This window comes from Chlamydotis macqueenii, chromosome Z (genome assembly GCF_036417535.1).
Source record: "Chlamydotis macqueenii isolate bChlMac1 chromosome Z, bChlMac1.mat, whole genome shotgun sequence".
Classification (NCBI taxonomy): domain Eukaryota; kingdom Metazoa; phylum Chordata; class Aves; order Otidiformes; family Otididae; genus Chlamydotis; species Chlamydotis macqueenii.
In genome coordinates, this window is record NC_141593.1 from 48,110,701 (window position 1) to 48,254,879 (window position 144,179).

A 144,179-nucleotide genomic window follows, 5' to 3' on the forward strand; every position below is an offset into this window, starting at 1 on the left:
GAGCACCCGCGGGGGTACCTCCAGCCCCTCCAGAGAAGCGTGTTCCGTGGTAGCCGAGCACGGTTTCCCAGGAAACACAAACTGGTTCGTGGTGCAATACGTAAGAGGCCTTTAACAGTGATTGATACAGAGAGGATTTACAAGAAAGACTCGATTTAGACAAAACTTTCAACAATACACCAAATAAAACTGTAAAGTGTGTGGCAGGGTGTTTGGGTCAAGACATGGATGGCATACCTTATGTCCCACTTACACATTGCATCTACCGGGTGTTGGCAAAGCCTCATTCAGCTCAGCACTTTGTGCCAAAATACTGATGTTTCGTTCATTTAATAGCTTCAAATGGATTGGCAGAAACAAGCCAGATATTACACCTCGCCAGCTGGTTGCAATTATAATTATTCAGTATACCCTTTCAGCTTCATATTTTTTGTAATAAGGTGAGTTTCTTCCTTTACTATATACATACACACACACACAAAAAAAAAAGGTTATTTTCCTGACAGGAAGTGTTGATTATATGCGTGTGGTCTGGATTTGTATGGGTTACTGTGCTGGATATAATTGGATGGAAGTGCCCCTAGCAGAGGCTGCTTTAATATATTTACCCCAAAACTAATTACAGGTTCTTTGTCTAACCTAGGTTTTAAAAGTCATTGAGGGTGAAAAAAAGGAACATAATTTTATCTTTAAAAACACCTTAAGGGACAAGAGGAGAAACATTAATTTAGCAGCTATATCTGTTGGTCAAATAAGCCAGGGTAAAGTTTGCTGTCTCCAAGGACCTGAATATGTGTTTTGGTACTCTTCAAAAACCAGCATGTTCAGGGATTTAGTCCATTTTCTCAGTACTGCTGAATCTGTACCTCAAGTAGGCAATACAGAGGAGTTAGAGAAATAAAAATAGTTTACACATACATCTGTGTTCTGACAAAGGCCACTTCTGAGACTACCTCACTCCAAAATCATCCTCTGACAGACAGGCAGAGACATTTCTGACATTCTCACCCTATCTGTGCTGTTTTAATGAAACTGAAAATCAGTAATTGCATTTACTATTGTTTTGTGGTACAAGTCTTTTTTTTTTGTGCAGTGAAGCTGAATTGGATCTTAAGCCCTCATCTACACGCGATATTGGTACCACATACTGTCCTAGTTCTAGTAGCGCAGTAAGTACTTTTGCTGGTATTGGCTGTTCCCTGAGAACTGCATCTTTCTGCTGCTGTTCCCTGAGGAGAGACTGCAGTAATAGTGACTACTTGAACACAACCACCATGCTCTCAACTGTATAGTACTATGTGAGAGACAACCTAAGAAATTGCCTCAATTTCAAATCAGAAATGCCCTTGAGAAGCAGTATACCATGACAGACCTGTGCTGAAGTGAGACACAGAATGGATGCCGTTTTTTATAATGCACTGTGGTTTGTAAACGATGGTGGGAAGAGGACACTGCATAAAGACTTTTTTTTTTCCGCTTTATCTGCTTAAGTATTGCAGACAATATAAAAAGCTGAAATGTGTGTATCTATATAAAATCAACCAGTTCTCTAGTAGCAGATCAATTTGTAGGCTATTTCATAGCCAGGCAAGTTTCATGATAACTAAAGCTGTATTAGCCATTTCTACAGGTAAATTACATGGACTACAGTCAGAGGTGGACACAAATGCAGGCATAGCTTATTTAGGGTTGCTGAACCACAGCTCTTTCTCTCTCAGAAAGAGATCTGAGTAAAATACTGTCCTGCAAAAATTGTTAATTTTGTGTAATGGGTGATACATACTTTGTATGTTTATGACCAGTTCATAGAGAGAGAATAAAAAGTTAAAACTATGTTGCGGGTATTACTAATATAGAATCATATAATCATAGAATAGTTAGGGTTGGAAGGGACTTTTAAAGGTCATCTCGTCCATCCTCCCTGCAAGGAGCCAGGGACATAAAATCATAGAATCATAGAATGGTTAGGGTTGGAAGGGACCTTCAAAGGTCATCTAGGCCAACCCGCCTGCAAGGAGCAGGGACATCCCCGACTAGATCAGGTTGCTCAAAGCCCTGTCCAGCCTGGCCTTTAATGTTTCCAGGGACTGAGCATCTACCACCTCTCTAGGCAACCTGTTTCAGTGTTCCACCAGCCTCATTTGTAAATATACTCATAACGGTATGAATGAATTATATAAATGCAAATATACACACATAAGGGACCAAGGAGGTGGTTGGTGACAGTCAACATGGCTTCACGAAAGGCAGATTCTGCCTGACCAATCTGGTAGCCTTCTATGACGGGGTTGCAGCACTGGTGGACAAAGGACAAGCAATGGACATCATCTACCTGGTCTTGTGCAAGGTATTTGACACTGTCCCGCACGACATTCTGCTCTCTGAACTGGAGAGACATGGGTTTGATGGACGGACCACTCAGTGGATAGGGAACTGGCTGGATGGCAGCACTCAGAGAGTGGTGGTCAACGGCTCAATGTCCAAGTGGAGACCGGTGACAAGTGGCATTCCTCAGGTTGTGCCCGGCCCTGTTTAATATCTTTGTTGGCGACATGGACAGTGGGATAGAGTGCACCCTCAGCAAGTTTGCCAACGACAGCAAGCTGTGTGGTGCTGTTGACACGCTGGAGGGGAGGGATGCCATCCAGAGGGACCTTGACAGGCTGGAGAGGTGGGCCCGCGCCAACCTCATGGAGTTGAACCAGGCCAGGTGCAAGGTCCTGCACCTGGGTCATGGCAATCCCAGGCACAAATACAGGCTGGGCGGGGAATGGATCGAGACCAGCCCTGAGGAGAGGGACTTGGGAGTGATGGTGGATGAGAATCATAGAATCATAGAATCATGGTTAGGGTTGGAAGGGACCTTCAAAGGTCATCTAGTCCAAGCCCCCTGCAAGGAGCAGGGACATCCCCAACTAGATCAGGTTGCTCAGAGCCTCATCCAACCTGGCCTCGAATGTTTCCAGGGATGGGGCATCCACCACCTCTCTGGGCAACCTGGTCCAGTGTTCTATAACTCACATCGTAAAATTTTTTTTCCTAATATCTAATCTAAATCTATCTCCCTCTATTCTGAAACCATTACCCCTACTCCTGTCACAACAGGCCCTACTGAAGAGTCTCTCCCCATCTTTCTGGTAGGCCCCCCTGAGGTACTGGAAGACTGCTCTAAGGTCTCCCCAGAGCTTCCTCTTCTCCACGCTGAATGGCCCCAACTCTCTCAGCCTGTCCTCATAGGAGAGGTGTTCCAGCCCTTTTATCATCTTTGTGGCCCTCCTCTGGACCTTCTCCAACTGGTCCATGTCCTTCTTATGTTGGGGGCTCCAGAACTGGACACAGTACTCCAGGTGGGGTCTCACCAGGGCAGAGTAGAGGGGGAGAATCACCTCCCTCAACCTGCTGGCCATGCTCCTCTTGATGCAGCCCAGGATGCGGTTGGCCTTCTGGGCTGCACGGGCGCATTGCCGGCTCATGTTGAGCTTCTCATCCACCAGCACTCCCAAGTCCTTCTCCTCAGGGCTGCTCTCAATCCATTTCCTGCCCAGCCTGTATTTGTGCCTGGGATTGCCATGACCCAGGTGCAGGACCTTGCACTTGGCCTGGTTGAACCTCATGAGGTTGGCATGGGCCCAGCTCTCCAGCCTGTCAAGGTCCCTCTGGATGGCATCCCTCCCTTCCAGCATGTCGACGGCACTACACAACTTGGTGTCATCAGCGAACTTGCTGAGAGTGCGCTCTATCCCACTGTCCATGTCACCGACAAAGATGTTGAACAGGGCTGGGCCCAACACGGACCCGTGAGGGACGCCACTCGTGACCGATCTCCACATGGACATTGATCCGCCAACCACCACTCTCTGGTGGTGGTTATCCTTATCCACTGAGTGGTCCGTCCATCAAACCCATGTCTCTCCAGTTCAGAGAGAAGGATGTCGTGTGGGACAGTGTCAAAAGCTTTGCAGAAGTCCAGGTAGATGATGTCAGTTGCTCGTCCCTTGTCCACCGATGCCGTCACCCCGTCATAGAAGGCCACCAAATTGGTCAAGCACGATCTGCCCTTGGTGAAGCCATGTTGGCTGTCACCAACCACCTCCTTGCTCTCCATGTGCCTTAGCATGGTTTCCAGGAGAATCTGCTCCATGACCTTGCCAGGCACAGAGGTGAGGCTGACCGGCCTGTAGTTACCCGGGTCTTCCTTATTCCCCTTTTTAAAAATTGGGGTTATGTTCCCTCTCTTCCAGTCATCGGGGACCTCACCAGACCACCACGACTTCTCAAATACGATAGCCAGTGGCTTGGCAACTTCACCCGCCAGTTCCCTCAGGACCCGCAGATGGATCTCATCAGGTCCCATGGACTTGTGCACCTTCAGGTTCCTCAGATGATCCCGAACCTGCTCTTCGAGTACAATGGGCGGTTCTTCATCCTCGCAGTCCCTGCTTGCACCTTCTACAGCTTGGGCGGTGGGACAGGAACTCTTGTCGGTGAAGACTGAGGCAAAAAAGTCATTGAGAACCTCAGCCTTCTCCATGTCCCAGGTAACCAGGACACCAGTTCCCTTCTGGAGGGGGCCTACATTTTCCCTGGACTTTCTTTTGTCTCCTATGTACCTATAAAAGCTCTTCCTGTTACATTTTATATCCCTGGCCAGATTCAGTTCTGCCAGGGCTTTGGCCTTCCTTACCTTATCCCTGGCCACTCGTGCAGCCTCTCTGTAGTCCTCCCAGGCTACCTGTCCCCACTTCCACCCTCTATAGGCTTCCTTCTTTACTTTCTGTTGGTCCAGGAGCTCCTTGCTCATCCACGCCGGCCTCCTGGCCTTTTTGCCCGACTTGTTTTTCATCGGGATGCACCTCTGCTGAGCTTGGAGGAGGTGCTCCTTGAATGTGGACCAACTTTCCGGGGCCCCTCTTCCCTCCAGGGCCGCCTCCCATGGCACTTGGCCCATCAGGTCCCTGAAGAGGCCGAAGTCCACCTTCCTGAAGTCTAGGGCAGAGAGCTTGCCATGTATTTTCCTTGCTGCCCCGTGGATCTTGAACTCCACCACGTCATGGTCGCTGCAGCCAAGGCTGTACTTTAGTTTCACATCCCCCAGCAGCCCCTCCCTGTTGGCGAGCACAAGGTCAAGCATGGCACCCCTCCTTGTCGGCTCCTCTGTCGCCTGCAGGAGGAAGTTGTCGTCCACATGAGCAGGCAATGCACCCTTGCAGCCGAGAAGGCCAACCGCATCCTGGGCTGCATCAAGAGGAGCGTGGCCAGCAGGTTGAGGGAGGTAATTCTGCCCCTGTACTGTGGTGAGACCCCACCTGGAATGCTGCATCCAGTTCTGGAGCCCCAACATAAGAAGGGCATGGACCAGTTGGAGAAGGTCCAGAGGAGGGCCACAAAGATGATAAAAGGGCTGGAGCACCTCTCCTATGAGGACAGGCTGAGAGAGTTGGGGCCATTCAGCGTGGAGAAGAGGAAGCTCTGGGGAGACCTTAGAGCAGTCTTCCAGTACCTCAGGGGGGCCTACCAGAAAGATGGGGAGAGACTCTTCAGTAGGGCCTGTTGTGACAGGAGTAGGGGTAATGGTTTCAGAATAGAGGGAGATAGATTTAGATTAGATATTAGGAAAAAAAATTTTACGATGCGAGTTATAGAACACTGGACCGGGTTGCCCAGAGAGGTGGTGGATGCCCCATCCCTGGAAACATTCAAGGCCAGGTTGGATGAGGCTCTGAGCAACCTGATCTAGTTGGGGATGTCCCTGCTTGTTGCGGATGGGTTGGACTAGATGACCTTTGAAGGTCCCTTCCAACCCTAACCATTCTATGATTCTCATTTTAGGAATCATATAGGGTTGAAAGCCATACTATAATCTGATAAATTTTAAGACTGTAAAAATTTACTAAAACACCTCACAGTCATTATCGGCTGTGCAAAACAACTTGTTCGTCAAAGTTCATTAGGTAGTCTATGTTCTTCCTACACAAATGCTTACCAGCAGCTCCACAGAATAGACACACTCTTCTTTCTTGGGGCAAGTTCCTTGTTTAACCATAAGGTAAAGAAGCATGAAAAAGATGCCTCCAGAACACAAATAATTAACTTCTGGAATAATTTTACAGTGGCAAAATATTATTTTCCCTGTCAAAGTCTAAAATGACAAAAAATTGAGTCCCTGTGCTCCTTGCAGGAAGGCTGGACGAGATGACCTTTAAAGGTCTCTTCCAACCCTAACTATTGTATGATTCTATGATTAGAGTAGAACAGAACAGTTCCAGTTGGAAGGGACCTACAATGATCATCTAGTCCAATTGCCTGACCACTTGAGGGCTGATCAGATTGTGGTAGCTGTCACACTGATAGTTATCACACCAGCCAAATTGAATTTACAAGCAGTAAAGCTTTATTCAGGAATTACAGAGCTTGAGAAAATGAGTGCATGCAGTTTATGCACTCAGACACAAACAAACTTTTATACAGTCCTGGAACTTGGCTGGCATGACAAAAGACCTTTGAAGAGTCACAGTCCTTGAGGCAGGTAATGTGCTTGCAGCTTTGACACAGTTTGTAGGAAGAGAATTCCATGATGATCCAGTGATCTGCCAGAAGCAATTCATTTTGATATCAAGATCTAGTCCATTTATAAAATGTTTGAGTTCTCACTGGATTTTAAGTCTTTAATCTCCATTCTTTGGACTATACGCTGTGCAATGGCTGTGGCTGTTAACTTCCTCTGGCCATATCATTTGCCTTATCCTGTTGTTTGACTGCTTCTTTCCTGTCTTTGTTATGTGTAAAGCAGTGTTCCCACCACTTGAGGTTCAATAACCAGAAGCTAACTGCCAGTGAGATGTTTACAGTCTTGTGGCTTCTGTTTTCAGCCCATGCACATATTTTCAAGGTTTCTGGTATTATCCCACACTTAAACTCCACATCATAACAAAAGACACCTGGTACCAAGTTTCAGTTTGCACTGCAAATTTGCACAAGCTGATAACAAACAGCCCACCAGTTCTGTGGCCTTGTGGCCACAGAAACCTAGCATTAGGTTTCTTACTAGCAGTGACAGTATCACTTTTACTGGGCCACCCAGACAACAATTATAAGCTCTTTGTGATGACAGCAAGAACTTGTCTTCTGTAGATTTTCTCTATTTCAGCACAGCATCTGAACTTAGGATTCCACCCAAGTTCTGACTAGCCAAGATTACCAGCATGTTTCCCTTTTGTGCTGTGCAACTTTGGAAGCAAGTCTCTTTATTTTGTATGAGTCTAGACATTCAGTAAATTACAGTAATGGATGGACTTATCTTGTGACCAGAGCTTGTAGAGTTTAAATGACTGTTTAAATTATTTCCATAGTGAAGAAGTGGGAGACTGAAACTGGATACAGTATTTGGAGGAGGTGACAGGGATGGTGTAAGCAAGACAATTGTGACTGACAATCAGGGAGAAAGGGTAACAGAGATGGGAAGGGATTCAGAAGGGAAAATATATAAGGAGAAACTAGGGAATAGTGAGAGATTAAAGAGTGGCACTGGGTGATACTCAGTCAGTGGACTGGGGAGAATGGGGTGAAGGCCAAGAACTGAGGAGCCCAAGAAGCTGGATTCAAAGCTGTCAGACAGGGGAACTTGAAGGAGAGTGGTTTCATGAGGAATGCTGCAGGAAACAGCAGCTGAGGGGACTGAGTCATGTAATTCAAAGAGCCTTTTCCTAGTGGGATGAACAATATGAGACAAATGGGAGTAGGAATAAGGAGTCTGCATGAGAAAAAGGTAGGAGAGAGACAATGAAAGATACAGAACAGATGATATTAAATATCTTATTTTTCCTAAAAAGTCACAGGTGAAGGGCTGTGATCCATTAGAACACATTCAAAATTAGTGACGATCGTGAAGTTAACCAGGGGCCTGCTATCAGCATTCTTTCTTCCTTCTTCAGCACAACTGTCTCCTCTCCTTCTGTTATTTCCTGTGCTCAAGGAGCAGAGATCTGTATGTTCCAACCCTGGGCATATCACTGGGACACACTGCTTTTTTATTTGACAATGCACATTATTAGGCCTTTGACACAAGAGCTATAATAATCACAGAAGATAAGGGCTGCTAGTTTTAAGATTGTTTTTCAGTCATCATCTTTGCCTCTTTTAGCATACTTCTAGAACAGTCAGCAAAATATTCCCCTCCTCCCCTCCAAAAGGAATCTTGCCCCAGGCTGTTCCAAGTATAGTGGAGGTGACTGTCCTAAAGTCTGTGTATTCTGTGTTTTAGAAGATAGCAGGATGACAGTGATCAAAGCTTCAGGGAAGAGAAAAGCTAGTCCCTCAACTTAGTCAGTTCTGATTCATCTTGTATTTGCTGCTGAGTTGCTGGGTGATACTAAGCAAATCACTAAAACAAACTTTTTGCAACTAATTGCCAGTTTGAATTATTTGGCTTATGGCTGACTTATTCAAGGCATGATGATTTAATATAGAGAAGTATTTAATTCTTGCAGCTCAAAATCAGTAAAAGTGTGCTGAACCAACACCATATATATAAAATACCTGATCTTTGGTATCTCTAAATTGGCATTGAGAATATATAGACACTTTCCACTCTTATCTTGTTGTACTTCAGTAGGGCCAAAGGAGAGAGGATTGTACACTCTGTGAACTGAGGGCAGAGAGGGGGAGGAATAATTCTCTCTCATCTTGCTGAGAGGTGTGTAAAAGTAAATTATTAATTTTTAAAGCTTCGACACACTCAAAAAAGGTGCAAGGGAGAGTCAGGACAGAAATTAATAAACCTGTTGTCATAGTGGCAGTTGAAAAGTATGTGGTGCAGAAAACCTGGGGTGACACACAAAACAGTGAGAATAAACAGAATACTTAGTGTCAGGGTCCATGGGCCCAGTAGTCCCAAGTCAGCTTAGCCCAGGTCTGTCAGTCCTGCTTCAGTGGTGCTGTAGGAGTGCTGGTCTACACCTCCGCCTCCTGGCCTGCCTGGCTGACAGCACAGCTTGACCTCAGGCCTGCCCCATTATTTCGATCTGTGGGCTGAGGTCATAGCTGAACCCATCCCCAGTTGGTTTGTAGATTTCAGTCACAAGTTCTCACCAATATGCTTTCACTCCCATTGTGAGAGGCACATCTTGAATGTGGATGCAGTTGCTCTTCTCCAACAGATCAGAGGGCACAATGAACAACAGCTTCAGGTCCTGACATACAGTTCAGGCTGCCAACACCTTGGAAATAAATCCTTGTGCACCATTGCTTTTGGAGGTGAAGGTCAATTGAGCCTTCTCTTTATGAACGGATGGTGTTAAATACCTCTATGGAATGAGCATAGAGGGGAGAGACTGAGATCATAACCACCTACCTCAGAAGAGCACTTGGCATTCTTGAGCCAGCTGAAATGCATATGATGGCTGGTAAAGATGAGATAATCTGAGAAGCTTAAACTAGCCATATTTCTGTCCAGCATTCAAAGGTGCTTCTCAGTGTTGCAAGGCAGTACAAAGTAGCATTTTAGCAGATGACACTCCCTTGGTCTGCATCTTTAGAGTGCAGTTTGGTTCCTCCTATACAGCCTTTCAAAATACTAATACTTCCTGGGAAAAGTAACATACTTGGGTAGATAACCTGGCAAACAGAAGACAAGTTGTATTTCTGCTGTTACCTAATACATTTACTTCCTTGGGATGCCAGCATGCACAGTCCCTGCCAACCCTGGGCTAGAACCTGCTCTTGTTAGTGTTCAACCCATGCTCCCAGCTGTGGACCAGTACTGATTTTCTCTGACACATTTCATATAGCTCTAGTTGTTTTGCTCCAGACTGTTGAATAAGGAGGTTCATGAGAAAAAAAAACCCAACCCTCATTTTATTTTTCTTCTACCTATTATTTGACCTGTCCTGTGCTCTCATGGTACAACTTTACAGGTAGACCTAGCTGATAATTTTCCCCTCAGCACTTCAATACCTGTAGAGTACTATGTTCTAGCTGCTGTATTTTATGATACCATGCATCTCATCATAACAACTGGAGTCTGGAAACTCATACTGTCATCTCTGCCTTGGACTTGCAAGACTAAATGTGGGAAGATGCAGTTCACATATGAAAATAATATGGAGGAACTGTTGGAAGTGGCAAGGTAGTTCAAGTGAAAGCTCACAGTTCTGTTTTTATCCTCAGGTCCTTTGTGCAGAAAAGTTGTCTGTTCTACATGCTCATAGCCTACATGGAGAAGCTTAAAGAGGTGGTGAACAGGGCCCATGCAGAGGCTTGTGGGTGCCTCAGAACTCATGCTCAGCCCCTGTCAGATACATGGCAGGCTCTTCAAAGAGGAGGACCTCCATGTACAGAAGTAGAACCAGGCTTTCCTAGCTAGCCCTTATCTAGTAAGTGAAATTCAGGAAAGAAGAAAGATAAACATATTCTAATAAGATTTTCACCCATAGCCACTTACCTGGAATCTCAGCCAACACACTAGTGGCTACCAGCCATGACATGCTGATGCTCAACAGTCATTCTGGCCCTCTGGCCCAGATGGAAATGATACTGAACGACAGAAAGCAAGAATGTGCTTGAAGACTGCTTTCTTTTCTAGAGGAAGGGGTCATTAATTGACTCTGTAATGATTTTAGGAGGCCAGAAAGAGGATGTAAGATTTAATTATGAGGGTTTTGCTTATAACTTTAAGCTTACATATTTTGTTTATACCTTTAAGCTTACATATTTTGCTTACATGTGGCTGAAACTGACAGAGATGCCATGTAAAGCAGCTGCTCCTAGTGCAATATTAGCAGTTAGAGTCACTGTACCAATAACAGACCAGATCACTACATCAAAGACAGCTCAGAGACGTGACATAGGAAACAATTCCTGGACTGAGGAAGTACCTATACATTTGGTCTTCCACATTATGTGACCTGTGGAGTAGTGTATTCCCTTGGGGATTGTGCCAGTGCAAGGAAATAAGTCTCTAACATATGCACATACAGTGATGGGAGGAAAGAATGGGAACTCTGGGCAAGAGTGAGACTCTGACTGGGAAAATAAGGCATTCCCATGGATGCTACTGCCTTGATACCACAGGAAAAAAAGTCAAGTTAATTTAGATTGTGATAAGGCAGCTGAACGTGTGCTTCCTGTATGTTCAGATGGTTGATTATTTTGACAGACAGAGAAAGTGGTGCAATACCTCACCTTCCATAATGAATTCAATCTTAAACCTGTTGCCTCTTCCACAGGAAAACACACCTGAGTGTGCACAGCTCCAATAATTTTTTTTTTTATATCATCTTGCAGAAAAATAAGTAAGCAAATTCATGAATATAGTTGTGATATTACCACATACCTGCACTTTTGATTTGGTGTATGCAGTGTGCTCAGTTAGAGACCATAAGGAGGTCCCTCCAGTATGGAGGCATTGTTTATGCAGATAAAGGTGACCTCAGGAATATTCTCTCAATCCAAATACCTTCTGACTACACCAGAGAGGAGGGAAATGGGAAAATTCTAGCAGATACTTCCGAAGTTTTTGACTACTCAGTTTTCTATACAGTCAAACTACCTTTCAATGTTTTTCTAAAAATTGCAATTAATCCAGAAAAATAAAAAGAAAAATCCTTATTAATAAAGAATGACTTTTTATTTGTACCAAAATCTTCTTCACTTAACTTCCTTACCTTGCAAAATTCTGCAGCAAGTTGTGATTTCCACACATCGTGTACTTCAACAGTCCCTTTATTTCAAGTGTCTGTCATTCATTTTAGGGTCAATTAAATCAATTTTAAAAGATCATACTTTGAAAAAGAGTTTATAGCAGAAATAGACTGAGAATTAAAGAGTTATTTGTAGTAGCTTTCTTGCATGAGTCATTTCTATGCAGTTAGATTCTTCTTGGGCATTTGTGACCTGTGTTGGTTTTGGGCAAGGTGAGATACTTATTCTGCACCTCATGGAACGTTTTTGTGTCTACAAATCAAATCAAGGAAAGGCCACTGCTTTATTGTTTTTAAGGAAGCCAACAGGAATTTAGTCCATGGAAGAATCAGAGAATCATAGAATAGTTAGGATTGGAAGGGACTTTTAAAGGTTATCTAGTCCAACCTCCTTGCAAGGAGCAGGGACATCTCCAACTAGATCAGGTTGCTCAGAGCCCCATCCAACCTGGCCTTGAATGTTTCCAGGGATGGGGCATCTACCACCTCTCTGGGTAACCCATTCAAGTGTTCTACCACCCTCATTGTAAAAAATTTCTTCCTTATATCTAGTCTAAATCTATCCTCTTCTTTGTTAGTATTTCAATTAGATTTATTACATTAGGACTTGCGGAAGTTCCACCATCAGTGATACTCAAGGAATGTAGTGTGAAGAAGGAGCTTCGGGAATCCAATCTGTAGAACAAAGCTATAATAGATATTGTCCAGAAAACTTGATGGAAAACAATTTAATTAATGAATTTTTTAATATACTACTGAAGGGACTTTTTTTTTTTTTTTTTTTTGCTGAATACTTCTTACAGTGCTGGGGGAACTTACAGTTTCTGCTGTAAATTAAATAGGTCCCTTCAGTTATGTCATGTTGGAGAAGATGAGGATGAGGTGATAGATAGGAAAGATAGAGGCTGACTACCTGCACAGTTGCAATGAGTTTGATCAGACATGCTAGGAAGTTATCCTCTGTGGGAAATACTTTTTCTCTCAGGTCAGTTCTATCAGTCAGGCTGGTAAGTCTTCCTTTGGATGGAAGAACTTGACATGCAGGGCATTCTAAAAGGACAAGAAACTGTTAAATCAAATATACATATCACTTCTTTGTGCAATCAGGACTTCTGTGTTATCTTCCACCAGTGAAGAATTCAAAAGGTTTCTCCATGAACTTGAAGATACGAATTACAATTTCTCTCTTCCAGTCTTAAGGAACACTCCCAATTGCTGTGACCTTTCAAAGATGATTGAGTGGCCTCACAATGATATCAGTCAACTTCCTAATTAGCATGGATGCCAGAGGAGAGTCGATTAAACAAATTTAATAGGCCAGGGATTTGCAGCTTCTTACATGGTAAGATTTTTTTTTCCCTCCTTTCCGCCTTTAACCTGAAAAGAATAATTGATCACCTGACTTGCAAATGTGTTCCAGAAATGCCTGCAAATAGGTATTTTTTTCTTCTGTCTCTATATATTGCTTCTTCTTCCTAGTAATTAATGGCTTTTGTACCAAGAACTAAAATGGATCCTTTAAGCACATTCTCTGTTGTAATTTATTTCATATAACTCTCTAATAACAGCACAAGTATATTCACCCTCACTATCTTTATGGAAATGGAACATGCTATAGGAGTAACTTTTCTCTGTGCATTTCCTCTGGTTTTGCCTCCTCCTTTCAGAAAAGCAGATGCTCTTAGGAAAACAAATTGCAATGACATGAAAAAGCCAGTTCTGGTTTTCCTTGTGCTTCTAAGGAAATATGGTGTGTGGGGACCAACATGCTATTGTTTTACAATGTCAGAAAGACATCTGTCTTTATACGGTGTTTGTTTGCACCTAAATCAGAGACTCTGCTTTGGATTACGTGTAAATTTGGAGCACCTTATTAGATCTGCTGCAAGCAAATGATCCTACCCTTCAGGAATCCCAAGGCTCTGCAACCAGAGAAAAAGTCTGGAGCAAGGAAGAATTATCCTGGGTGGAGTAGGACCAGTTTACAGGGCACTTAAACAAACAACATACCTAAATCCCTGGGGCCTCATGGGTTGCACCCATGAGGGCTGAAGCTGACTGATGTCACTAGGAGGCCACTCTTGATAATCTTTGAAAGGCCATAGCAATTCGGAGTGTTCATTGAGACTGGAAGAGCACAAATGTCTTCCAGAAAGGCAAAAAAGAAGATCAAGGGAATGACAGACCAACCAGCTTCAGGTGAATCTGTGGGAAGGCAGTGGAGCAACTAATCCTGGACACCATTTCCAATCTCGGGAAGGACAAGAAAGTGATCAAGAGTAGTCAGTGAATTTACAAAGGGGAGGGAAGTCATGCTGAACCAACCTGATAACCTTCCTCACTGAGCTGACAAGCTTGTTGTATGAGTGGAGAGCAGTGAGATGTAGTTTACCTTGGCTTTAGTAGGGCTTTTAACACTGTCTTCCGCAACATCCTAGTAGACAAGCTGACAATGTATGGATTAAATAAATGGATAGTGAGGTGAATTGAAAGCTGTCTGAACAATCAGGCCCAGAGGCTGTGATAGGTGGCAGAAACTCAAGCTGGAAGCAAGTCAGCAGTAGTATACTTCAGGGATTTTTACCGAGGTCAATACTGTTTACCTGCTTCATTAATGAAGCCGCTTCAGCAAGTTCACAAATTATACCAAATCAGGAGGAGTGGCTGTCACACCAGAGGGTTGTGCTGCCACTCAGCAGGACCTTGATAGAGTGGAGAACTGGGCAGAAAGGTATCAAATTAAGTTCAACAATGGCAAATGCAGTGTCTTACACTGGGGTAAGAATAACTCCAGGCATCAGTACATGCTGGGGGCTGAGCAGCTGGAGAGTAGCTCTGCAAAGAAGGACCTTGCAGACAAGAAGCTGATCATCCACCAGCAATATGCCCTCACGATGAAGGCAGCCAGCAGCATCCTGGGCTGCATTAGGGACACCATTACCAGCATGTCAAAGAAAGTAATCCTTCAGTGATACTCAGCACATCTGGAATGCTGAATCCAGTTTTGGGCCCACAGCACAAGAAAGGCATGGACATATGGGAGCAAATCCAGGGCAGGATGATTAAGGGACTGAAGCATCTTTCATATGAAGAGAGGCAGAGAGTTGAGCCTGTTCAGCCTGGAGAAGTGATGGCTCAAGGGGATCTCATAAATGCATACAAATACCTGATTGGAGAAAATTAAGAAGAGGGACCCAGGCTCTTTTCAATAGTGCTCAATGACAGGATAGCTACCAATGGACACAAATTAAAAAAAAAAAAAATCTGAACATAAGAAAGCTTTTTTTTTTTTTTTTTTTTCCTTGTGAGGGTGGTCAAACACTGGAACAGGTTGTCCAGAGAGGTTGTGTAGTCTTCATCTCTGCAAAATACTCAAAACCAAACTGGAGAAATTTCTGTGAAACCTGCTCTTTCTGATCCTGCTTAAGACAGCAAGTTGGACTAACTAGCCTAAGCAATTCTATGACTCACCTACCACTTATTTTGATAAACAATCTACCCTTAATGTCTAATTCCTTATACAAAAAAACTCTACATTGCATTATCTTCTCTGGGTTCTTTAGCCCCACTCAATCCATTCAAAATGAGGTTTCACAGTCTCACGTTCCCAAGATTTTACCTTCATGGTATTGCTTCTTCTGTACCTCACATTATTTCAAGTATCTTTGCAAACCTGCGTCTTTATACCACTCCTCCCTGATCTCTTGTCATATTACTTCCTATTGCTCTGCTCTGACATTTTATCCCTCTGCTCTGTTCATCTTTGTGCAGCTCCATCCTTCCCTTAGGCATGGAACAATCTCTATCCTCTGCTTATGCAGATTCTACTTGAGTAGCAAGCACTGCTGTGATAATTAGACATACAGGTGTGACAACAACAAAAAGTAGCAGTGCTGCATCACATCTTTATTAGTTGTAGGTACATTTCTTATTTTACTTTCTACTTCTGGGTGTTCTTTGGAAAGCAGCTGCACCTCTTATCTTAGGATGTTTGTGTTTAACATAGCAGACACAACCAGCAGCATCTCCTCTTTACTCCATCCAGTTAAATTCTCATGGCAACAAATCAGCATAGTAAACTGAAAGCAGTGTTGGCTTGCTGCGGTACTGGAGGCCTTGTAGCAGAAGAAATATGTTTGTCAACATACATATGAAGTGAGGGCAAGACCCTTCAAGCCCTCTCATGTAGCTGGTGAGTCAGTAATTTCCAAGGAGTCTCTATCATGAAACAGCTGCCTACCTTCCAGAGATGAGAACTACATATATGTAAAGGCTAGCGTCTCTTGGGTGTTGTCACAATAAACTTGTGTCTCCAGTTTGATTGTCTGAACATGTGAATAGCGCTCTCCTCTTCCAAGGTAGGCAGTTTCCAGCGGGCAGCTGCCTTGCTCAAGCTGTTAATGTCAAATGAGTTACAGACCCTGGCTTAGCTTTAATTCCAGCCCTGTCCAGACAAGATGAACAGCTGCACCATGTGCATGTAGTGCAGACGGGCTTAAATTGAAGGAGAGCGGTGTGTAAACATGTTTTCTTTGTGGGTTTTAGTCTTCATAAACCTCTTGAGTAGAACTGTTAATTTTAGCTGTAACTGCCCAAGTCAGTGTATGTCCAGTGATCTCTACAAATTGCTTTGAGGGAGCTTCCAGGCTGATGTTAAGTGATGCGCAGGGTAGCTGCTGTGAAGCGGATGGATGCTTACCTTTCTGTGCTTCTGAAACCAGGTATTTTTGGCTCCTGTAACTAGCAGAGGAGTAGGAACCAGACAAAGTAGTTACCATCTTTCAGATATGGGAGTCTATTTATAAAATACTAGGTTCTCATAACTGAAAAGCTAGTTTTTTCTATCTATAGCTTGAAGGTCCCTAGCCATCAGCAGGTTGAGGGAACTTCTTAATTGATTTGAATGGACCTGGACCAGACCCTAGTCATGATGTGCTCGCGTCTTCCAATTGCCATTAACTGTTGGCTCTTATGCAATGAGGTTCTAGTTAGAGAGATTTCCTGAGATGTGGTTCATGTCCAGATGTCAGTTGTACAATGCCTTTCTCATCTGTATGCTTCCAGAGAGTTGGAAGGACTTGCATTTAAATTGTCTGCTCTGGAAACATCTGTTCTTCTAAATATTTTATTTCTTGAATCAAAAATATTCTGAAGGAGTCACTACAAATTCCACTACTCTGTTGCAATGATTTCCTTAATGTCGGAAGTGCAGAACTGCAATCCTGTATTTTGGTAAATCCTTGAAAATATCTTTTTAAACTACTTTGAAAATAGATCTCAGTACATTTAGAAATGGGAATTATACGTTGTCTTCCTTCAAAGAATGGAGAGAAAGAGAACCATTCTGAAAGTCTTTTGTAGTCTGATTGCCTTTTAGTCTTTTCATGATGGTTTATTCTTGTAATATTCCTGAAACAAACTCTTCTACTCAGTGTGACACATCAACAAACCACTATGGATGAATTATGAAGGGTACTACTCTTATGTTCTGGAGAGCAGTAGCTCTTATACTCTGTAGCGGTCTCTAAGCAGTGACATCTGCATTTAGAAAAGGAAGTATCTTGACTTCTTTTGCAGTATAAGAAAGCAGGAAAAAAATAATAGCTTTGATAGTGCGAAAATATTTCACAGTGCAACTGAATTATAGGTAGCATACAACTTCCTCCTGCAGTAGAGGAGCCGACAAAGAGGGGTGCCATGCTTGACCTTGTGCTCACCAACAGGGAGGGACTGGTGGGGGATGTGAAACTAAAGGACAGCCTTGGCTGCAGCGACAACGACACAGTGGAGTTCAAGATCCATGGGGCAGCGAAGAAACTATGGAGCAAGCTCTCTGCCCTAGACTTCAAGAAGGCGGACTTCAGCCTCTTCAGGGACCTGATGGACCAAGTGCCATGGGAGGCGGCCCTGGAGGGAAGAGGGGCCCAGGAAAGTTGGTCCACATTCAAGGAGCACCTCCTCCAAGCTCAGCAGAGGTGCATCCCGATGAAGAACAAGTCGAGCAAAAAGGCCGTGGATGAGCAAGGAGCTCCTGGACCAACAGAAAGTACAGAAGAAAGCCTATAGAGGGTGGAAACAGAGACAGGTAGTCTGGGAGGTCTACAAAGAGGCTGCACGAGTGGCCAGGGCTCAGGTGAGGAAGGCCAAAGCCCTGACGGAACTGAATCCGGCCAGGGATATAAAATGCAATAAGAAGAGCTTTTATAGGTATGTAGGGGACAAAAGAAAGTCCAAGAAAAATGTAGGCCCCCACCGGAAGGAAACTGGTGTCTTGGTTACCTGGGACATGGAAAAGGCTGAGGTTCTCAATGACTTTTTTGCCTCAGTCTTCACTGATAAGGGCTCTTGTCCCGCCACCCAAGCTGTAGAAGGTGCAAACAGGGACTGCGAGGATGAAGAACCACCCACTATACTCAAAGAGCAGGTTCAGGATCATCTGAGGAACTTGAAGGTGCACAAGGCCATGGGACCTGATGAGATGCATCTGTGGGTCCTGCGGGAACTGGCAGATGAAGTTGCCAAGCCACTGGCCATCATATTTGAAAAATCGTGGTGGTCTGGTGAGGTTCCCGATGACTGGAAGAGAGGGAACACAACCCCAATTTTTAAAAAGGGGAATAAGGAAGACCCGGGTAACTACAGGCCGGTCAGCCTCACCTCTGTGCCTGGCAAGGTCATGGAGCAGATTCTCCTGGAAACCATGCTAAGGCACATGGAGAGCAAGGAGGTGGTTGGTGACAGCCAACATGGCTTCACCAAGGGCAGACCGTGCTTGACCAATTTGGTGGCCTTCTATGACGGGGTGACAGCATCGGTGGACAAGGGACGAGCAACGGATATCATCTACCTGGACTTGTGCAAAGCTTTTGACACTGTCCCACACGACATCCTTCTCTCTAAACTAGAGAGACATGGGTTTGATGGACGGACCACTCGGTGGATAAGGAGTTGGCTGGATGGCCGCACTCAGAGAGTGGTGGTCAACGGCTCAATGTCCATGTGGAGACTGGTCACGAGTGGCGTCACTCAGGGGTCCGTGTTGGGCCCGGCCCTGTTCAACATTTTGTTGGCGACATGGACAGTGGGATAGAGTGCACCCTCAGCAAGTTTGCCGATGACACCAAGTTGTGTGGTGCTGTCGACACACTGGAAGGGAGGGATGCCATCCAGAGGGACCTTGACAGGCTGGAGAGGTGGGCCCATGCCAACCTCATGAAGTTCAACAAGGCCAAGTGTAAGGTCCTGCACCTGAGTCGTGGCAATCCCAGGCACAAATACAGGCTGGGCGGGGAATGGATTGAGAGCAGCCCTGAGGAGAAGGACTTGGGAGTGCTGGTGGACGAGAAGCTTAACATGAGCAGGCAATGCACCCTTGCGGCCCAGAAGGCCAACCCCATCCTGGGCTGCATCAGGAGGAGCGTGGCCAGCAGGTCGAGGGAGGTGATTCTCCCCCTCTACTCTGCCCTGGTGAGACCCCACCTGGAGTACTGTGTCCAGCTCTGGAGTCCCCAACATAAGAAGGACATGGACCAGTTGGACAGCGTCCAGAGGAGGGCCACAAAGATGATCAGAGGGCTGGAGCACCTCTCCTATGAGGACAGGCTGAGAGAGTTGGAGCTGTTCAGCCTGGAGAAGAGGAGGCTCCGGGGAGACCTTGTAGCAGTCTTCCAGTACCTCAAGGGGGCCTACAAGAAAAATGGGGAAAGGCTGTTCAGTAGGGCCTGTTGCGATAGGACAAGGGATAATGGTTTTAAAATACAGGGGGGTAGATTTAGATTGGATTTTAGGAAAAAAATTTTTACAATGAGGGTTGTAGAACACTGGAACAGGTTGCCCAGAGAGGTGGTGGAAGCCCTATCCCTGGAAACGTTGAAGGCCAGGTTGGATGAGGCTCTGAGCAACCTGATCTAGTCGGGGATGTCCCTGCTTGTTGCAGAGGGGTAGGACTAGATGACCTTTGAAGGTCCCTTCCAACTCTAACTATTCTATGATTCTGTGATTCTATGATTTAAATTTTGGAATTCATGATCAAAACAGATATCATGACTCGCTGTATTTTCCATTGCATCTAAAGCCAATAATATTAAGTTACCCATTCTGATGGAACATAGATCACAATTTTCTTGGCCATTTGCAAACTTGTAGTTCTGCTTATATTTCATATGTCTTTATCTCTGTTATGCAATTTTAAGACAAGCAAGTAACTAGATTTGCTTTTCATTTTAAATCACAATATTCTATTTGTGTTTGTAGGATTAAGTCATCAGAAATCCCCCACAGGGCTAAAAGGCAGTGGAAGTGCATAAAACCGAAGTTTCTAGGTTGCCATCCCAAATTCACTATTCACAGTTAAAGGGAAACAGTGAGATATTCCTCTTTTGTTTACATGTAAGGAAAGAAGAGTGATGAAAATCCAAGTGGGAGTGTGTTGTTAGAAGAAATTGACAGCAAGTTTCTGTGAGAGCATGGAATACACTTCGTGATGGTATTTCATTTTTATAGTCTCCTGTTGTGAACTATGGGCCTGCTTGCTGGTGTTATTCTTTAGTTTCCTTTTGTCTGCTGGAGATTATTTAAAATAAATAACCATGCTATATTTCTCCTAGAAGACAAAATTCGGGTAAATCCAGCCTCCTGCCATGCTAGATTCTGAGTTTTCACAAGAGAAACCCAGTACATGTTTTAATTGACCAAGAGCTTTGTGTCATACAGCATGAGTTTTTTGCTCTTTTTTGCCTAGCAAATTATGTCAACAGTGAGGAAAAAAAGCGTAACCCAACATGAAGTTCATCTCACACAGTTAAATTCACATAGGAAACACCTTACACTTTTCTCTGAATTTGGCCACCTTCTGAAACACATTTGAGTGGGATTGTAACATAAGCCTGCACGGCATATGTCTTAATATACCGTGAAGCATACACACAGACTTATAGGCCACACATAAGTGGACTTTTAACCAGTACCTCTTTGCAGCAACTGCACTAGCATAAGAGCTGCCAGTGTCATTTTCTCCTTTGTGCATCACTATTTTTCCCTCCCTTTACTCTCTGCTGTGCTAGTAAACTGTTTGCAGATCTGTATAATAAACCAGATACAGAAACCACTCAAAGTAACTTTGTCAAAAAATCGTGTGTATCAGAAAGCACTGCCTTTCAAAATAAACACTTTTGCCAATACATGCTCAATATAATACATAGTACTTGAAAGTATGCTAATTTAAATTTCCCAGTATCAGACAGAAAACACATAAACACAGATACGAACAGACATAGAACAATGAAAGACAAAGAACAGAAAACAACTTATACTTTTATTGACTTATTCTGCGGGTTCAGATTTGTCTCCAAGACGCTGACGGCTCGCTGTTGCGCTGGCACTGGCATTCATCCTGGACGCCTATCCTGCCCGCACGAGGGGCGCCTGTCGGTCGACAAGCAGCCAGCGCAGCCTCGCGTAACGGGACGGTCCAGAAATACGCGAGAGAAGCAGGCCCTGCTGCAGACCAAACTCCGGAGGTTGCCTGACGCAGGGGCAGAGGCCTCTCGGTACCGACTGAGCCCAAGACCTCGCCGTCGGCTGCCCCGCGCTCAGCACCACCCGGCTCCCTGCGCGCTCCCGGCTCCAGGACCCGGGGGGCAGAGCTGGGGCACCGCTAGCACTCAGCCACGCAACACCCCACGCCCCGGCCCGCGCCCCTGCGGCGCAGTGACACTCTCAGAGCTGATTGGCTCCAGCCCAAGGCATCACGCGGAGAGCTCCGTTAGCCCCGCCGCTGGCGCCGCCGCCGCCGCCGCCGCTCGCTGATTGGTGGCAGCGCTGGGCGGTGCTTGGCTCTCATTGGCGTAGGCGGGGCGCCCTTCCCTTCCCCGCTGATTTCTGGTGTAGGCGCAGGTGCGGAAGTTGCAGCTGCGTGCCCCGGTGTGCCCGCTGCTTCTTGCTCCTATGGCCGACATGGAGCTGTTTGGTGCTCAGCAGCCGGCGGCCGCCAATAACGGGGGGCTGGACGGCGCCGAGGAGGATCCTGCCGCCGCCTTCCTGGCGCAGCAGGAGAACGAGATCGCAGGCATCGAGAACGACGATGGCTACAGCATCCTGGAGAGCGGCGAGGTGCCGGCGGCGCTGCAAGTCGCGGAGGGCCTCGACTCGGGTACGCACGGAGGGGTGGCGGGCCCCTGCGGAATGGGGTGCGGTGTCTGGCCGTCGGGGCAGAGGAGAGAAGAGGGGAGGGAAGGGCTGGCCCCAGCCCGAGCCTGGCGGGTCTCCGCCGCTTCCCTTCTCTCTTGGAGGCCCCGTGGTCGGGAGCGGGCGGTGTCGGCGAGGCCTGCGCCTCGGTTTTCTACCGCGAGCACGTGCCGCCGGTGAGCGGAGCCCCTTTGTCCGGGGGTGGTCCGGGGGTGAGGTCTAGGCCGTTCTCTCTTGGTCGTCCCGGGTGCGCTCTGCCGTGTGTTAGTTGCCTCCCTGCTCCCTCAGCTTGGGGTGGTGTTTATCGTGTGCATCTCTCGAAGGCGCCTGCGTGCCCAGGCTTGTCGGATCGTAGCCCATTGAGAACACTGCCGAGTAATTCTAGTCTCGTTTAATCCAGGAACCTGCCTGAAATGAAGATCCATTGAAAGCAGGATAAGTCAATATGTTGTGTTCTGCCGCTTGTGTTTCTGTCTTCAGAGGCAGCCGGTTAGCCTTGAAGTATGCTAGCAGTTGAGCTAATGTTTAATCTTACTAAGCCTCTAGCCTTTGTTCCTTGGTAACCTTTGTACTGAATGTGAGAAAACTCACACTACAGAACACAGTTACTTTCAGAGGTGGGTGGTTGCCTGTGTTGTGAACTAGAGGTTAGTGTGTTTTCAGTTAGCGTAATGGTAGCTAAAGCATCCCTGAATGAACACTTCTGATTATGAAAAGTTTGGAGTTTTTAATTAAAGGCTAAATGGAAAGGGGTTGTGAATGTAAGATGATGCTGCTGGAAGACTTTGCTTGTACTTGTCACTGGGTCCATAGGAATATCTTTTACCCTTATGTGATGTTCCTTTCTCACTTCAGGAAGACGCCACTCTTCTTCAGACTAAATTGCATAAGGTTGCTTCCCAGTTCACTGTTGGAGCATCGTTAGATTTAAGTCTTCATTATACAATCTGATTTCTGAAATTACTGCCATATCTTGTGTATAAGGATGCAAGATCATAGTATCTCTTGGAATGAAGCCCAACTAGATAGACTGAGTAATGAAGACCTGCTGCTTCCAGTGCTTATTTAGTGGCACTGCAGCCCTTAGCATCAGCTTATTCATGAAGTTCAAAACATACAGACTCCGTACTTCCTGCAAAAAGGGTTTTTACAGGGGAGTAACTTGCTCAAGCACTAGGCCATGTAGGTAATCCTTATCAGAACGCCATCCTGTTTTGGTATCAGACATGACTTCTGTATTCTGTTTGTAATGCAGAAACAGACACAGTGGACACCTCTCATCTTACTTTCAGAAGCCTCAGATAAGTCTTAGGCCTTATATGGTCTTTACATCCCAGCCAGCCTCTGGACCATTAAAGTAGCTGTTTGAGAACTAGTTTCATTGGAGAAAGTTCTGACAGTCGCCTTTCTCACAGGGTGCTAGAACTGACTAGATCCATACCTTCTCTTCATAGATGCAGTGTGGTTATTGCAGAGTGATTCCCTGTCAGAAAGTCAACTTGTTTAACTAGATACTTCTAGATTGATTCAATATATAAAAGTAGTTCTTAAGCTGCTTTTCAAGAGGTTTTTTTTTCTCAAGTCATGTAAGTTCACTTGTCATGGAATGCAAAACGATTATTGGAGAACTTTCCCTAGAAAGAGTGTCATAAAATAATATGATAATATGATCTAAGATCTGGAAAGTCCAGGTGTGATCTGTATGTCGACTTGCTTACTTGTATGTCCTGGGATTGTATTTATGTTCTGATCTTTTAAATAGGCATAGCAGATTGTACTTGTGGACTCTTGGCAGTCCCATTTTTTAACAGAAAATTGATTTGTTAACTGTTGGAGCCTGTACTCACTCTCTCCTTGTGAAGAAGTACAGACTGAAGCAGTGCAAAATGTAGTGATTCAGGCATAGCGATAACTGAACTAGTTACTTCTGTTGCCATTTGTGTTTGAGACTTCTTATTGTGTGATATTTCCTAAGAAATATCAGATGGCTCTAGTCTATAGTTTAATAAACTTTTCTGTAATTAAGTTAAATAGGTAAATGCAAATTTCTCTTTGAAATAATACAAATTCTTATGTAAAACCTTAAGCATAATGATCAGGGACTTGTGCATTTACTTTTTTTAACCGTAATCTTTTTGAACTCTTTATTTACAGATCTGTTGGATAAGTTTTCTTTTTAAATACTGAGCCAAAAGTAATAACTCAGGCAGCTTTCAACTGAGGTTTGAATATCTTCAAATATTGTGAGAAGCAGTCACCAACTTCTTGAAATATACTTGTAAGAAATATGGTGTCTCATGCGACAAACAGGTTTTAAGTTGCAGCCTCTTAAAAAAAAAAACTAGACAAATACATGGACAGCAGTGAAATCCATAATTTCAGTGTCAGGAAACTGATAGTGTGTATTTCTGTTAATTGTGGTAATGGTAGATACTGAATGTGAGGGGAGTGGCGGAATGTTGCCAAGCTCATGTGTCTCACTTCATATTACCATGATCAGGGTTGGAATACTGGCCTGAACCAGTAGAGCATTTATTATGTAAATAGCTATCCTGTTGAAACTTCCTGGGTATGTGAAAACTAATCTTATTTCCCTAGAAAGATTAAGCCTAGCCACTGCCTCAGTAAGTACTGTATAAGTCAAGTAATACAATACTGTTGCCTGTACTTGATCTTTTGAGATCTCCTTTTCAGTGATAAATCAATGCCTGTGTTTATTTACAGATAAATTCTTCAATTCTCTCCAGTCTGACAATAATAGATCTTCAGGTTATAGCAGTTAATTTCCTATGTCCTCTGAGCAGGAGAGAGTGAGTTCAGCTTGAAGTATGTGGCTTCTAGAACCTGAATGTCAATATAAAAACCTTGTGACAGCTTGTCAAGAGCTTCTTATGGAGAATTACAAGACAAGCAATTTTGTATGTTAACAATCCTGGAAATACATACAAGTTTAACGTAGGCTGTCTAGTCCCAAAAACTAGTCTCAGCTTCAAGCTCTGATTTTTATATGAACTTGAATGAATGATGTTTCTCCATCTTCTGAAGAGGCTCATGAGTCTCTCTAGGAATTAAGACACTTAATTGTGTTTGGTGGTTTGTCCATAAACCACATTTAATAGCCTTTTAGGGACTGATTATCAATTTGCTTGAAAATATCATTAGGAAAGAATTGTTTCCTCCTGTCTCTCTAGTTAGCACCACAGACTGAGTTACTTGTTTCTGACTATTGATATTTTTTCTTAATTGTTTGAACAGCTATTGTTCTGGGCTTTGCTATGCAATCAGTATCTTGAGGCTTCAGGTGTCACTGAAAAGGGTATAATAAAGGGATGGTATTTGTTTAACTTGTATTTGCTGTTTTGTGGTGATACTGTGTTATTATGAAGCTCATAGCAGAAAAAAATATTTTTCCATTTACAAGAGAATACTACATCTGTTGGGAAGTTACAGAAGCTTTTATGGCACAGCATTATTGCAGACAGAGAAAGGTGTGGTCTAGTATTAACCTACTGATTATCCTGAAAATGAGGGAACTCTAATGGGTTTTGGTGTTACAGCATGTTAGAAGTAAAACACAGGAAAGAAGCACTTCTCCTGACCTGCTTTTCTTTATTTTGCACACAGACATGAAAATGAGTTATGGCTAGAGACTAGCCATATTATTTCTTCCTCAGAAACTATTTCTTCCTCAGAACTATTTCTTCCTCAGTTTCTTGCATATCTAAACAAAAAAAAAAATGGTGAGGATTCTTCTTTCTCATCCTCTTATGTATGACAGGTAAGTGAAGGGGAAGCACGATCTATACTCAAATAGAATGGAAACTAGGCCTCGAGTGGTGAAGTTACTTAACTTTATGCCAGAATATATTAAACTTGGTTATGTTCTTCTGTTGCTTTAACTATAGCTACTAGTTCACTCAAAGTAGCAATTAAGAAGAAGAAGCGTACTTAATGTTTGAAAGAGATGCTGAAAGTAGCTCATAAAAATACCCTTATGTATGGTCATATTGAGGCTTATTTCTCCTACCTGAGGATATTGTCCAAAGCATAGCTGGATAGGAAGACCTCAGGAAGAGCTAATCCATGCATTAGGAAATGGTGGCACTTGTATTAGAAGAGCTATTTCTGCGAAGTCCTGCTTCTGACTGTTCTGATAGCTGTTGTCTTTTGCATTGAGAGCAGGACTTCAGAGAGGCTAGTGAACAAGGTTGAGCAAACTTTCTTCCAAGCAGTACTGGGTTGCCTTCAGAGTAGTTGATCATAATCATGATAAGCCTCTGAAACCATACTTGTAGGGCTGAAGTGACAAAACTGGTTTTTGTCTTCAAGCTACCCAGCCCTTCCTTCTGTAAGCTGTAGTACATGTGGAGGGCACTGATTCTAGCTGTCTGTTTCTGGGAAGCTTGCCTGTTGGTTCTCCTGTGAATGGCTTGTCCTCTCCGAACCCTTTCAAACACTAAAAACTACCTGGGTTGCTACGTAGAAGTTCATTATTACCCTATTGTCAGCATGTGTTCCAGAACTGTAGATATTTGGATGTGTTCTTTGCAATAGTATCCTTAGAAATAAAGCTTTATCTTGGAATGTGGATCATTACTAACTAGTTCTAAATGTGCAATGTTAGCTTTGTGAGCTTCAAGATGGAATACTGTGGTAGAATTGGATGGACTCTGAAGCCAGAAGAGAGCTGTCATTGTTCATGGCAGATGAAAACATGGTGATAGCAGTAACAATATTTAGGCTTTTTCTGTGGGAAGTCAGGTATGAAATTACATGTTTCTGTGGACAAAGAAATCTGATAACACAACTAGCATTGTTTACTGATATGAAGGCTGACAAGCAGATAGTAAGCAGATAGTTTTTCTAAACTTCATACTGAATTATACAAGCACTCAGTCTGGAGAGCTGAAATGAGAGAATGTTTCACTGTTGGTCTCGTTCCAGTTAGCATACTGGTACAGTGCCATTTCCTCTTCTGCTTGCAGTATGCTTAATCAGCATGCTGACTCTGCATCTTAATCATAAGTTGTAGGGACCTCAAAACAGATGAGAAGTTTGTTTTAATACTTTTAAAGCATCTGACCTGGGTGCCTGCTGGAAACTCTTAGCACTGTGCCACTTCGTGGCTGTTTCTATGCAGAAGAAGAGCAGCCCTAAAACAAGCACATCTGTTTCATCTCAACTGCAGCCCTCAGCAATGTTGTTCTTCCTTTTACCTCAGCAGACTACCAGCCTGAGTACTGAAGACCTTAATGAATGTTGGGGTTTTTTTTGTTTTGTTTTGGTTTTTTTGGTCTAATAAAAACTTCATCATATTATCACCATCCTTGGAAGAATCTTCAAGCCCTCTCATGTAGTTGGTGAGTCAGTACTTCCCAAGGAGTCCCTATCATGAGACAGCTGCCTACCTTCCAGAGATGAGAACTACATATATGTAAAGGCTAGCGTCTCTTGGGTGTTGTCACAATAAACTTGTGTCTCCAGTTTGATTGTCTGAACATGTGAATAGCGCTCTCCTCTTCCAAGGTAGGCAGTTTCCAGCGGGCAGCTGCCTTGCTCAAGCTGTTAATGTCAAATGAGTTACAGACCCTGGCTTAGCTTTAATTCCAGCCCTGTCCAGACAAGATGAACAGCTGCACCATGTGCATGTAGTGCAGACGGGCTTAAATTGAAGGAGAGCGGTGTGTAAACATGTTTTCTTTGTGGGTTTTAGTCTTCATAAACCTCTTGAGTAGAACTGTTAATTTTGGCTGTAACTGCCCAAGTCAGTGTATGTCCAGTGATCTCTACAAATTGCTTTGAGGGAGCTTCCAGGCTGATGTTAAGTGATGCGCAGGGTAGCTGCTGTGAAGCGGATGGATGCTTACCTTTCTGTGCTTCTGAAACCAGGTATTTTTGGCTCCTGTAACTAGCAGAGGAGTAGGAACCAGACAAAGTAGTTACCATCTTTCAGATATGGGAGTCTATTTATAAAATACTAGGTTCTCATAACTGAAAAGCTAGTTTTAGCTAATTTGAATCTTCCCCTGCTGAATCTAGTAATGATGTTCTTGGAGACTAGTATCTTCCCACTTAACCACCATGTTTGAACTGATGACTTTACAGTCCTCTACCTAACACAGTTAATTATAGCTATTGAGGGCTGAGGGATAAGGACTTAATAATACTTGTGTAGTTCTCTGATAAGGGAGCATTAAGAGCTTCCTGTGTACCACTAACACTAGTGTGAAACTGCAGCATACATAGGCACAAAGAAACAGAGGATATAGCAGCATAATGGTCTTAGTTTTAGCTGAATTAGAACTTATTTAAGAAGATGGTGCAAAATAACTTGATTTTGTACTTACTGTGGGGTGACTTTGCTACAGTCTGCTCTTTCATTGAAGTGTGTGGACATACTTGTGTGTTAAACTTATCCATGGTTGCATTATGGGTGATACAAAGGTAGTAATGTGACTTGTTCTATCATGCAGACAGATGTTACGTAGAGAGATGCCTCCATGAGATTTAGCAGTTTGCTCTGTGGTTTTGCTGCGTTTTGCGTAGTCTGGAGATTTAAATAGTTTCACAACTCAAATGTTTGTCTCACCACTGACCTATGTTTCTTATTACTGTATTTTAATTAGAGTAAATTTTAGGGTTCTGGCGTAAAGATTCCTAGCTGATCCTGTTCCTCAGACTCTACTGCCAGTGTCACTTCAGGAGGAATAATGCTGCAGCTGAAGTAGGAAGCTATCAAACATGTCATCACAGATAGTAGCAGAAAGGTGACTTTGCTAGGAATGTTAGCTGTATCTTTTGAGCTGATTAGGAGGTAACCAAACTAGGATAAGGATTACTAAGTGTCAGCTGCAGGATTGTTAATCTTCCAGGTGGAAACAGAAACAATGAGAGTCATGCTTTTTAATTTCTGAAGTTGTCTAGTAGTCAGCTTCTAAGACAGGGAAGAGAAAGTGGGAGTAACTTTAGAACACTGTCTGTAGCAGCTTCTCAGCAGTATCAGCTCTCCAGTTTTGTAGTTTAAAGCATGATCTCCTGATGAACAAATGACCTTGTATTACTGGTTCTGCAGAATAATGGCTCACTTGGTTTCTTGTGCCTATCCAGGGAAGTGCAGAGATAAGGAAGTGACCATACAGAGTATCAAGTAACACTCACTTGTGTAACTCCCACGTTAGATACTCTACTAAATCTTTCCATACAAATTACTGAAATCAGTAAAAATACCTGTTCTGTCTTTTCTCAAATGGCTAAACTACAGTCACTTCTTTACAGGTGCTGTTGGTGGAGTGTTTAATGGAGATGTCTATCAGGTAAGGTAGAAGTACTCTGTACTTAGAATGTGCTGTTCTACTCTGATAACTACCTTAATCTAGGCTAGTAGTAACAATTTCTTGTCTCTAATGTACTTTTATCTCATCTCTGAAGCAGAACTTCTGATGGTTCATCTTGTAAAGCTATTAATGCTCTTAATATGTCCCTCCTTGGAACTCAGAGGTAACTTGAAGCAGCAGTCCATTTTGAATTACAGCTTAATAGGATATAACCAATGTAAGCAGACTGACATGCTGTGTGGTGTGACTTAACATTGACTTGCCACTGGCTAGTAAGCTGAAAGCATTCTCTGACTACCTAGTTTAAAGCAGAGTTTTCTGAACTGTGTGTTCTTTAAGGATAATTAATGTGTCCTGGTTGTCTTATCAAGATTGGTCTTAGGAGGAGCTGACTGAAAACATTATAGACTTCTTAGTGACATGAAGTTGCATGAAATTAAGCTGCTGGCTAAATAACTTAGTCATAGTATGAAATCCTGTTAGTCAGCCACAGTAATGGCAAAAGGAGGTTTTGTTAATGTCAGGGACGATGAGGCATGCTAAGGCAATTACTGTGTTGTATCTCAATTTCACAGCAGTTTGTCTAATTGTCATTGCCTGGTATCAGATATCAGGACTGGATAGCTCTGATTAAATGAGTACCTGGGTAGGGGGGCAGTGTATGAGCTGCTTCTCCATAGAGTTTTAAGTGAACAGCTTTCACTGCTACCTACACTTTTATATCCTCACTATTGCTGTGAGATTGATGAGAACACTGTATCTTACTGGCCCTTTGTGCTTCCTTATACAATACAAGGCAGATAACACAAAATCAAGATAAGTTTGCAGTTCTAAGTGACCAGCTGCTTTGGTTGATAGAACTTCCTCTTAATGAGGAAGAACAGACTGAATAGGCTGTATATAACTCTTGTTTTAGCTGCCTGTAACAGTTTGGCGCTGCAGCTGACCAATTGTTTTGGTTTGGATTGAATATGAAGCCTGGCACTGTTGCATCAGCTTAACGCCTTCTCTTTGCATTATTCCTTCATTGACTGATACAGGAGTTCCAAAGAGGACCAAGAGGCAGCCAAATTGTCATTAGCTGCAGTCCATCTGGTAGTGTCAGGAATGATAAGAAAATTTCTTAAGTCTGTTAAAAATAGGATGAACCAATAAAGGTTGTTTGACTTGGAGTGTCCTCTGAGACTTTGTGGATCTGGTGTGTTAATGATAGGGCTATTCATTGTCAGTCTTTGAGCTATTGTACAGTCAAAAATATGCTAGTACTCACACTGTTTTGGTGCCTCTTGTGTTCTGAGGTGCATACAGCAATCCAAATTCTGTAATGTCTTTAAAGGACATTGGCTTTTACTGTCAGTTAGCTTTGCAAATGTCTCTAAAGCTGACAAATAAGTTACAAAGAATGTTTTGAACTCATGCACAAAACCTTAAAAAAAACGAAAAAGTTGCTTTCACAGCAAATATTTAAGGTGAAATGAACTGGAGGATTTCTGGGCCTGCAACTGCATAGTGAGGTGCTAGGCATTGTCTTCTGCTTTCTTCAGGCCTAGAGCTCTGGCACAGTTTGACTTCCCAGTCAACTTGAATTTGTGTTTGACCCCTGATTGCTAGAGGCTGTCCTGTATTAATTTGCTTCAATCCTGCTGTAATTTGTGGCAAGATGGTTTTCATGTTAATGGTGGAAGTGCAGTGTAACATAGGATGAATATGTTATGGGCTTAGTTCAGATAGAGTCTAATTTTATGTACCTTGCAGGCAGTTATCTGATTCAGTTGTCATGTGTAAATTACATTACTATTCTTTCCCATTAAGGAGAATAATGGTCCAACAGGCTCCTATACTGCCATATCCCAAGTAGATCGACTGCAATCGGAACCAGAGAGTATTCGTAAGTGGAGAGAGGAGCAAAAGGAGCGCCTGGAGCAACTTGGTAAGAAGGATGTTTGTTGCATTAAAGTTCTTGCTTGTGAGTAACTTAGGGGCAGCTTCTTAAGCAGCAGAATTCTCAACCATGGCTCCTGGCTCTTGGGAATCTAGCATGTTTCTTGAGTTTGAGCAGCAAGTCTGAATGAGTCTTCCAGTAAGCAGACTTAATATTGCTGTAGGAGCCAGCAAGTAAGTGGTTCTTGGAACCTTAAGAGTATTCACATAACTTACACTTTACTTACAAATAAGCTGACAGAGAATGAACAGCTTTTATCAGCAGAAAAGAGTGAATAAATAGTGCGGTCATCAGCACTCCTTTTTTAAAGGATAAAGATTCCTCATTTTGTAATTGCTGATGCCATCTTTTGTCACATCAGTCTTAGTCTACTAGCTAAGTTAAGTAATGGACTAGTAACTAAACTAAATACAGCTGTCAAATGCAGTGATGTGCTGTGGACAGCTTCTGAGAGCCTACAAACTGGTATGATTTCCAGTTACATTAGGGAGCAGGCTTTGCTTGTAATTGTAGGTCAGAACTTTCTGTACAATGTGATTCTGGTTAGAGCTGAGCCTATTGCTCCTTTTCTGGGGTACTTAGAACAGATGAGCTTGTCCTGAACTATAGACTGAGTGTAAATCATGCTGGGTGCCAGGCTGCCTCACTTTGTCTAAGCATAGAGGCTTTACTGAGCTTTGTTCTAGCGCTAGTGTAGTAAGGTGACCAGTTCTGTTTTTGAACAGTTTGCAAGCCAACAGACTTACTGAATCTGAATTAGTCTACAAATGCCTGTGCTAAACTGAAGTGGACTGTCTCAGTTACGCAGCTCAGGCATTCTGTTTAGCTAACCTCTAAATGTTCATGGTATTTAGAGTTCTCATGGCCTAAATCAGGAAATCTCCTAAGCCTATCTGAGTAGATCAAGCAACTGTCTGCACTAGAGTGCAAGCCTGAGCCATCAGCTGAAATGTTAGCAAGATCCAGCTGGAACAAATGTGACTGACAAATCAATTCTTAAATCTTCAGATGCAAACTCACGAAAGCAGGAAGCAGAATGGAAAGAGAAAGCAATAAAGGAGTTGGAGGAGTGGTATGCAAGGCAAGATGAAAAGCTCCAGAAAACAAAAGCAAGCAACAGGTAAGGTTTCTCCAGCTGTCTGAAGAGTTATGGTACTGGATATGAAAGTAATGGGGGAGAGGGGTTAGAGTACTTGTGTGTCCTAAGGCACTAGTCCTTCAGATCATGAAAAGTAACCTCTACTACTAAGAAATGGGTTTCCAGTGGTAGACTATCTTTCTAAGTTTTCTTAGTCTAAATTGAATGTCCAAGAAAAGCAAGAGAAAGCATTAGATAAAGAATGTTCAGTAATTCTATTTTGTCAAGACATGAAGTTTGAATGTGGCTTGAAAAAGTTTTAGTGTACCTACTTGTTTGTATGCTTCTAGCTGCACAGGTCTTCAGTGACTGTAATTACCTGCCTTAAGACTAGCCATCTTAGTTGTTATCTTTAGAACACATGGAAGTGGCCTCCTAGTTAGTCTTTGCTACAAGTTATTTCATTAGATAGCTTAAAACGTTTGGCTGCTCCTTTTGGAAGTGTTTGAGAAATAATCTGACTTGGTTCTGCGAGTGAAGAGCTAAATGCTGACTGTGTCTCTGTTATGTTTGCATTGTCTAATTTTGGGCCCTGGGGCAGAAGCTAATGATTTGGCTACTAGTCTCGTAAGCTCTTACACTTTTGTAGAGGTTCCCTGTAGAACTTTGACTTCAAGCTATGTAAAGGTAAAAATGATAGTACTGACTTAATACCACTTAGATCCCTACTTCTGACTTAGGGTTACCAGTGTCATTCTGTCCAGGTAATTGTCAGGGCTGCTTTATACTTTGGGAACTCAGCCTTCCAGATAAACTGATTTTTTTGAAACAGTTTTTCCTATCAAAATTACCAGCAGGTTTGTCATGAGTAAATAGAGTCCTAGCTAGTCTCTACTTCTTACTAAAGGAAGTTCCTGTAAAATTACGAATCTGACACTTCCAATCACTGATGTACTGTCTTAGTTGGGCCAAGAAAGGGAAACAGGATTGGCACTCTTCTAGTTGGTGGTCAGAGCTCATGATACCCCCATAGCTTTATTGTGGTCAGCGTTTGAGTGCAGGGTGTGCATTCTGGAGTAGGGTCCATTTAACAAGTGTTGCACAGAAGGAGTGTTTGGCATTCTCAACAACCTGGTGAGAGATCTCTCCTAATGGTGGTTTCTGTCCACCGGAAGTAACCTAATGCTAACACTGGGACTCTAGTCCTCCTAAACTAGCTGTTCCCAACTTCTAGGATGTAGCAGAGCTTTTGTGTGGCCCCTCAGAGTCAATGGCTTAATTAAGGTATTCTGTGTCGTAGTGGCTCTCCTGTTAAAATAAGTCTAGGTGATACAACATTAATTGCTTGTTAAAACTGCCTTCAGCTGTCTTCTGTACTTCTCATTCTTATCTCTTTTCTTCTGCCTGCTTGCCTGCCTGTTGGACTACTGCTACCTAGGGTGGCAGATGAAGCTTTCTACAAACAACCCTTCGCTGACGTGATTGGTTATGTGTATGTTGCTTAACTACTAATTCTGGTTTTTAGTCAACTAGGTAATGAGGATGATCAGAAATAGTGCTGAATGTCTGAAGGTGACTTCTGAATATTTCAGGGCAGTAGAAGCTAATATAAGTTTATAGTCTTTACTTCTTGGACTGACTCTCATCTGCCATATTAAGTGCAGTTTTCCTGTAAGGATCTCATATATTGCACAACATCCAGCATTTTCAGAATAAGTCATGTAGTATACCACTGAAATTTTGGTAATGACTTCACTAGTCTTTAGATGTAGGGATTTACAGTTGCTTCCAGGCCAGTGAATACTGCTTAGCAAGGTGCTTTGAGTATGTCAGTTAATGTCCGCAGTCTCACATGGATGCTGTATTAAGTTGTAGTCACTTTCACAGAGAAGGACAATGTTTAACTCTGCATTCCATGTAATAGGCATTGAGCTCCTGATCTGTGCTCATTTGCCTACATAATCAGAAAAATATTCAAGCAGTGCTTGCACATAAAGCTCTGCAAGCCAAGGAAGGTGGAAGGGAATCATCTGCCATAAATAAGGGTAGAAGTGCATGCATGTAGAATAAGGATGCTATTTGAGAACAGGTGAAAGGTACAAGAAGGTGGTATTGGAAAATAAGCATTAGCTGCCGGGAGAGCATTTAGGAGCAGCTCTGTGTAGACATTTTGCCAGCCTAATGGATCAATGAGAATACAGCCATGACTTTCAAGCTCCTATAAGTATGCTAGTTCCTGTGGGGTAGAAGGATTGTGATGTTCTTTGGCTTGTTCATGTGTTTTAATTTCTTCCTTTAATTTGTAGACTTGAATTGAAAGATGGCCATGGCACAGATTCTAACATGACACCTTTAAAAGGTGTATTGATGAGCCATGGTGTGGCTTTGAGTGCATTGATATTGAAGGTCCATTGTGGATGTAAAAAAAAAAACAAAACTTGTGAAATGAGGGATTTACAGGTGGTGTCTGACTTTTCTGAAGTCTCTTGGAGTTGATTTTAATAGATTTTTTTCTAATAAAAGCCTTATTTTTATATATCCAGTGCAAATACACAGTGTAAGTGCTGCAGAATAAAATTGGCAGCATGTTTTCTGAATGTAGGCTAAGCTAGTAGTACATGTTCAGCCAGCTGATCATCTGCATTAAACTCATTCTCATTTTCTATATCTGACTTAAACTTTCTCTCCTTGTTTCTTTTCTTCTCTTCACCTTTAAGCACAAACATAAATCATCCTTGCTACAGCCTAGAACAGTTAAGTAAAAAAAATCTACAGTGCCCCTTAAGTGTCATGTCACATAAAGTAGCAGTGTTGTGGTGACCCTTGTCTTCAGTGGTGTCTGTAACCTTATCATCCCTGTGAACAGTGCTGAACCCTCATGGGAGAGTCATCTTCACTGCTTTTTCTGTACTGCTTGTTGGAGTAGATGGATTTGGTTTGATCTCTTGGCACTTCCTGTTCTTGCACTCGGGCACCTACCAGGACTCCACAGTTCATGCAAACTAGTGTTGGAGTGTTACCCATACACTGAAGAAATGCTGTTGGCAGCATAGCAATGCCAAAAGGGTACAGCTGGGAAGCCACTGGCACTAAACTGTACATAATGTAAAAAGCCTCGTGAGAGTCTCCTTAGAGCAGGGGAAATGTGTTTATCCTGTGAGCTGACCTCAGATGAGTTATCCCCTCTGCTAAAATATGCTTTAGTCTGTGCACTGACAAGCATAGGTAAATTCCTTTTGATTTGTGCTGCTTCACTACAGCATTGGGAATCATCAGGTTTTTGATGGCCTGTAGGCCTTGGGGCTGACTTAAATGCTCAAGTGGAATCTGTTTTAAGACACGTGTGCAGGGAGTTGTAAATTTCTGGTTGGCAGTTATCCAACATAAGCCATCAAGTGGCAGAGTCTTAGCTAGTTAAAACTTGGGCATTTCTCCATAAATAAACTGCCTACATAGGAGTACATTACTTCCTGATAGTTTGTGTGGTGGCTCCTTAGGCAAAGACTCAAAAACTATTCTTTAAACCAAACACCTGTATTCCAACACTTTACACAGCAATCCTCTGCACTGCTTGTGCGCAGCATACTACTGCAACCTACTTTCATCTCCAGGGTTGGGGCAGTGGGAGTTTAAGTAGCCATAATGTCCACAAGCAGCTGTCAGGTCACACTTCTTATGAAATGTGTTGAAAGAAACTGCATCCTGTAAAAGGGAAAGAGTGCCTTAGATATTGGGCATTAACACAAGGTACATTGCATTGCTTTTAGGGCAGCTGAAGAAGCCTTTGTGAATGATGCAGAAGACATTTTTCCAGGCACTGAGTGGGAACGTGTGGCTCAGCTCTGTGACTTTAATCCCAAGTCTAGTAAGCAGGCAAAAGATGTGTCCCGCATGCGTTCAGTCCTCATCTCACTCAAGCAGGCTCCGCTGGTTCGCTGAAGGAAAGCACAATGGAAACACTATAAATGCAATATCTTAACCTTACTCAGAGAAGCTATGTTTGCAGTAATTGGGTTAATTGTTTCAATGTGTCTCTTTCTTTTTTGGACCAAACCTCATGATGTATCTAGAAGTGATCATTGTTTGATTGCATGTTCTTCCTTATGTTTCCTTTCTGTATCTGAAATGGGAGAACCTCCAAAACTGTAGTCTCTGTGCTTTTGTGCACCGAGATGTCACTTCCCACATTACCAATATTAAAGATCTGTTAAACAGCAAAATGTGTTGACTTTGGATTAATTAAGAAGCTCTCCTACTCCCTTTCAACAGGGGGTGTTTGAATTAAGTGTGAGTGAAAATTTCTCTTAATTGCTAATGATTTCACCTTGCTGGTGACTGACCAGCCAGCAATGCTCCTGGTCTCTGAAAGGCTGTCCTGCTTGTGTCTATAAGCTTTCTTAAAGCTCTTGAGAGCTTTAGTTTAAAAACTGCTTCCCTATCCAATTTATCACACAAGATGGAAGTTCTAGGAAACTGGAGCACAAGGCTTGTTAAGGAGCTTATCTCACTTCTAGCAGAACTGAGGACGCTGCCTTCTGCAGGTAAGCAGTTCTGTGTAGTTTTCTGCTGTCACTCCAGCTGCACCTTGTAGGCTAGCAATACAGTACAGGGCACTGAGTAGTTAAAGCCTTCAATATTCTACTGCATATTCTGTTCTGCTATATATTCAATGCTGGCTTCATACAGAGAATCCTGTTGTGCAGAGGATGTTTGGGTGTCTTTGAACTGTGTCCTTGTGCTTACTGACTGTTGCAGACACTTTTTCCCACTAGAGTGGTGGACTGGAGATTTGGAAAGCAAGAGAAAGGAAGATTTGCTCTTACTGCTGCTCATCTGCTGGGTTGAAGCTCTGTCTGCCAAGGTGGTTGAATTTTAAACAAACTGATACATAAAATATCTGGTTTGATGCTTCCTTGGCTCTCTAATCTCATGCAGCATTCACTATTCTAGCCTTGCTCTGGTAAGACTTACCTTAGCTATCTATCTTGTAAGAATCGTCTGTTCAGTCTTAGACATTATTTCACCATTTTTATCAAAGATACTGTAGCTTCACTAGTGTGTAGCAGAATTGCTTTAATACCGTTTTGTGTACAAGCTGGAAGGTTACTCCAGATAGTTTGAAGAGAGCTAAGGTTGGGGGGTTGTGGGTTGCTACACAATAACTGTCTTACTAGCAGCTGTGTCCCTTTGGTGGATAAAGTAATGAATAAGTGGTTTCCAGTTGGGCTTGGAGTTCAGCTGTACCTTACTGTTGTCTATAGTGCCTGGAGCTATTGTCAGGTTTGCAAGTGTATTCACAAGTTACTGATGAGTGGTGATGAAACTGATAGTAGACTGCAAGTCTGGAAGCTTAATTCTACAGAAGATTGAAGCAGGAAAATATTTTCTGAACTGGACAGGAATACAACAGGTGAGTTTAATAGAATTGAAGCACAGAGCAAGTCCATAGAATACTGATACTTAATGCTAGCCTTGACTTCAATGCATTCACCTTGACTGAAAACTTCCTTTCCTCTACTCACCCCAAAGCTCTACAAAGACTTTTAAAATGAATTGGTAATTTAATAAAAACTCCACTGCATTAAATATACAGTGTTTAAAATGTTATTTTGAATTTACTGGAATTTGAAAGATCAACACATTAGAGGGGTTACTGCACACTGAGTTATGGAATTGATTAATCACTGCATTGTCCTGTCTCATAGGACATTTTATCTGTGCTAAGGGCATGGATTTCAGCTGCAATCCAAGAAAATGGAGAGACTCCAAAATTTAAGGCCAAAGCAATGTTACAGAAGTTAAAGCAGTGTTTTATAAGATGAGTTTGCAGGGGCTAGCAATGTGTCTGCAGTCTTTCATGTATGCCATCTACTTAGAACACTTTACAAGCAGCTCTGTAGGTTTTGGTTACTATGTCCTCTGTGAGGACAGGCTGAGAGAGTTGGGACTGGTCAGCCTGGAGAAGGCTGCCGGGAGACCTTATAGCAGCCTTCCAGTACCTAAAGGAAGCTTATAGGAAAGACAGGGAGAAACTCTTTAGCTGGGCCTGTTGTGATAGGACGAGGGGTAATGGTTTTAAAATAGAGTGAAGCAGATTTGGACTGGACATAAAGAAATAATTTTTTTACAAAAAGGGTAGTGGAACTGGGACAGGTTGCCCAGAGAGGTGATGGATGCCCCATCCCTGGAAACATTCAAGGCCAGGTTGGACAGGACTCTGAGCAACTTGATCTAGTTGGAGATGTCCCTGCCTCTTTGAGGGGGATTGGACTAGATGTCCTTTAAAGGTCCCTTCCAACCCAAACTAATTCTAAGATTCTATTGTTTTGTAGAATTCTCTCCTGCCTTAATTTTATATTCAAGTATGTTAGCTCACTGTCTCCCTTCTACCTCCTGTATCAGTGCTGTCACAGAATCACAGAAAGGCTGAGGTTGGAAGGGACCTTTGGAGAGAATCTTTTTCAGCTCTCCTGCTCAAGCAGGGTCACCTAGAGCTGGATGCCCAGGACCATATGCAGATAGCTTTTGAATATCTCCAAGGAGGCAGGATCCACCACGTCTCTGGGCACCTGTATAAGTGCTTGGTCACCTTCACAGTGAAAAAGGGTTTCCTGAAATTCAGGAGGAACCTCCCATGTTTCAGTCAGTGACCACTGCCTTGCCACTGGGCACCACTGAAAAAAGCCTGGTTCTGTCCTCTTTGGACCTGCCCTTCAGATACGCATATTTGTATGCATTGATGAGACACACCCCCTGCCTCCCCACCCCGCAAGCCTTCTCCTCTCCAGGCTGAACAGTCGCTGCTCTCTCAGCCTTTCCTCATAGGAGAGATACTTTAGTTGCTCAGTCATCTTCATGGCTGTTTGTTGGACTCCTGTATGTCTGTGTTTCTCTTGTACTGGGGAGCTCAGAACTGGACCCAGCTCTCCAGATGTGGCCTCCCCAGTAGTGCAGTCTCACTAGTGCCCTACTCAGTCTTTCTCTGAGAATTATTTTAGGTACTTAAATGTTGTGACACTGAACAAAACAGTATTGAGCTTTATTTGGACAAATCTGAGCCTTTGTGTGCTTCTGAACACTGACTCTTGTTTCCTTCAGAGGTTGGTATCTGTCACTTTGTTTTGTGACTTTATATGACAACTCTGTGCTACTTCTGGCCTAGCTGAGTGTACTCATTCCTCTGTTTACTGGCCTTCTCACTGTTGCTGCTTATCTAGAGCATGTAGGTGATGCAGAAAACTCAGTCAGTGGCATCTGTAAAGAAAACTGGGCGATTCCTATCCTTCAAATAAAACCACAGGCACACAAAAGATCTTACTGTGGCATTGAGAGAAGCTGCAGACTCCTGCTGAATACATCCTGGTATGAACTTGTTTTGTTTAGCTTGTGAACTGGTGGCAGCCAGCACCCAGCCAGTCTGAATGATAATGAGTATTGTAGAGAAAAAGGGAGATGGAGTGGTGGTTATGGGTTAATTGCAAAGCAGGGAGCCTGAAAGCAACAGTGGTGCACCTTCATCTTCTTAGCCTGAGGAACATGGGTAGCAGTTTTAAATAGCCATAAACCAACATAGTATGGCTTGCCTGTTTCTTGCTCATGTTTTTTTCTGAGCAGTTGGTAAAGAAAGAAATGTATAGTTTACTGGCTTGTATTTTAGAATAGACAAGGTGGGTGTCTGTTCTTTTTGCTAAAAGAGATTTCCTGCAGTTGTACCTGTCATGTGGGCAAGCTTGTTCCTCTGCAGAACCGTGATGCTACATGCTACAGCAGCACATGGTGGCACTGGATGGTAGTGTGCCTGGGGCTGCACCAGATCTGCAGGATCCTCAGATGTGACAAGGTTACTGACAACGCAGGCCTTAGATCGTGCATCAGTAATACAGCTTTTGCTGACAGTTGATGTGTGATTAGTGTTGCGATGCTTTTGGCTACAGGTACAAGCACACAGTTAATCCCTTGTTTCACATGGATGTTTCCTCGTCACAGCTGGCTAGCATGTGCAGAAATTTTATCTAGCTGAAGGCATGAGGTATGGATGAGGTAAAATCTTACTAGCTTTTTAAGATGTGCTATATCCATACTTATCACAGGCCTGTGAAATTAAAGGAACCTATTGAAAAAAATCAGGATATTTCTTTCAAATTTTACCTGAAATACAGTCTTCATACGCTTTCTGTTTAATTAAGCATAAATATGGCACTTTATTTGCCTTTAAAATTTCTGTGTAATGTGCTTTGTGCAAAGAAAGCTGGAAGACCTAGTATTCAGAACACCTGCCGATACAGAGCTAGAGCAATGGTGGTATAATAGTACAAGCAAGGCAAAAGTGGTGTGGAGATGTTCTCTCTCTGTAGACTAATTTAAAAAAAAAAAGTGCTTTCAAGTATATTGTTTTCTTCAGCTAGGAGTAACAGCCTAACAGCAATTTGTGATTTATTAAGGATACAACTAAGATCTGTGTGAGGTCAGAAGGATGGTTGTGAACCCAGAAGCTTGCCTTAATTATGACAGCAGCAGAAAGAACTGTCTGTACTGTTTGTCTTCTCTGCCTTGCTCAGTCTGAAAATGCAGTCATCTTTGATTTTATACCAAACTGCAATGTACAAGTAGCGGGTGGTTTGGGCACCACAGCAAAGCATGCAGCTTGGCCTTGTTTTGTATGAACCTGCCAAACAAACCAACCCAGAAGTGCTACAATTGTATGTGCAAGCTTAAGCAAGGCTTAAGAAAAATTTGGCTGTGTCTTCTTCAGAATCTCATGAGCATTTTAAGTTGTTACTAAAACACATTATGTGCTCACAATGCAAAGCATCTGAAGTAAACATAGCTTGGTGCCAGACCAAGACAACTGTACTAAAGCCATGGCTTTAGCACCTCCACTTCAGCTGTGAAAGCACTAGTTCTGATGTGCTGTTGGTAAACCATTTTCCAAAAACAATTATCTGGAATGGCCCAAGGGGTGTACAGTCTGGTGTTTTGCCCTTAGTAATGCCTGTAAATTCTCCCCAGCATTTGAAAGGGACACAGATTTCACTGATGCAGACTGAATCAGATGTGTTTCTGTGATACAAACTTGACAGGGGTTCCACTCATAATACGTCCCTTCTGACAATTTTGATACACTTAAATGGAGGAAGACCACCAGAACGCTGAGACATTTGTTAATTTTGAGTGTCTGGATGGCAGAACAAAAAATACAAAATACTGAATAAACTTGCTGCTCAGGAGACCAAAAAGAAATTCCAGACCTTGATGCTGTGCTGATTAGCTGTGTAGCTTGCAGAGAATCAGCAACTACCTGTAAAAACAGAGCTAGCAAAACTCTACTGGCCTCTTCATGGTCCCAAGTCCTGGCTGGTTTGGCTTCTATGCTTATGCAGAGCTGTAGGGGCCAAAGCAGTCTTTTTTTTCCACCACAGGCAGGGATGAGGAGCAATGCGGTATAGAAACCGATAAAGGGCTTACATTGGTTACATGGATTATAAGCTACACACCAAGAACTCCACTTCAGTTTCAAGTCACTTTCCAACCTTTTGACACTCTGGAGTTTAAGTACTGCTGGTACTTCTCATGCAATGCAGATTCTAAACATGCATGTTCATGAGGCGTCTCCTCCTGCCCAAGCTCTTCAGTGTCATATGAAATTATATGCAGAGGGCTGGACAGTGGCATTCTTGCTAAGGCAAGATTAGTAGATTGACAGAATATCAGCACAGTTAGGATACTGAACACACTTAGCCAGGACACTGACCTCCTCCTATGACAGGTATTACTAGTAGGTACAACCAATGCAGGTAATGAGAAGGCACTGCTTCTTTAGGCTCTGAAATGCCAGTTATTCCTGGAGAGAGTTCAGCTGTTGTCTTACACTTCTCTCCTTCCCTCCCAGTAATGGATATAAAGGCTGGTCTGCCCTAACTGGAGCCCATGACATTCATGGTATGGGCTGCCATAAAGGACATAGGTTGACCATCAAGTAACCACATAGCAGATGTTATGTGAACAGCTAATGTTTCCTCCCTCTGGGACTGGACACAATTGAGAGCTGGTGTCCATAAAACCTCCAGTCCCCAATAAAGTGCTTGAAGTGCAAGGGAGGTTTCTGAACAGATGAGGAAGGCGAATCAAACGAATAAAATCACTATCATGCTATTACATACAATTTTAAAATTCCTTTTTTTTTTATTTTGTAAACCCACAAACTTCTCAGGAAAAACTGCAAAGCGCATATGCAGCACTGGTGCATATGCAGCAGGGTCCTATCCAGTTCACAGAAAAACCATTTTCAAAAGCATTTGAAGAGCCATTTTCTTAACAGGACTAAACATTAGAAGTGTCTACAGCAAAACTTTTCAAATGTATTTTAGTCTTTCACGTCTTCTCTATGCCTGCACCCTCCTTTCAGCTACTAGGGAAAAACATATCTCAAGACTGAGCTATGAAAAATAGCATAGCTTCAGGAGGTCTGGAAAGCAAAAGCCTGGTCCCACTTTCAGACAGACATTCCTTGTAAAGCTAAAAGATGGAAAGAGCAAGTGACAGGGCTTCTCCGTCATATCATCATAGAGCAAAGCAGATTTCTCCTTGACCTGCTCATGGGGCTTTCTCTCTGGTATTAAAGTTACTGGGAACCACCAAGTAAACCAAGACACACAGGAAAGGAACTAAGACGCCTTGGTGACATAAAGCCTACAACTTAGCAAATGGTTAAGACCCAGTATTTGCTGATTCTAAGAAAAATTATGGTATAGAGTCTAAGCAATTATTCCTGAAGACATCAAGAGGGAGATCTGGTGGTGCTTCTGAATTCTGCTATGAAGATGCAAGTTCTCAGTAGGCATTCCTTGTGGAAGAGAGGAAGTGAAGGCAACTTATGTAGATTTTTATCCCAGCATGAGGCAGAGTGGTTCTAAACTAACAGCTATTCAAAGATTATTGTACAGCAGAGGCAGTGGTTGTTGAAGGCTGTTTCATTTTGATTGCAGAAGTTAAGGGTGTGGAAATAAATAGCCCCTACTTTTCCCCTGTACTAGTACATTACCAGGCTTCTGAGTCATCAGTGGTGACTGAGTTAGATGTCAAAATAGGCCACTAAATGCAGAACAGAGGATGGTCTTGTGACTGTTCCTCCACAGGAATCTTCTTTCTGGGACAGCTGATCAGTTAGATGGGTCTGTTTTTCAGTTTCTCCTTATGTCAAGTAGTTGTCATTACTACAGTATGTTGAAAGTGTGCTAAAAAGCAACTGGATAAAGATAGAGCTTAGAAAAAGGACTAGTGAAAGAAACATGAACAGTTGAAGAAACATAAACCACGGTTCACCTAGGCAAGCCTTCATTGGTATTTAACATACTTTGCTCCCAGGCTTGCAAATGTCTTGAAGGTGACGCTCAGATTTGACTTTCCATCCTGCAAGCTGATGGTGAGTTCAGGACAAACACAGTATACCTGCAGCCACCAGAACTGCTGAGGAGATGTACTATGTCACTCTACAGTGAACTAGATTTCTTGAAAGGTAGAGTCATTATGCTCAAATGCGCCACATAACTGAATTTCAGCTAACTGGTTACCAAAGAATAAATAGTCCCCTCTCTGCTAATTTGGCAGAGAAAGTAGTAGACTCAGTCCCTTGAGGAAACCTCCCAAAATAAAATTCAAATAATTTACTGCTGGCCACAGCCAGAAGACAAAGCCGCTCACTGCTACACCTGTCCGTTTGTTTGGACTGCTCTGCAAGCTGTAAGCTCTCTAGACCATGATCTTTTTCCTCTATATGCAAAGCTTCTAAAATGGGACTCTGCCCTCTAAAGATAATGTAATAAATAACTGCCTCCACCAGGTCCTTCATGAACCACAATTTCTAGGTGCAGCCTTTTTGATTGTAGAGGCAACTTCCCTCGTTTCCACCCACTGAAATGACTACCTCCTATTGATGATTACGTCATATTAACTTTGTGGGCAGAAGCTTAAAAACTGAAAAGCTGGTCACACTGCAAAATTCTCATTTCACATACGTGGGAAATGAGATATGATCCCCAAATGTTAGCTCTAATTTAACACACCATACAAATATTCCCCACCGTACATAAAGATATGCTCATAAATAATTCATCTGCACTTAAAGCAACATACAGGCTTAGCAACAAAAGTGATTAAAACCAACAGAATTGCACATTAGTTCCTATGAAGTCTGATGAAATTCAGGAAAAAAAATATAATAAGATAATTTTCCTCAATTAGGAAAGGTTGAAGTAGTCACTAACTGTTCAGGACACCACTCTTGATTCAGTAGCTGCTTTCATCAAATAAAAATTTTGGGCAAAGTATTCCCTCCACCCATTAGGAATCTGAATAGTCCATTTCTATAGTTCTTCCAGGTACCTAGTATATTCTACGTGTAGTATAATCCAGTACAAGGCTAGCAGCTCCAAGAAGAGCAGGATCTGCTAGATTTGAGACCACCACATCCACAGTTTTAACAGAGGACAGAGCCTGTTGATTTATCACGTCTTTGACAGTATTAACATAATGGCTAGCTAGAACTCCTGAAAGGATGACAAGAGAGGGGTTCATGGTGTGCAGAATGTTCACAACTCCAAGGCCTAACGCTGTCCCAGCTGAAAAGATAAAATAAAAAGAAATTAAGTAGAATACCCAAAGCAGTCCAAGCATTAGCTGTTGAAACAGATCTGTTTGTTAGCAGCAAATGACACTGTCAGTAAAGTGTTCTGTTCCATACGGCAGTTCTGGGTTTATATTATGAGATAACATGAGTTTGCCATTAATTTTTGTTTCAAAAGTAAAAGAAAAAAAGGCAATTTTATTGCACAATAATGCATTATCCAATTATATGGATGTGAAAGACAAAGCAATGCATTACCACTCTTGTAAGCCAGGAGAAAATAGGAAAGCATTATTATACCGTCTTAGTGATATCAGCTATGTATAAGGAAGAGGACTGTCTTTAAAGCTAGTAAAACAGTAAAATATCCCATGTCAAGTAAAATGTAAATTGCCTTTGCTAGCTCAGACTAGCCATTCACTTGCCTACAATAAAATCTCCCCAAATTTTCCAATATGAGAATGCTGAGACTTCACTTTTTTTAAACTGATCTTTGCAGAAATTTTTCATCTTCTCATTTATTGGAACAGAGGCTTCTAATACACCTTCTGCTCACATTTTCTCCAACATTTATATTTAACATTTCATAACATTAGTAATTTTATATGGAGAGGTCCTCAGCATGTAGAGTTGTGTTTGTAGTGTTACAGTGCATTACCATTTCTGCATTCCCAAAAATCTAATCATGGGAGGGTTCCACGCTTTGGGCTATGTTCTCACCTGTTCTGAGAATGCTTTCTGCTTTTGTGTTCCCAAGTTTAGCTGCTTGAATGAGATGTGCAGCGCTAACAACTTCCTCCTTCTTCATTGACATTCCTTCTACTAAAAGCAGATCCTCTGTTTGAAGAGGAGGAGAGAAAGCCAAGAGAAAAACATGGTGATGTGGTAAGTCAAGAAATGGATGGTAACAAACAGGCAGTTAAGATCTTTCCATCTCTTTCACTTGCACACTGAAGCCTGAATCCTGAGCAACCTGTACAATCCTAAGTTTCGCCAAAGCAATCATATCTATATTATTCAGAGAACTACTTGTAGATGCAGGACATCAAACTCAAACACTTATAGTATGATAATTCACCAGTCTTGTCAGCCCCAAAAGTTAATACAAGAAAATATAAATGTTCTCAAACTTATCTGAGACTGAGAAGCTACTGCTGAAAGACAATCACTGTCTCACAGAATGCCTACCTTATAGCATGCTTAAAAAAAGAGAGACTAAACTCTACTACATGGGTTATGGTAAGTTTGAGACTAGTGGTTTCAGATGTGGCTTGCCTGGGTATTGCCATCACTGAAAAAGAACTGTATTGTACTATGCAGGTTGTGGCAGCTCCTGGGTTGGCCATACACAGGAATCCTCTCTGGCTGCCTGTAATATCATCTTTGTAAATTTCTTCCTATTTAGTAATCATGTTTTAAAAAATAAAGCACATAGATACCATCATGCAGTTTCTTAGCTTCTCTCTGCAATGCTATTCCAGAGGCATATGCTTCTATGCATCCTTGGCTACCACACAGACACTCTGGTCCATCTAAAGACACAACAATATGCCCAAGTTCAGCAGCACAGAAAGAACTGCCATGGATCAATTCATGTTGATGAACGATTCCACCTCCAATTCCTGCAAAGATATGAAAACTTGTACAATTAAAAAAAAAAACCACCAACCCAAAACAAAAGCTAACATTTCACATGGCCTTAAAATTTTGCATTTCAGAGATGTTTTAATGCTGTATTTAGACAGCTAAACTTCTGTGCTAAAGAGCCAGAACATTTAAACCTGCAATCCTCTGCTGACCCTTCCCAAACCCTGAGTGGGGATTCATCGGCTAGTTATTATTGCCACCATTCTAAAGGATTATATACTTAACAAAGGAGAAAAGTTACCCCACATTTGTATTTGAAATATAATAAGCATCATCTCTCATATTCAGTTGCTTATCTTCTAGATACATATCCTCATCTGACTTGTATTTCTGCAGCAGGAAGAGAATTAAGCTGAAAAATGCAAATTATTCCAGCTAAAGTTGCTCAGATTTTCCTTATTTTGAATAAAAACGTGGTTTGCCTGCACAGCTGTATCAACAGAACTTCTTTTATCAAGAAGCTTATACTATGTAAAAGGTTTCATTTGCCTGAGTAAATGAAAGAGTACCCTAAAAGAAACAAATAGTGGCAAAAGGATTTTTGGTTTAAGCACCTAACATATTAGGGTTTTGCAGGAACAGTGATGTTTATGCTTTTAAGATCAGCTGAGCCTCTTGAAAGACAGTGCTGGTATTTTGACTTTGAGTTTCATTGAACTACAATATACTCACCTGTACCAGTAATGAGTGTTACAAAATTTTCTATTCCTTTTCCATGACCAAATTTCCTCTCTGCTAGAGCAGCACAGTTTCCATCATTGTCCACCCAGACTGGCAGATGCAGAGCATCAGATATTGGAGTCCTGAGATCCACAGAGCTCCACTCCTGAATGAGTTTTGTAGAGTGAAGCACAATTCCTTCTCGGGGGTTTACCCGTCCCCCTGTGGAAATACCTAAGTTCCAGAAATACAGGACAGAAAAATCAAAACTAAGTCATGTAATACTTGACGTAAAAGATCTGTTTTTCTCCTTGTAATGACAAGTATTTTTGCTTCTAGTACTAGGCTTTGAAGCAGAGTGTGAAAGTAAAAATTTCTCAATTTTCCTGGCAGTGCAATGTCTGACATGTAAAGGTAATTCATAGGACTCCATTGCTCTAATCACAATGCATCCAGTATCTTAAGACAAACTAGATGGGTAATAGTTACTGTTAGTCAGAGAGTTAATGTTCCTTCCTGCTTCAGGCAAGACTGCAGTAAATCACTTAATACTTGTGTTCCTTTTTAGTTGTATATGAAAGACATACAATAGCAAACTGTACAAAATAAATTGTTGAAATGATGGAACAGTAGAAGTGTCCTGAAATTTGCTGTAACTCTCAAGATTTACAATCAGTAAACACTGGAATTTAAGTAGTAATTTCTATTTAAAAATACACTGTTTTCCAGAATAATCAAGACCGTCTTCAGAGTTTCGTCTACGGTATGGAACAATGGCTAATAATAGGCACTATTAGCCAAACCAGTTTTCTCTAGCTGGAGACGCTTCCAAAGCTGATAGACTCTGTCAGTACCTCTGAAAACTGGCCACTCTATTACGGAGGCATTTAGCTCTAGACAACAAAGTTTGAGCATTTCATCTGTTCTTGTACTGAGATTATGTAATTTTGTCACTTATCTAAAGATGTTCAGAAAAAAAAAAGAAAAAAAAGAGTCCCAGGGTTACTACGTAATAGAAAGCAGCACAAAAGGTACAAGACAAGCATTAAAGTTGTAAGACCCCCAAAAATCTCATTTGTAAAGAACAAATCATATGAGAACCCGACAGCAAGTACCTAGTAGAATGGACATTCCCAATGTCTCTCCCAATCCTCTAGGATTTTAAGAATCAAATGTTTATTACAATAAAATGTTATTTAATACTTAGTTGCTAACTCTGCAATAGCTTAGTAAAACATGTCTACATTTTCCAAATGCTCTCATTCTGATGTAAATGGCTACAGGAATTAGTGGAAGCCATCTCTTCATCCTCTTTTGTCTACTATCAGCTCCAGAAAGATAACTTTAAAACTGCCTAATAGCAGTAGATATCTCTCAAGTACCTCTATGTAACATTTGTGTATGGATCTGGGTCTCCTTTGTTTTAAAATTCGTGTTTTATAGAACTAAAAAAATAAAATTCAGTAGCAGCTGCTAGTGTTCTTTGGGCCTGATAGTCTTTACTTTTCCCTCATTTTCTTAAAGCTTCTTAATATAAATGCTTTTTTTTTGAGTGAAAAAAACGCAACATAAAACTAAAAAATTGAAACTAACTGCAGAGCTGTTAAAATCTAAACTTATTTGATCATCAAGACAAAAAAAAATGTTGAAAATTACAATTTTTTTTCCAGTGTTACTTTTTAATCACTCTACAAGCCTTTTTTTTATTAGTGGGAATTCTTCAATTGAAGTTATGCTAGTACCTAGTAATTGAGTGCTGATAGCAGTTTATAGGACTAAAAGGAGGAAAACATTTTTTTCCATTGCTTTCTATTAGTAGCTCTTTCTCCTTATTCATTTTCAATTGTTATTACTTTTACCATTACCTATGATAGCTGGAAGAAGGCCAGCGTTACTGTTAAAAAGTCCAGGATTAAGTCCAGCCCTTCTGCTCAGTCTTTCAAAAATTTCTCCAAAGTTAAAGGAATTCTGCATCTTATGATTATTAGCCTTAATGAAATGACTAGAATCTAATACATTAATTATTCCCATAGGAAATACAGAATCATAGAATCTTAAGGTTCGAAGATCCAAGATCATCAAGTCCAACCATCAACCTAACACCACCACGCCTAATAAACCATGTCCTGAACTGCCATATCTACACGTTCTTTGAACACCTCCAGGGATGGTGACTCCACCACTTCCGTGGACAGCCTGTGCCAGTGCCTGATCACTCTTTCAGTAAATAATTTTTTCCTAATATCTGATCTAAACCTCTCCTGCCGCAACATGAGGCCACTTCCTCTCGTCCTCTCACTAGTTACTTGGGAGAAGAGACCAACATCCATCTCCCTATAACCTCATGTCAGGAAGTTGTAGAAAGCAATGAAGTCTCCCCTCAGCCTCCTCTTGTCCAGACTAAACAATCCCAATTCCCTCAGCCACTCCTCTAAGACTTGTGCTCTAAACCCTTCTCCAGCTCAAGTTCCCCTTCTCTGGATGCACTCCAGCAACTCAACGTCCTTCCTGTAGTGAGGGAACCAAAACTGAACACAGTATTCGAGGTGTGGCCTCACCAGTGCCGAATACAGGGGCACGATCACTTTCTTACTCCTGCTGGCCACACTGTTCCTGATACAAGCCAGAATGCTGTTGGCCTTCTTGGCCACCTGCACACACTGCTGGCTCATGTTCAACCAGCTGTCTAGCAGCACCTCCAGGTCCCTTTCCACCAGGCAGCTTTCCAGCCACTCTTCCTCAAGCCTGTAGCGTTGCATGGGGTTGTTGTGATCGAAGTACAGGACTTGGCACTTGGCCTTGTTGAACCTCATACAGTTCACCTCGGCCCATCAATCCAGCCTGTCCGGATTCCTCTGCAGAGCCTTTCTACCCTCAAGCAGATTGACACTCCCACTCAATTTGGTGTCATCTGCAAACTTACTGAGGGACCACTCACACACATCCACATCATTGATAAAGATATTAAACAGAATTGGCACTGAGCCCTGGGCAACACCGCCTGTGACTGGCCACCAACTGGATTTAACTCCGTTCACCACAATCTCTGGGCTCAGCCATCCAGCCAGTTTTTAACCCACCACAGGGTGCACCTGTCCAAGCCATGAGCCACCAGCTTCTCTAGGAGAATGCTGTGGGAGACGGTATCAAAGGCTTTACTGAAATCCAGGTAGATAACATCCACAGCCTTCCTTCCCATCATCCACTAAGTGGGTCACCTGGTCATAGAAGGGGATTAGGTTGGTCAAGCAGGACCTCCCCTTCATGAACCATGCTGGCTAGGCCTGAACCCCTAGTTGTTCTGCACATGCCAAGTGAGCACACTCAAGATGAACCGCTCCATAATCTTCCCCGGAACCAAGGACAGGCTGACAGGCCTGCTGCAGCTCTCCAGATTCTCCTTCCAGCCCTTCTTGTAGATGGGCATCACACTGTCAAGCCTCTCATCGTCCGGAACCTCCCGTGTTAACCAGGACTGCTGACAGATGATGGAGAGTGGCTTGGCAAGCTCCTCCACCAGCTCCCTCAGTACCCTTGGGTGGATCCTATATGGCCCCACAGACTTATGTGTGTCCAGGTGTGTGCGTGTCCAGGTGTGCTAAGGTGGCTTAGCAGGTCGATAACTGCTTCCTCCTGGATTGTGGGAGTTTCACTCCACTCTCTGTCCCCGTCTTCCAGCTCAGAGGGCTGAACGCTCTGGGGATAACTGGTCTGGCAAAGAAGGCATTAAATACCTCAGCCTTTCCCTCATCCTTGGTGATAATATTCCCCCTCGCATCCAATAAAGGGTGGAGATTTTCTTTGGTTCTCTTGTTGCTGATGTATTTGCAGAAACATTTCTTGTTATCCTTAACAACGTGGCCGGATTGAGTTCTAGCTGGGGTTTTGCCTTTCTAATTTCCTCTCTACATGACCTAACGAGCTCCCTGTACGCTTCTTGAGTTGCCTGCGCCTTCTTCCAAGAGCAGTGGACTCTCCTTTTTTTTTTTCCCGAGTCCTAGCAAAAGCTCCCTCTTCAACCAGGCCAGTTGTCTCCCCCGCCTGTTTGTTGTACAGCACGTGGGGACAGCCTGCTCTTGTGCCTTTAAGACTTCACTCCTGAAGAATGCCCAGCCTTCCTGGACCCCTTTGCCCTTCAGGACTGTCTCCCAAGGGACTCTCTGAACCAATATCCTGAACCGGCCGAAGTCTGCACTCCGGAAGTCCATGGTAGCAGTTTTGCTGATCTCTCTCCTTACTTCTACAATAACTGAAAACTATCATTTTTTGGTCGCTGAGCCCAAGACGGCCTCCGACCACCACATATCCCACCAGCCCTTCTCTGTTAGTAAACAGCAGTTCGAGCGAGGCACCTCCCCTGGTAGGCTCACTCATGAGCTGTATCAGGAAGTCTCCAGGAACCACCTGGAGAAGCTCCTGGCTCCTCTCCACATGTCCAGGAACCTCCTAAACTGTCTCCTCTCTGCTGTGTTGTATTTCCAGCACATGTCTGGTAAGCTGAAGTCCCCCACGAGAACAAGGGCTAGCAATTGTGAGATTTCTGCCAGCTGCTTGTAGAATGCCTCATCTGCCTCTTCATCCTGGTTGGGTGGTCTATAACAGACTCTCAGCAGGATATCTGCCTCATTGGCCTTCCCCCTCATCCTTACCCATAAGCATTCAACCTTACCATCACCATTGTTGAACTCTACACAGTCAAAACACTCCCTGACATACAGAGCCACTCCACCGCCTCTCCTTCCTTGCCCATCCCTTCTGAAGAGCTTGTAGTCATCCATTGCAGCACTCCAGTCATGACAGTCATCCCACTACGTTTCTGTGATGGCAACTAAGTCATGGCTATCCTGCTGCAGAATGTCTTCAAGCTCCTCCTGCTTGTTGCCCATGCTGCCTGCATTGGTGTAAATGCACTTGAGCTGGGCTATCAATTTCACCCCCAGCCTTGACACCTCACCCCAAGGCTCATCTCTAGTGAGTTTCAAGCTTAGTTTAAAGCCCTCTCAGTTAGCCCTGCCAGCTCATGGGCGAGAATCCTTCTCTCCCTCGGAGACAGCCAAACTCCATCTGCTGCCAGCAGGCCTGGTGCCACGTAAACCTCCCCATGGTCAAAAAACCCAAAATTCCAACGATGGCACCAGCTCCTGAGCTACGTATTAATCAGTTGAGTTTTCCTGTTCCTCTCAGTATACTTCCTTGCCACAGACTGGGTTGAGCAGAACACAGCCTGCGCACTCAATCCTTCAACTAATCGCCCCAGTGCCCTCAAGTCCCTTTTGACAGCTCTTGGACTTCTCTCTGCAACCTCATTGCTGCCAACCTGCACAACCAATAGTGGGTAATAATCAGTGGGATGGACTAGACCAGGAAGTTTCCCAGTAATGTCTCTGACCTGGGCCCCAAGAGGCAGCAGACTTCCCTGTGGGTGGGGTCTGGTCAGCATATGGGGCCCTCTGTTCCCTTCACAAGGGCATCACCTATGGCAATTAGCTGCCTTTTTTTTTCTTAACAGCGGCAGTCACCATGCATGGGGCTGACTGGCTCTCCCTAGGCAACTCCCTGGACAGACCTTCACCATCATCCTCGTTTGCCTGGCCCTCAAGTTCCAGAGCCCCGCATCTGTTGTGTAAGGGCAACGGGGGAGGTGAGGGAGACTGGGAGGGGATTCGCCTGCTGCTCCAAGCAGGGATTTGTCTCCATTCCCCTCTGTCTCTTAGGTCCCTTTCTTCCACATGGTGGCCAGGAGGACAGGGGATCCTCTGCTTCTTGCGAAGCCTCCACCTGCTGCCTTAGCCTCAGGAATGGCAGGGAGTGGCTCCACCAGTCTATCTCCCGCTTGCACTCCCTGATAATTCTCAGCCTTTCCACTTCCTCCTTCAGCTCTGCCACCAGGCTAAGCAGATCATCCACCTGGTCACACCAAAAACAGCTGTTGTCTCCGCTGCCCTCCAGGATGAGTGTCAGACTCAGGCACTCCCTGCAGCCAGAGACCTGGACTGCCGCGTCTTTGCGTGGGAGTGCCGTCTGGGTCGCCACACTCCTTCTGGCAATGGCTTTCGGGCGAGTAAAAGCCATAGCTGGGTCCTGTCCTGGAAGGGCAGCGACCAGCAGCCGAGTACCCCCCGGCGCAAGGAGAAGGGATTGCGCCCCGCCCGCGCAAAGTGCCGCGCCACGCCCCGTTTGCCCGCTCCGTTCGCCGCGCTCCTGGGGGCGGCTCCTGTGTGCGAGGGGGGTTGGGCCGCCGTCACGCCCGCCCCGCCCCGCGGAGTCGGAGCTGCTGCTGGGCAGGGGGCTCACTTTGGCCGGCTCAGGGGTTGGGGGGGCGGCAGTGGGCTGGGGTAGCCTCTCCCTGCGCTTTTTCCTTCGCGGTTTGGCCGCGGTTTTTGCCGCTTCAGGAAGTGTTCCCCAGCGCGATCCTCCGCTTCGGAGCCCTTTCGCCTCAGTGGCTTTGCTGAAAAATGATGTCATTATATGTCATTCTCTAAAGAAAACCTTAAAAATTTCAGATACTATTCTGATTTCAGTGTTATCAATTTCAGATAGTATTCTGATTCAAACTATGAGTGTGAAGGAGGCAAAGAACAGCTAAGAAAAATAGCCTGGTAAGAAATTTCTTATTCTGTAGCACAACTTTTCCCCTTATTACTCAGTAAATGAACAGTAAGCAATCAGTCACAGAATGAAGGAGGCTGAAGAATAAATAGAAATGTAATTCTTATGAAATTACAAACAAAAGGAAAGGTTTTTCCCCACATATAAACCCCTGTAAACCAGTTTATGGTTTTTTATTTTAGTCAGTGTAGCCGAGTGTAAATTGTCCTTAGATACTTGCTATAGTGACTACTGCAGAGTTTACCATCTTTTCTACAGGAACTGTGAGGCTTTCAAAATCTAGCATTTGAACACAATAAAATAATCTGTGTGGTTATCATGTATTATCCAACAGATAGTCTGAAATATTTGATTTGAAGGTGATATTTCTTCTTATGGCTTTGTGTACTTAACGTTGTTTTGGAAAATATTTTTAAAAGAAGTTCAAATTAACTTTTCTTCCTAATGTGTGATTCAAGTAAGTTTTGGTCTGGAGCAAATTACTTTTCTTTTAGAGCATTTCTAAGCTAAAATGAGGATTTAATTGAAATTTAATCTGTCATTTTAGCCTTTTTAGTCTGCCCTAGTTTAACTGAAGATTCTGCTGCACAGTTGATCCTGGTTGAAAGACTTACAGACAGTAAAGGAAATGTCACTCAGCTGCACTTGTTTCAAGACCTGTTTCAATATACACTTAAGCATCTGACTCACAATTCTGAGACTTCAGGGAGCTTCAAAATCCACAAAATCTATATACCATACATTTTAGATACAGTTTAGATATAACTTAGCAGATTGCTTTCATGGCTGTGACAGACTGAGGCAACTTCAGCTTCTCATTTTCACACATTTAAAAAAGTTTTTGTGTTAAGAATATAATTTAAGAGCTTAAAATACACAGGATCCATTTTGGAAAGCTGTTTTAAATTAATTTGTAGTGATTTCATGTTAGTATTTTTTAACTTACCTACTCCCAAAATTCTGCAGTTTACATTTACTGCCTCCGATGCAGCTTCCACACACATCTTTAGAATTAATTCTAGTCTGTCTTCATAAGTTTTAGGGTTGAGCTGGGTATACTTCTTAACTATTTCACCCTAGAAATTAAAAACAACAAAACATGCCTCATAGAAACATACTTGATCATGAAATTTCTCTTCAATTTAAACTACACGTGAACTTGAAAATGGAGAGTCATAATTTCTCCCTTTCAAAGAAAAATACAGATGCATGCCTTAGGTCTTGGTCCTACAGGCTGTTCTGTGCAAGATTCTTGATAACTGTGGGGGACAAGTTTGCAAGATTAGGAATTACATTATGTTTCTGTAATCAACTTCCCCTTCTGAAATAAAATACATATTTTAAAGAACACACCGATTGTAAGTATCACAGGAGCTACTGGAACTGTTGTTAGGAGTAAACCATGATACAGCAGTGCTCTTAAGCTCAATAGAAACATAGAATCATAGAATGGTTAGGGTTGGAAGGGACCTTCAAAGGTCATCTAGTCCAACCCCCATGCAAGGAGCAGGGACATCCCTGACTAGGTCAGGTTGCTCAGAGCCTCATCCAGCCTGGCCCTGAACGTTTCCAGAGATGGGGCCTCCACCACCTTTCTGGGCAACCTGTTCCAGTGTTCTATAACTCGCATCGTAAAAAATTTTTTCCTAATTTCTAATCTAAATCTAACCCCCTCTATTTTAAAACCATTACTCCTTGTCCTATCACAACAGGCCCTACTAAACAGCATCTCCCCATCTTTCTTGTAGGCCCCCTTGAGGTACTGGAAGACCGCTATCAGGTCTCCCCGGAGCCTCCTCTTCTGCAGGCTGAACAGCCCCAACTCTCTCAGCCTGTCCTCATAAGAGAGGTGCTCCAGCCCTTTTATCATCTTCGTGGCCCTCCTTTGGACCTTCTCCAACTGGTCCATGTCCTTCTTGTGCTGGGGACTCCAGGTGGGGTCTCACCAGGGCAGAGTAGAGGGGGAGAATCACCTCCCTCAACCTGCTGGCCACGCTTTTCTTGATGCAGCCCAGGATGCGGTTGGCCTTCTGGGCCGCAAGGGCGCATTGCCTGCTCATGTTAAGCTTCTCATCCACCAGCACTCCCAAGTCCTTCTCCTAAGGGCTACTCTCCATCCATTCCCCGCCCAGCCTGTATTTGTGCCTGGGATTGCCATGACCCAGGTGCAGGACCTTGCACTTGGCCTGGTTGAACTGGCCAAGCTCGCACGGGCCCAGCTCTCCAGCCTGTCAAGGTCCCTCTGGATGGCATCCCTCCCTTCCAGCGTGTCCACGGCACCACACAACTTGGTGTCGTCGGCGAACTTGCTGGGGGTGCACTCTATCCCACTGTCCATGTCACCGACAAAAATGTTGAACAGGGCCGGGCCCGGCACGGACCCCTGAGTGACGCCACTCATGACCGGTCTCCACATGGACATTGAGCCGTTGACCACCACTCTCTGAGTGCGGCCATCCAGCCAACTCCTTATCCACTGAGTGGTCCGTCCATCAAACCCATGTCTCTCCAGTTCAGAGAGAAGGACGTCGTGCGGGACAGTGTCAAAAGCTTTGCACAAGTCCAGGTAGATGATGTCAGTTGCTCGTCCCTTGTCCACGGATGCCGTCACCCCGTCATAGAAGGCCACCAAATTGGTCAGGCACGATCTGCCCTTGGTGAAGCCATGTTGGCTGTCACCAACCACCTCCTTGCTCTCCATGTGCCTTAGCATGGTTTCCAGGAGAATCTGCTCCATGACCTTGCCAGGCACAGAGGTGAGGCTGACCGGCCTGTAGTTACCTGGGTCTTCCTTATTCCCCTTTTTAAAAATTGGGGTTATGTTCCCTCTCTTCCAGTCATCGGGGACCTCACCAGACCGCCACGACTTCTCAAATACGATAGCCAGTGGCTTGGCAACTTCATCTGCCAGTTCCCTCAGGACCCACGGATGGATCTCATCAGGACCCATGGACTTGTGCACCTTCAGGTTCCTTAGATGATCCCGAACCTGCTCTTCAAGTACAATGGGCAGTTCTTCATTCTCGCAGTCCCTGCTTGCACCTTCTACAGCTTGGGCGGTGGGACAGGAACTCTTGTCAGTGAAGACTGAGGCAAAAAAGTCATTGAGAACCTCAGCTTTCTCCATGTCCCAGGTAACCAGGACACCAGTTCCCTTCTGGAGGGGGCCTACATTTACCCTGGAGTTTCTTTTGTCCCCTACGTACCTATAAAAGCTCTTCCTGTTACATTTTATATCCCTGGCCAGATTCAGTTCTGCCAGGGCTTTGGCCTTCCTTACCTTATCCCTGGCCACTCGTGCAGCCTCTTTGTAGTCCTCCCAGGCTACCTGTCCCCACTTCCACCCTCTATAGGCTTCCTTCTTTACTTTCTGTTGGTCCAGGAGCTCCTTGCTCATCCACGCCGGCCTCCTGGCCTTTTTGCCTGACTTGTTTTTCATCGGGATGCACCTCTGCTGAGCTTGGAGGAGGTGCTCCTTGAATATGGACCAACTTTCCTGGGCCCCTCTTCCCGCCAGGGCCGCCTCCCATGGCACTTGGCCCATCAGGTCCCTGAAGAGGCCGAAGTCCGCCTTCCTGAAGTCTAGGGCAGAGAGCTTGCCGTGTAGTTTCCTTGCTGCCCCGTGGATCTTGAACTCCACCATGTCGTGATCGCTGCAGCCAAGGCTGTCCTTTAGTTTCACATCCCCCAGCAGCCCGTCCCTGTTGGTGAGCACAAGGTCAAGCATGGCACCCCTCCTTGTCGGCTCCTCTATCACCTGCAGGAGGAAGTTGTCATCCACGCATTCCAGGAACCTCCTGGACTGCCTGTGCCCTGCCGTGTTGTCTCTCCAACAGATGTCAGGGTGGCTGAAGTCCCCCATGACGACCAGGGCCTGTGACCATGAGGCTGCTCCTATCTGCCTATAGAGCACTTCATCTGCTCTATCCTCCTGGCCAGGTGACCTGTAACAGACCCCTACCGTGACGTCCCCTGTCCGTCCCCATCCTCTAATCTTGACCCATAAGCTCTCTGTCAGCTCCTCCTCCATCCCCAGGCGGAGCTCCATACACTCCAGCCGGTTGCTGATGTAGAGAGCGACACACCCTCCTCATCTCCCCTTCCTGTCTTTTCTAAAAAGCCTATACCCCTCCATGTTGACGCTCCAGTCGTATGTGTCATCCCACCACGTCTCCGTGATGCCAATGAGGTCGTAGCCCTGCTCGTGTGCAAGCATCTCCAGCTCTTCCTGTTTATTCCCCATGCTGCGTGCATTGGTATAGAGACACTTCAGCTGGGCCCCCAACAAAGCCGACTTGCTGGCTGGAGCTACAGGGGTGCTACTGCACCGCAGTTTAGGTTCATTTGCACTTATCTGTGATCCCTCCTCAGCTTCTGGACCCTCGGTGCTGGCACTGGCGCCATGCTGACAGCAGTGGGCTGAACTGTGCTCCCCCTCCCCCAGCAACACTAGTTTAAAGCCCTCCGGACGAGCCTGGCAAGTCTTTGTCCAAGCACACTCTTCCCCCTCTTGGTTAGGTGCACGCCATCCGCCCCTAGCAGCCCGGGCTTCTCAAAGCACGCCCCGTGATCTATAATATAGATACTATAAAGTGTTAAAAAAAGTTAGACAATAACAATTGTTAAAAAGCACAGAAAACCCATAGTGCTTGAAGAGTAAAATGTTTCAAATTTGACTACATGAAAGTTTTGCATGGTGTCACAGACACTGCTATTTTACCAGGAGGAGGAGAGTCATCCAGAGAGAAATGCTAGAAATTTCAATGCAAAATTTACAATCCTTTCAGAAATAACTTTTTTTTTCTACAAAATTATACTTCTGAGTCATTTGAAATATTTCTGGAGTAACATCTACTGTGATGTATGTTGTATGGGGAAGGGAGGGTCCAGGAGGAAACTATTATATGTTTCTATTATTATTTTCAACCCTAGGAGTCAGGCAGTGGTAACGAAAGCATCCATTATGCATGCGTGAATCTCTGGGTACTAAGGAACTAATCTTAACGTAATGTTAATATTGCAGGATTAGGCCAGGAAATTGCAGAAAATATGCCGCTTAGCAATGTTATTCTCCCTATTATATTGTACTCTACAAAATATCTAAGTGAACACCAGTGTATTAATGCAGCTAAACATAAAGGAGTAACAAAGTGTTCTGATTTTATTTAGTGAGGGAAGGCTACAGTGGCAGCTTCTGTCAGAAGCTTCTAGAAGTTGTTCCTCTTTGTCCAGTGGACTTGGCTGGGCCTAGGGCAGACCTGCTGCTGGACCAAGCCAATTGGTAGCAGAATGTTCCCTGATAATGCCTCTGCAATAACATATTTAAGAAGGGGAAAAACAGAAGGAAAAAAAAAAAAAAGATGTGAAAAAGCTGAAGCAGGGGCAGAGAAGGGGAGGCATGAGCCTTGTGGGCCTTGCAGCCCTCACCTCTGGGCTCCCGTCAGGTTGCCATCTGGGCTTGACTCCGCCCAGCCGGCTGCAAGAAAGTGCAGAGGAGATGTGAAGAGAACCTGAGAGGCTTCTGCCTGCCAATTGTGAAGAATTTATTGTGAAAGGAATGGCTGCAGACACCAAGGTCCGTGAAGAAGGAGAGGGGGGAGTAATATTGCTCCTTGCAGACATTCCCCTGCAGCCTGTAGTGAAGACCACGGTGAAACAGGTTGTCCCCCTGCAGCCCATGGAGGCCCACGGAGGAGCAGAGATCCACCTGCAGCCCGTGGAGGACCCCAAACCAGGGGAGGTGGATGCCTGAAGGAGGCTGTGGCCCGTGGGGGGTACGTGCTAAGGCAGCCGTTCTAGAGGGACTGCAGCTTGTGGAAGAAACGACCAATGCCGGAGCAGCTCACAAAGGACTGTAGCCCACAGGGGAGGAATGTGAGGAGTTCTTCCCTCGAGGAGGAAGGAGCGGCATAAAGCAACATGTGATGATCTGACCATAAACCCCATTCCCTCTTCCCTCCTCTGCTGCTCTGTGGGCAAGGAGGTAGAGATAATGTTAAGCCCAGGAACAGGGAGGGGTGGGGGGAAGTTATCTTGTTCTCTTTCTCATTATCCTGCTTTGGTTTTAATAATAAATTAATAGTTCTCCCCAAGTCGAGTCTGTTTTGCCTGTAATGGTAATTTTAAGGATCTCTCCCTCTCCTTACCTCAAACCTTGAGTCTTTTTCTTATATTATCTCTCCCTGTGTTCCCTCACAGGGTCGCGGGAGTGAGAGGGAGACTGCTAGTCTGGTCCCGAGTGGGGCTAAACTACAATACTATATAGACTGCTATATGCAACATGTCTGAGTCAGTGTTGCCAAAATAACTTCAAAAATTTCAAGACATTAATGGTTGGAGTATTAGATCCCATCCTCTCAGTATCACATGAGCAATATGGTCTGGGGATTTTTATTATGTTTAGTTTTCTGTTCACTTTTGGTTTGGAGGGGGAGGGGAATAGGAGGAAGTTACTTTGGAAGATGAGGCTGCAACAAACATTATCAGAAGACACAGCAGCTTTTAAAAGGACACGTTGAAAACTTGGTTATTTTCTTCATGAAAAGAAAACTGCACCTTCAACTTTGCTATCTCCTGTTATCTCTTATTACATCTGTTGCATAAGTTTTATTATTAAATTCTGATCCTTTTCACTCCAACTTGCTAACATTTAAACTTTCATAAATGCCACCTCAATCTACACTCTGCAAAGGGACAGGATTTTTTTAAATTAATTTTTTTTTCCTGGCTGTTTTGGCAGAAAATGTGGTGTCAATTTTACTTATAAAAAATATACTTATAAAAGTTTTCTTTAACGCCTCAAAGATCTGCCAGACATCTCATTTTAAATTAATGCAAAAATTCTGGACCATATCAGGTCAATTTACATAGCCTTTCATCTTTCCGCAGGAAACTTACTTTTCTTTCTTGGTAATTATGTCTAACTGATCTAGTTATCCGGAAGTATGCAGTGTATCAGTAGGAATAATTGTCCAATACTGTTGAGAATAAAAGAAAAAAACTTCTCATCATGAGTTTTATTCACATCTGTAAAGTGCTCCAGAGTAAGGATTTTCATGGGTTTTTTTTTCCCTGAAACAGGAAGACAGGTATCTAAATAAGTTAAAATTCTTTAGTCCTAACTATCATTTCATTTATCAACCTGGATAAGAATTATTTCAAATATTTTTACACCATCGCCATGTAATTTTTACCTCATAAGCTTGAGGCTCCTAAGTTTAAATAGAAATTTAGTGGGGTTTTTTTCACTGATCTGAATAATCAGCTGATTGTCATCGGTTTATTTACTTCTTCCACTACATGATGCCTTTGCGAGTGATCTGAAAACCAGATTGATACTGATGCCATTTTGGTAGCCTCACTTGCTGTTTTTTAAGATTTCTGGTTTTGTTATGTTTGCCAAATATAAACTTTCATCTTTCTAAGTTAGCTGCGAAGCTTTTGTAATACATTGTCTATGACTGGCAGAGCTATGCAAGCAATGCATACCTATTAGTGCTATGACACAGGCAAAGGAAAGCTTCCTACTGTGCCATTACCAGAGAAATCAGTTGAGGAACTTCTAAGCATGGAGACCGTTAAATCACACAGCATCCCTAAACCTGAAGATCTCTTCATACAGCCTTTACAAGGCTGTAACTTCAAGCCTATTTCCAATGGGTTACTTTACAGGAAGACAGGCACTTTAGATGCAAAACTCACTCAGTCTAGTGTATGTATCAAATTCTACTTATTCTGATTATGGTATTTGTCATAGTTTGATCAAACACCTCTTTTCATACATCAAAGGACACAGTCAACACAATTAAAAAAAAAAACAAAAAAAAACTCTGATAGGAATTTTAGAAGATTATTGTACAACTCAAATGCACCACCCTTTTCCAATGCAAGATCAACAAACTATGATTCAGTTGGTTTTAAGAGACCTTTTTAAACCAGTTGCTATTATTTTGGCAATGAAGACACCTTACTCTTCCAGACTATCTATTCCATTGAGAGCTAAGCTAGATAAGAAGAAAAACTTTAAAATAATTTTCCCTTCTACTGTTTTAATACTTTACTACTTGTTCATGTACAAGTGAATCTGATTTTTCTCTTCATGGATGAGACTTCTATATATCTGAAGGCTTTTTTTTCCCCCCCCAGTCAGTTTCCTCTTCTCTAGAATAAACAATTCTAGCTTCTTCACTTTTTCTGTTTTCCATGTCTGTAATAATTATAATTGTTTTTCTCCTGATTCTGCTCCAATTGGTCTATATCTCTGTGGTGTGATAGATTACAGTGAGCACTATTCCAGCTGAGGCTTGGTACTGTCTTACTGATTATGCTTCTATGCAGGGAGATACTGAGAATTTTTTATTACAGGCTGTTCTTCTCTTGGTAGAAGAGATGCAAAATTCTGTATCCTGAACCCACCCACCATGAACCTACCACTCTCCCTCAGTAAACTACTTTGCTAGATGCTAGTTGTTGCTCAGAATGGTTCTGTGTGTCCATTAGATGGCTGTGTAAGGCAGCGGGGAAGTAAAGACTGCTATTGGAGCCTTTCCCTTTTTACCTCGACATATACAAAGCTGCAGGGTGAACTGAAGTCACCGTTACAGGGAACCAACACACCTGAAAGTTGTCCTGTTCTTTGAGGTCTATATGATTTCCCAGAGACACGGAGCAGCAAGGACCATGCACCACCAAATATGCTTTGGTAGTTTAACAGCAGCCTTAGAAGAGCAAAGGAGCAGGCAAATTGTATCAAGACTGTATGAGAAGTGCAACAAATGACGGAAAATCTACTTTGCCCCTCAACAGCAAAAGCCAGTAGGACTCCTTTGTTTTGGAGCTCTTTTGCATCATAAGCCCGTATTCCCAGTGTAGGAACAAAACTACAAAGTCCATTAGAATTTGCAGAATATCTCAAAGCACAACAGAATATTTACCTTCATGCTGACAACTGCTACTCGGAGATTTGTTCCACCTAGATCCACAGCCAGAGCACTCTGTGTCTCTAGAATATGGTCAATATCTTGAGAGATATTATCTTTGACAGGAGGAAAACAGAATTTCTTTTGCAATGGCTCTTTGAGGTCAATAGACTTGAGGAACTTCAAAATCCTTGGAACAGCATTACCATCTCCATATATTTTTGAGCTGTAATAGAAAAAAAAAAGCAATTAAATTGAAAATAACACTGCAATATATAGAGTTCTTTATATGACAAAAAGTCTGTAACATTGTATCACTACAAAATTATGATATGGCTACTATGACAATACTGGAGCTCACATTCATTGAGTCTGTCATGGGATATGGTAGAGAGTGTTAGTAGTTTGAAGATTAGCTCTATTTTGGAATATGAAACATGGAATGTACAAAATGGGAAAGCTAATGATGCAAAAAAAAATTATGGAAAGTTTAATGAAAGGACCCACATAATAAAGCTCTAAAATCATGGAAAGTTTATATATATGCTACAGGTCCAAATAAAATGTACTTACCATACAGATGACAACTATGTAATAATAAATGTACGTTCATGTCAATTTACAACATATAAGTCTGACTTCAAAACATCAACATACATAGTGTCAGATATTTGGTATTACAGAATTCAGTTTTATTACTCTGTTGAGGTTCTTAAGAAATATACTTTGATTCTTGTAATTAATTAGACAAATAGGAAGTTTATAATAATGTCTATGTTAAAGCACTTAGAGTTGATGTAAGAGAAAGCTTTCTGTCTTTCTGTGTGCAGCTAGAAGAATTGCTTGCTATGCAAAAAGAGGAACCCACTGTGAAAAACTTTTAATTGAAGCATCTCTCCTGTGAGTACAGGCTGAGAGAACTGGGGTTTTTCAGCCTGAAGAAGAGAAGGCTCTGGAAAGACCTTATAGTAGCCTTCCAGTATCTAAAGGGGGCCTACAAGAAAACTGAGGAGGGAGTTTTGACAAGGGCATCTAGTAGTATGACAAGCAGTAATTGCTTTAAATTGGAAGAGGGTAGGTTTAGATTAGACATAAGGAAGAAATTATTTACTGTGAGAGTGGTGAGGCACTGGAACAGGTTCCCCAGAGAAGCTGTGGATGTCCCATCCCTGGAAGTATTCAAGGCCAGGTTGGATGGGGCTTTGATCAGCCTGCTCTAGTGAGAGGTGTCACTGCCCATGACAGGCATGTTAGAACTAGATGATCTTTAGAGGTCCCTTCCAACCCAAACCATTCTATGATTCTATGAATACTGTATGGCTAGAGAATAACGAAAAGCATCTTGCTGTAATCCTGCAGCTTCCTTGGAAGCTTGCACTCAGGACTCTCTATGCCTGAGGTCAATCCAGCTATGAAGTAGTGTGTCCTTCAGGCACAAGTCAGAGGTAGGCAGACAGGTTATTCTCCCCTATGCTGCTCCTATGGAACAAGCTCTCTTAATCATGCTAGCCTCAAGTAACACATGAATTTTGTCCTCTTGACTAGAAAGTTAAATATTAAATTACTGGTTATATCAAAACATTACTAGTAACATTTTGCTTTACAAATACTAATCTGCGTATCGGACATTGCACTATGATTCTGAACGAGGGATGTGAAATGAAAAATAATTTGTAACCTCAGACTACTGCATTAAAAGTACGCCAATCAAACATGACAAACCACCTCAGGACTAAATGTCTTTTACTCTACTGCTTTAACATTGCCTCCAGTGAAGCAAGATGAATGTACTTACCATGGATACTGTTTACCAAACTGCAGCTGTAGAGCATGTAGAATCTTATCCTGTGTATCAGCATCACGAACATGAAGAACGTTTTCACCTAGATGACAAAAGTTAACATAATAGGACAGGTCAGCTCTTCAAATTACATTAGAGTACAAATAAGTTAAAATAATAGGACAGGTCAGCTCTTCAAATTACATTAGAGGACAAAAGCTGCTTTAGAAATGAAAAAATAATTATTTTTGTTTTCTCTAAGCAGGAAAGACTCTAGCCAGCTCAGCATCACTCTTCATCAGTTATGTGCCTCCCCTTGCTCCCAATAAAGCACTGGTGACGCCTATGAAATGCTGTTATGTATTACAAAACACTAGAGAGTAGAATATTAGCCTTCAACAGAATATTAGTATTACATTTAAAATGTAAAAGTGAAAATGGAGTAAATGGCTATTTGTGTCATATCTGCATATCTCTGAAATACCACAATACAGTTATTTCCTCAAGTAGTGAAAAGTTCATATTTTTTGAAAATGACATTATAATACATGTCAAACATCAAACTAGCTATAAAGAAAAACAATTAGTTGCCTATTCTGCTAAATGAAATCCACTGCAAATGGACATATATTTTAAACTTATCTGTAGGTAAAAGCCTCATTACCTTAGGTAAAATACACAAGCAGCACTAACATGGTACAGGAATAGCCAGCAAAGCTTTAAAATAGGTTAAAAATTATGACGCACTGATATTGCAAGATGGCCTCTGTCCAGCATTCATTCAGCTTTATCCTGTAGAACAAGAAAACCTCAGAACCAAGAGGAAATTAAAGTAGTTAAGCAAACATGTACCTGTTTCTCTTCCTGTCTGACGTGTCCCCAGGTTGATGACAGGTGTACCAAATGCTCCCACCTCTCTGACACCACAACTGCTGTTACCAATCATACAACCAGCATGAGCAACTAGCTGAATGAACTGGTCAAATGGGACATGCTTTACTGCCCGAAAATTGGGATGATGTTCAATGCCCTTCTTCCTCATCACTCGAACCATCTCTTTGCTTCCTACAGAAAAACAAGAGATAGAATAAATGTTTCAAGTTCAGTTGTTAAACTGAAAGTCCAAACATGCAAAGGGGTTGCCAGTTCTGAGTTAGTTGTGTTCTCTTTTTATCCCCACAGTGTAAGTTGCAGAGCTGGACATGTAAGCCAAGTTTGATCCCAAAATCCATCGCAAAAATATTTTTGTAGTTTTTAGTTAATTTAAGGGGCACGAATATTGCTTCTAAATGTCACGTTTTCCCTTCACCTTCCTCTACACACTGAAAAGCTGAAATGTCCTCCAGCTGCAGCGGATGCACACCTGATGCTGAGACCATCCAGTTACTTCCATCTAGCTGGAGGTTCTGGGTTAAAAGCACACTATAAGAACCAATGTATGCTTTAAAGACAATCAGTTATGTGTCCCTCTCTCACGAAGGTACTTTACTCACCTGCATCCACATTAGGGAATAGAACAAGTGTTCTCTTGTTGAAGGAGATGAGTGCATCTAGTGTCAGCTCAAACATCTTTATGGAATGCTTGATATCTGTGGTTACAGGATGTTGCAGAGCAACTATATAATCTCTGGTTTTGACATCTTCACCTGTTCAAATGGAGCCAAATAAAAGGTTTTTTTTTTATTGGCATAGAATAGTAAGAGAAAGGGAGGACATACTTTAGAAACTACTACTGTGAAAACCTGAACAGTCCACTAAATGGGATATGTAACATAAGGTTCAATGCTACAGTAAAACTCAAGGGAGTACCAGGAGAACATAGGTTGTCGCTTGCCTCTCTAAGCAACTCCTGTAATGTTAGAGACCACTGCCTAAGCCTCAATAAATTGTTAAATTGCAAGCCTGCATCTAAAGTTTTGCAAGACTATCAGGGTCAAGAGCCTGTTCTCACACCAGTGTAAATCTGGAATAACATGAAAGCCCTGAAGCTGCTCAGATTTTCTGTCCATTCTCCATCTTCAAGCAGACTTTATTCCCATTGCCTTAAAAAAGTCAGGCTTAAAAAAAAAAAAGTTGGTTTAGTATATTTGGTAAAAAAGTTTATCTGCAAAATATTCACCTACTGATCTAAGAAGATTCTAGCTTCCAACCACACAGGTTAATGTGCTATACAGGAGACTACTGTGTCAAAAATAAAAAGCAAACACAAAACTCCATTGTTTACAGGAATTAGTTTTAAGTGAGTATGAAATACCAAAAGCCTTTGGTGCATGTTGCCCCATTGCAATGCATTCTCCAAAAGAATGTTTGTAATATAAATTAACTTTCTTTTTTTTTTTAATTAGCCCTGAACAGCTCTGATTCTATTTAAATACATCCTTTACATCAAAATAACTGTTCATATAATACTGTTGTTTTTAAATTGTTCAGCTCAGAGAAATTACCCATTTAAGAAGCTGGGGTTTTTTTTATTTGGTGAAAGGATCAGAAGTGTTTACTAGGACAGATTTGTAGCTTTCCAGCCACACATGGTAGAATACAGATCAAAAGAAAATGTAAAAAAAAAACAAAACAAAACTAGATACTATTACCAAAGATACTAGTTTTTTAGAGAAGAACAAGTTGATGCTTGATACTTATCTCCCATTAAGCAAACTTAAACTTATGAGCAGGAAGTCAGTCTGTTCCTTTCCTGTACTCTTCTCAGAGACACTGGTCAACAGACTGATAATCTAGATATTGAGTTTATCTAGTGTTGAAAGTCATATGAAAAACATAAAAAGTGAACTGCTCACCTAGCCACATGCGTATAACACTCATGTAGTCCTTATTTTTGGCAGAGAGAAGCTTGTCATATGAGGGACAGCCTGCTAAAAGGATGCGGTCATGGTCTTCACACATGGCTATCAAATGCTGCTCTGCACTCCTTGTGCAGCACACGTGGTAATGTGCCAGTTTGGTTATAGCGTGTCTGATAGAGTCATCAATGGTCCCACTGACTTCCCCACCTTCAATGTGAAGAATTCGAATATTCATCAGGGCTGCAGATGTGGCCAGGGCCAAAGCATCAAATCTGTCCCCATGAACTATCATTATGTCAGGTTTCAGGCGGTTCAGGACGTCTGGTAACTTGACTAATGCAAGGCCCACTGATTCCACCATAGCTGCCTCATCCTCCCCTCTCACAATGGTGTGCAATCTTGTATGAATATCGAAGTCATCTTGTTCAATCATACGATAGGTGTTACTAGAAGGTAAGAGGAAAAGGGTTAGAGTTGGTTTTACAGCAACATAGCTTGACAAAATAACTGCATATTAGACTAGTTGGACTGAGTGTGAACAAAGGCCTGCTTATCACATATCCTTTATTGAGGAAACTAGTTTTTAAAATTTTAACAAAATGTGTTCTCATCCATATAAAGACGATCCATCATGTTCCAAGCATCAATTTTTTTCTAGACACCTTTAATGAGGCGCCTTGGTGAACATGTTCTGGAAACCCTCAGAAATCAAACTCTTTGTTCATGGGGATGGATGAGGAGCTGGCAGAGAGCTTATGGGTCAGGATTAAAGGGAGGGCAGAGACAGGTGAGATTACAGTGAGGGTTTGCTACAGGCCACCTGTACAGGAGGACCAACAGATGAGGCCCTCTATAGACAGATAGGAGCAGCCTTATGGTCACAAGTCCTGGTCCTTATGGGGGACTTCAACCACCCTAATATCTGTTGGAGGGACAACACAGCCGGGCGATCCAGGAGGTTCCTGGTTCCTGGGATGTGTGCATGATAACTTCGATAGAGCAGCCAATGAGGAGAGGCCCTCTGCTACACCTTGCTACACCAACAGGGAGCAGCTGGTGCGGAATGCGGAGCTCAAGGGCAGCCTTGGCTGCAGTGACTGTGAGATGGTGGAGTTCAAGATGCTTAGGGCAGCGAGGAGGGCATGCAGCAAGCTCTCTATTGGGGACTTCAGGAGAGCATACTTTGGCCTCTTCACGGATCTGCTGGGCAAAGTGCCATGTAATATAGCCCTGGAGGGAGGGCCCAGGAAAGTTGGTCCATATTCAAGGATCACCTCCTCCAAGCTCAGGAGCAATGCATCCCAACAAAACAGAAGTCTAGCAAAAATGCCAGGAGGCCTGCATGGATGAAGAAGGAGCTCCTGGACCAACTGAAAAACAAAAAGGAGGCCTACAGAGGGTGGAATGAAGGACAGGTAGCATGGGAAGATTACAGAGAGATTGTCTGAGCAACCAGGGATCAGCTAAGAAAGGCTAGAGTATTGACAATGAAATCTGGCCAGGGATGTCAAGGACAACAAGAAAAGCTTCTATAGATATGCTGGGGTTAAAAAGAAGACCATGGTAAATGTGGGCCCTGTCTGGAAGGAAATGGGAGACCTAGTTACCCCGGACATGGAGAAGGCTGAGGTACTTAATGACTTTTTTGCCTCAGTCTTTGCCAGTGAGGGCTCTAGCCACATCGCCCAAGTTGCAGAAGGCAAGAGCAGGGACTGGGAGAATGAAGAACTGCCTACTGTAGCAGAAGAGCAGGTTCGGGACCATCTAAGGAACCTGAAGTTGCACAAGTCCATGGGACCTGATGAGATGCATCCATGAGTCCTGAGGGAACTGGCAGATAAAGTTGTCAAGACACTGTCCATCATATTTGAGAAGTCGTGGCAGTCTGGTGAGGTTCCCACTGACAGGAAAAGGGGTAACATAACCCCTATTTTTAAAAAGGGGAACCAGGAAGACCCCAGGAACTACAGGCCAGTCTCACCTCTGTGCCTGGAAACGTCATGGAGCAGGTTCTCCTGGAAACCATGCTAAGGCACATGGAGAGCAAGGAGGTGATTGGCGACAACCAACATGGCTTCACTAAGAGCAAATGGTGCCTGACTGATTTGGTGGTCTTCTATGACACAGTTACAGCATTGGTGGACAAGGGATGACCAAATGACATCATCTACCTGGACTTCTGCAAGGCATTTGACACTGTCCCACACAACATCCTTGTCTCTAAACATGAGAGATATGGATTTGATGGACAGAACACTCAGTGGAAAACAAATTGGCTGGATGGCCACACTCAGAAAGTGGTGGTCAATGGCTCAATGTCCAAGTGGAGACCAGTGATGAGTGGCATTCCTCAGGGGTGGGTGTTGGGACTGGCCCTGTTCAACATCTTTGTCAGTGACATGGACAGTGGGATAGAGTGCACCCTCAGCAAGTTTGCCGACGACACAAAGCTGTGTGGTGTGGTCGGCACGCTGGAGGGGAGGGATGCCATCCAGAGGGATCTTGACAGGCTGGAGAGGTGGGCCCGTGCAAACCTCATGAAGTTCAACAAGGCCAAGTGCAAGGTCCTGCATGTTGGTCGGAGCAATCCCAAGCACAAATACAGGCTGGGTGCAGAATGGATTGAGAGCAGCCCCGAGGAGAAGGACTTGGGAGAGCTGGTGGATGAGAAGCTCAACATGAGTGGGCAACGCATGTTTGCAGCCCAGAAAGCCAAATGCATCCTGGGCTCCATCAAAAGAAGTGTAGCTAGCAGGTCAAGGGACTTGATTCTTCCTCTACTCCACTCTTGTGAGACCTCATGGGGAGTACTGTGTCCAGTTCTGGAACCCCCAACATAAGAAGGACGTGGACCAGCTGGAGAGAGTCCAGAGGAGGGCCACGAAGATGATCAGAGGGCTGGAGTACCTCTCCTATGAAGATAAGTTGAGAGAACTGGGGCTGTTCAGCCTGGAGACGAGAAGACTCTGGGGAAACCCAATAGTGATCTTCCAGTACCTAAAGCGAGCCTATGGGAAAGACAGGGGGAAACTCTTTAGCAGGGCCTGTTGTGAAAGCATGATGGGTAATGGTTTTAAAATAGAAGGAGGTAGATTCAGACTAGACATCAGGAAAAATTTTTTTACGATGAGGGTGGTGGAACACCCAGAGAGGTGGTAGATGCCCCATCCCTGGAAACATTCCAGACTAGGCTGGACAGGACTCTGAGCAACTTGATCTAGTTGGAGACATCCCTTCTCCTTGCAGGGGGGTTGGACTAGATGACCTTTGAAGGTCCCTTCCAACCCTAACTATTCTATGATTCTGTGTCTTTGCAGAGCCTTTCAGGGAAGAGATAAGGATAATTTTCATTCAGGAAAGGTATGTTGAGTCTTCACTCATGTATTGACTTTGCTGGACAAATGTGTAAATACAACAGATATGATGCAAAGCTGAGGCCTGTACGTTCAAGGAAAACGTCTTGCAGATAGCATCCGTTTTTCAGATTCTGTATTTGAGTCTTATCAAGATTTACGTACTCATAGATTTAAGAAATCACTGCACTGCCTTAAATTCAAAGGAAACAGCGTCTTGCACTAAAAAAAAAGTTTTCCATACATACTACTAGCTTCATTCCACAATGACAAAGTTAAAACAGTTCTTGAGTACTGAGAATTGTTATTGTTTACAGTTACTTATTTGAAATATGAAAGATCATACATCTTTGTAAGATTACCTGTCTTCAATGTTCATTAAACCTGACCTAAGTATTCTGCACACTCTGGCTGGAATAAGAGAGAAAAAACCCAGTTTTCCAATTTTGTCTTCAACCCATCTGACACATTCACTGTGTTATTCAAAGGATTACACTTTTAAATTCATTTAAATCAGATTAAATTTTCATTAAATCCACTCCGCTAGTCAGATTCTGCAAATGAAAATCTCATGATCTGCAAGCTGAGCGAAGACAGCAAAGACTATGGAAGTGCTCCAGCTGAAGTAAAGAAGCAATCTCTATTCTGCCTAAATAAAGAGAACCCTATCTACTCAATTCTACTCACTGCTGTAACACACAGGATGTATTCTTACAAGTCCCTTGTCAGGTAATCTGTGTTTTTTAAAAGACAAGCAGTACCAAGGTTTAAGAATACTTAGCACAAAGCAACTAACAGCAACATGTGTCAGAACAAAATTTCTATTGCTTTGTGCATTACAAACCATTTACATAGAATAATATAGTAATTTGGAAGGTCACCTAGTCCAACCCCCCTGCAAGAAGCAGGGATATCTTCAACTAGATCAGGTTGCTCAGAGCCCCGACCAACCTGACCTTGAATGTTTCCAGGGATGGGACATCTACCACCTTCCAGGAATCAGAGAGACAAGTGTTAAATACCTTGGAATTGGACAAGTAGTATTTCATACTACTTTGCACAATTCTTGCATACAGCAAAGGGTTCAAGACTGTAGAAAAATCAGGGCCATGTTTCTTCTCTTCAGCAAATGAAATGGGATTACCCAATTTCTCTAGTAACACAGAATACAGTTCAACATGCTAACTTGGCAAGAAGTTTGATTGCTTTTTTTGTTGGTTTTTTTTTTTAATCAAGTTTAAAGTTAAATCAAGTTAGTTACAGAGCACTATAATGAGAATGGGCAGCAGTGGAACTTCCTATCTTAGCAGATGGAGACAATACAGCTTCCTCACACCCTAACTTATAAAGTGCCAAAATTTCTCATTGGAAAGTCCAAAAGTGTCTTTACTTGAAGATATGCATAACATTTCTAAAGGTTCAACAATGCCGATACACTGCAAGTCTTATGCTAGAGTCTGAATTTGACTTGCAGAGTAAGCGTTGTCCTATTTATTTCACTTACTGGGCCCAATCTGGTAAATGCAGCCTGAGCAAAATGAACAAAACAACAACCACAACCCCTAGAATACACATGCTGTTCCTTCTGCCTTCTCCCCAGCAAACAGGTGAATATTCACCTGGGATACAGGAAGTCCTTCCAAAGGAAGGGATTTGGACCAAGACATTCCATCCTCCCAGGCAGGCAATCTGACTGCTTACTTCTAGTGTGTTATAGAGGGGATCATAATCTCTCCTGCCAAACCATACCTAATATATCTATCAGTTATTCATTTTGTCAGAAAGAGACAACTTCCCTTTCCTTCCTCCACAATCCTGGAAGTAAGAACTAACAGTATCCTTCTGGTATATAGAACATATAAGTACTTTCTACAATAACTACGCAAAGTGGAAAAGCTGCAGACTATCCCTTCTCTGTGAAAATTAAAACCTGTAGCACATTTCCATTTGATAATCACCAGATTCTTAGGGAATCTGAATGAACTGCGTTTCTCACTTCATATAGTCTGTGATCCTGCTGAAGATCAACTACAGCATTTACACAAAACTTTCTAAAATTCCAAGAAATATGCAATCTTAGAAAGCGGTCCAAAATGAAATAAAATCTGAAAAAATACATTTAAAATTTTGTTGTGTACATTGCTAACACTCCAGAAACAGATTGGCAGAGACAGAAAAATTCACCTTACCCATAATCATCAATCAGGTGGGAACCAAGCACTACGACATCAAGCTCAAAAAACTGTGGTTCTGCCTTAATACCAAACATAATGGGAGCTAATTTTGAATAATCAGCACGGTTGCAAGTAGCAACACAAACACGAAGTTTGTGGTTGTTTCCATTCTTCTCCATGACCTCCTTTTGTTTCTGTTTTGAAAGATTCTTGAAATACACTTCCTGAAATAATAGGGGGGGGAAGGGAAAGCAACATTAATCATAATCTTTATAGCAAGTAAATGGTACACTTCATGAACAGCATACACAAGCGCAGCCCAGAATTGTGGACACATACTCATCCATTGATAACAGACAACTTATACCTTACAGTACCTATCATTAGGAGATTTTAGAAAAGGACAGATATTTTTTTCTCACTAAAATTAACTTCATTTAAATACCTCTATTTCTATAAATAATATATAAAATTATATATAAATATTTAAATATTTCTAAATATTTAAGTACTATGAAGTTCAACTGTAATTAAACAGAAAAATTATTTTTTTCCTGTTCAGATGGAAAGTTCTGTATACGTGGAAAAATTATTGATGTCTTAGTCAATGAAAGAAAAAATCCCATATTCCAAAACCACACACTGGAACAAACTGCTAAAAGATACATACACTGACAGACTCTGTAAAGAAAAAGAGAAAGTTTTTGCCCGAGTCAGTTTACGTATGTGTTAAAACACACTTTGGTGAGGTACAGTGAGTTAAACATTGATTTCTAAACTGTTTCATACTATTTTGCAGCCCAAAGTACATAAAGATATTCAATAATACAATATTAGGTTACAATAAGACGACAACTTTTGGAGACAAGTAGACAAATAAGGATGATGATTATCATCAGACAATTTGGAGGCTATTGAAAAACAAAAGGATTTCTAACAATTGAAATGCCACTGAAAATCAGTATTTTTACAAGCAACATCAACAGTTACTGTAACAAGATATTTTCTCTAACACAATTTTACAGCTTGTTTAGAATCATAGAATTGTTCAGGTTGGAAAAGACCTTTAAGATCATGAAGTCCAACTGTTAACCTAGCACTGCCAAGTTCACCACTAAACCAAGTCCCTAAGCACCACATCTACACCTCTTTTGAATATCTCTAGGGATGGTGACTCCACCACCTTCCTGGGCAGCCTGTGCCAGAGCTTGACACCACTTTCAGCAAATAATTTTTTCCTAATATCCAATCTAAACCTCCCCTGGTGCAACTTGAGGCTGTTTCCTCTAGTTCTATGACTTGTTACCTGGGAGAAGAGACTGACACCCACCTCACTACAACCTTCTTTCAAGTGATCATACGAAGTTATAAGGTGTCCCCTCAGCTGCTCCTCTAAGACTTGTGCTCTAGACTCTTCTCCAGCTTCACTGCGTTTCTTTGGACTTGCTCCAGCAACTCAAGATCCTTCTTGTAGTAAGAGGCCCAAAACTGAACACAGTATTCGAGGTGTGGCCTCACCAGTGCCGAATACAGGGGCACGATCACTTCCCTACTCCTGCTGGCCAAACTGTTGCTAATACAAGCCAGAATGCTGTTGGCCTTCTTGGCCACCTGCACACACCTGCACTCATGTTCAGCCAGCTGTCTAGCAGCACCTTTCCGCTAGGTCCCTTTCCGCCAAGCAGCTTTCCAGCCACTCTTCCCCAGGCCTGCAGCATTGCACAGGGTTGTTGTGACCAAAATGTTGTGACCTGGCACTTGGCCTTCTGAAACCTCAGACAATTCACCTCAGCCCATCGATCCAGCCTGTCCAGATCCCTCTGCAGAGGGTTCCGACTCTTGAGCAGATCAACACTCCTGCCCAACTTGGTGTCACCTGCCAACTTACTGAGGGAGCACTCCACCCCCTTATCCAGATCGTTGATAAAGATGACTGGAAGAGGGGTAACTTAAGCCCTATTTTTAAAAAGGGGAACAAGGAAGACCCAGGGAACTACAGGACTGTCAGTCTCACCTCTGTGCCTGGCAAGGTCATGGAACAGATTCTCCTAGAAACCATGCTAAGGCACATGGAGAGCAAGGAGGTGATTGGCGACAACCAACATGGCTTCACTAAGAGCAAATGGTGCCTGACTGATTTGGTGGCCTTCTATGACACAGTTACAGCATTGGTGGACAAGGGACAAGCAACGGACATCAACTACCTGGTCTTGTGCAAGACATTTGACACTGTCCTGCACGACATCCTTCTCTCTGAACTGGAGAGACATGGGTTTAATGGATGGATCGCTCGGTGGATAAGGAACTGGCTGGATGGCCACACTCAGAGAGTGGTGGTCAATGGCTCAGTGTCCAAGTGGAGACCAGTGATGAGTGGCATTCCTCAGGGGTCCATATTGAGTCCAGCCCTGTTCAACATCTTTGTCAGTGACATGGACAGTGGGATAGGGTGCACCCTCAGCAAGTTCGCCGATGACACCAAACTGTGTGGTGCCGTCGACACTCTGGAAGGGAGGGATGCCATCCAGAGGGATCTTGACAGGCTGGAGAGGTGGGCCATGCAAACCTCATGAAGTTCAATCAGGCCAAGTGCAAGGTCCTGCACACGGGTGGTGGCAATCCCAGGCAAAAATACAGGCTGGGTGCAGAATGGATTGACAGCAGCCCTGAGGAGAAGGACTTGGGCGTGCTGGTGGACAAGAAGCTCAACATGAGCCAACAATGTGCACTTGCAGCCCAGGCCAACCGCATCCTGGCCGGCATCAAGAGGAGCATGGCCAGCAGATCAAGGGAGGTGATTCTGCCCCTCTACTCCGCTCTGGTGAGAACCCACCTGGAGTACTGCATCCAGTTCTGATGCCCCCAGCATAAGAAGGACATGGACCAGTTGGAGAGCGTCCAGAGAAGGGCCACGAAGATGATCAGAGGGCTGGAGGACTTATCCTATGAGGTCAGGCTGAGAGAGTCGGGGCTGCTCAGCGTGGAGAAGAGGAGGCTCCGGGAGATCTTATAGTGCAGTTCCACTATCTAAAGGGGGCCTACAGGAAAGATGGGGGAAAACTCTTCAGCAGGGCCTGTTGTGACAGGACAAGGGGTAATGTTCTCAAAATAGAGGAAGGTAGATTCAGATTAGATATTCAGAAAAAAAAAATTCTATTGAGGGTGGTAAAACACTGGAACAGGTTGCCCAGAGAGGTGGTGGATGCCCCATCCCTGAAAACATTCCAGACTAGGTTGGACGGGGCTCTGAGCAACCTGATCAAGTTGGACATGCCGCTGCTTCTTGCAGGGGGGTTGTACTAGATGACCTTTAAAAGTCCCTTCCAACCCAAACTATTCTATGATTCTATGATATTAAACTGAACTGGCTCCAGCACTTAGCCCTGCTGAACACCATCTGTGACTGGTTGCCAACTGGATTTAATTCCATTCACGACAACTCTTACGGCCTGCATCCAGACAGTTTTTTCCCCAGCGAAGAGTATATCTCTTCGAACCATGAGCAGTCAGTTTCTCCAGGAGAATGCTGTGGAAAACTGTGTTAAAGACTTCACTAAAGTCCAGGTAAACAACATCCACAGCCTTTCTCTCATCCAGTAAGTGGGTCACCTTTTCATAGAAGAAGATCAGGTTGCTCAGGCAGGACCTGGCTTTCATGAAGCCATGCTGACTGGGATTGATCTTCTGGGTGTCCTGTACATGCCATGTTATAGCACTCAAGATGATCTGCTCCATGGCAGATCTGGCACCAAGGTCAGACTGACAGGCCTGTAGTTCCACAGATGCTTCTTCCAGCCCTTCTTGTAGATTGGCATGACATCTGCACTGTTTAGTAGCTGACTAAACTAGGTAATAATTTTCAATGTTTACCTATCCTCTGTTTACCGTTTTGCCTTTCTGTGTTTATTGTGGGGTTGGTTTTGTTTTTTTTTTTTTTAATTTAGCAATTAGAAAAAAAAATATTTTAGAGAAAAAGCCTATTAAAAAAAGATACAGCAACAACTACCCCCAAATTACCCAAATTTCCTCTCCCCACAAAGAGAAACTACTCATCAGTTAGTAGCTCAGGGTATCAGAGCAGCTATTTACAAGATTTTTTGTTGTTCCCCTTCCGAAAATAAGTGAATTTTAAGTAAGTACCATCCCTTCAGTCTAAAATCTAACACTATGTCAGATTTTTACTACAGTTTAACAGCAAGCAAACTTCTTCCAGATTAATGCACGAGGATTACTCATCTCTGACTCAGAGCAGTATCAATCTCTCTACTGGTTTTGACAGCAAGAGAAGCCCTTTTTGAAAAGCTGCTATGCAAGTATGATAATACTGACATCCAACTTCATGTTCCTTTTATATGACATTTAAAAAATTACTTAAAAAAATTAAAAGAAAGGCTATTGTGCCAACCTACTCTTATGAAACTTAGAAAATCCAGATATTTTTCAAATATTTCATTATTTTTAACAGGTTAGTTTAGGTTTTATCACACATAATGAAACAATGTTTTGGTATAATAGGTATGTTAAGGTGATCAGGAATCCCAAGTTGTCAAAGGTTAAAGAGATTTCTAGTCTCCACTTGCAATCCATTATGGCTCTGCAAAACTACAACTTGCAGTAATGTTTTTTCTAGTTTAACTCCAACAACCATGATTGCTGAGAGAGTAGTTTATGGTACCTTTCAGAATGAAACTGAAGTGGCAAAAAGCAAAGATGGCTGCCATGACTAAGCTCATAAGAAATGGCATTCCTCATTTACTCAAGCAAATCAGCTATGGCTACACCAACCAACTTCATTAGAATAGATACAGCGTGGAATTTCAGCATTTGAGTACTATAATGACAAATTAAGCTGAGTTCTATGGATTCAGTCATAAAGTAACAGATATTATTTGGTTTACATTGATCCCTTTCATTTGAATCTACACTTGAATCTTACTTCAAAAGTAGTACGTTAATTAATTACTGTTTTACACTTTCAAAGGGTCAGATGATAATCCTTCAGGCAAATTCATTATTTCCCCGTGCTGAAAACATCTGCAGTTTGATGGCTGTTTAAATGTAATCTTGTCTTTCTTTTTGCCCAACAGACTTGAAGTATTTTAAATGTATGTAAGAAATACAGTACCTGATGTTGAAAATGTAAAGAGAATACTTTGCAGAATTTTAGATAAAAAGATATAAAGATAACATGCTCTCTAGGTCAGAGAGCATGTTATCCTATATCATGGAGTGAAATCTGAAAACACATTAGCTAGATTCAGATCTAACAGAACCACTGCTTTCTCATTTTTAAAACAACCTATTTTTGGAGATCGTTCTGAGCACAACATCCAGTCACTGCATATGTAAAAACAGCTACTGATTAAAATAAAATCATGCATAAGATGTGAATGCCACTTCTAACATCCCTATAAGCTTGTCTTAGAAACTGCATGAGTAGTGGTAGTCTGGTTAAAAGCAAACCTCTCACAAGACTCTTCAAGTTAGTCACTGCTGCATACATACACTATACTATATAAACTGAGAAGCCAAAGTAAAAGGGCACAGAATAAGGAAGTTACAAAGTAAGCGTACCCAAAGTTTGCTCACTCCAAGTTACCTGCCTGAGCTAGAACCATCACCTTCCCTCTGACAAAGCAGTTATCTTTTCATTTATGCAAGCAGGCTTTTAGGAAGCACAATAGCCTTCTGCCTTTGATCTTCAAGCAGTGTCTAAAATTCTAGAACACTTCAATCCAAATCCTGAAAATACCATCTCCTAAAATAGTAAGTCTAACTTGTAAGAAAAATAAAATCTCAGGGTTTACCATAACTACAGATCTACCAGAATGGATCACATATCTTTCTGGCCACACAGATCACATTTAACTACAGTTGCTACTGCCTGTAATAATGATCTCTTGAAATAATTCTGGAGGTAGATGTGGAGATACTTCAAAGGCATATGAACTGACCAGAATCAAAACCAATTCATGCTATTTGTGCATTTCAACTTCTGTTAACAGTAGGTTTCAGTAAGCCCCAAAGCAGAATTATATTTAGTGCTGCCTTAATCCTCTGTAACACAATAGTTTCAAAAAGTTGCAAGTAAGTAACACATAGGCCTTGGTGCAGACACAGTTTCTCTATTGCTCACAGTTTTAACAGGTGTTTTTCTGAAGAATCAAAATATTTACCCTAGCAAAAGGACTGACTACATGGGGAAATTTAACACTAATTAAACCAGTTTATTGTTTTTCAGGTTAAGCTGGATGATGATTTCTGAAGAAACGTTATGTATTTCTACACGACATATACAAACAGACAGAATCCTATCTTGACTCTGACCTGTTCTGAGCCTCTAAATGCAAAAATAATTCTGTATTTTCAGATAGCATTCACTGTCAACAAGTAGTGGCAAAGTCCCTTCAACCATTAACAGTATATTCCTTCAAGCAGAGCTGAAATGTCCTAGCTATCTAATTTTAAGTTTGTTGCTGCTATGATTTTAGAATTTATTTAACAGGTTTTACAGGCTAATCATCTCTTTTCAGAACTGTTCACTGAAAATTATTTTAAATAACTAACCACTAACAGTTGCCTCTTAGTTTCTAGGTGTTTGATGAGATACTGAGTTTGAACTACACAGCTTTCTCTAGTTTGGGATCTTCCTTTTCTAAGGTCTGCCTCTTCAACCTCACTAAGACTAGTAATCTTCAGCAGAAAGGAAAAGAAATAAAACAGTGCTCCATGAAAGACTACTTGAAATAATTAAATCTCTACTTGTTTTGGTCTACTGCTCTTCCACATCCCATCTTAAGGCTTTTAGACTGTTAGGGATTCAAAGACTTTTTAAGACCGGGGAATTCTGGGCTAGATTTTACAACAACCAAGTAGCTACTATTTCTGTTAGCAGTTTCAAATGCATGAGATATTCCTTTATCAGTGTTTCACAAATAAATGATATGACCTGTATACTCTACATTCACATTTTTAAAATGATGGTTTTCAAAATCAAAGAGCCTGTAATACTCCTCTTTACAATTTCTACACTCTGCATATGTGTGTGTGTGCTTGTGCAGTCATTCGATCTTCCCACTTGCTTCACTGTGTGGTATGCATATAAGTTATTCTACCCAAAATTCTTCCCACACCATGTACTAGTATGTGTATTCACACCACCCAACTTTAACCATGGAGCCATTGCTTCCTTATTGCCACTACGGACTAGGGCCTGGATAAATGTATCAGTCTCCATATCTGTTTCTCGTATCACCCCGTGCACATCTCACCCTGTGCTGAAGGGAGAAACCCTTCCCACCATTTCCCCCCACGAATGACATCAACCTCTTCATTGCCCCCTTCCTCAAATGCATGTGGCATCACCTGCTCCACACCCAGCTAAACACTGGGTCTGCCCTGCCCTTCCTTCCACACCTGCAAAGCACAGCTCCTGCTCTACACCCCCAATATATACCAGCACACACCTCTGCATGGAAAACCCTTCTGCCGTGTAACACACACGTGTGCACACATCTGCCTGCAGGGTCATTTCCTCCACAGGCCTACTAAATCTCTGAGCGCGAAGCCAGTCCCTCAACAGACCTCCAACATGCCTTCCTGTGGACGACCATTCTCTCCGACGCGCCCACGTGTACGCACCCACACCTACGGCCATTTTCCCCGGAAAGACTCAGGCGTGCCTCTCCTCTGTTCACAGGAACTGCATCACGGTGTTTCCCCCCGCAGACACAAAAAGACACACCGCCCCTGCACCCCACCACAGGAGCCGTGCCCGCACTCCCCGCGCATGCCCACACGCTCCATACAACTCCCCAGGCGCCCAGCACCGGCCTCAGGCGTATGCGCTGCTCCAGCTCTAAGCTGGCCGGTGCCACGCTGGCGCCAGGGCGCGGCCACTGCCGGCTCTGCAGAGCTCTTGTCACCGCCTCCCCACCTTAGGCCGTTAGCTGGTGCACTGCGCGCCCCTCCCCGACCCGAACGGCCGCGGCCCCTGCCCCGGTCCCTCTGGGCGCCTGGACATCCCGCATAGGCCGGGCCCGGCCAAGTCACCTCGCTCGGCGGTCACCTCGCCCCGCGCCGAGCCCGCAGCGGCGGTGTTGGACCAGATCGTACCAAAGCCCAAGCTGGCAGGGACACTCCGCCCCCAGCGGAACGGTCCAGCCCCGCCCGCCTCTGTGGAGGGCAGGGGAGGGGAGGCGGAGCTCCACCGCCGGGCGGGTTTCCCCCCAGGCAGCTGGCCCTTGCGCCATCTCCGCGCTCTGGAGCCGGGGGCCGGGGCCGGGGCCTTCGCTCCCAGCCGGGCACCGCGCCCCTCCAGCTGCAGGCGTCATCCGAGTGGCGCGGCAGGCGCCGTGGGCAGCGTGGAGCTGGCTATCCCCCTGGCGAGGGGCTGAGCGCGGGGCCTCCCGAGGGAGCGTCTGCGAGGCCACATGCTGGGTTGTCGTCATACCGAGGAACCTCATCCTTGTGTCAGGACAGCTTCTTGCTGTTGGTCTGGATCTGGAGTAACCTAAAGTACTACGCGTTGAAGCAATCCACTTAAAACTGCTGAATGGTCTCGCAGCTTCAGTGGGGACTACCGTCGTGTTAAGAGCTTTTAAAATGAGGGCTGTGTGAAAACTATGAACTGTAAGGTTGCCTGTCGGAGACACAGATGCAGCCCACAGCAATGCATGAAGAATAAGGAAGTTGCCTGAACTTGCAAGGTTGTGAGGAACTACAGTCCTCTATGGTTAGGGCAGCTGCCTGTAGCTCATAAAGAGTTTCTGCGTGTGCCGCAGAATTCTGTGTTAATTCAGCCAAGAATGCCTGCATTTCCTCCTGTTGACTTCATTGGCATGTGACACAATTGAGAAAGCTGTTAAACGAGCTGTCAAGTATTGCTGATCATCTATGTATTTCAGTTAATTGTAAAAGAAATGTGTCTTGTTTTCCTCACACTGGGTGTGTTTTGGGGCGAAAGTGGTCTTTTATTAGCGACATTACTGTGACTGGCATCCTGGTTCAATACTCTACGTACCATGTGTAACAGGAACCTATGCCCACTACATTTTGCCACAGAAGCACCTAAATAAAATGTTTTGGTAGCTAGTGCCACACAATCCTAATAAAATGAGAATTCTTCACCCATTTTTCTCCCTCTGATACAACTCCTCTTTGTGTGGCTGAAACCTGACAGTCTAATGTGGTAAGGCCATCCATCTGATCAAGCCCATGCAACATTTAGCTATTTGGTACCTGCACTCTGACATAGTTTTTCAGTACAAATTGTATCTTTGTTCATCCACATAATGTTTGAGATGTCTCAAATCCCTTCTGCTTTTGCCCTCCACTTCTCAGAAAAATTAGCCTTAATAGTGACTCCAGTGTCTGACATACCTATGAGAAAACAGATGCAAGAAATGGAGATGGTTACATTCCTGTCTTTTACCTGGGGAGAAAAAGTTGACTTTTCTAGCAGTTGGGAAAATTTGTTTAGAAAGCCTTTGAGGAACAAATACTTAAATCTTCAACTAAAAAAAAAAAAAGACCTTAAATAGGAATTATGGAAATATAACTTTAAAAGTAAAGTAAAAAACCTTGAAGACTTGCCCTTGGAAATTTAGAATTTGGAACTGACATCTTGTGGTGATGTTGAGAAAGCCCTCAGACAGTGGTCCAATGAGTCATAGCTGCTCAAAGCCTCAGTTGGCAGCACACCCACTTCCCAAATTCTTAACTTGAAATACTGACCAGAGGTAGTAATAGCAACTGGAAGGCACCTTAGGTTCAATTAATGTCCCACTTAAGTTTTTTTCATTGTTCTCTGCATCACTATATTTTCTTTGTGCATATTGCACGTTGCTTAAAAACTTATGTGCATTCTGGAAATGTCATTGTAAGTAAGTTTGAATTGTCCCCTGTAAATGCTTTCACATTACGTTAAGCTCACCAGTATATCTACAGCTGGTTTCACTGAAGCAAAATGCTGAGGAAGAGCCTGGATAACATTTGAGCAAAGTGTATGAAAGTGTGTATATATTTACAAATTCAGAATTATACTAGTACGTATGCAGCTAGAAGCAACTGCATTGAGAGTTAATTATTCTTACAACAGCATCAGTGCATCTCTTGATGTGTTTTTTCCAGAAATGTTTTACTACTGTCAGAGCATCTTGCTTGGCTATTTCTCCCCCAGTAGACCTCACATATTACATAAATAGGATTAAATTTGTCTTATGTTACTGTGTAAGCCCTGCCCCAAGTCTCTCCAGCAGAGACGCAAATGCTATCCAGAAAGATGACATGGGAGGAGAAGCCTCAGCCCAAAATCTGCCTGCTCCAGTCAGCCTTACTCTTTGCTGCTCAAAACCTCTGACGCTGTGAAGATGCCCTCCTGTCCTTGCCAAGCCCTGAGGCAGTACAAGGAGGAGCAGGGTCTCAGTGTTTACATTAATTCATTGGCACTCTCCTCATCAAAAAGCTATACAGAAATGGTAACAGCCCTGCAGGGACTAAATGTGGACGTTAATACACAAAGTGTTGGGATATGCTGGAGATTAGGATCTTACTATTTTCTAGAGAAGTCATGATGCTAAAGATTTGAACAGAAAGCCTAAGATCATCTGGTTCAGTCTGCAGTTCGCTCAAAGATCATACTCTTTGGAAACTGCTCCTGAAAGAGGTGAAAAGTGCTAAACTGTGGTCTGATAAGGGATTTGTCAGGCATGACTATGTCCAGGAGATGGATAGCGTGAACAGTCAGTAGCACTGTGATCTTCTCCACTGGGACTAAGCACCATGTTACTTCTTCCCTCCTGAAAGCAAAGGAATATGTCTTTTTAAATTGACATCTATATGAGGTGGAGCTTTAATGACTTCTTTCCTTAACTCTTCATTTACATCCATTTTATGTCAAAACCAGTTGCTGAACATATGAAAATGAAAACTTAGGCTGATTTTCAAAAGCAACTAGAAACAGCTGTCCATGCCAATTCTGTACTGTCTAGCTTGAAACACTTAAAACCAACTTGAATTTTAAAGGTAAGAGTCATTGTGCTTTCTGAAGAGCAGGTCCTTTTGACATGGACAAACTAATAACTTTTTGATGATTCTGGCACAGCAGTACCCAGGTGCTGTGAATGCACTCCATTATGAATATCCCTTATAGGAAAAGACTAAGTAACACTTATTACATGATATAAGGAAAATACAAGCAGACAGACAAGGTAGGGGGAAAAGTTATTACCTTCCTGCATTCTCCTGTTTATTCTTCCCACTTAAAACTACCAGCTGAGCTTTGCAGTTTAGAGTAACTGTAAGCAACCAGAGCACTGTGTTAGCTAGGCCAGTATCACATGATGGGCTTGCAGCTTATATCTGATGTTTCAGATAAAAGGAAGAGATAGAGCATAAGACAATGACATACATGCTATGCAAAGAGAAATTTGGAGTTTTATTCTCTCTTTACCAGAACACAGACCTCTCACATCTTTGCCCAGAGTCTTATGCTAACACAAAAAGGACCCGCATGTAAATAAGATTGTTAGGTGCAGAATCCCTGGCCAAGGGAGAGGAAATGCAAAACTATGTGAAAATTTGTTCCCTGTCTCAGGGAAGATACGTGACCAAAGAAGAGCAATGAAGCTGGTGAAGGCAGCTGTCTTATGAGGAGAGGCTGAGGGAACTGGGGTTCATTCTCGAGAAAAGGAGGCTGAGGGGACACCTTATCATTCACTACAGCTACCTGGCTGGAGAGGTGGGCCCGTGCAAACCTCATGAAGCTCAACCAGGCCAAGTGCAAGGTCCTGCATGTCGGTCAGGGCAATCCTAAGCACAAATACAGGCTGGGCAGAGAATGGATTGAGAGCAGCCCTGAGGAGAAGGACTTGTGGGTGATAGCAGACAAGAAGCTCAACATGAGCCGGCAATGCACCCTTGCAGCCCAGAAGGCCAACGGCATCCTGGGCTTCATCAAAAGAAGTGTGGCAGATCAAGGGAGATGATTCTGCCCCTCTACTCTGCTCTGGTGCGACCCCACATGGAGTTCTGTGTCCAGTTCTGCAGCCCCCAACATAAGAAGGACATGGACCTGTCAGAGAGAGTCCAGAGGAGAGCTACAAAGATGATCAGAGGGCTGGAGCCTATGAGCCCCTCCTATGAGGGCAGGTTGAAAAAGTTGGGGCTGTTCAGCCTGGAGAAGGCTCTGGGAGACCAGTATCTAAAGGGTGCCTAGAGGAAAGATGGGGAGAAACTCTTTAGCAGGGCCTGTTGCGATAGGATGAGGGATAATGGTTTTAAAATAGAAAGAGGTAGATTCAGATTAGATATTCAGAAAAAAATTTTTACAATTAGAGTGGTGAAACACTGGAACAGGTTGCCAAGAGAGGGGGTGGATGCCCCATCCCTGAAAACATTCATGGCCAGGTTGGATGCCACTCTGAGCAACCTGATCTATGTCCCTGCTTCTTGCAGGGGGGTTGGACTAGATGATCTTTAAAGGTCGCTTCCAACCCTAACTATTCTATGATTAGGAAAAATTTATTCACCAAAGGGATTGTCAAGCACTGGCACAGGGTGCCCAGGTAGATGTCTGAGTTACCATTCCTGGAGGCATTTAAAAGAGGTATAGACATGGCACTTAGGGACACTGTTTAGTGGTAGGCTTGGCAGAGTTGGGTTAACAGTCAAATTTTAAGGATCTTTTCCAACCTAAATCAGGTGCATCAAAACCTCAGGTTACTAGCAGAGTTGTGAATCTCACTGAAATAACTAGGAATTAGCTAAAAAGTATTACAGGATTTTCTTTAGAGCTGCCAATGTTCTATAACAGATTAACAGCCTCTTTTTTCTTATTGGAAAGACGGGTCATGCAGATGTCTGGTGTATTACAACAGAATTGCATTTGCCTATATCCTATAAAATTTGAGTCAAATTTCCAGTAACTAACTGGAGTTGTAGGATGTGATCGAGGTACCATATGAAAAGCAACCTCTGTTCTAGGGGATTCCTTGGTCAGGGATGTGGGGAATGAGGTAGTATCCATCTGAAACCCAGGCAAAGCACTGAAAAGAGTGCCAGCAACCTCAATAGTATTGTTTTCAGTTTGTTTGATCTCTAACAACTTGAGCTTTTATCTTAATTTCAGCTGAAAAAAAAATACACAAAACTTTTCTTTCACATTCCTTCTCTCTAAAAATAAAATAGTGGAACCACCCCACTTTTTGCTACCATCATGTGATTCACTCTGCTTGTGTGATTTGTTTAATCCCTCAAAAGGGTCTGCTTTCTTTACTTTGATTAAAAGGTCTTAAGGTTACGCTTTGTCTCTTTCTTCTGAAGCTCCACTCCTGTCCAGTCCAGCTAGAATAAATATGATTGCTATTGCTGACTGCTGACACACATCAAACATCCACTGGGGAATATGACACAGTTCAACGTACCCAAGCTGGCTTCAAATTCGTTGGTCTTGAACAAAGATGGCAGCCTAGGCTGGAGTGATTCTTGTGATGGAGTTCTTTCTCTTTCTGTGCTGTGCATCTAACCCCTTGACTAGCAACAATATGGTTTACTTAAAACAACTTGAGGTATGTTCAAACAGGAATTAACAGAGCTGCTGTACCTACTCTATTTGTATTGGGCACAGGTATCTGGACACAAGCCAGTAAGGAATCAACCTTATTGGAAGCTGTCATCACTAGGTAAGAACAGTGGCCGAGTTTGCCAAATACCAGATCCCAGTTTCCACCTCAGTTACAGGTGGGAGAGTTATTTGTTGTGCATACTCAGCTGAGGAAACCATGCAGATGAGACAGCCAAGTTATCTGGATGCAAATGGTTCTCATATGTCAAAGACTATAAAGCAAATTCTGGTAAGCTTTCTCAGTTCTGGTCACTTCAGGCTTTTATCATAATAAGTTGATTATATTTCTTTAAAGAGTCAAGTTTGCAAGACTGAGCTTAATTCTCTATCCAGCTTTCAGTGGAAGCGAAACATATGTCATTTTTGCATCACTCCTACTGTATTATCACAATTTTAAAGATGGAAGATACCAAAATTACCATGTTCCAGTAGTGCTGTGGTTCTAATCTTGTGTTCTGCTCTGCACCATGCAGCCCTCTGCCCTCACTCCAATCTTCCTTTCAGTGGGTGCAAAGACACTAAGGGTGGATTGTGTTGTCTGTCCAGAGAGGAGCAGCTGTGCATGTGGGTCTGTGGAGGCTTCTGAGCTCTAACAAAGATGCAAGAATTGTGCTGTCTTGGAGCAGGAAGTCCAATAGGCCAGAAGCTGGGAGAAAAGGAGAGGAGGAGCCAGAAATTATCATCTAGTGAGAAGACTGCCTATTTTTTCCACTTAAAATTGACGTACAGTATTGAAAAGCAAGTTAAATGGCTGGCAGTAAGGAGGAATACTGCATCGAACTCTGTCCTCATCACTATTAATAAATACCTTCTGTGTTGCAAACAGGTCTAGAGGTTCCTCTAGGTATCTCTTTTTTACATCTATTTTATCCCTTCTGAGGCTCTATGGCATCCTACTTGCATGCAGCTATGTTTTCAATGTGACTGCCAGATTACAAATATTTGAAATATTATGTCTTCACTGGTAATTCCTAATTTCTCATTTTAGGGGGTACTAGTGCTACTACATAATTACAAAAAAAAATCTGTTAAGCAGAGATGTAATGTCAGGACTAAATAATGATAATAGGAAACATGTATTTCCACCTTTTTTCCATATTAAAAGAATTTCTTCTGTGTGTAGTTTGTGGGCTTTTACTTTAGCTCTTAACTGTACTAAGACAAAAAATGTGATGAAAGATGGAAATGTGATTGTAAAGACAGTTATAGTACAAAGTATATAGTCCGTTTACAGTTTCAAAGACAGATGATGAAATTTTGAAAGACAGAGAATGTGAAATGCACAAAGATTTGTAGCTGTAGCTGTTCACTAAGCAAAGGGTAAGTTGCAGTTGTTCACCTGCTGTCTTGGAATCCTGTAACACACTAGGTATCATTAGCTGAGTTATGCAAATGTCTTCTTTAATCATGTGACTTTTACAGCAATCTTAAATCATAACCTATTACATGGCTATTATAATTTCCTGGAATACCTTCAGGTATTTTATTTGAAGAACCTTGCAGCGATATAATGGAAGGCTCAAATGCCAGCCAAAAGCACAGTGTTTTCTGTATCAGGCATTACACAGAAGTACATATTTGTTTTAAATGCTGGGTCAAGAATAAAATGTCCTCATTTTTTTTTGTTTGGAGTATCTATAGCCCTCATTTTCATTACCAGCAATCTCCAGAAATGGTTTTGGTTTTCCAAACAAGAAACAAAAGTCAAGGAAAAGTGAAAACAAGCACACAATTTTAAAAAGAGGTACGATCTCTAAACAGTGAATAGAAACCCTTCAACCAACAAACCTTCTGTAAACATGCTTTAGTTGGACAGGAAGCCAGGACTTTGAAAACGATGAAGAGCAAATCTTTAGAGTTCAGGACGGCATTTAGGAAAGAAAAAAACCCACATGTTAAATGACCATTTACTTCTCTCTCTCCTTCTTTTTGATACTTACCTGGAAAAAAAAAAAGTCATGTAAACAGCATCTGAGTCCACTGTTATTCTGACTTTACTTTCCGGATAGTCTATTTTCTGAGCTAGATTTGCTATCCATGTTCTTTCATGACAGCTTTGATTTAGTAGTGATGTTTTAATGGCAGATGGTCCTGAATTGCAAAGAAATAAAAGCAACTGCTAAAATATTCCCTGATTTTGCAGGAAGGGCAACTCTCCCCATGGATGTTCTAACTTCAACACACATGTCTGTAGGCTACACAAATTCCCTTCAGGAAAGACCATACAGCATTCAGAGACTAGCAGTCTATTTTCCCAAGGCCCTCTATCTGCCAGGATGGAGGAGGTTACTCAAGATCATGTGATTCCAGCTCACTTTCTGACTGGCCTGGCTGCTGAGGCACTATTTATTAGAAACTCAGCCTGAATGTCCCTGCTATTTGGCTAACGAGACTCCATGTTGTAAGAGGTTCTCCCTCTTACTTTTGCTGTGCTTTCTGAAGCCTCCTTGCGTATTTTTGAAAGGAAGTTATGAAATACTGACATTGTGTAGCCTGCTTTCATGCCTGTATTTTCTCATACAAAGTTCTTTAAGCCATCTTAATCTTTTGCAATTAAATTGTAAGAAAAAGCATCCAATTTGAACAGGATTTTCAAAAGGACATTTTGTATTTACAAAGCTAAGTACTTAGTAGCAAAATCATTATGAGTGGTTTCTACCACATGAAATCATGGTGGTTTATGGAAAAGATAACAGGGATCCTTGACTCTGCCCTAGTCTCAGTTTTACATAACCCATAAAAAATCCTCTTTCCCTGAGCAGCACAATGTTGATGGGAATATCCTTTCCTTAATTACTTCCCCTAGTGTGGGCTGCCAACCTTCTTACTAGCTAAAGTTCTCCAGGTTGCAGGTAGACTTGTTTAGTATGATACGCTAAGGTAGCAATGCAGCAGAGGTGAGAAGCCTTCTGGTAGAAGAGTGCTCCCAAGTCAAAAAGTCCGTTTAGTTTTTGTGTACCAGCATTCTAATTTAAAGCCTTGGGGGACATGCAAATGTTCTATAGTTTCCATCACTGCCCTTGATTTCCTTACTATGAAGAGGGATCTTTCTTAATTTTCACTTCTGTCCCTAAGCTCTTTTACTCTTTAACATCCAATGCACTGACACAGTGATGTCACATTTGGACTTAAAGCAGCACAGGGAAACACTGCTACAAGAGGCAAAAAATGCTGTCAATTAATTTCATACTTAAAAATAAGGACAGCGGACATATTTTCAGTGCTTGTTGGAAATCGATTTCTTTAAAGCCGAAAGTCCTAGATAGACTAAAACAACCTGAGTCCTAGATGGAGCCTTCATTGGAGAATATCCAAGCTGATGATATTTCTCAACACCTCCAGATCTCAGGGAGACATGGAGCCAAATTGGAAGTCAAAGCTGGGTGGTAGGCAATGCCTTTTCCACACCCTTCTGTATCCCCTGCTAGCCTAAAACAGCTGACAGGCAGCCACAAAACCTGCTCTACAGGTGACAAAGTGAACAGCCTGGGGCAACAGCATCAGCAGGACTCCTTCTTGCAGTGGGAGTGCTGGCCAAGGGGCAAGGGATCAGGACCACCCAGGCGGGCTTGGCTGGCTCTTTGGCCCTCTCTCCAGTGCCACCTTACCAACCTTTCTGGACTTGCTGTCTCTCTTCTCCCTGCTATATTGCCTCTCCTCTGCCTTTTCCTCAATGTTGCTTTCACTTCTCTTTTCAGCGGAGTGCCTTCTGAGAAAACCTACCTAAAAAATTACCCAACAGAGCCTCCTTGTTACCGTGCTTGCATTCATGTCTCCTCTCCCACCCCCTGTCCGTATCTTGCTTTGGTGAGAATCCATTGAGGGTCCATGCCTGTCTTCCCACTGTGTCTGTACAGCACCAGGCATGGTGGGGCTGTTCATCGTTGCCCCTGGCACATCAGCAAAATAAAACTGATCGAGAATCCCAACACTGGCGAGACCACCCAGCATGGGTGAGTCCAAACCTAATCTCTCATCTCCCAAATAACAAACATGGAAGTCACAGTGACGAGGAATAGAGTGCTAGCTTTGGTAAGGTCACTAGCTCCCTGCCGCTTGCTATGGGCTTAACAGTGAAAAGAGTATCCGGGGGAACGGCCACAAACGGATAACCGTTTGTCGCCGTTCTCCGGACAGCTTCTGAATGCCCATCACCGTGCACGGCCACAAATCCCACCCGCCGGCCGGAGGAGCGGGGGTGCAGCATCGGGGCCCTCGAGACGGCGCCTGCCGCGACGCCCCCGCCGCGCCGGCCGGGGAGCTCCCTCCCGGGGCGCCCCACACGCCTGCTGCCGCCGCCCTGCCCCGCTGGGCTGTGCTCGCCCGGGATAGCGGCAGGCGCGGGCTGCCCAGAACGCCGGCTGCCCTGGGAGGGCGTGCGCAGCCTACCGCCCCGGCTGGCCCATCCGCACGGGGGACCGCCGCGGACAAAGGGCGGCCGCCGCAGCCCCTGCACGGTGGGCAGGCCCGTGCGGCCCCCTGCCCGCACCGCGGCCCTCCCCACGCCGGCCGCGAGCGGAATCGGTGACTTACGTGGGGGCCTCGGGCGAGCGACTCTCGGCGCGGAGCCGCGTTGGTCCCCATGGCGGCCAGCGGGTCTCCGGCGCCGAGCCGCTCCCTGGGCGGTTCTGCCGCTGTCAGGCCAGGGCCGCCGGGCCGCCGCAGCGGGAGCGGCACCCGGGGCCGGGGCTGCGCCGGGACGGCCCCGCGTCGCCAAGCGCCACCTACGCCCGCCGCCGAGCCGAGACCGCCGTCGGCGGTGGAAGGCGCCGGAGGGGCCGGGGCTGTCGGGCTGCTGCCGGGGCTTCCCGACTGGTCTGCGATGAGCCGGCGCCGAGGGTCGTCAGGCTTGCAAAGGGCCGAGGCTTCAGCACTGCGTTTGCACCGGGCTCCCCGGTGCCCCTGCGGGGCCGCCTGGGAGACAGGGCTGTGCGCTCGGGATGACCCGCATCTCGGGCGGCGACGCCTCCCGCTGCGCTCCGCGGTCTGAGGGAGGCCTTCCCTGCTGGGTACCGCCTGTGCATATGGCAGCGGGGAGGTGCAGGCAGCCTCACCGCTGCTGAGCCTGCTCTGTGGGTATTGCTAGCCAGTGCCAATGACAGCTTGTGTTCTTAGCATTGCCAAGAGTACCCGGATCCGTTCAGAACAGGAACCTACAGCTGTCTCAAGGCAAGGAGCTTAGGAAGCCTGCACGGCACCTGCATCAAAAAAAGTGAGTCTTGAAGCACAAATCTGGAAGACAGCAGCAGCCAGAGCTTTGGAAGCCTGATTCCAGCTTCTTGCCCTCACATATGCCATTTCAAGGCTGTGTCTTGGCTGTGGTTTGTTTGCAGCTGTACCTCTGACCCCTTTCAGGTCCTAGGGCCTGCATGTTTGCCCTGTCCCAAGGGAGCCCAGCAGTTGCCCTTCTCACACAGGGCCTTGAGCTGCTGTAGGTACCTTGTGTGACCACTGACTTTCAGGGTCATCTTGGAGTATTTGCAGTTCTTTCCTAACTGCCTTTTGATTTCCAGTACATGGGCCTTAGTGTTTGCAGAGAAATGACTTGTCTCCAGCCATTCTCTCCTTTCCTGCTTGTTTTTCCTGAAACACAAACTTTCAACCTGTAATAAAACTGTGAACTGTTTGTTCATCAAACTTTGTCAGAACAATGGAAAGTTGTATGAAATATGCAAGGTCGGCCACAAGAAAGTTACATGAAATATGCAAGGTCGGCCACAGGCAGCTGGCTATGGCATGCAGGACTGCGAAAGGAGGGGGAGGGGGTCTCATGAAGATGAAGGGTATAAAACCAGTAACTTTCTAACCATATAGTTTGAAGAAGCAATTAGTGGGAGGGGGAAGTCTGTTTTCATGAGGAGTGAGAAACAGTCTCACATTATCTCGAGGGAGTGAGGGAGTGATTAAAAGGAGCAAGGATTTGAAAATAGGATGGCATCCATCACATAAATCTCCTTGCTCAAGAAGGACATGAATCGGCTCAGACTGATAAGGACACTGCCAACTTGTAGGATTAGCACATTCCAGGCAAAGGTGAAAAGTACACCATGAAGAAGACCTACGGCCTTCCTCCCAAAAGACCCCCGAAGACCCTCGCCCACAATTCCTGGGAGAATTTGCGCAAGCACGAAGGACTGATAAGCTAATTAACATACGAAGCGAGAGTAGGTGGGTTTAGGTAATGAATATGTATAAGCATCAACGAAATATTAATTGTTTTACTGTATAAGAATGGGACGGTTTGCTACCTCCATGCATGCCGTTGGCGGAGCAGGAGACCCCCCGGCCGCCCAGCGCTGTTTTGCTTACTTGTCGCTTGCTTTAATAAACCAAATTTTGGAATTGGCCAGTCTCTGTCATTTAATTGGATAGGTAAACTATAACAAACCTACACATAAATTTATAGCAAAAGCATACCAGTAAGCAGGGTCAGTGTACAGCACCTGTCTATTTTACTCATTGGCTCTCCTTTGTGACCAGATTTATGTCTATACACAAACAATTCTACAGTAGTGGCCATGACTATTGCTGAGAGATTTTTTTAACTTGGGATCAATGTGCTATGCTGATCTCTGTTTTAATTCATCCCTCTGTAACCATGGCAGTTTATAATTTCTTTTGTGTTCTATTTGCACAGTGTATTTCTAGCTGCTCATTTTATCCTGTTATGTATCTGCAAGGCAGGCTGCTAAATAAAGCATCAGAAGAAAAGGAAGTACGATAAAGTGGCAACAAAAGACTTCAAAAGCGTGGAAACTTGTAGCATCAGAGAACAAAGATACTTAGTTTGCTGTGAGCTATATGTTGCATTTTTTTCCATTTTCAACATACATAATGTATCTGTGTGATTCTTCTTTCACAATGTATTTTAACTGTGAGTTCTTCTGCTGTTAAGTTTGCTGCTTTGTCTTGGAAAAATACCTTTTTTTTTTTTTTTTCTGTCTGCAATCTAATCTGAAACCCACCAGTGTTGCACTCTGTTCTACTGAAATCACATCCTTCACAAATGTGTTTGCAGGTCCTACTGCTTCTCAGCATTGAAATGTTCACTTAACAGATTTTCTTCTCTCATGGCTGCATTATGCATGTGTATATGTGGATGCATACACATAAATACATGTGCAGGTGTATGGTTTTTAAACATGTTTGCCAAGTGGAGGAGATTTCAGAAAACAAGCTGTTTTCAAATTGCCCTATATCAGGTACTTGGCTTCTAAAAATTCTTCAGTTTTGACAAAAAAAAAAAAATGTTAGATTTGTAGCTTGAGGCTCTGTTTTTTTTTCCCCTGGGACAGCACTACATAGAAACAAAAGCCCAAATTTCCTTGGGTTTCCCCAAGCCAAATTCCCTTCTTACTGCTTACTTTAGCAGACGTTTGTCATCCTCCTTCTTCAAATCTCATCTGGCATGAGACCTTTACTTCCTACTCTCTTGATGATTAATCCACTTCCAGAATGATGGGCCTTTGTTTTGGATTGATAATAATATAAGTTCATTTATTTAGCTCAATTGTTCCTTTAAGACTGTATTATGTAGCACTGTGGAAAATGTAAGTCTGCTGGGAACTGTGTCTGCTGGGCCACTTCCCTGTTAGCTTTATCTCCCAGCATAAGATCTTCATCTTTTGCTTTTCCTGAAACTTTGCAAAAGCAGGAGCCCCAGAGCATGGGGTGTCAACCTGACACTTTCTTGAGTCTGCTCAGAAAACTAACCAAGTGCCTTCAGACAAATGAGCACACTTGAGTGCTTGCAGGGACAGTCAAGTGTTCTTGTCCTGCTCCCTTGTGCCATATGAGTTGTACTGGTGTTTTCCCCAGCATGCAGGAAAACATGACCACAGGCTCCAGAGGTGCAGTAAAGTATCCCCAAGGTGTCTGAGGCTCTGCACTAAGGTGGTATGAACAGCTCAGTGTTGTGTGCATTTGTCTCAGCTTCCCTAGCCGTTACTCTCAGGCAGGCTCTACAGGACATGCCTGTATAGGCATGGTAACACATAAGTATAAGGCTTTATGCAGGAGGATGGCTGCTGGATGTATAAAGTAAACCTTTGAGAAGGTTTTCTCTCACTATCACTTGGCTCAGAGTAGCAACAGGTCATTCTGTGATATGTCCACCACACACATGACAAACATAGGAGAGAGTTGTATTCTTAACCCTAACTGGGCTTGTGAGTCACTTAAGGATGTACAAGTTATTTGGGCCTAATTGAGTGCCTATCTTCTCAGACAAAACCACACCTTCAAGTGCCATATCTGGCCCTGTCTTCTGGCCTTTCCTTTAGGGAACAAGTTCTGCTAAACTGTTGTTGGCCAAAGTCCACTTCGGTCTACAGTCTAAAAAAATATTACATTTTTAATAATGTTTTGATCATCTTTTACCAATTTGCCAGAATTTCAATTCCTCCTCTTCTTCCCCAAGTTTGATCAGACCAGTCTTGGGGATGGAGATAACCCCAGTGAACAGGGGTGTTCTTCTAAGGAACAGGCTGAAAGATGAACTCAAACAGTGCTGCATGCGTTGCTGGCCAGGTTGGCACACAGCTGAGAGCAGGTCGTCTGTCTGGTAATGAAAGAGGAGATAAAAAAGCCTTTACCTTTGCACAGTAGTATGGGATATTAAAATGAGGGATAGTGTGGTGATATATAGGATATACACTGATGGCTTCACACATCCACACCCCTCCACCAGCCTTTCGTATTGGAAGGGAGGCAGCACCACCCTTTCCCTGCTAATTTTGCCTGGGCTTTCAAAAACATCTTACAGGTTCACTTGGTCTCTGTTTTGCAGTTTATACAGTTTGGAGTCCTCTGCCCTGTCCAACTAAGGAGGCATTGAGCATGGAGGAAACTGAAATGTGGACCTGAAAGTTTTGCAGAAGGTTTTTTCAGCTCCTCTGTGAGAATTCAGAATCTTGAGCTGGTGTTGCAGGTAGCTGAGAGTAAATGTTAAGTCCTCTGACTCCTTCTAGGATATACTTACTTCTCTCTGCTTTGAGGCAATGAGGGATAGAAGGCACTTTTCAAGCGATCTCTGATTAAACAATTAACCTTGCTATACTAGCTTTTCTTGTTTTACCCTCCTCTTTGTCCCTTTGTTTGCCTCCAGGCTGTTCCTATAAAAATGGAAAAGAACAGACACTCTTAAAGTAGTTCATGCAGGCTCAGTTACAAAAATGTCACTGCAAACACTGTGAGAATTCAGTATAACAATTAGGACAGTAAAATAACCAAAGGAGAAAGAAAAGGTCTGAACTTCCAGAATGACAGAAAGAGAGGTGGTTTCTACCAGCCACTGCAGTGAGGGGCTGTGGACTCCTCAGGCCAGCTGAGGCCTTCCACTGGCCCTTTTCATCCCACATGTAAGAGCCTGGCCAGAGTGTCTGACAGGAGTGGAAAGGGGACCTCGGGCCCACAACAGTGGGCACTCTAGGTTGAGAGGGAGGTGAATGGGAAGGCTCTGCATGGAAAATCCCTAGGTTTGCAGGCTTAATCAGACCCACTGTCTTGTTTGGATTCAAACTGATGACAAATATTAGCTCACTCGTATTTAAAAAAAAAAAAGGCCAAAGCTGCATTCAAAAGACTAAGAGTGTTCACATGGTAAAGGTACTTGAGTTTCTGTAGCTAGAAGCACACAAGGTGGTGAATGCCTAATACATTTAGTTAGCAACGACTCATTAAAAGTACAGTCCATAGCATCTGAAATATAATAGCATCAATCTGCTACAGGGAGCAAAACATCACATTTATTTAAATGTCCACAGCCTGTTCTGACACTTAGTGAAATCAGATCTCACTCCTGAGTCAGCTTCTGGCTAGGTCCTCTGTTGTAATCTCAGTAATGTGGCTGGAAGTAATAAGGTTCTCAGGGTAATGGTTTAGTACACAAGGTATGCAGTGCCAGAGGAAAGCATGTTTACTCCTGCTTTTTTAATTTGACAAGCTTCAGGCTCTGCTGGACCTGTAGGATCCTGTACAGATGGAGTTCAAAGACATATTTGTAATGGTGTTTGTCTTCTCGATGTTCAGACGGCATTGAACTAAAATCCTTGCTACATTATTGTGAAGGAATAGTCTGAGAACACTAGGTTTATATAACTACATATGTATGGAAGCAGGCTGGAGGTAAGATTGACTGGAGATGGCATGGGATGTTTACCTAGAAAACAAGATGGGCCCATCTGGCGTCCTGTACTTACAGATTTTTACCTGGGAAGATTGCAAATCCCCATATACCTTGTTGACTCAGATTGACACTTCTTCTGGTGCTAGAAAAGGCAAATATAAAAACAAATATTTTGATGGAGTTGAGTGATTTGCTCAAGGAAAGCCATGTGGATTTCAAAGTTCTCCAAGGAGGCCTGTGACCATATGAAGGAGTCACAAGGTCTAATTAATCTTTCAGGAATCAGGATCCATATGACTGTTATGCTAGCTCACACGTGGCTTTTGGTGAAAAAAAAGCATACAGAAAAGAGCACTGGGTTGTTATGGAGAGAACACTGCTGTTAAGAGTAGAGTCCTCAGACAACCTCTGCCCTTAACCAAACTTGGGGAAGATACCTTTACCTACCTTCTATCTCTCTGCTGTGATGGGGTGTAGCAGGGGGACCAGCCAAGATCCAGCACTTTCCAATAAACCCTGGTTCTTCACGGAGTTGACTGTTTATGAAGGGAGCACCGTGGTCAGGTATCTGAGTATGAGAGAGCTCTGGCTGGTGATCTCAGAGCTCCATGTCAGAGCTGTGAGAGGCACTGAGCACTCCTGTGCCAAGTCTCAGAGACGTGTTTGCTCTGAAGGTGGCTCACTCCTGTGGCAGCCTATGTCTAGGCTTGAAAGTTGGCCTGGAAAGATTTAGCCAGCTGCTCTGGTATGACCTTGGCAACTGCTCACTCCTTGGTCAAAACAGGGAAAATGTGAGGTTTTCTTCCGCAGCTGAAGACACTGAGCAGCAAAAGATGGCTAAGGATTGAGGTGTACAGTTTTTTGGTTAATAGCAATAGATAAGAGAATCAAGATGCTCCTGTTATAGTTTAGCCCCACTCAGGACCAAGCTAAGCAGCCTCCTGCTCACTCTTACCACCCTCCGAGGGAATAAGGGAGAGATAACATAACAAAAACCTCGAGGTTTGTGCCCACGGGGGTGTACCATTGTGGCAAAGCAGGTGAATTATATCCTGGGCTACATTAGGAGGAGTGTTGCCAGCAGATTGAGAGAGTGATCTTTCCCCTCTGTTCAGCACTGGTAAGGTCACACCAGGAGTACTGTGTTGAGTTCTGAGTTCTGCAGTACGAGAGATATGGAGCTACTGAAAGGGTAGTGAATGGCTTGGAGCATAGTTATAGAATTATAGAATAGTTTGGGTTGGAAAGAGTGTTTAAAGGTCATCTAGTCCAACCTCCTTGCAAGGAGCCTGGAGATCTCCAAGTAGACTAGGTTGCTCAGAGTCCCATCCAACCTGGTCTTGAACATCTCCAGGGATGGAGCATATACCACCTCTCTGGGCAACATGTTCCAATGTTCTACCACCCTCATTGTCAAAAATTCTTCCTTATATATAGTCTGAAGCTACCACCTTTTATTTTAAAACCATTACCCCTACTCCTGTCACAACAGGCCCTGCTGAAGAGTTTCTCCTTGTCTTTCCTATAAGCCCCCTTTAAGTACTGGAAGGCCGCTATGAGGTCTCCCTGGAGCCTGCTCTTCTTCAGGCTGAATAGCCCCAACTCTCTCAGCCTGTCCTCACAGGACTGGTGCTCCAGCCCTCTGATCATCTTCATGGCCCTCTTCTGGACTCACTCCAGCTGGTCCATGTCCTTCTTATGCTGGCAGCTCCAGAACTGGATGCAGTACTCCAGGTGGGGTCTCACCAGCGTGGAGTAGAGGGGCAGAATCATCTCCCTTAACTTGCTGGCCACACTTCTCTTGATGCAGCCCAGGACGTGGTTGCCTCTCTGGGCTGCAAGGGTGCATTGCCTGCTCATGTTGAGCTTCTTGTCTGCTATCACCCGCAAGTCCTTCTCCTCGGGGCTGCTCTCAATCCATTCTCTGCCCAGCCTGTATTTGTGCTTGGGATTGCCCCAACTGACATGCAGGACTGTCATGGCCCGCGTGGGACTCGTGATGGTTCTTTTAATGCGACCTCGAAGTGCAAAATTATGGCGAACACGCCAAAGGGGTTGGTTTCAATCAAACAGCACAAACTTTATTATTTTGCCCATAAAGCGGCATGCGATAGGTGAAAGGGAGTGAAAAGGAAAAGTAAAGATAGGGAAGGGAAAAAAAAAGATAATAGCTACCACCACGGGTCCAAGGCATCCCTATGGTCCCAGATCCAGGCAACATCCCGCCGGTCCTCACGATCGAAGTTGATCCTTGATGGGGAGAGCTCTTCGGGGGTCTCGTTGTTAGGGGTCAACCTTTTATGCCAAGTAGCAAACCTTGCTCCTCCTTGCTTCGGGATCTCCGCCTGTTCTCGGCCCTTAGGATAGAAGTGTGGTTTTTGTACATTATAATTAACAAAGTTCCATTAAAGGGCACTTTCTCACTGTTGTTTTTGAGACAGCAGTTGTGATTCGTCCTCCTCAATAGCAGCTGCACGGTTATCTCTGCCAGTTTTGACAACAGGGATGAGCCATGGCACCTCCACGCCACCCTGTCCGCCGTTTCAAGGATGTTGTACATTTTGTTGTTAGGCCAGAGTCGGCCTTATCTGTAACAGTTCCGTTCTGTTCCCAGGAGAAAAAAAAATAAAAACAACTGCATCTCAGGCAGGCTGCTCTCAGCAACTCATGTCAAGTTGTGAGCCTAAATTTTAGGCCAGATCAAGTCCATAGTCCACCTGGAAGTCCTCGATGACAAGGTTGAGACAATACTGATTTTCTGACCGACCCTTACAAGGACCTTGCACTAGACCTGGTTGAACTTCATGATGTTTGCATGGGCCCATCTCTCCAGCCTGTCGAGGTCCCTCTGGATGGCATCCCTCCCCTCCAGTGTGTCAACAGCACCACACAGCTTGGTGTCATCAGTGAACTTCCTGAGGATGCACTCAATCTCACTGTCTATGTCACCGACAAAGATGTTAAAAGACGTTTCTTCATATGGAGAAAGGCTGAGAGAGCTGGTACACTCTCAGAGAAGGCTCAGGGGGGTGTAAAGAGCCAGGCTCTTTTGAGTGGTGTCCAGTGACAGGCAATGGGCACAAAATGAAACACAGGAGGTTCCCTCTGAACTTCAGAAAACACTTCTTTGTTCTATGAAGGTGACTGAGCACTGGCACAAGTTGCCCAAGGAGGTGGTGGAGTCTCTCTCCTTGGAGATTTTCAAAAGCCTCCTGGACGTAGTCCTGGCAACTAGCTTTGGGTGGCCCTGTTTGAGCAGAGGGCTTGGACCAGATGACATCCAGAGATTCCTTCCAACCTCAGCCATCCTATGGTTCTGTGATAGATGTGTAAAGTATTGAATATATGCAAAAGATCCTACAGGTCATGTACTGGCAGCTGAAGGCCATGAGAGATGCTTAAGGGTCTCTAAAATGATGTCAGATACCTGTGTTTAAACAGTTGAATTACTCTGTGAGTGTGCCTTGGCATAACTTCTCCACAGAGCAAACCTGTTCCACTCAGTGTTGTATCTGTGGAAGGGGAGGGGCAGGATGTGGATCCTGTTGAAGAGGAAGAAGATATTTGAATTATAGGTGTTGGCTAGTTCAGTGTGTCAAATGACACATTGCAGAAATTCCTATAGTGTTTGGTTTTTTTTGTGTTTTTTTTTTCCCAAGCATGAACTTTTTGCAATGGGATTTTTTCCCATTTTTTTTTCTTGGTCATATTTTGATTCTGTTGTTTGGTCCTTTGGATCCTTGTACGACCAGGTGTGTGTTTAGCTTTTATGGTGGCAAGGGACAGTTTGAAATATGTGGCCTCAAGTATCGAGGTTGAAAAGGTCTGGAACCCTAAATATCTTTATAGATGTGGGCCTTGCTGCTTGATACTTCAAAGTTGGAGATTACAGTGTTGGTGGTTCTGAGCTAAGTGCCTGGGACTTGGTGCTTTTGGAGAGAAGGTCTGGGCCAGCAGACTTTGATAGAAGAGCTGAAATTATGGTTTATCACTGGTGGATTTAATCTGAGGGATGAGGCTTGGGGTACATTTGGGATCTGGAGTGTGCTGAATAGGGAAAAAAAAACCTTTATTGATGAGAGAAAATTTTCAGGATTGTACTATAGTTGCCTACAGGCACTCATTCTCTCTATTCTAGATCACCTGCCATTTCATCCTGCTTATTTCTGACTATAAGCTGGACTAAAACAGAAAGCTAGTGCAATGGATACCATTGTACTGAGTTCTCCTCTGTGGAGAAATTTAGATCTTTATTTGATTTGGGCTTTTTCTGGTGCAAATTATGATTGACTATGATGACAATTTTATACTTCTGGATCATTCCCAAAACCAGAAAGCCTAATTCTGTCATGAGAGTTTAAGTGAGGATCTGAAATGTGTTGAATTTGAAATGTACTGGATCTACACCTCCAGCAGATCTTTGAAAATTCAGGGGTGGGAAAACAAGCCCTAGATGATGCAAATTTCCTGTATATAATAGGTAGAGTATGCACATCTGTTTGGCATCGTGCAGAAAGGAACATATAGCAGAGACAGGCTCAAAGGGGTATTTATTAGGCAAGTTTTCCTTTAAAGACAGAAAGACAGTGTCATCTTCTTGCAAGTCACTATTCTTGCACTAAATGCAAGGGGAGCAACACTGTGTGAGAGCACCCCTGAAAGTTATTTCATACTTTACGTTTGAGATTAACAGGGGACAGAGCAGGTCTTTCTGTTCTTGGCAAAGGTATTTGCAATGAGGGGTGTGGCTGACACTCTTCTACAAAGACAATACAAGATGTGGTATCCTAATAAAAGCCCAGACCTGTGAGACAGCTGAACCTGTCCTGCGGTTTGTGAGAAATGCCTTGTAAATACTGCTCCTTGGCACACTCCTGCCCTTCAGAGCTGTGTTTATAGAGGTGCTGGTCTGAGGCTTCCTTCTGGGTCCTTCCTGTGCAGGCCTATGTCAGAAACTGACAGTACAGCTCCTTATTGCAGCAGTTCAGTCCGGTGCTTTCATTCCCCTAGAATGAAATTGGAAGGTGTTGAGATTCAGAACTCCCTTTCCCTCTAGTACTTAGACAACCAGGATCTAACTCAGCCAAGACCTTCTTCCAACCTTAGGGACCACAGTGTATTTGAGAAGCTGACAGTGTGGTGCCTAGCTTTGTCCTGAAGCAGAGAGCTCTGAGCCTGTTAAGAAATTGAGAGTGTAGTCATTCTGGACTTCAGCCCTGGATCAAGGTAGGGAAACTGTTAACAAACTTGCATGAGGGCTGGTAGGAGACTTGTCACCATCTGTATGGGCTGTTGCCTCTTCCAGTGTGTCAGAGGACTTTCAGGAATGGCACGTCATGGCACAACAGGAGGCAGAGCATGGTGAGCAGCGCTTCTGCTTCCTTCTTCCCTTTAGGTCATGTAGTTGTTTTAACAAAGGGGTACAGGTACACCAAACTCCAGCTCCACAATCTTGGTGGAGAACCCTCAGCTTAGCACACTGCTGCTGTATATTCTGCAGCCAGTTTAATGGTGTGGAGAAGAAGGTGGGAGATGCTTTTACTCCTTGCATATGACTGGATTTTCTTAGGGATCTGTTTAAGCTGCAAAATGCAAGGGCACATAGTTCCCTCAATGAAGGAGCAGCAAAGGATAAGCACAGCTTTGCTGTATGGCAAAGGTCTGCAGTCATGGGGAGAAAGCTGTAATATCCGCGAGAATGGCATGACTAGCACCCAAACAACTCAAGATTGCCAGTACTTGGCTAAAATCTGCAGCATATAATACCCTTCTTGAAAAATTTGAAGTCTTGAAAAAGTAAAAAAATATCTCACAGAACCTACTTCAAGCATTCAGGAGTGAACTGGTGAAAGGGCAGACCTGTGGTTAAATGTCCTGCTCTGGATGCTGATGATCTGGTAACTTCCAGTCACTTCTCCATCAGACCTAGGATGACCACCTCTGCTATAGAGGTGGCTGTTCTTTGGCATAGCAAATCCATATGATGCAGTTTAGACATTTAAGCTAACCCTAGATCACCATGACACCCATCTGTATGCACCTGCATATGCAAGCTGAATGAATAGAAATCTTTTGAATTTACCTACTTGAATTTAAGTATTTACTTATTCCCTATTTAAATCAGTATAGAGTAAACCCACACTTCTCTATTTTGCTGACTATTGTATCTCATCATCTTCATTGCAATTTTACTGTTGGGCTTTTCTTCTTTGAGAGAGCTTTGAACAGCTACAGTGTGAGAACACCTCACAACTTTAATTCTGCATGTCTTTCTCAGTCCTTAGGAGTTCTTGTCCTAATATCATTTGATGACTGTAGGATGTGGCTTTTGAAACCCACAGACAAGAAGATATGTGTGAAACATTCCCTTATTCATGCAATTTTATCAGTATGTTTACAGGGAAGAATGTATTGGTGGGTGATGTCATTCATATCAGAATTAATAACAGTATTTCATACCTGTAGACACATTTATAAACATTGAACATTTAATATATAAGTCTAAGATTCTCAGCTGGTGAGGGCAATGACAGATCTGTTGAATAAAACTCCCAGAAGACTCAACACAAGGAACTGTTCCCCACACTTCTACAAGAGATACTGTGCTGTTCTCCCCCCACCCAAGTCCTAATAGTCCCTGTCCATTTCAAATGGAAAAATAATTAAGTCCTGAACCTAAATTTGGTTAGGTTATTAATCACAACCGTGAGAGCAGTATAAACTAGCTTTTTGTTGGAGAGAAATTAATACTGCTTCTTCAAGACAGGTGAAAACCCTTGCAGGGGGGTTGGACTACATGACCTTTTAAGGTCTCTTCCAACCCTAATTATTCTATGATTCTATGAAAAGTAGTTATTACATTCCCTTCCACCTCCTGTATCCACTGGCACTAGAAATTTCCTTTATTTCTCTTTATTTACCTAGTCACAGGGGACTTTATTTGCTCCGAAGATGTCAACAGAAAGTGACTCACTTTTCCTTTTCAGCAGAGACTCAGTTGATGTGTACCTGAATGTTTGGTTTTAGTCAATCAGTACATTAATCAAGGTGTGTCATGTTTGTTCTTTAACCTATGTCTCTTTCAGTACATCTTTCAGAAGGGGTCAGGAGAGTATTACATACTCTAACAGAGATCAGGGAGGGATTTTTCTCTCTAGAAATTAAGAAAATCTAAAATGCATGACATCAAAATCTTCCGTTACCTTTTTGGGGAATAAGAGAATAAAAACAAAGTATCTGGGATTTTCTTTGCTTTCCTTTGCTCTCATTCAGTTCATTTGAGCCAAGTTTATTTTTGGGAGGAGAAACACAAATACTTGCACATGGAGAGCAAGGAGGTGATTGGTGACAGACAACATGGCTTCACAAAGGGAAGATCCTGCCTGACCAACTTGGTGGCCTTCTATGACAGGGTTACAGCATCAGTGGACAAGGGACAAGCAACAGACATCATCTGCCTGGACTTGTGCAAGGCATGTGACACTGTCCCGCAAGACATCCTTCTCTCTGAACTGGAGAGACACGGGTTTCATGGATGGACCACTCAGTGGATAAGGAATTGGCTGGATGGCCGCACTCAGAGAGTGGTGGTCAATGGCTCAATGTCCAAGTGGAGACCAGTGACGAGTGGCGTTCCTCAGGGGTCCATATGGGGCCCCGCCCTGTTCAACATCTTTGTTGGCAACATGGACAGTGGGATAGAGTGCACCCTCAGCAAGTTCGCCAATGACACCAAACTGTGTGGTGCCGTCGACAGGCTGGAGGGAAGGGATGCCATCCAGAGGGATCTTGACAGGCTGGAGAGGTGGGCCGTGCAAACCTCATGAAGTTCAATCAGGCCAAGTGCAAGGTCCTGCACATGGGTGGTGGCAATCCCAGGCAAAAAATACAGGCTGGGTGCAGAATGGATTGAGAGCAGCCCTGAGGAGAAGGACTTGGGAGTGATAGCAGACAAGAAGCTCAACATGAGCCAGCAATGCACCCTTGCAGCCCAGAATGCTAACCGCATCCTGGGCTAGACCAAGAGAAGTGTGGCCAGCAGATCAAGGGAGGTGATTCTGCCCCTCTGCTCCACTCTGGTGAGACCCCACCTGGAGTACTGCGTTCTGGAGCTGCCAGCATAAGAAGGACATGGATCAGTTTGAGTGAGTCCAGAGAAGGGCCATGAAGATGATCAGAGAGCTGGAGCTCCTCTCCTATGAAGACACATTGAGAGAACTGGGGCTGTTCAGCCTGGAGAAGAGGAAACTCTGGGGAGACCTCATAGTGGCCTTTCAGTACCTAAAGAGGGCTTATAGGATAGACGAGGAGAAACTCTTCGGTAGGGCCTGTTGTGACAGGACAAAGGGTAATGGTTTCTCAAGAGAGGGAGGCAGATTCAAGCTGGACATAAGTTAAAAATATTTGACAATGAGGGCAGTAGAGCACTGGAACATGTTGGCCAGAGCGGTGGTGGATGCCCCATCCCTGGAAATATTCAAGGCCAAGTTGAATGAGGCTCTGAGCAACCTGATCTAGTTGGAGATGTCCCTGCTTCTTGCAGGAGGGGATTGGACTAGATGACCTTTAAAGGTCCCTTCCAACCCTAACAATTCTATGATTCTATTCTATGATTTCCTGAGACTACAGGGATCCTATGATCTAAGGAGACTGAGAGAGAAAACCTGTGCTGTATCCTGAAAGTCTGAACGCATACTTACAGTTGCAAGTACAAGGGAGTCCTTCAGTGCCTCCTTAATGGACTAAGCTTAGGGACAGTTAGGACGGCCATGAATATCTTCCCTGTCAATACAAAATGCTCTATAACTAGTCACAACAGACTGGTTTAGTGGAGTAAAACTAGTGCAAAGCAGCAAGAGAAGTACTCATAGGGGTCAGCTGAGTTGTCTTATTCTGTTAAGCTTCATGGTTTGTTTTGTTCAGGTCTTGCAAAACAGACTGTGCTAGGATGTAAGAAGTCAAAGTAGAGCTGGGGTGTGCAAGGACCAAGGAGAGCTGTAGACAGATGTCCAGAATTCATCTGCAGCAGCAATGAAGGGACGAGGAAGAAATGATTTTAAGTAGAGAAAGCCAAATCCCCCTTAAATTGGCTAGCTCTGGCACTGTTATTTCTTGAAGTGGCTGAACACAGCTCAACATAGGCTAATGGGGTCTTCCTGAGAGAGTTCACCAAAGCTCTTTGTCCCACTGCTATGGGTACAGCACTTGAAGCCAACACGGGTATTAAAGTACATCAAGGTAAACATGGCCTCTCCAAATGAAATGACAGGTTATGGAGATATCAAGGAAAGCTGTAGGCGGGTTCACCTAAATCAAGCTGAGTCTTTCATAATGGGGGAATTTGGGTTGGGTTTGGCAAGGGGCTGCTTCCAAGGATAGTCACCCAGAAGCACAGTGTTGTCAGTGTTAGCAGTGTAAGTGCCGGTCTCATAGTACTTGATGTCTGAATTTGTGAAGAAGCAGCAAAATGGATTTGTAGCTCTTGGGACTGGAATATGAAAAATGTTCTCTGAAGGTAAGGGGAAAGGTGAGACCTAAAAGGATTCAAAATAATTTAAAAAAAAAATTAAAAATCTGTCTGGGATTGTAATTTCTGTGATCCTATTCTGTTTGTGTCCCTGGATGACTAATCCTCATTTCCTACCCATACATTCCAGGCATGAATGAAGCAAATGTTAACCTTCAATATAAAATAAGAATCCACATGCTGCACCTTCAGACTTCTGACATACATACCTGTGATATGGAAGAAACATCATGCAGTCCAGGTGGACAACTCCCCTGTTCATTAGCAGAATGGTGAGGCTCAGAGCCTGGGGCTTGTGTATTGATAGTGGACTAATGCAAGTATTTTTCAAAAGCTGCTCCTTTGATCTGCCAATCCAAGGTTTTGTTCCAGCTCCAGCTGCCAGCACTGCACCAGGGATACTGACTGGTTCAGGGCTTGGAGGATGCTTCTCTGTGGAACAATGAGTGCTCGTAGCTGATGGGGTAGTAAGGGCTGGGTTTTTTCCCTCAGCACCTTCCTACCATTTCCAGGACAGTTAATGAGCAAAGCAGTGATGGAACTGTGGAGATACATTATAAATTCAGCTCTCCTGAGTAACTTGGATTGGCAAACAGGAACTGTCACTTTATCTTCTAGCAAAGTAGAGTGCTTCACACACAAAAAAACCCCCTGCATCTGAGCCTGTGGAGGTATTTGCTTGCTTAGCATGGGCTAAAAACTATAATACATTGAGGCAATAAATGGTTTCTTCCTCCATAAAATTTATTTTCCTTGATGTTTTTCAAATATTTACTTACCTGTATCTTTTTTGCATTGATTAGTCAGTCCTGCTTGTAAATGTAGCCCTACATTTGTTTTCCATTCTGGGTTTTACTATTCTCATATTTCTGAAGGAGATGATGGTGTCCTGTGGTGCAAGGATAGACAGGAAATTCAGGGCACAGCTACTGCCTCAGACAGCAAACAGACTCAGTAGCAGAACTACCGTCATGTGGATAGGCCAGACAGGGAGGACACGAAAAAGAAACAACATACGGACCTTGGCAGGAAAAGTCTTACCTCTTCTGCAGGAGGCAGTGGGGACAATGACTAATTGTCTAGAAATAGTGTGGAAGGGTCCCCAAATGCTACATTTTGTACAGTTCATGCCTGCCTCCAGGCAGTATTTGAGTGTTACAAAAATGATCTAGGTCAGAGTCACAACTGCTTGAGGAGTAGGTGCTACAGCACTTGCTGTATTCACCAGGCCATGGTGCTCCAGGCTCTGAAGGATTCAATAAATTGTCTTGATTGCTACTGTTAGTGACAGGAACCTTTCCACTCTTCTAACCACCAGGTCAGAGCAGTCAATTACTGAACTCTGAGAGTTAAAAATAAGCATAACACAGTAGCCTGAGAACACCACCTGTTTTACCCAAGCTAATGAAAAGGTGTTTCAGAAATCAATGGCAGTCATGCATGCAAATTTTCTATGCAAGCCAGTGTTAACTGGCCTTCAAAGGTCATTATTTCTGTGCAAATGTTTGTTTAAAAGTTTCAGTATAATTTCTGGTTGTGAACCTCTCTTTGTTAGCTTTTTCCTGACTGTGTGGAGGGGTGAGATGGTGTTCAGGCCTGTCAGCCCAGGCAGCAGAACTTCATCTGTCAGTCTGCCTGTGCCAGCCTAAAAGCAGCAGTCCCCTCTCACGTTTTGTGCCTGTGCTGGGGGTAGGAAGGCAGGAGTGTGACAGATCCTGTCTCATGCCGAGCGCTGTAGAGATAAAGGCCATGTGCAGCAGCAGGCTGGCTGTGTCTGAGAAACATCTACACTGGAATGGCCTGACCAAAGACAAATGGCTGGATCACACCTTGGTGGGGTATTCAGAGCTGGCTGAGGCTAGGTCATTAAAGCTCCAGGGCATGCATTTTCCCTTTTCATCTACTTCATCTGTTTTTATATGGCTGGTTTGCCATTTGATGAGATTTTTCTATTTGAACTGTCTTCAGTTCACACTTGGATCCTCACTGTAATAGCTCCAGCTCCTTTGATGTCCCCATAATATTTCTGGGACTTAGCAGAATGCAGTTGTAATTCCTGAGCAAATATTTTGTTTTTAGCTTGCAGACTTGTGTATGACCAACCATAGTGGGTCTAGGGTTGGTGAATGTTACCAGAAATTGAGTATTTCATAGTAAAATTACTACTTTTCCTCACAAATCAACACAGATTTTTATTTTAATATGCCAGCCAAACTTAATTCATTTTAGGTTGACTGAAAGCTCACTAACCGAACAAAAATTTCTGTCTGCTGACCACCCAGAACCCTTAAGAGTTTTGTTCAGGGACAAAAAAGTTTCAGTTGAAAGCAAAACACTTATCTGATTTTTGTTTGTTTAAGATTCAGCTGAGCTAATGAATTCTTGTTGCAGATTGAAAATGGAAACTTTTTTTTTACACCACTAATATCTGACATTCTTAGAGAAAAGTGAAACATTTCTTTCTTGCTGACCAGATAGATTTACATTCAAGCAAATGAGTTGTTTCACTGAAGTGTTTTCCTCTCTCAGAAAGAAAAAAATGTCAGTTCAATTTTTTTTTGTTCTCAGTTTGGACTTAAGAAAACATTCATGAGCTCCTTCTGGGAACAGCTGCTAAAATCTTGCCTGGTATAGCAAATCTGGCTTGTCAAACTGTATTCTAGTGTCTGTAAATTCAGAGAGGGTGATGTCATGCAAAAATCTCCCTCTCAACAATGAAAAAACACATGTATAATTAACCAAACCAAACCTATGCAGTTGTCTCATAAGATAACTGTCCTCAGGAGACAAAACTACAGAATGAGACAGTGGGAGGTCAGAGGAAATTCTAGTGGCTGAGACTGTTTGGAAAAATGGTTTGGGTTGGAAGGGACCTCTAAAGATCATCTAGTTCCAACCTCCCTGCCCTTGGCAGGGACACCTTCCACTAGACCAGGTGGCTTAAAGACCATCCAACCTGGCCTTGAACACTTCCAGGGATGGGGCATCCACAGCTTCTCTGGGGAACCTGTTCCAGTGTCTCAGCACCCTCACAGTAAATAATTTCTTCCTTGTGTCTAATCTAAATCTTCCCTCTTCCAGTTTAAAGCCATTATCTTGCAAATTATTTTGCAAAGTAATTTTAAATTATTTGCTTTGAAAAGTGTTTCCAGTCCACTGCATTCAAAAAATATTGATATTTACTTAAAATCATAGAGCAATATATTTTTCCTTCAGTAGTCTTCAGGTATTTGAGTCTTGGCTACCCTTTTTTCCAAGGTTTTCTCAGCAACTTTGAAGGTCAGAACTTTAATTTTGGTCATTAAGGAGCAAGTCATATGATGTGACTTCAAGAGCTGGGACTTTAGGCAAAAACACAGTGCTTGCCAGCATATGGTTAAGCAACAGTTGACTCTTCTGTCTTTAAACAGTATGAACTGTTTGTTTGAGGCTCCACATCAGGCTCCTAGAATGGCCTGAGTTATCTGCTCAATCGGCAATGTGCCACAAAGGTTGGTTGTGTAAATCACAAATCAAGTGACTCTGCACAAAGGATTCCTTTTTATAAACAGGGCAGACATTCCTGTTTGGCTGTGGTAAAAACCAGCCAAATCCTGACACATTCCCAGCATTCACTGCACAGCAAGCTGAGGTGACCCTGCTGTTAGTCTACAGGGGAACTGGCGAATAGTGCCACCTTTCCCTTGTATGTTTTCCCATCAGCTGAAATAGGAATCCACTCCTCTAACCTGAGCTTCATTCCCATTATTGCACTGCTAATCATCCCCTAGGTACTACATTGTTGCAGGCTAGGGATATTGGGCAGGGGCTGGTGGGGGTGTCAAAGAAGGACTAGACTGTTCGATCTTTTGCTCCTATCCTCCATTCCTCCTCCATTCTTCACTGACAGCCCTATTCATGTTTCAGTCTAAAAGGGGTAGGAAAAGGCTTTTCCCATAAGTGGTATTCCCTCCAAAATGTTCGCCAGTGTGTGTGTGGGAAATTTTAGTCACCCTGTTTCAGGGATCAGTCTTTACTGACAGAGTTGAACCTCCTTACTGCAGCTTGTGGACTGTTTCTCTTTGTGAACTTTGCCTTAGACAGCTCTCTTTAAGAAGGGAAAAGTGTAGCCAAAGGCCTCCCTGACAAGCAGCGTACTCCAGCTGAAAGACTCTCTGGCTTTCTGTCTTTCTGCAGTCAGACAACAGGCAATGGGAGATGTCTGGAAATAGTTTTCCCTCCTGGCATGGCAAACCCATCCTGCACAAACAATCCAGGCATTGTAGCAGGGGACAAAGCAACCTTTCTGTCACAGGAGGTTGTAATTGCCTCCAGTCTACCAGAATGTGTTAAGATTGGATACTGCAGTAAAAAACCAGTAAAGTCTTTGAATATGCAGAGGAATAAACAATGATCCAAGAGGTCTGTCTCCAAAAATCAAATATGCGAGCATGTTTTGTGGTTTCACAAAGCCAGATTAGCAATCAAATTGTGAATTCTCCAGGAACGCATGTATCCAGTCAAGTCCAGCAGATCATTTATGAGATCTTACGAACTTCTCCATGCTACGGTATATTTTTCTGAAAGCCTGCAACAGAAGTCTGTCATTGCTGTACTAAATGCTATAAATATACATTAACCAACCCTTTAAAAATGACAAAATGAAAAAGAGGACTTGAAAGAGGGACATAAAGCTATAGAGACATTAAACCTTTTGCCCAAAAAGTGATTGCACCAGAAGCATGTCCTGCATTTCTAGACTTCGGTTATCATCCTACATGTTGAACCATGCTTCCCCATGGTTTTGTGTTAAGATTGTGTCTGAAGCCACTATAATCTCATCCAGTTATGTTGCTGAATCAGTATATTTTATGGCTTAGGTTTCCAGCTGAATGTCACTGTATGTTGACTAGGCAAGAAGAGAGATGCCCTTGCTTGGGCTTTTCTTCTACTGATAGACTGCTGAGCAAAGCTGGATAGAATGTAATACCCTCTGGGAAATAAATTTTGAAGGAGTCAAAGTGATCCACTAAATTGCTATAGTTTCAACAACGTTTAGTTGAAGAAAACTAAATCTAAATATAAACTATCCTTAAAAGCTGTTACCTTCCATGGGAATCAGTTTTATTTGACTAGGTCCTTTTGAAGAAATAAGACTAAGCAGATCTGTGTTGTAGGAAAGTGCTTAGAATTCATAGAAACAAACAAACAAAAAAAAGGGTTCCAAAATTATTTTCCATCTCAGATTGGGATGAATATATGAATATGAAATATGAAATGTCAAGAATTTCCCCTAGCTTTTATTAAAATTACAGGTCTGAGTCAGTATATGAAGGTATCCTGAAAATCCACTTGCCTTCCTAGGAATGAAGGTCCAGTGAAACACCTCATCATACGGTGCTTAGAAGTAGAGCAACAGCATGCTTGCAATAAATGTTGCGTGTTGCAAAAATACTTAATGCAAATTTCAGTTTTAAGCCTTGAAAGTCTGAAGTCCTCTGAATAAGAAGAGAAACACTCAATCAAGGTTTGCAGTTGCTTTCTTTCCAGTTTTCTATGCTATGTGCATAGCATTCAATATTTACGTCCTTGCTAAAATCCGTTCACAATATCGTGCAATAGCATGCAGCATGAAATTTCCAACTAACTACTCAGGTAGAAAAGGAGGCTGTCATTGGTTACCTTCCTCTGCTGAAAGCAGACAGGGTAGACAGTGATGGTAATGGTGCAAATACTTTTGGTCTGTTGTGGTGGTAAGGGGGTGGTATTTCTCAGGTGGTACTGGCACTATCTGATGGTCATCTCTAGGGTGATTCTGACAACCATGAGTCCTGAAGTGCTGATTTCACGCTTGACTCCAGCAGAGTCATTTCTGGTGTTTGGCACCTGTACTTTGAAGATAGAGCTTGCAGGTTTCTTCAAGTGATTACAAGAGTCCAAAGGTGGACATTTAAATTAAATTCAGCAGAGATAATATCACAGCATGGGGAGGAGATCTCCTACTGTGCAACGGCAATGATTAGTTGTGAGTTGGTCTCTGAATCACCACACATAACCCATACCTTCTTATGCATAAGTAGTTTTCTGAGACACAGAAATTGAACAAACCCTCCTTGGGCCAAAAAAGGGTTAATTTCCTCTTATTCCAAGGAGAGCACCATATTTCTCATATGTCTAATCAAACCACAAGTTGCAAGGGGAATGTTTGGTTATCTGGAACAGGACCAGAGAAAAGCTAACCATTGTGGACAGGACGTCAATATTTATTCAAATGGACCTATGAGAAAAACAGACAAGACTGGATTCTCCATTTGATGAACAGTTATCTTGTCACTTGAGAGTTTCATTCCACTCAGTGGGTAGGATGGTAGGTATCTATATTTTCAATTGATTTTCTCCCATTCCTCTTTTTAAGAGGAGTAGTGAGATTCTTTCTAAACATCTGATCTCCTTGGCATGTGTTCAGCCCCAATAGGGACCAGATTACACAGTCTCTCTCTCACTCCCCCACCCTCTAGGAAATAGAGATAACATAAGAAAAAAAAGGCTTGAGGTTTGAGATAAGAACAGGGAGATATCCTTAAAGTTACCATTACAGGTAAAACAGACTCCACTTGGATAAAACTGTTTATTTATTATTAAAGCAGTAGCAGGATAATGAGAAAGATAACAAAGTAACTTCTCACCACCCTACCCTCTTCCCTGGCTTAACTTTGTATTCAATTGTCTCTACCTCCTTCCCCCATGGAGTGGCACAGGGGGGAAGAGGGAATGGGAGTTATGGTCAGATCATGACATGTCACTTTACGCCGCTCCTTCCTCCTCGGGGGAGGAAGTCCTCACATTCCTCCCCTGCTCCAGCGTGGGGTCCCTTCCACGGGCTACAGTCCTTCGTGAACTGCTCTGGCGTTGGTCATTTCTTCCATAGGGTGCAGTCCCTCCGGAACGGCTGCCTTAGCATGTACCCTCCATGGGCCACAGCCACCTTCAGGCATCCACCTGCCCTGGCGTGGCATCCTCCACAGGCTGCAGGTGGATCTCTGCTGCTCCGTGGGCCTCCATGGGCTGCAGGGGCACAGCCTGCTTCACCATGGTCATCACCACAGGCTGCAGGGGAATGTCTGCCAGGAGCAACATTACTCCTCCCCCTCCTTCTTCACTGACCTTGCCATCTGCAGCCATTCCTTTCACAAAAATTCTTCAAAATCGGCAGGCAGAAGCCTCTCGTGTTCTCTTCAGATCTCTCCACTTCTTGCAGCCGGCCTGGGCCAAGTCGGGCCACAAGGTGAGGGCCACAAGGCTCGCACCTCCCCCTCTCTGTCCCCACTCCAGCTTTTTCACATCTTTCTTCTTTTTTTTTTTCCATTTTTCCCCTTCTTAAATACATTGTCACAGAGGTGTTATCAGGGAATATTCTGCTACCAATCGGCTCGGCCCTGGCCTGTGGTGGGTCTGCCCTAGGCCTTGCCGAGTCCACTAGACAAAGGGGAAACTACTTTTAGAAGCTGCCGCTGTAGCCCCCCATCCAATAAAACCAGGACAACATGCTAAACCTTTTTGTCATAAACTGGATTCTTCAATTAAAAAAAAAACCTAAATTTTAGAAAGAAAAAAGTTGGCAAAGTTAGGCTATTTTCTTTGTCTTGTTTTCCTTGATACTTTCTTCCTTTGTCTTTTCCTGCAGTTTTTCTCTTACTAAGTCAGCAGACAACTGTGTTTGCTATGATAGGTTTGCGTAAACAATGTGACTGAAACTTGGGGGGTTTTTTTAGGTGAGAGATGGCACAAAATTGTGCTCAATATTGCAGAAAATATCTCAGGTATTTCATGCATACCTTAGCAGAGATAAAAGCACAAGGTGTCTGCAGAGCATATGGCAGTATCGCATGCACTGTGCTGTCATTGTAATTAAACTGGCTTAACTGGTCTATGATAGCCTGGTGCAAGATTTAGATGTTGTTACTTCCGTAAACCCTCCTCTAATCGAATAAAAATAAGGCCATAAGGAAGCAGACCTGTGGAAACCTGCATCCCATCTAACTGTCCTAACACAAGGAGAGAGGAAACAACAGACGTGTTTCCCACAAAACAGTTTCTTACTGTGCAAAGCCTGTGACTCCAGTGTCAGTCTTTTTTAACCTCTCCCTACTAGGGATGGCCATTACTGCCCGTATAGCAGCACAAATGTTTCTCAACACACACAGAGCAATGTGAGTGTGGTGGTGGGAGAGAATTTAACAGACTTCAGTTTGGCAAGCATGGGGAAACTGCACAAACTTCTGAATGCTGCCTCTGGTTTTCTGGTGATGGGGTGTTGTCTAGAGGGAGTGGAGCTCATTTGGGCCATATTGCTGTCATGGAGATGTGAACAAATCGTTGTCATGGGGGCAAGTGAGGGATAGAAACCAGCCATATTCAATGCCAAAGACCTCAAAAGTTGTGAGGAGTCATTAGTTCACTGTAGTTTTGACCTGAGAAATGCTAGACCTACGGCGAGACACGCTCAACAAATGTGTACTGTAAACTAGTGGAAGAGATAGAATTTTCACACACTTCTTAGCTCCATTCTTTACAAAAATTGTTTAAATGTGCATAAATTGAATTTAAAATAATTTTAAGGTGTATTTCTAGCAAAATAAGACAGTTGTACGGTACTTTTGACCTTTTTTTAATTTTTTGCTAGGAGCCAGCCCAGTTTTTGGTTTTTATAAAGTTGTTTGCTTTGGGAAAGCTGACTTCCTGCCTAGCTAGCAAACACATAGTTCTTCCCACCTTAGGCTTTCAAAAAACCGTTAAGAGTACTCAAAAAAAGACATTCAGCCCACCTGATTCTGGTCCCTCGGAAACTTACTCTCCAAAGCCAGCTGTGAGAAATCTTGACTTGCTTTTTATATTTTTTTTAAGAGTGCAGAGTTGTTCACCGAACTGGACATGGGATTCTAAAAAAATTCACAGCATTTGTGATACCCATTGTAGACAGCTGAAGGGTTGTTGTGTCAGGGGACTAGGCAGCATATGAGTACCTTTCCCACAGTTTAGTCTCCCTACTTGCACCAAAAGGCCTTTTGGGAACATTTTCCTTACCAGAAAGAGGAGGGAATTTAGTCACTTTTGCGGAGGCTAATTTCAGGACTGAACTTTGTTTTTCTGGTTGATTTTCCTTGCTGACAGCCCCATGGTACCAGATTTCTGCACAGAAACCACCATGTCTGGCAAATATAAGGCATACAAAACTTTCACAACTCACCTCTTCTTATTTCTACACTTCTGCAGTACAGCAGCCTTTTCTACTTCTGGATCCTGTGTGGCACCAGAGGCAGGAGGCTGGTCTGATGTCTGTGCAGACAGGCTGATGCATACAGCTATTGTTGACACAGAGAAAAAAGGAGGATGAAGCACATGTAATAGCTTGTTATTTGCCTTGAAGGAACTAAGTATACCCTGTAGAAACATAAAATAGTTTGAGTTGGAAGGGACCCTTAAAGGTTGTCTAGTCCACCCCTCCTGCACAGAGCAGGGGCATCCCCGACTAGATCATGTTGCTCAGGGCCTCATCCAACCTGGCCTTGAATGTTTCCAGGGATGGGACATCCATCACCTCTCTGGGCAACCTGTTTCACTGCTCTACAACCCTCATTGTAAAAAAACTTTTTCCTAATATCTAATCTAAATCTACCTCCCTCTATTTTAAAACCATTATGCCTCATCCTATCACAACAGGCCCTGCTAAAGAGTTTCTTCTTGTCTTTCCTATAAGCCCCCTTAAGGTACTGGAAGGCCGTTATGAGGTCTCCCTGGAGCCTCCTCTTCTCCAGGCTGAATAGCCACAGTTCTCTCAACTTGTCTTTATAGGAGAGCAGCTCCAGCCCTCTGATCATCTTCGTGGTCCTCCTCTGGACTCACTCCAACTGGTCCGTGTCCTTCTCATGTTGAGGGCTCCAGAGCTGGATGCAGTACTCCAGGTGGGGTCTCATGGGAGCGGAGTGGAGGGGCAGAATCATCTCTCTTACCCTGCTGGCCATGCTTCTTTTGATGCAGCCCAGGACGTGGTTGGCTAGCTTGTGGTTGGCCTAACCAAGCTCCACCTCTCTGCACTGCCTAGAATTTGGCCTTGTCTACTATATGCCTCCAGGAGACACCTGCCAGAGTGCAAAAAGGAAAGAAGACAGAAAGGAAGAGCCTGATATCCTGTTTTGGGAGGGAGGGCTGCTGTTGGAGGTAAAGCACTAGTCCTTTTTGCGGCATAGAAAAGTTCTCCCTTAGTCAAAAAAAAAAACCAGAAAAGCCATGTGTGCTTAGAACTTCCCATCACAGTTATGGCCTGTCAAGAGAGAAGAGAAAGCACCGGTCAGCCCAGGTGGTCCTATGTGTCTTACTTCTGCCCTTGGGAAAGGTGGCTCTGTTCCCTCCAAGTGTTAGCTATCTTTGAGTCCATTGAACAACACAGGGATTACAGAACCAGGGTGAAGTGTCTGGAGATGAGCTTGTAAATCATAGAGAAGAGACTCCTGGATGGGACAGAGCAGCAAATGAAACACTGGAAGAGGTTGTGTGGTTTTGTGACAGCCAAGGAAGTTAAGAGTCACTGTGTTCCTGCCAGCTGGAGGCCTCCCTTGGCACACTGAGCCTAGAAATGGCTCATTTGTCTTGCAGCAAGGAGCAAGCCACCAATCCTATTTTCTGCAGCCAAGAGGAGCAGGAAGGTTCAGCTTACACTGAGTCTGGAGAAGTGCAACAAGGCAGTGCACCAAGCCAAAGTGGGTACAGAAATGAGATATCTCAACCCAGTGGAGAGCCCATTCCTTCCCTGGGCTGCCTGCTGTGGTGAAAGATGGGGAGGAAAGAGAGAGTCTGGGCAGTAGACCTTCATCCACCAATCATCCTTGGAAGGCCTGTTGTCCTGCATGTTACTTGGAATGTGTCTTTTAGCAAACAGTGTAATGGCTGGGCCTCAGGAAAGTTCTGGTCACCAGCCTTGTCTCACACTCCCTGATACAGTCAGAAATCTGGAACAAAAAGGGGATCCACCCCAGACACAAACACATTCCCACTTGTAGCCCAGGCAGCAATTTCTGGGAAATGCAGAGCTGTGCACAGAGTCTTGGCGTGGGGTGAAAGGCAAGAAGAAGCTGAGAGATTATGGTTCAAGTGCTCCCTGAGGTGAGGCATTTAGGTTAAAACTCCCATCTCTTACCTTCCATTGTGGTCCAGGATAGGTATACTTTGTGCTTCCCTTGGAAAGAGGGTTACAGAGTCGCCTTCCGTCCCATGTCCTTTCTTGTTCTAATGGAAATACTTGGCAAGGCCTTAGGTTTTAGCTAGCCACTCCAGTCAGAGAAGACAAACAGATACTGACAGAGGCTGTTGTCCTGGTTTTGGCAGGGATGGAGTTAACTTTTCCTCTCAGTAGCTGGTATGTTTTGGATTTCGTGTGTGAAAAATGTTGATAAACACCCTAATGATACCAGTTGTTGTGAATAAGACCAAGGACACCGTCCTGCTTTCCAAGTCTCACTAATTTGCAGATGCAGGAAGCTGGGAGAAAGACAGACAGAATAATTGACCCAAACTGGCCAAAGAGAGTATTCCATGCCATAAACGTCATGCTCATGGGGGCAGGCGAGGGTGGGTATCTGCCTTCCTGGCATCCATCTTTCCTGCTCGTTTTGCTGGCATCGTTCCCTCTACCTTGCTGGCTCCCTTTTGCTCCTTTGCTTGCTGCTCGGTTTTGTTTCCGTGATTGCTGCTCGGGACAGGCTATATCAGTCATTGGGACATCGGGTGGTGAGAAAACACATATTGTTCACTTTGTATATTTTTAATATCCTTATATTCTGTTATTATTGTAGTTTTCCCTTTCTATTTTAGTAAATTATCTTTATCTCAACCCACGAGTTCTCCTTCCTTCCCAATTCTCTCCCCCATCCCCCTGGGGAGGGTGAGCAAGAAACCGTGTGGTGATTCGGGCTAAACCATCACAGCTGTACATAAATAAAAATCAAGAGGTGCTGGAGTGAGAGGTTGAGCTGGCTCATACTAGTGAAACTGAAGCAATACTGTCTCCTGTTGAGTGACAGCTGGGCTCTATGTGTTCCCTCAAGAAATTCAGTCTTCTGTTTTTGGGTTCTTCTGCCTCCTTGTGCTTTGTTACTTACTACAGTAGTGACCTCTGATGCCAAGATCTCCCATAGCCTTTGCCTCAAAAAAAAAGCTTTACAGCTGAAGAGCTAAACTGTTGTCAGGAAAAGAACTTCCTCTGATGTGACACTCATCTGAGTGACATGCATCTCTAGACTGTTGCGACCTCTTGGCTGGCAAGAGCATGGCACAGGCAAGGAATGGGGAAGTGACTCTCGCAGGTTTCCCCAGAATACCAGCATGGACCCTCCGCCCACTTAATAACCCAGCCCAGACCTGAGGTCTCCCTGCTTGCCAGCTTGAAGATTGCCAGCAAATACACACCACACCAGATCCCACGTTGTGCACAGCAGGTTTAGAGAAGAAGCAGACACTCACCTCCTTTAGCAGCTGACACCAGGCACCTGCAGTCCCACTTCGGCCACCAGCGCTGAGCCCCTCAGTCACACCGGTCCCTACAGTAGCTGGTTTTCAGGATACAAACTGTTCGCACTCCAGTGGCTGGAAGTAAATGAACCCCTCACTTCAGTTGCTGGCACTTAGACCCGCACTTGCTCCAGCAGTCAACACCACAGGCCAGGGGCACCCACAACCCTGGTCTGACTCCAGCAGCTGGCACCCATCCCTCTCATGCCAGTGCCCCAGCAGCTGGCACCGAGTTCCTGTGGCACTTGCACTCATGGGTTAGAGAGTGAGATTACGCAGGGAGGTAGTTAAGAAGACATAGGACAGACCGCAGTGGCCAGGCCCAGGGCTCAGCCAGACAACCATACTGACCAGCCACAGTGTACAGGCGACCAGCCCTGTTTGTACCCTTGTCTGTCTACCCCACCTCTTTGTTCCTCCCTGCCGCCTCTTCCCCTGCACGTTGCCTTCTCTGCTGGCACAGTCCCACTGACGCCCTCCAACATCCTGGACCCTCAGGTTTGTATCCTTAGCCATTGCAAAGTTCTAGGTTCGCTGGAGTGACTGACCAGGTTTGTTTTGGTTGTTGTTGTTAGTAATGCTAATTGCTCAGATTTTATGACTCTGTCTCCCTCCCTTTCCTTATTATCACATCTGAGAATATAAACATTCTCACACTCTACGTATCCTTACCAATTAGTGTGACTGTCCAGGTTTTCTCTTATCATTACCTGCCAGTCAGGCTTCTATCTTTGTATGTTCTTATTTATGGCTTTGAGTGATACCCTTAAAGGAGCAGAAACTCTCCTTTCACATACCCTTGCAGGATGTATGGTATATAGTTGAATGTAATTGGAATTACCCCAAGAAAGTTTATTGAGAAAAACTTACATAGGATAATGTTAAGTACTAGCCTAGAAAAAAGCAAAAAGATAGTAAAGCAATTACAGATGTCTAATGATAAAGCTTTTTTTTTCCTGCGGTGTTAAAACCTTACTTGTCATTTTGTTTGGCAAAGAAAGATGTCTTCACGTCTACAAGTAATTACATTTTAATTATTTTTTAATTTCACATCTACCAAAACCTTGCTTTAATATAGACTGTGGGAAACTCAAATTGAGGGGAAATGTCAGCTTTACAAAATCCTTAATAATTTGGCAGTTATCAAAGTTTTATATATTTATTCTCTGCTTGCTCCAGTTTTTTATAATAAATAATTCTTTTTGGGTTTAAAAAAACTTTTAAAGAGTAGAAAAATTCTCAAGCTTTTTGTTTGTTTTGTAAAATGCGAGACTTTCATTTTAAGGTAACTGTAGTTATTTCGATAAAAAAAAATCTCCCACTAGAATAATTCATACAGAAGTTCCTTGGCAGTGCAGTATCAAAATATTAACAGGAATAGACCTTTTGCTTTGTCTGTCCTTCACCTCCAATAAATACAAAATTAACTATCTGGACTGTGCTTTTCTAGACATAGACTCATCTGACACCATCTGGACAGCTGGGTGATGATCTTTCGTCTTTTTTTTTTATCTCCATGGAGCTGGAAGAAAATGTCACCTTCCTTGAACAATCATTGAAGGGATGTGTAATCTCAGTATTCTACCTGCTTCTAATTGTTTACCAGAAGGAAGTTGATGGGAGTGGGATCTATCAAGAGCATGGCACAGGCAAGGAATGGGGAAGTGACAGTCCCCAGGACTGCCCTTCTTTCCAAAGAAGAAAGCCAGCTTTTCTGCTGATGAACTACTTGAAATCCCAACTCTAAACTAAGGTTAACATTCATCCCACCTTGAACTCTCCCACCTTGAACTCCAGTGGGAAGTCCTCTAGCCCATTCGTGCCTCATAAGGAGCTCCCTTTTTCAGAAGGCTTTACTCCTTTCCAACTCACGTTCAACCCTCCTCAAGCTGTCACAGCCTTTTTAAAAATGGTATCTACTTTGGGCAGGTGCAGAAGTCCCTGAACCACCTGGTCTCTGTCAACTTTGTCACTGACAGCGAGGGGGCAGCTGAATTGCCAAATTAGCGGCCCGCGTTACTGCAAGCGATCACGTCTTATGGAGTTGCAGCGACACCCCGTGGCCATTACATCAACTGGGAAAGTCCGTTTCATCTGACTTCTAGCTTCCTCCCCTCCCTGCCTTCCCTTATTGCATTTGCAAGGACATTAAATACAAGGTGCGGTATCGTGACACTCACAAGCTCCGCAGAGAGCCTCATTCAGCCCCTTCACACCTCTCTTAGTCATGCGAGACAAATCATGAGCAACAGATTTATTTGGTCTCCTGAAAACTGTGGAATCAAGTGCCAGCTGTATTTGTTGCGCTACACAAGAATAAAACATCTCTTCAAGATGAAAAATCAGGTCTTAGAAACAGGGTGTGTGCAAAGGAAACAACACCTGTAAATTAGCTGTACCCAAGTGTATAGTCTCTAGCAAGTAGCAGAAGATTGAAATGATTGGGATTTGCGGTAACGTACCCCAAAGCTGCCCAGAAGATCTTTGAAGATCTTGAGGAAGAGAAGGGTTAGACTATACTGTGCTCAGGACAGTTTATCTTTATGGTAGCGGTATGTGCCTGCAGAACACCTTTGTACAAAATTGCAGTCAAAGCTGGCAGATTCTGTGCAGCCTCCATAGCCTACAGCTGTCCACAGAAGCGTTGAGGCTGGCAGACGTCACTTGAGATCATCCAGTCCGATCTCTTTGCCCAAGCAGTGTCAGCTAGAGCAGGTTTACCGGGACTGTGTCCAGCTAGATTTTTTAAAAGCTCCACGCCGAAACTCTACAACCTCTTTGGGCAACCCACCCCTACTCTTTCAACACTCCCACTGTAAAAGTCTGGTTTTGTGAGCTTGTGGCATGTAATGTATTTTAATTTGTGTGTGTTGCCTCTAGTCCTGTCACCCTGGCACAACTGAAAAGAGCCTGGCTCTATCTTCTGTATTCATTAGGTGTTTTTTTATATATTGAGAAGATCCCCAAGCCTTCTCTTCTCCAGCCTGAGTGGTTCCAGCTCACTCAGCCTTTCCTTTTATGAGACATGCCCCACTCCCTTAATCATCTCAGTGACCCTTTGCTGGACTCTTTCCAGCATGTCCATGTCTCTCTTGTACTAGGGAGCGCAGACCAGGACACAGTACTCCAGATGTGACCTCACCAGTGCTGAGGAGAGGGGAAGGATCACCGCCCTCGGATTATTCTGGTGCCTGGTGTCTGGTGTCATCTTCCTCAAATGCAGAACTTCACATTTCCCTCCGTGAGATTCTTCTTGTCTCATTTCTCCACTCTATTGATGTCCTTCTGAATTGCAGCATAGCCATTAGCTAAGAATTAGCTGCTTCTCCCACTTTTCTGTGTTCAGCAAACTTCCTGCGGGTGCACTCTACCTGACTGTCCAGAGCATTAATGAAGATGTTGAACAGTATTGGCTCCAGTACAGACCCCAGGAGGTACGCCGCTGGTGACCGACCTCCAGCTGCAGTTTGTTCACAACCCTCTGGGACTGCTGATGGCCCGGTTTTTAATCCACCTCGGTGTCCACTTAGCTAACCTGTTTTTTTGTCAGTTTCTTTTAGGGTATTGTGGAAGACAGCATCAAAAGCCAGCCTAAGCCAACGTAAACAATGTTTGCTGCTCTTCCCTTGTCCACCAAGCTAGTCAATTTGTTGGGGAAGTCTGTCAAATTAGTTAAACATTACTTCCCCGTCATAAATCCATGCTGAGTACTCCTCATCATCTTCTTGTCCTTCGTGTACCTAGAAGTCTGGAGCGGAATGAAGCTGCCGTAACACCAGAGGAAGTGGTGAGCAACCTGCTACACCACTTACAAACAGCCAAGTCTATGGAGCTGGATGGGAGCCACCCAAGGGTACTGAGGGAGCTAGCGGAAGTGCTTATCAAGTCGCTTTCCGTCACTTACCAGCAGTCCTGGATAACCAAGGAGGACTCAGATGACAGGAGGATAGCTAATGTGATGCCCCTCTACAAGAACGGCCAGAAGGAGGATCCAGGCAACTACAGGCCAATCAGTCTGACCTCGGTGCTGTGGAAGGATATAGAGCAGATTGTCTTCACAATCACATGGCACGTACAGGACACCCAGAAGATCAAGCCCAGTCAGCATGGGTTCATGAAAGACAGGTCCTCCTTGACCAACCTGATCTCCTTCTATGACAAGGTGATCTGCTTAGTGGATGAGGGAAAGGCTGTGGATGTTGTTTACCTGGACACTAGCTAAGCCTTTGATGTAATTTCCCATAGCGTTCTCCTGGAGAAACTGGGTACTTATGGCTTGGACAGATATACTCTTCACTGGGGGAAAAAAAAAACCAAAACTGTGTGGATGGTCGTGCCCAGAGAGTTGTGGTGAATGGCGTCAAATCCAGTTGGTGGTTGGTCGTAAGTGGTGTTCAGCAGGGCTCAGTTCCGTTTAATATCTTTATTTGCTCAGTGACCAGGGCAAGAGCTTCAGCTTCAGCACGATCCCCAGCGTGCATCCCAGTGCGGTATGCAGTGGGGTTCCCAAACTGGGGAAGATCGGGGGACTGAGAGAGGCTCCAGGAACTGCCAGGAGCCCAAAGCTCACGAGATAGCAGCGGACCTGAGAGACCTTGGCAGAGCCAGGGGCACTGGTGGCCCAGCCCTCGCCACTCCCCATGTATAAAGGAGTAATGTCTCCCCTCTGACACACGAAGAAGGGAATAATAGACTCAATCATAGAATGGTTAGGGTTGGAAGTGACCTTCAAAGGTCATCTAGTCCAACACCCCTGCATGGAGCAGGGACATCCCCGACTAGATCAGGTTGCTCAGAGCCTCATCCAGCCTGGCCTTTGTTGAACCCATGCACTGTCTAGAAAGGTGTGCTGCTTAGCGGAGGAGCTCGTATCCGGTATGTCACTACCAAGAGACTACCAAACCTCACACAGCTCATGATTCTCATCCACTGCTGGTGTTTCACTTGGGCACCAGTGACACAGCCAGGAGCAGCCTGAGCGGTATCAAGAAGGCTTACACGGCCCTGGGAGCGATGGTTAAGGACCTACAGCAAAATCCTGATACGCGGCTTCCTCCCAAGTAGCAGGAGGCTCCCTTCAGCACCCTCCTCACTTACCTACTGAGCAGATGTCACATGGGACGGACATTGGCTTAGTTTGGTAAACTTATCCCGGCTGTTGGCTAATCAGTAAACTATCCCGGATGTGTCCCCCAGCCACAGGGGCCACGAGCTCTGGTTCCTCTCCCAGCTCAGGTGAAAATTAACTCTGTTCTAGCCAGAACCAGGACATTATCTACCCCTTATTCCATACTATTTACATCACACCCAGATCCTACACATTCCAATTAATCTGTCTTTGATATACAGATCTGAGTCCCTTGGTCTATGGGCCATCTCTCCAAAATGTCTCTTGCGTTCATTTAGTCCATGACTTTGGGCTCCACCTGCCCTTGCAGTCTCTCAGGGCAGGAGAGAGGACAGTGTCTGCTCACACAGTTGGTGTATCTGGTGCGGCTGGTTTATGTTCACGGTCTGCAGGTTGAAGATGTCGATCTCGAGTTGCTGGGTGCTAGTTGCTAAAGCCAGTTCTGGTTCCATCACTGCTGCATTTTGCTTGGTTTTATCAAAGTTCATTCTTTGTTAGATTAAGTGATTCTTACTATAATACCTTTGATATGACATATAACAGCTAGAGAAGTAATGACGTATAGTATTACACAGTAATTAACATCATACAGTTTAAATTATTGGCTACTTTCGCGTTAAATCTGGGCTCCTTGAGCCATCTTCCTGCATCACCAACCAAGTACATCCAGGTCCCTGAGCAAAAGCAATTCCACGGATGGGTTTGCCTTTACCCAGAGGAGGAATAACCCAGACCGTCTTTCCCAACATATTCCTTCCATGCACCACAGGGACTTAACCACCATCTAGAGTACATAAAACTTCTGACTGGGCAGGGCCAGCTCGGTTGATGGATCCTCGAGTGTTGACCAACCAAGTGGCTTTTGCTAAATGTTTATCCCAGTTTTTGAAGGTTCCACCACCCTTTGCTCTCAGTGTCGCCAGAGAACTTGTTTCTCAAAGCGGTGGCATGGCGTACAGGATATGTCTCTAGCCACCCAGTGGTTGCTGCCACCAATGTAAGCACATGGCGCTTGCCTTGGCGGGTTTGTGGGAGTGTGACGTAGTCGATCTGCCAGGCCTCTCCATATTTGTATTTCAGCCATCGCCCTCCATACCTCCTGCTTAAACCGCTTGGCTTGCTTGACTGCAGCCCACGTTTCGCATTCGTGGATAACCTCTGCAATAGTGTCCATGGTTAAATCCACCCCTCAGTCACGAACCCATTTGTATATTGCATCTCTTCCCTGATGGCCTGAGGTGTCATGGGCCCACCAAGCTAAAAATAATTCACCCCATGTTGCCAGTCTAGGTCCACTAGTGAAACTTGAATCTTAGCAGCCTGATCCACCTGCTGGTTGTTTTGATGTTGTTCTGTGGGTCGACTCTTGGGTAAGTGGGCATCTACGTGACATACTTTTACAACCAGAATCTCTAGTCGGGCAACAATATCTTGCCACAGTGCTGCAGCCCAGATGGGTTTGCCTCTGCTCTGCCAATTGCTCTGCTTCCATTGCTTTAACCACCCCCACAGAGCATTTGCCACCATCCATGACTCAGCGTAGAGACAGAGCTTTGGCCATTTTGCTTCTAAAAACTGGATCTCTTGTGCAGATCCGTTGACTTTGCTTTGTTTCATGGCAAAACCCAGCTCTCAGGAGGCTTTTTATTATTTCCTCCCCTTTCTCAAAAATTTCTTCTGCGGTGTTGCCCCCATACAATGATGTCATCGATGTACTACAAGTGTTCTGGAGTTCCAGCCTTTTCGGGTACAGTCTGGATCAGTCCATGGCAAATGGTACAGCTGTGTTTCCACCCCTGGGGCTGTCGATTCTGGGTGTACTGGATGTCCCTCCTAGTGAAAGCAGACTGCGGCCTGCATTCTGGTGCCAAATGGATGGAGAAGAACGCATTGGCAACATCAACTGTGGCGTACCATTGATATCAAAGGCGTTTGCCTTTGACTTCAGTTCATACTGAAGTTCTACCATGTCCGGCACAGCAGCACTCTGTGGTGGCGCAACTTCATTCAGGCCACTATAGTCCACTGTTAGTCTCCAGTCTCCATTAGATTTTTCTCACTGGCCATATAGGACTGTTGAAGGGTGAGTGAGTCTTTCTGATCACTCCTTGGCTGTCCAGTTGACGAATCAGCTTGAGGATGGGGATCAGGGAGTCTCGATTGGTGCGATATTGCCACCGGTGGACAGTGGTGGTAGTGATTGCTACCTGTTCTTCGACCTTCAGCTGGAGGGATTGTCCACTGGAGACTGGAGCAGCAGGTTTCCTGGAAGAACCTCCCTTTGTGATGGTTTTGCCTTGCAACTCACATACACATGCCTCTAGGGCTGAGGTAGGCTTTCCATCCCACTTTCTCATGTCCTCTCCTTGTTCATGCGAGGTAAACCACACGTCACCTCGTCAAATGTACCGTCTCCCTTGAGCAGGAGGAGGTGATCTTCTTTTAATAGCTGAGATATTGGTCCATGCAGGTGGACTTCTTCTAGTTTCTGAAACCCCTCGGATAGCTTTTCGAACAGTTTTTCAAACAGGCTTTAGGATTTTTCAGTCAGTCTTTCCACAGCTGAGACGTAGGCCAGTATTGGGGAAGAGACATTGTCCTCATATTGTTGGAGCTGGTTAGCCTCTGCACGTACTGGTGGCGTCTCATCAGCCTTCCAACTCATTGCTGCCAGTGAGTTGGCATATGATGATGATGTACAAACTTCCGCAAAAACCAGGAACCAGGAACACGTGTATGCCAGGAAATTACTAACATCTCTTGGTCAGTGATTGCTAGATCTTTGTCTGTTTTACTAATGCTAGTAGTAAAACTTGGTCTTCACCATTACGCTAGTAAGGAGAATACATACATGGCTCTTGGTTATTCTTTCCTGTAGTTCTTTCATCTGGTATTACCAGACTGTCCAAAATGAAGAGTGATGTTGTAACCCTTTGCACTAACTGAAGATGGGGCAGACTGAAAGGTGGAAAGTTTACAAAGAGCACTGTACTTGTTCATAAGTATTATGTAATAGTTATATTTGTGAGGAAAAACAGTGCTCTTTATTTAAGAGAGAATGGGGATTTTTTTTTTGTCTTTATGTGACATAAAAGTAGCAAACACTGCCATGTTCTAGATCTGTCTATCCATTAACTCAGTAGAGGCGCGCACACTCTCAGCCACAAACCATGGCATTTAGGAGTGTGTAGTATTTCTGCAGAGTGTTGTGCACAGAGGTGTGGTCGGTGTCAGGTTCTGTCTGATTTCAGTGATGCTTCTGGCACTGTAATTTGAATTTCTGTGATTAGAAGATGCTTACCTCGTAGGTGCTAAAATGAAAACTCCACTTGAACATGATTAGAGCCTCTTACAGTTCTTTGTGTAGTGAAGTGTGGAAGCAGAATAGTTTTCACTGTCAGGAGAAAGAGAAAATGTCTGCAAGTTCTGTCCATGCAGCTAGCTTGCAAGGTACTGTAGATCATAAGAAGGGGAACGGGGAGAGTAGTATGGATACTGCAAATGGAGTAGAAGGTCAAGTGGAGCTCTTGACTTCCTCATCTATTAGTACTACAGATACTCCTCCACAGCTGCCTAATGTGTTTTACTGTCCGTAGGACATAGTAGCTTCTCCAGTGCAGTCCAGCTGTCTTTCTAGGAGTTCACTGTGTCATATGAGTGAGCAGTGAAAAATGACAAAATTCTTGACTATCTCAGAAGCAAGCCGTTCCATTTCATTATAAAACCCTGTGTTTTGGGTTAACCTTAGTAGGCAGCTATGCTCCACACAGATGTTTGGTTGCTCACTGCCCACCCAGTAGGAGAGGAGAATCACAGCTTGCTGAAACTCATGGCTTGAGATAAAGACATTTTAATAGACAAAGAACAATCTACATGAAGAAGCAAAGAGAAAGAAAGAATTAATGCACTACTTCCATCAGCAGACATTCCAGCTTTCCAGGAAAGCAGGTCTTCATCATTTGCAACAGTTAACTGGGGAGATGAATACCGTAATTCTGAATACACCCCTTTCCTCCTTTTCTCCAGCTTTTTTTTTTTTTTTTTGCTATGAATGACACCATACGATATGGGATATCCCTTTTGTTAGTTGAGGTCAGCTATCCCTACTGGATACCCTCTTGTGTACTTCTATTATGCTTACTGATTTCATTTGGATAACTGCCTCAACACGTATTTGCTTTCTCTGTGTTAACTTTTAGTTGCTTTTTTTTTATGCTTTCAGGTATGTTTGTAAAATATATTCTGCTATCTATCTGCTATTTGTGTTTCCAGACATTAAAAATAAAGAAATTTGTCCTGAAAACTAATGTTGACTTTGCAGTTTATGTGTGTATGTCTGTGTGCATAAGAGAACTTCCTTGTCCCTTAGCAATCTTTGCAAACCACTCAAGTATCTTTGGCCCTTCAGCCCTGTCCTGATCAGTATCTCTGGCGTTATGCTCAAGGTCATATTTTCTGAATATGTTGGGACTTTTTTCAGAGCACTCAGCTGATTCCCAACTGGTATGAAGCCTACTCTCATGTGTTTATCTCTTCAAGCATTTTACAGGACATTCTCTGAAGCTAAGGGAAGATTCACCCATGGGAATGCCACCCATCTCCAGTATTGAATTTGGAATACAGTAATTCCCTCCCTGTGCAAAGATGAAATACAAGAAAACCCCAGACAGTTTGCATACTTGTGAAGAGAGAGTTTCTCTTGCTAAGTAGCTGGGTCTTATGGGAATACAAGTGTCACATATAGGAAAAAGTGGAACTTGTGGCTGATCTCGTAGAACCATAGAATATCTGGAGTTGTAACATACTAATAAGGAACATCAAGTTCAACTCCTAGCTCCTCACAAGCTGTGTAACGTAAAGCTTTGTCCAAGACAGTCCTCCTACTCTAACAGCCTTGGTGCCATTACCACTTCCCTAGGGATGCTGTTGCAGTGACCCTCTCTGTGATTTGAACCACTGTCCAGAGACCACAAACACCCTCTCAGCAAAGAACCCTTTCCTAACAGCAACCTTTTCAGAAAACCTTGAAAAATATGAAGAGAAAAAATCCTGTTTCTAATGTGAAGGGACGATCTTATCCACCCAAAAGAGCAAGTCTCTCCCAATATAAGTTAAATGGACACACACTTGCCTTGGCCTATTTCATACTGACTGGTACAAAGTGTTCATTGAATATATCTGCTTTGTCTGAACCACATTCCCACGACCTTAAAGGTTACTCCATCTACTTTGCCATTTGAATGAAGCAGAAACTATACATGGTGGTCAGTATCCTTGAAAAGCCATCAGCTGCATAAAACCACACTACTAACTCCTCAGCCTCAAGAACTAAAGGAACCCTGAGTTTGCAACTCTCTTTGAAATGCAGTGGAGGAAAAAAACATTCAGATAATTTCTTTATGCTAATAGGGTTAGCTAGAGAAGGTTTTATTGTAATTATTTGTGTTAATTTAGGAAAGAGATGTGAGACCAAATTTCCTGATTTATTTTGTTAAATTATGCAGTCCTATGCTTTGAAAAGTCTGGCTCATTAGTAGAAAATCATAAAATTTGTTAAAGGACAGTTTGCCTTAATGGATTTCAAGGCAATGTTATAGAAAAGTAAGAGAGATAATGCCAGTGATAATTTGGAAGCATAGACACGACACTCCCAGGAAAGACACAAGGTACTTATGTTAAGATCATAATGCTAGGAACAGTGAAGGACATTAACTTATGTTCCTGAGACAAAATCTGATTCATTTATATGTCTCCTCTTGCCAGTCTATCTAAAAAGACAGAATAGCATCTAAAAAGATGGAATTAATATATCAACATTGTTACATTACATCTCCCCACCCTCTCCAGCCAGGAAAATGAAGCAGAATAAGTTAATGGGCCAGTGTGCTGTGTTGAAATCGTTCTTTAATATGCAGTTCTGACTCATTTACTGCTTTGTACAAGAAGGTAATGCTTTCCGACAGAATCAATAATATCCACAGGTGTGTAGTGTTTTTTTAATGGAACTCATCCACACATATATTTTTACTAACATTTTTAAGAAAGCGCACTTTTTTTGAAGAGCTCTGAGAGAAGCTGAGATTCCTTCTGACTTCTGTTCTTTCTGAGAGGAATAAAAAAAAATCTGTCCCAGGAAAGAAAATCAGACTGGAACCTGAAATGTTTTATAAACATTTATTTGCATTGTTAAGCTAGATAGGACACGGAGAAATACTTTAATTTAGTACCCTTCCATTGTAATATTTTAATGTTTTTATGGCAAGACATTGAAAAAAGTGAGTTCTGACTTTTCCTGTTTTTGCCTGGAGTGAGTGTAAGAAGGTGTTAGAATAGTATACACGGATAACACGTCCAGGTTTCTGTAATGGGGAGATGGGAAAGGATGCAGAGGTGGTGCCTCTGAGGAGAAGCTGGGTCTGACCTACACAGAACTCCCTGCAAAGTACAGCTGAGCCACAAAGCTCAGCCGCTCGTCAAGTCAGTGGCACATCTGGGAATGTAGTTAAGAAAAGGCAAAAAAAAAAAAGCTTCACAGCAGAGCTGTGATTACGAAGACTGAGGAAAACATGAGAGAAATAGCTCTGTAGATATCAAAGTGAGAGGATAAGAACGGGCAGGACATGCTCCAGGCACTGGAGCCGAGATTCTCCTTTAGCTATGGAGGAACACAGTGGGACATATATTCACACTGCTGCACAAGGAGAACCTCACACCATATCAGGCAGACATGATCTGAAGGAAGCTGCAGCCTGTGAAGAGCCCACACTGGAGAAGAATCCTGGCAGGAGCTGCAGCCCATGGGGATCCAAAAAGAGCAGTTAATGAAGGACTGTATGTTGAGGGGACGCACCACCTTATGAAGGTAAAGTATAAGTAAGGAAGGAGTAACAGATAGTAACCATTATGGACTGATCATAAAACATACTCACCCGTGCTATGTGGAAGTGTAGGAGATTGATGAAGGAGAGAAGGGGTGGGATAGGGGAAGATGTTTCAGTTTTCTGTTTTTCACCATACTACTCTAACTTAAAAATTAAAATTGGATTCTCTTCTGTGTTATTTTCTTCGTTTATTCTGTTAAAGGAGGTAGAGTGAGAGAGTGGATAGGGGCCTGGCAGCAAGCCAAAGCTAAGCTGCCGCAAAAGGAAATAAAAATTCTTGCTTTCCAGTATTTCTGTTATTGACAAAAACCTCATTAATGATCATGACTCATTAACAACCCTGCCAGAAGTTTTGTAATTCCGGTACATCTGGAATCCTCACACTCTTCTTGGTATCTATTTGCCTCTACTAATGCTTCCTAGAGCTCAAACTAACCACCTCAGTTGCAGTTAAGTTTGCGTGCTCACAATTTAGCTGGGGAGACATTTCACTCACAAGAGAAAAGTATGTAGACAAACCTGCATAGAAGTGTTGTTCTTACCTGCATCAAGAAAAATTAACAACGCAGGCTTTTTTGCTTTTGCTGAACCTTAACTTGAAATTTCTCTTCATCCTTCACAGATAACCCGTCCTCTTGATTTAAACTTTTGTTTTTAAAATAAAGATTAAAAAAAAGCATTTGGTTGCTCTTTCTAAGCTAGCTTTACCAAAAGATCTGTTATCTTTAAATTACAAAACCTTTTTGATCCTGTTACTGCATTGAAAGCGTAGTAGCTAATGTTTTAGCAAACAACCGTGGGCATTAGCTATAGCGTAATCAATACCCGACTGTTTTATGTGTTTTCCTCTGTCTTTCATTCAAGCTTGGTTTAGCAGAAATAACATTTCTGGTTCACTTTTATGCCTGATTACAGGGCATCTGAAATCCTGGTTAGGAATTTATTACTAAATTAGTAAAAAACATTTGGACTGAATTTTAAAATATAAAGATATGTTTGAATTTTGTTTCTCCTTTATCTGTACTTTTTATTTTACCCAAATTTGAGCGGGAGAAATGTTTTGCAAGAGAAGCAGCCATCATAGAGATAGTTAAAATTAAATAGTACTTCAGTAAGATTGACTAAGGCTGAGGCTATGTATATGCCAATATTCCATGGCATACTAATTTCTTCGAAGAAACAATATCATTTATGTATGCTTATCTTTTTTTTTTTAATTTATGCTCATGTATGATAGAAGAGATTTGAGTTTTCTAGCTGTGCTTAGAACTTGAAACTACTTGTGCTTAAGTGTGTTATAGTCAATACTTAAGTATGTCTTTTTTCTTTCTTCTTGAACTTAATATCATTTGGGCTGTCATCAGTACAGAAGTAAAGGAAAGTAGATGATATATTTAATCTAAATATTTTAGGCATTTTCATTCTTTAGTATCCTTAGTATGTGGACAAGTACATGCAAATATACTTTATTCTAGTTTATATGTGAAAATAGAAAGCTTCAAAGACAAAATGACCATGAAAGTTTTTAGAGTGATCTGGCATGCCTTACACAAGGATGAAAAATATACTTAGCATGTACATACATAAATGGTGCAGTTTTAATTTATTTTTTATAGGATATGACACATACATATTTTATATAGTATATTATACTCCATATATATTAAAAAGCTTTTTTCCACGTAAAATATTTGTTACTTAATATAGATAGTATAAAGTAACATACTGTATAAGGTCCACGAACCAATCAGTGTTAGTTTTGCAAACACCACAAGAGGGTATTATCTGCTGTTTCCCCCACTTTGCCTCAACCCGCCAGGATGCCCAAGAGCTCTCAGTATTGCCAAAGTTTCTAGGAACCTGAACAGTTTCCACTCATTGTTTAAGGAGAATAATGAAATCCAGTTTTCTGCAAGTCATGACAATGTATTTTTTTTCAGTTTCAATCCCTTTTTAAAAAAGAATGTTTGATAAAGGATATTTATGCATATTATAATAACATTTTTGCTTCGATAAATAGTTACTGTTTTTTTCCAATCAAAACCAAAACTTATGGAAATCAGGACAGTGTTTATTCTTGCTGATGGGATTATTGAATGTCCTTTGGCTAGCTGGATCTTTTTCACATTAAAAAAATTCTTTCAAAAAAAATCTTACCAAACTCCCATCTGCAAAGCCTTACAAATCCAGATTTAGAGATATCAAACCAGAGAAAACATTAATGAATAGCTGAGCTTCATTTATTTGGACTTGCAGAAAACTCCACTGTTTAAAGAGGAATAATATTTTCTGAGGTTTCTAGTGATGTTTCTCCAGATGAAAATGTTATCTTAAAAATATTTACCTGATGTTTTTATGATTTATCTGATGAACTTTTAAGAACCATTGCAAATTACAAAGACTACTTTCATCAGGTGTTTGTTACAAAATATAAGCATTAGAGTAGAAATGGGGAAAAACCCAAAGCAAAACAAACCTTTATATATGAGAGCTGATGAAGGAGGGTTTCCTGAGGTGTCGCACATTGCAGTCCACACAAAGTCTGGAGTCCTTCCAGTGCCTATATAATCTCTGCTTCCAGCCATTCTGAAGTCGTTACTCTCACCAGAGAATCATAGAAGCATTTAGGTTGGAAGAGACATCTAGAGATCATTTGGATCCTCCTTCTTTCCCTTCTTGAAGGGAGTGGCAGTCACTTTTTTCCATTCCTCAGGAACCGCTCCCTTTCACAATGACCTTACCAAGACAATCAAGTGTGGCCTTGCGTTGGTATCAGTTGTTTCCTCAGCACTTTTGACTGCATCCTGTCATGCCTCAGGGACTTGAATATCTAGTTTGACAGCTCCCTAACCTGGTTCTCCTCCATAAGTCTTCCTTGTTTCAGACTTTTTTCTTGTCTCAAGGGCCTGAGGTTCCTTAATGCTAGTGTTACAAGTAATGACTAAGGCATATAAGGCATTGAATACCTTAGATTTTTTTCCATGTACTTTGTCACCACGGTGCCTGCTCTTGTTTACGGGAGGAGCCATATTTTCCGTAGTCTTTCTTTTCCTGCTGATGTACATACAGAAGACCTTCCTGTTATCATTCACATCCCTCACCAGATTCAGTTCTAGATGTGTTTTGTTTTTTCTAACCTCACATCAGACATCACCTCTCTATACCTCTTCTATGCGTCCTTCATGTCTGAATTCAGTCATGGGCTATTATCCATGAAGGCCTCCTGATGCCTTTGCTTGGTTTCTGGCTTTTCGAGGATAAAGTTCGCCATGAGGACCAGGGCCTGTGAATGAGAGGATTCCTCCAGTTGTTTACAGAAAGCTTTATCTACTTCTTCTTGATTAGGAGGTCCACAGCAGACATGCACTACAAGTTCACTCATGTTATTCTGCCCCCTAATCTAGACCGATAAGCCCTTAACTAGATCCTGATGCATGTTTGTTAATTGTCTACCCACTGTTGGTTTTGTGAGGATATTATTTTTATTTTGGTGCGGGGAATTCTTTTTTCTTTGGTTGATGTGTTTGTATATTACTTGTAATACTTAAATACTTGCCAAAATGCCTATAACCATCCATCACACCACTGCAGTCCTGTGAGTTATTGCACTATATATCCATTATCTCAATGAAGTCTTAGCTCTGTAACTGCACACAAACTTCTAATTTCTCCCATTTGCTCCCCATGCTGCATGTATTAGAGTAGAGACATTTCAGAAAGAGACTTAAGCACGCAGATTCCTCAGAACAGGAATAAGAGCTTTCCCCACAAGTCTCTTCTGCGGACTATTCCTTCTTTACCTGCCTATGCTTGTAGTGATTACATTTCCCCTCTGTTCTGTTGATTGTTATCTTCCTTCTGTTTCTAGTTACTAGACTCTTGCTTTCCTACCTCACCCGCAACTCTTTCTCTTGTTGTTTGGGGAATCTCTCTCTCTGACATCATCATTTCTAGGTTAAATCTCTCCTTATCAGTTTGGCAAAGATCCTTTTGCCCCACCTTGTCAGCTGGATCCTACCTCTTCCTAGCAGCTGTTGACCTTCAAAGGGTGTTCCGAGGTTGTAAACACTAAAATCCTGTTGCCACCACTGCAACAAGTTTTTGTTGATCCACAGGATCCATCTAGTCCTGATTAGGGCCCTTGTCCCTCACCAGCAGGATTGAGGACAACACCACTTGGTCTCCCAGGACCTTGATTTCTGTTCCCAGAGACCTGTATTCATACCCAGCAGTGCCTATGTACAAGAGCAGCCACAGGTAATAATAACAGAGCTGGCAATAACAAGAGATGGATAGCAGCCTTTGCACATCCTTCCTAATTTCAACCTCCAGAAAAAAGCAAATGTCTCTTGATGGCAAATCAGGTTGGGAGCCTTCCACACCTGCAAGAGAGTCTCCTACCACTATTACCACTTCCTCAGCTGCAAGAAAAGATTCATTTTGCAGCACTCTGCTCCTCATTAGCAACAAGGACAGCAAATGTATTCCATGTCTGCAAGACTTTATATGGAGGAGGACCTTCCTCTTAAAGTCAGCAATCACCAGCTTCTGACCTTCATCATAACAAGCTTTTTCACTTTTACTTCATAGGCACAGGCTCTTTCTACCCATCTGCTACAGCTGAAGGTCCATGGTCTTGAAGCTCTGCCTTAAGCACGATCTGGCTCATCTCTTTCTCATCCTTTCTGATGCTATGCAGTATGGCGACCTTCTCCTGTAGCTGTTTCACAGAGTTAGAGTTGAGCGCTCAAACGTTTTTATGTAGCTGAACGGAGTCACATTGCTGCAAAGAAAAGAACAGAGCAGATGCAAACATATGCATTCTCTTTTCTGAAGATAAGATTGGTGGGAAGTGTTTAATTTCTAATGATAAAATGCAGAACTTAACATCTTCATGGTGACATTTGGAAGGTTTGTTAACCAAGTTGCTGAACTGCAGTCAGAACTATTCTGATATAAACAAAAACTATTTATTCTCTTGTTGCAGTTACTACGTTTACGTCCTGGATTTTTCAAAGCTCGTGATATATTTGTCTATAAAGCTAAATCCATTTGTTTGTGGGTAGTGTTATGTGAAAGATATGGAGCAGGGCTCAGTTGAGCACTTTTTTGGAAAAAAAGATTGCAAAACATATCTGTGCTTTACATGTCGCGATTGATCTAGCAAGGCCAGATAAAGCCCACATTACTGGAATAGTAACAGCTTGCCTGAAAATCTGAAAGAAATAAATCCAATGAAAGAGAATGAAGAATACTTGGAAGATATTCAGGTGCACATCTAACACTAATGACATAATGGGAGTAGGGATTTTCCAGTGAGGGTACAGATGTGCAATTCTCAAACCCAGATGGGATTCGTTTGACCACTGGCTGAAGCTTGAGTCCATTAAAGAGACATAATTTAATTTTTCTCCAAGTGCTTGAAATACCTGTCATTATTATTTAGACTTTTTTTTTGGGTAGCTTAGATTACAAATGAGACCATGGTATTGTAATAAAAGAATTTGAGCTCGACCTGGCTACATCCTTCAGGATGAAAGAATTAGTGAGCTCTTTCTTTTGTACTGTAAATCACTTGCAAAGAAGTGTAATTCATTTGCAAGTCTCCTTTCCAGTGTGTGGCACTTTTTTTCCTGAGTCTTAATTGACTCTATAGGTCCCGTGTTAACTACTTCCCATTCCCCATGCAATATCTTGGAAATATGACTGCATTTCTGATGTGCATCACTCCAGTTAAAATGCTTGTAGTTTGGCTATATTCAGAGCTATTTTCAGTAATAAAGTAAACGGTATCTCACTAATGATGGGCAATAAGAAATTTAACAAGTTTCAGAGAGGAAAATACTTTTCTGTACTGCTACAACAACACCAGATTTACACAGCAGGGAATGGAGAAAAGTCTTTCCTTTAGAACTCATCCTCTGTCTTCTCCTCCATATGACCACTGTTACTTTAAGTGAATTGTGCTCTACAGTACTTTATTTTTACCCTAGTGGTGCAGCTGGAGATATTCTGTAATGTCATTATCTTGTTAGTGCATGAGCAAAGGGTTTTTCCCAAGCTCACGCCAGTTACAACTAAGCAGGGCATGAAGCCCGTGTCTGCAGATATATGAAAAAGACATGGTCTCTTCAGTAGCCTCTTTCTACCAACCTTGGTACAACAGCAACTCTATTTATGAAACTAAAACATGGAAAAGAGACCAAGTAGATAAGTTTTTCCTGAAGTCCATGAGTGAATTTTCACTATACTGTAAATGGGGATAGTTTCCTATTCACACAGATAGCATACTGAATCTAATATCACTTTAGTAGTTTGCTCCAACATCCGGTGGAGTCAACGGAAAAGCATTCAGTAAGACTGAGTCCTTTTGTTAATCAATGTATGAATTCTGATCTAAGAGTTTTGGGTCCTCTTCCTCTCTTGTACATGGAAGGTGTTTGAGACGGAATTTCCCTGGCTACTGAAGAACACTTGAAATATCTCAGCCTTCTAGATGCAAATCACAGTCTCATGGTGCCAAGAATGATGTCTAAACATCACAACAGTGATAAGTATAAGAATTATTTGCATCTCTATGAATTTCAGATAAAACTGTATGTGAAGACGGAGACAGTAAAGAGTTTGACACTTCACAATCAGACAAGATGAAGACGAATGTAAAACTCGTAAGATAAAAGCAAGTGTGCTCATGTTCAGATGTACATTGAACACTCTGCAAGAAAGGGACTCTGTTTTAGTAGCACAAATCATTTATAACACCTTCATAGCCACAGGAGTTAATGCAGCAGGAGAGAAAAGCCTCTTCTTACATTGTTCGTTGACAGGTGTAATTAGACATTTCAACTACTCTGAGTTAGAAGTACATTTTTTGGACAATGTCATTCTCTTTTTTGATCTGGGTTCACCTGAAGGTTGGTTGATTCTTTAACCTCCATGAAGGTTTTCTGAGCTTGTCACTTCCTTTTCTGGAAGTAAAATATAGTGGAATATATAAAAAAATATATCTAGAATTACTTACAAACAAAAATAAAAATATCAATACAAATATTACTATGTATGTATTGAGAATATTCATATAGCGCTGTAGAGGAGTTTTCATGTAATTTAATTTTTAAAAGCTTTCTACCCCACGTACTTATCCATTTTGTTTACTTCTAGAATTGGAAAATTTCCAACCTTGTCTTGTCCCTCTTGTCTTGTCCCCGTCACTCTCAGAATATAAACAATATCATTATCCCAGACAAATGTGAATTCCTCACATAATAAGAACTGACTAATTGCAGCCCCTCTGATGTGCGGCCTATATCTGGTCACATCTGTTTTCATCATCAGCTAGAGGAAGACAGGAAGGCAAGCAAGTTCTGGAGTAGCATTACTGTGTCTGCATGTGAGCATGTCTGTCTCCTGCAACCTCATCTAGCACTACCCAGGAACTTTCTTAATAAGGTCTCTGAGCTGGTAGCTAAACATTTAATTGAGCTGCTCTGTGTCTTGCTGTCTCAGTATTGTCCAGGTGCAGAAACATGATATCAGAAGGAAATTTCAGCCCTTGCCACAGAGTTAGTCTGTGGTACCCGACTCTGAAAAGCAACTAGGATTTCCCCTTCTTCTTTTTGGACAACTATGGGTTTTTCACATCTTTTCCATGGTGAATATAAAGAGTTTACTGACTAGCAAAAGAGCTTCTTTGAGTCCAGCCAGTCTTTAGAGTGAAGTGGGGTTTCCCTCACACGCTAAGGATCTTTCTTAGACCGAGTGAAAGGGAAGAAGCTAGTACACTTTTCAAAGCTGTATTCCTTGGAGAGTCTGGACTCTTACACAATCCATAGATGGAGTTAACGGAGATGGGGAAAACAATGTGTTTTAACACACCTAATCTCTTTCCTCTACCTGTTGTTTGGAATTTCTGGGCTAGGAGGGATATGGGAGAGATTCTACTGGGATCAAAGGGCTGATCTGGAGAGCTGTGGGCTGTCTATGGATATCTATAATCATTTTCATCCTCTGGCCTAAGAATTTTGATGTCATTTGTAGGAAAAGGAGGCAGACCAAAGACTCTGTGGAGGTAGCTATGCCTGTCCTGTAGCTTAGAAGGTACTCTTAAATGTTTCAAAAAAATCACTTGATGTGGGTGGTCACCTCAAAAAACAAGTAGATTAACTCCTGTTTCTGCTGCTAGCCATATGGATGGCCTTGAAAGGCTACTTCTGTGCCTTCCCTCCTCGAATTGTTGGACCCAGAAATCCTGTACCAGCCCTTGCGATACTGTCTTTCTGCCACACTGAGAAAAAACACTCCCATAGATTTTGATGCAGGGATGAAGGACATGATTTCTCCCTGTGTCTCCTGCTTTGGAGCGAGTCAAACACTATAATTCTCAAGAACTTTTTGAATGCTTTCCTGCCCCTTGGAAGAGCTTCTGGAAGAAGCAGGGTTAGCAACACACTCACGGGTCAGAAAAGTGCTGGTGGACAAGGAAGGATGGACAAGCTCCAGAGCTTAAGTGTTCAGCACAACAGGTAAATGCAAAGGTAAATGAAACACAATGCCCATTTTTTTTATGAACAGTGCCCCCTGTTGTTCACTTTTTGGTTGGATAAAAATTAGGTCTGATCTTTAAGTTCCCAAATGATTGTGATAGAGGCAGCTTTGAAAGTACAAGGAAGAAACAGTTAAGAGCCCCTGCCAGCCATGTGTCCAATGTGTGAAGAGTCTCCTTTTGATGCCAAGCTTTGTCTAACAAGCACAATACGACAGCAGATATTAAGTCTGCAAATCCTGTCTAACCCTGAGTGAACCAACATGATGTGAGCACGTCCCCTTCTAATTTAGCTCGGCAAGTTAAGGAGTTTAGCTGACTGAGTTCGAGGTTAGCTCATTCACTGATAAGAGCTCTTGTGATGAAAGCTAGAAACAAGCACCTGCTCGTCTTTTTTCCTTGGGAACTACTTTCCAACGGAAGGTTTACTGCAGTCCCCTGTTTTCCCTCTACATCAAAACTGAGTAGCAGCCACATCTGCCCCTGGTAGCATAATTCTTCAATCCTGACCCTGATAAGAACTCAACAGCTTGGCTTCCTGGTTTGAGCTCAAACCTGCCTCATCATTGCAGAAATGATGTTCCATAAATGGGCTGTATCTGACCTTCACCAGCGTCCCTGGTCCTGATGTTAACCTGGACTTGCTGCTCTGCATTCTGGCTCCTTCTGTTGGTGAAGTACCTGCTCATGCATGCCTTGTTATGGTGCTCTGCTCTCGGCAGCCTTCCTTTGAAGAGTAGACTCCCTGTTGCTTTCTGACACAAAGCTGCCAATTAATATTAAGTTTAAAGATAAGTCTGTCTTCTTTATTTGTTAAACAATGTTAAGGAGGATCTAATGCTGACTACTTCAGATATTATGGGATGTTATGAGTGGCTGCCTCTTTCAACTGGTCTGGCCCAGGAAGGCCTTCCTGGAGCCCAGCCTGGTGCCTGGAAAACTGTGGTCTCTGCCCACGTTAAAGGATACAGCTACTGCTTGCCTTTTTGCAGGTTGAGCTAGTAGTGAAACTGGGCATATAATACTAGAGAGAGACACACATGCATAAAAATTAAGCAGGACAGCCAGGTCCCCTCCTTCTCATGGACTGGCAGAGACAGGAGGCCACACGTGCAGCACACACACGACACTCTCCAGATTCACAAGCACTTGCATGTTTGTGGATATCCCAAGTATCATCATGGCCCTCGTCCCTAGCTGGCACCCTCAACCTGATCTTGGCCTCCCTTACCTGACTCATGGGTCGCCAACTTACTGCCTGGTCCAGCTCGGTGTTCACTGCAGACACAGTACTAACACACTCATGCCACAGGCACCTCACACTCTCAGGTTTCCCCAGAATACCAGCATGGACCCTCCGCCCACTTAATAACCCAGCCCAGACCTGAGGTCTCCCTGCTTGCCAGCTTGAAGATTGCCAGCAAATACACACCACACCAGATCCCACGTTGTGCACAGCAGGTTTAGAGAAGAAGCAGACACTCACCCCCTTTAGCAGCTGACACCAGGCACCTGCAGTCCCACTTCGGCCACCAGCGCTGAGCCCCTCAGTCACACCGGTCCCTACAGTAGCTGGTTTTCAGGATACAAACTGTTCGCACTCCAGGGGCTGGAAGTAAATGAACCCCTCACTTCAGTTGCTGGCACTTAGACCCGCACTTGCTCCAGCAGTCAACGCCACAGGCCAGGGGCACCCACAACCCTGGTCTGACTCCAGCAGCTGGCACCCATCCCTCTCATGCCAGTGCCCCAGCAGCTGGCACCGAGTTCCTGTGGCACTTGCACTCATGGGTTAGAGAGTGAGATTACGCAGGGAGGTAGTTAAGAAGACATAGGACAGACCGCAGTGGCCAGGCCCAGGGCTCAGCCAGACAACCATACTGACCAGCCACAGTGTACAGGCGACCAGCCCTGTTTGTACCCTTGTCTGTCTACCCCACCTCTTTGTTCCTCCCTGCCGCCTCTTCCCCTGCACGTTGCCTTCTCTGCTGGCACAGTCCCACTGACGCCCTCCAACATCCTGGACCCTCAGGTTTGTATCCTTAGCCATTGCAAAGTTCTAGGTTCGCTGGAGTGACTGACCAGGTTTGTTTTGGTTGTTGTCGTTAGTAATGCTAATTGCTCAGATTTTATGACTCTGTCTCCCTCCCTTTCCTTATTATCACATCTGAGAATATAAACATTCTCACACTCTACGTATCCTTACCAATTAGTGTGACTGTCCAGGTTTTCTCTTATCATTACCTGCCAGTCAGGCTTCTATCTTTGTATGTTCTTATTTATGGCTTTGAGTGGATACCCTTAAAGGAGCAGAAACTCTCCTTTCACATACCCTTGCAGGATGTATGGTATATAGTTGAATGTAATTGGAATTACCCCAAGAAAGTTTATTGAGAAAAACTTACATAGGATAATGTTAAGTACTAGCCTAGAAAAAAGTAAAAAGATAGTAAAGCAATTACAGATGTCTAATGATAAAGCTTTTTTTTTCCTGCGGTGTTAAAACCTTACTTGTCATTTTGTTTGGCAAAGAAAGATGTCTTCACGTCTACAAGTAATTACATTTTAATTATTTTTTAATTTCACATCTACCAAAACCTTGCTTTAATATAGACTGTGGGAAACTCAAATTGAGGGGAAATGTCAGCTTTACAAAATCCTTAATAATTTGGCAGTTATCAAAGTTTTATATATTTATTCTCTGCTTGCTCCAGTTTTTATAATAAATAATTCTTTTTGGGTTTAAAAAAACTTTTAAAGAGTAGAAAAATTCTCAAGCTTTTTGTTTGTTTTGTAAAATGCGAGACTTTCATTTTAAGGTAACAGTAGTTATTTCGATAAAAAAAAATCTCCCACTAGAATAATTCATACAGAAGTTCCTTGGCAGTGCAGTATCAAAATATTAACAGGAATAGACCTTTTGCTTTGTCTGTCCTCCACATCCAATAAATACAAAATTAACTATCTGGACTGTGCTTTTCTAGACATAGACTCATCTGACACCATCTGGACAGCTGGGTGATGATCTTTCCTCTTTTTTTTTTAATCTCCATGGAACTGGAAGAAAATGTGACCTTCCTTGAACAATCATTGAAGGGATGTGTAATCTCAGTTATTCTACCTGCTTCTAATTGTTTACCAGAAGGAAGTTGATGGGAGTGGGATCTATGAACTCAGAGGAGACAGTGTTTCAAGAAAGGGAAAATCAAGGGGGATCTACAGAAGTCTTGAAATGTTTAGGAACAATGAAAATGTCTTTGCCCCAGTCAGGAACAACTCAGAACCCTGCAGTCCAATTTCTCTTCAGCCTTGGTGAGTCAAGCGTGGCACTAATTCATCCCACTGCCATGTTAAGAATGCAAGTGTAGAGAGACATTCTGCCTCATTCTTCTCAGTCATATTATGCCAGGAAAGAAACAATGAATTGGCAACACTGTCTCTTCCCCCAAAAACTCTTTTCAGGATTTTTGTCTGAACACACGTGCTTGAAAAGCTTTATGTGTCTGGAGGTGGGGCTACGAGCAACATTCTTAAATGAGTCAGTGTTTTTTTGGTTGCTCTGTCTTCTCTTGGTGTTTCAGAGTAACTGACAATATTTGACATGACTGTTGCGTGGATGAATACAGGAGTAATTAAATAGCAGCAGATCTGTGTTATCATGGCACATGGGGAGAAGCTCTTGGTGCGCACTTCAGCACCTCTGCAAAACCAACCCACTACCCTGAACACAAGATTCAGCAGGAAAGACAAGAGGTACCAGCAAAGTTTAGTGATATACCTGAAAACTCTGTGCTTAGCAAATGAGTTACTGAGGCTCATGCTATAATATCTTCAATACTGATTGGGACTAAGGCACTAAGTGAATTCTCAGCAAGTTTTTAGATTACTCAAAACTGGGAAGTGTGCCTGTTACATGGCTGTGTTGCTATTCAGAGGGACCTTGACTTCCGTGCGTACTAGCACAAGGCTGTGTCCTGCTGGCCCTGTAAGCAACATCAACTCCTCTAAGTATCAAGCTGGCTGGTTCTGTATCAAGGAAGAGGGGCATAGCCTCAAGTTGCTGTTGCTTGTTTTAATTTGTGTTGAAAATCTCAGGAGTGGATGGACATCAAATCAGCACGAGTGACAAGATAAGATTCCTCTTTTGTGACTGCAGCTCTAAGTACAGGACAAGAGACACCATAGGTTTTCTTCTCTTGGTCAACTGTTTTGTGATTTTTTTGTCACATGGTATATGACAGCTTTTCTTTGATTACACTAATCTTCACCTTGTTTTTTCAGGAATTCTACACCTTATTAGCCTGTACTTTTCCACTAATATGTACTGTAGGAGATAAATGTAACAAAACACTTTGCAAAACCTAATGGAAGGACAAGGAACATTTATTTAAATAATCTGCTTGGTCTTCCTGGTTGGGTGGCTTGTAGCAAGACCCTCACAGTCCCTTTCATCCTGACCCATAAGTTCTCATTCAACTCCTCATCCATCCACAAGAAGAGATCCATGCACTTCAGCTGGTCATTGACACCCCCTCCTCATCTCCCCTGCTTGTCTTTCCTAAAGAGTCTGTATCCCTTCGTTCCAACACTCCAGCCAAACGAGCTATCTCACCATGTCTCAGTGATGCCAATAAGATCATGGCCCTGCAGGTGTGCACACAACTCTAAGTCCTCCTGTTTCTTCTGCATGCTATGTGAATTTGCATAGAGGCATTTAGGTTTGGCTGCCTATGAAGGTGACTTGCTGGCTGGAGTGCCTGGAATTCCTATGTGCTGCTCTACAGGTTCTCTACTGCTGACTTGTGATCCTCCTCCAGGTTCTGGGCACCTGTTGCTGGCACTGGCATCAAACTGGTAGGAAAGGAAAGGACTGAAGATTCCCTTCGCTCACAATTTTAGTTTAAAGCTTTCTTCACATGATTTGGTAAGCCTATGACCAAAGACACTCTTCCCCTTCTCTGACAGTTGGACTCCATCAGCCCCCAGTATACCAGATTCATCAAAGCAAGT

At 43.3% G+C, this 144,179-nt stretch overlaps 2 protein-coding genes across 7 annotated transcripts; one reads left to right on the forward strand and one right to left on the reverse strand.

Moving 5' to 3' along the window:
• The first annotated feature begins 21,566 nt into the window (after positions 1–21,566).
• CLTA (clathrin light chain A) lies at positions 21,567–36,455 on the forward strand. 3 transcript variants are annotated; one of them, XM_086771105.1, is made up of 7 exons: positions 21,567–21,846; positions 29,157–29,194; positions 31,028–31,145; positions 32,166–32,277; positions 33,674–33,727; positions 34,953–34,988; positions 36,003–36,455. In XM_086771105.1, the coding sequence occupies exons 1-7, from the start codon at positions 21,642–21,644 to the stop codon at positions 36,172–36,174; spliced, it is 735 nt and encodes a 244-aa protein (XP_086627231.1). In that variant the 5' UTR covers positions 21,567–21,641; the 3' UTR covers positions 36,175–36,455. The 3 variants fall into 3 exon arrangements, with proteins under 3 accessions (XP_086627231.1, XP_086627232.1, XP_086627233.1); XM_086771106.1 differs by lacking the exon at positions 34,953–34,988; XM_086771107.1 differs by lacking the exons at positions 33,674–33,727; positions 34,953–34,988 and having other exon boundaries at positions 21,569–21,846.
• On the reverse strand, positions 22,117–91,483 carry GNE (glucosamine (UDP-N-acetyl)-2-epimerase/N-acetylmannosamine kinase). Of its 4 annotated transcripts, none has more exons than XM_086771090.1 (12): positions 90,957–91,096; positions 72,815–73,023; positions 67,267–67,718; positions 65,965–66,117; positions 65,324–65,536; positions 64,487–64,574; positions 62,707–62,917; positions 54,720–54,849; positions 47,177–47,398; positions 46,297–46,479; positions 45,578–45,694; positions 22,117–22,289 (listed from the first exon to the last, which is right to left on the reverse strand). In XM_086771090.1, the coding sequence occupies exons 1-12, from the start codon at positions 91,005–91,007 to the stop codon at positions 22,273–22,275; spliced, it is 2,046 nt and encodes a 681-aa protein (XP_086627216.1). In that variant the 5' UTR covers positions 91,008–91,096; the 3' UTR covers positions 22,117–22,272. The 4 variants fall into 4 exon arrangements, with proteins under 4 accessions (XP_086627216.1, XP_086627215.1, XP_086627214.1 ...); XM_086771089.1 differs by lacking the exon at positions 22,117–22,289 and adding an exon at positions 35,002–35,937; XM_086771088.1 differs by lacking the exon at positions 22,117–22,289 and adding an exon at positions 43,786–44,852 and having other exon boundaries at positions 90,957–91,483.
• Positions 91,484–144,179: the final 52,696 nt, after the last annotated feature.

Excerpts from the sequence above, each read along its gene's own strand:
- CLTA (XM_086771105.1), top strand. The coding sequence starts at position 21,642 with ATGGCCGACATGGAGCTGTTTGGTGCTCAGCAGCCGGCGGCCGCCAAT. Across the intron at positions 29,195-31,027 it reads TTAATGGAGATGTCTATCAG|GAGAATAATGGTCCAACAGG; the intron begins GTAAGGTAGAAG and ends TTTCCCATTAAG. Across the intron at positions 33,728-34,952 it reads GCTGACGTGATTGGTTATGT|CACAAACATAAATCATCCTT; the intron begins GTATGTTGCTTA and ends TTCACCTTTAAG.
- GNE (XM_086771088.1), bottom strand. The coding sequence starts at position 91,007 with ATGGGGACCAACGCGGCTCCGCGCCGAGAGTCGCTCGCCCGAGGCCCC. Across the intron at positions 67,719-72,814 it reads CACCTGATTGATGATTATGG|TAACACCTATCGTATGATTG; the intron begins GTAAGGTGAATT and ends CTTACCTTCTAG. Across the intron at positions 64,575-65,323 it reads TCAGACAGGAAGAGAAACAG|GTGAAAACGTTCTTCATGTT; the intron begins GTACATGTTTGC and ends TTTGTCATCTAG.